Source organism: Cenococcum geophilum (genome assembly GCF_001692895.1).
Source record: "Cenococcum geophilum 1.58 unplaced genomic scaffold K441scaffold_47, whole genome shotgun sequence".
Taxonomy (NCBI): Eukaryota; Fungi; Ascomycota; class Dothideomycetes; order Gloniales; family Gloniaceae; genus Cenococcum; species Cenococcum geophilum.
In genome coordinates, this window is record NW_027137605.1 from 422,685 (window position 1) to 564,674 (window position 141,990).

A 141,990-nucleotide genomic window follows, 5' to 3' on the forward strand; every position below is an offset into this window, starting at 1 on the left:
TTCTTACTATAAAGTAATTCTTGCTCTAAATTCCTTTATAGTTTCTTTTACGTCGCGTCTTATAAGTAGATCCTTAAAGTCTCCTTACTTCTTAATCTTGGTATTAACTTTTTAATCTTTAGGCTAAACACTATGCTCCCCTAGTAAGTCTTTTGGGTTTATATATCTGTCTCCCAGTCTAATCGCTATTTGCGCTATAGATTCTCTAATCTATAAAGAAGCTCCTAGCCTCTTATCTATAGGTGTCCGGATTTATACCCCAAATTCTTAACTCCTTAGATTCTTTAATCCTAAGCTTACTTCTAACTTAAGCTTAGCCCCTACCTTAGTCCAACTAGGCTTAACTAGTATCCTTATCTTGTCTTAAGAGTCCTAGATCTCACTCATCTCGTCTTAAAAATCTTATACCGTTAGGAATTCTTATCCTAAGCTCATTCATATGTCTTTAAACTAAGCTACTACTCTACTCTATCGGTTTCTGTCCGTTATAGGTCCTTAAGCTTACCTCATCTTATCTTAAGAATCTTAGTCGTCTTTTATCTCATCTTAAGAATCTTAAGCCTTTGGCCTTTTGCCTTTATTAAGTGCCAAAGTGGTTCGCTATCCTACTTCTCTTATATTTTATAAAGCAATAGACATCGTGTCTAGTGGGGTTTCGATCCCTACTAATGTTCCTTATTCTATAATAGAATTATTCTCTACCTCTAGTATAATATCTCTAAGGTCTACTCGCTCCTAGTAAGCGGCCCTTATTACCTTATTATTACGGAATATTTCACCTAGGTTAAATTTATCGTCCTTAATATCCGATCTGCGAACTAGTTTATTAGTTCCTCTATATCCTATAGGTGCTGGCTCTTATAGCTAATAGCTTATGCCGTACTTAGCGTCCTTATAAATTTGGTATGCGTTATTATAACAAAATGCAAAACTTTTAATTAAATATTCTTTTGTTCCTTACAGCATATTATTATCCCTTTATATATATATATCGTCTGCTAGTCTTATACCCTTTACTATATAGTAACTCTGCCCACTTTTATAATCTCTAACGTAATAACCCTATTTTCCGTAATTTATATAAGCTCCTTCTTTAAACCATTTCTTTTGCTATAGAGTCCGCCTAAATATCTTCTGCTATTAAAATCCCTAATTTGGCCTCTACTCCTTAGACCTTTAATTACTTAATCCTTATCCTCTAGGTTTTTATAGTTTATTCCATCTCTTATAGGCTTCTTTAGTACTACTTAGGTCTATTAGCTCTACGCCATACCATAGTTTCTAACTTAGCTTTTGTTGTTGCGTACTTTACGCCTTATATAACTATAGAACTCTATCCTAGCCTCTCTTAACCTATTCCCTTTAGTAGATCTAATTATTAATCTTAATTACCTAATTTATTAGTTCCCTTAGGGTATCCACATCTTCCATTAGGATAATTACGTCCTAGACTTTAACCTTAAGTCCCTGTTTATACTATACTATAAGCGCCCTATTATTTCACTCTACTTATATTACTAGTGTCTAGAACTATATCGTATACTTAATTACTAAAGTTCGTTATATAAGGTTCTAGAGTTTTCTTTCCGCTATAGTTATTTCTTCTAGGTCTCCAAATATCTGCGTAAGTTACTCTACGAATCCTTCCCAACTTAAGAATATAAATCGCACGTCTTAGTTAGTAGTCGTTATTCCGTTTACCTATATCTCTATAAGGTAAGGTTTAAACCACTTAAGTACTTTTCCTAATAAGAATAGTCCTATATAGGCTATCCGATCCATAGGTGTAGGTAACTTTACTCCCTTCTATAAGACCTTAAAGTACATCTATATAAGAAATCCTTTAAGCTTTAACCTCTCTCCTATAAATCTCTTAATTAATAGTAGCTTAATCTTTACTACTTCTATCCCGTTAAGTCTTTCTTCTAACACTATATTATTAGCTATTAACTAGTTAACTATTTCCTATAGCTGTCCAACCGTCATAGGTTGCTATAAGTTAGTATCCGCTATACTAGTATCACCTCCTATCCCTAAAGTAGTTGCTGCCGTCGATAGCATCGTGGTGGCTGCTTTTAGTGGCATATTATTCGACTTCTTATATTAATACTATAATTAGGTAGTAATTATATAACGGAACCTTATAGCAAGAACTACGGTGGGCTTATTATTGGGCTAGGTATATAGGAAATACAAGTATAAAAGTTAACAACGTAATAATAACTAGCAGAGTGGTTACCTAACAGATTAACTCTAATTATATTCTAAAAATCACTATAAGGAAGGAACTATCTAGGTAGGGACTAAAGGTCCTTAAATACACAACCGTACTCCTATAAAATCCTTCTTATACATAATATACGTCTTATATATAAGGTACATAAGTTCCTCTCATTCCTCTTATTCAATACGTAGCACATCATATGACCTTAGTTACCATTCCTCGTCACATGGTTCTATCGGCTCCATTCTAGACCGTGCCTAAATTAACCAACTAGCTTCTTCCATCTCTTCTCCAAGTAGTCGTAACATTGTACTTAAAGCGTCCGTAACAAAGAGTATATATATTAGGTCCCGCCGCGCTTACGACAAGTTCGCAAGCACTCTTAGTCTTTTTGGCCGTATGGCGACGTGGAGGCGGGCCACGTTACAATTGTACTTGCGAACTTACTGGGGCCAGGTGTCGTGGGTTCAATCCCCATCGGTCACTTCGCTCTGGTACAGTCTAACACACATCCGTGCGATAAGGCGGGTCGGCTAAGTCCGATCGCTTACGTTACTAGGGACTAACTAATATAGTGATACTCTTGGCGTTTAATCCCTATGGCCCGGAATAGGCGCACAGAGGAATCCCTGCAAGCGCTCGGGGACGAGCGCGCAGAGGAGAGGGCAATTGTAAGAGTATATATATTAGGTCCCGCCGCGCTTGCGACAAGTTCGCAAGCACTCTCAGTCTTTTTGGCCGTATGGCGACGTGGAGGCGGGCCACGTTACATAAGGTAAGGGTATTAATAGAGAATTAAAATACTTTACCAATTATTAATTTAGCCTTAAGGATACTATAATTAAGCTAAAGAGGTGGATTTCGATATTATATAAGGAATTAATTAAATCCAAATATATGTCCGAAACGTCCCTCCCCCAAATTATTACCCTAGATCTCTTTTAGCACCACTTTATATAGATTAACGGTATAGTAATATACTACGCGCTTCAGCGAATCTTTAACTCTATATATGGCGTAAGAGCTTTAATAGATAAGGAAAAGCAGAAGTAGGCCAATTAGAAGTAAAAGTAGGACAACTATAACTGCAAGGACCCCTACTAATATGGCCTCCCCTACCGCTATATGCTTATTCAGTGCTTAATATAGAGGCTTCCTATATTGCTAGCTTTAATCCATCCTCGCTAGTATATCGCGATAAAGCTAATTACTGCTCTAGATTAGTAACCGCGATATATTAAGAATATAGCGTTTTAAGGCGACCCTCTACTAGAGCACCTAAAAGCTCTTACTAGGATCTAGCTATTAGTTCTTCGCCTCCTTAATATTATTAAGGACCTTCCTACTAAAGAAATAAGCGAGCTTACTGAGAAATTTAAAGACTTTAAGGTAGCTTAAATGGCTATTTTAAGTAGATAGGTAGAGCTTTAATTACTACCTAAGGGCGCTCCATTTAAGGTTCCTCTAAAGGCTTACTAGTAGCCACTACTTAAAAAGAAGTATAATAAGGTTAACTAGCGGGGCAAAATAAGCGCTAAAATTGCTGAACGCGCTGCCGATATCGCTATATAAGAGCTCTAAAAGGAAAGGTAGAAGGAGGCCTAGAAGTATATACCTACTTAACTAAGTAGTAGTATAGAGCTTAGCCACTTTCTGATCTAAAATAAAGAACCAGCCGACGAAGTAGATAAGGGTATTAAGGAGGATAAGGAGGATAAGCAGCAACTATTTAATAAGCCGTTAGTACTATATAACGAAGTTTTAGGGGGGTTAAAGGATAAGGTGGTTATTTTAGAAGCGGGGGAGGATAATAACTCGTGGCTTAATAACGCGGAGGTACTTTAAGGTACTATATTAGACGATTAGTACCAAAATATTAGTAAAAAGGAGCCTATTGCAACCTATTCGGTACCTTAAGAGCCGCTACCTTAAAAGCCGTTACCTCTCCTACTCTATTAATCTGGCAGAGCGGCGCGTACTAGAGCTTAAAGGACCTATACTTAATTAGCTCGTGGTAATTTTATATTAATCTTAAGTAATACTAATAAGGGTCCTAGTAATCCTAAGCTAAAAGAGGTTATTATTCTATTAAAATTAAAGCGATTGCGATAGGGGGCTTCTAAAGACGTATATAAGGCTTATAAAGCTAGCGCACTTGCTATTAGGTCCCCTAAGGCCAAGCGCACGCGTAGTAATAAAAAGGGAAAGGACCCTATTGAAATAGACGGTCGAATATTGGAGTATTATACCTATAGATAGTGCTTTGTTATTCAAAAGTTGTTTACACGCTAACGATAGTGGCCCGTGCGCGTCTTACTAAAAGCTGAGTCATAATGGGTCTGTGGGATGAGCCTGCCCCGAGACTGCCCGCGCCTGGATTGGTATACAGAAGAGCTAGGTAGCAGAGCAGCTTATATTTCTTAACGAGTCGGCAGCAAACGAAAGGACTGGTAATAGGAAGTACGGCTAGTCACCAGAAGGGACTACATGTGCTGTATCACGCGTACTTAAGAGGTCAGAAAGGTAGAGTATTCTACCAGCATTAGCAGTCAACGGATATCTCAGCTACCTTATCTTTCAAGGTTCTATTACCTCTACGATATTTAAAGCCTTTATAGAGGAGCAGGTACTACCCCATTGTACACCATATCCAGGGCCACGATCAGTCCTTATTCTTAACAACGCGTCAATCCACAAATTAACACGGCTTCGAGAGCTTTGTAAGCAACACGGCGTCCTACTAAAATTCCTACCACCGTACTCGCCAGATTATAATCCAATTAAGGCTACGTTTAATAATATTAAGGCTTAGATTAGAAGAAACCAGCGGCTAGCTAAGGACTTTAAGAGCTTTAAGAGCTTCTTACATTTTACTGTTAGTTAAGTATATGGTATATACGCAGGAGCTCACTTCCGAGAAGCAGGATATATTATAGATTAATAGACAGACACTATCTTAATCACTTGAACTTTAAGATTAGAGCCCTAATTCTATATAGCGTTCCAATCTTAAAGCTATAGGTCTCCCACTGATCTGACGTTATACCTTTACCTAGCTTATATAACTTCAGCGAGTTAATATTCCATTCTTCCTCTACCAACTTATCCTTAATTAACTCCAAAATAGCCCTCTGCCTCTCGCTATTGAACTCTAGCTAGTTAGCCAGCTACTTAAAGAACTAGCTAAGTAGCTTAACTGGATCTGTTTCCGACTGAACGGGGCTTAAGTTTTAGGGTGCTTCGACATTTGAATATAGCGGAGGATATTGTTAAGAAAGGTAAGGATTTTAACCCATAGATTTAAGCTCCTTTACAAGCATAACTGACGCAAGCTTCTCAAGATGCAACATAGTAGAATCTTCCTTCTCTACCACTGGCTCCTTCCGGCTCTTCTAACTCCTCTCCTTATAGTTAACCAAGTTAACAACAAGATGTTGTAATAGCTGCTTAATAGTAAAGTCACCAGAGAGAAGCTCCTTATTCCACCGCTGGAAGTTTTCTATACTAATAGGATAATGGTTAATTGCAGTATCGGGTAAGTCGGGCGACTTTTTATCCTACCAGCACGTCTTGCCTTTATTACGGTAATATATATTTATACAAGGCCACCTATCTACAATCGCCGGCATTCTATTACCAGAAGCATCCTTAGCTGTAAGTATATTAGGTAGATTGGTAAGTTAAGCTTATATAGCTGTCCTTCTGCCCACAGGCCTAATAACTACTTACTAACTTAGAGTTATGGTAGGAGCCTAAGTCTCTAGCTCCTTCTCCTCAACTAAATATAAGGTAAAGTTTAAGGATAGAAACCTTAACGGCCAGCGCTTATACCACTCCTCAATCATAGCAAGAGCTTAATTTAGATCCTTACTTAACCGAATATCTTAAGGGTAGTAGTTGGCTTGCCAGGCCTTCTCATAGGAGGCGATAGCTTGGAGCTAAGTAATCTTAAACTTCCGTGGTAATAGACGTTGTACAACCTCGTCCTGCCATAGATCTAGCTCAAAGTAGTATATGTTTTTGGTATCAAATACAGCTAACTTTATGCCAGAAAGAGACTCATTTTTACTACTCGTAACTGCCTTCCAAACACTTGTAAAGCGTGCAGGCGGCGGCGGCGGCGGCGGCGGCGGCGAGTCTACATCCTCATCTTCCACCTCTACAGGCTCCTTGGTATTCTCATCCTCGCCCTCATCAACCTCATCTGCAGATGTAGGCTCTGCGGGCGTTACCGGCGCCGACGGCGACGGCGACGGCGACGGCGACGGTGACGGTGACGGTGATGGTGACGATAATGGTGACGGTGACGATAATGGTGACGGTGACGGTGACGGTGACGGTACTAGTATTATCTTCTGCCTCTTCTTCGCTATCTTCGCCTTCCTCTTCGCCTTCTTCTTAGGCGGCTGTAGGATAGCAGAAGTAGGCATAGATTGAGCCCGCTTTTGTTCGGAAGGCTTTTAAGGACGACCCAACGATTGAGTAGGCTGCTGCTGTTGGGGCGCCATAAGATGCAACACCAAGATTTCTATATAATCGACTTAACTAGGTAACGCGCCAGCTTCAATATTTGGGCACTTACAATAGGTGGTTAACGTATTATAGGTGGTTAAAATCAAAAGAATTACCCCTCATACAAATTTTGGTGGGGGGGGATGCGGCTCTTTCGCGTCCTAAGCGAGTTCCCGATATTTCGGTGATGGCTGTAAATAAAGCATTTTCCCCAATATCTCCATTACGCGCTGTAAACCCGTTCTCCTATAAAATGCAACGTCATTACATTTCACGCGTCAGCTAGGCAGTAGAGCTCCTTCCTCTACTTCTTCCTCTACTTCTTCCTCATTAAATCCACAATCTACGCGGTACTTAACTCCTTTAACACCGCGTAGGGTTTATAGATTAACAGCTCCCTCCCCTCTTCTAATTAACGATAATACCGAATCGGGCAGTTAAGATAATTCTATATCGCGAGAGCCTCCTCCAGCTAATTAGAACTACGGCTGTATCTTTCCTATTAATTATGATAATCTCTACCTAATAATATACGGCAAGCTTACTGGCAAATACGGATACCAAGTTACTAATAAGTGGTTACCGATAAGCGGAATAGACTCTTAGCCAACATAATTAAAGTAGATTAATATTAGAAGTGGTGGTTAACTAAAGGCCTTTTATTAAGCAGTTTAATTTACTATATTAACTCTAATGGAGCTTTAACTACACCCTGGTTGACGAGCTTAAATATTAATCTTACTAGCTATAAGCCAACTACAGAGGCAGAAAAGCCAGCTTAGTAAGGTAGATTTAATAGAGCTTTATATTTAATCAAATCTAATATAGAAATAGAGCCTCCGGAGCCCTTACAACCAACCATTCTACCTACCTTTTAAGCCTCTATAGGTGCAGGACGAATTTAGCTATATTTAAACACTGTATTAGGTGAATTAAGGCTAGATTTTAATCGGGCAATGTTAATATTTGTATTTAGAGAGGTGCTGCCAAAAATCCGAAATGAAACACCATAAATTATATATAAATTTCCTAATTGGGACAGCTAGCTGACGGCTTGACAGTCAGCGTACGTTATCCAACAGTCAGCGGACAGCGGGCGATCCAATTGACGCAGTCAGTCGGCTATTTGTCAAGCTCGCAGCTAAGCTGACTGTTGGACACACTGTTGAGGACAGATATGTTAAAGCGTATGCCGCGATACAAACGAAGACTGTAGCGAGAATTGCAGTACGCATGATGTAGCTGGTGGCCTTAGGTGGGTTGCGAGGGCCGGCGGAGTAGGCGTCTCTACGGTATTCATCCCCTAGCTTACCTGAGCTACCACTTCGAGAAGTGTAGTTGTTGCTGTTAAATGATTCTCCTCCGCCACGACTACCAATCCAAATCCTTTCCAGCTTGCACCAAAAAAGTCACTATAAAAATCAATCCCAATAGCCCCTCAAACGCCTAGTCGACCACTTTAGGCATCACCTAGGGCTTGGAAAACATCAACGCCATCTGATTAGCACAACTGAATGTAACTGGGCTAGTATCCTTGGAGCACTCCAGCCCACCCTGCGGATCCTTATCGAGCACCAACTAGCACCCACGAGCACCACTCGCTCGTCAATTGATACAGCGGCGCGGTGCTGACACTTGGGTTTGTCAATAACGCAAAGTTCGTGACCATGGCCGCGGCTACGATCCACGCTACAGCTCTTGCCATCCACCGCTCTCTTATCTTAGCAGTCCACATCTGCGCCGCCATAGCAAAGAGTCCGATATAGGCATTCCCACCGGGCGGCCGCACGAGGGCTCTGCTGGACCAATTTATTCGGAGGTGTATGATGCCGTTGGAGGTTTGGAAGAACGTCCAGAGGAAACTGAAGGCTGTCCAGATTGTCTCGGCTGCGGGCACTAACGAATAAAGGACCCAGGCTACGTCTGAGTGGTCTTCTGCATCCTAACCTAATGTGGCGCCCTAGAATCCAATGAGGAGGTCGAGAATGCCGCCGATGAGTGAAGTCCACCAAGGAAAGGTGAAGGCGAGGCCGACGACTTGCACATCGAAATAGGACGCGTTTGATGGGGTTGGGGTTGGAAGAGGTGATGGCGATGGAATTTCCACATGGTGGGAAGAAGAAGAAGAAGGGGTGGAGGCTGTCAAGAGAGGAGAGAAAGGTAAAGAGAAAGGGAGCGGGGTAGTAAATGAAACTCAGAGGTATTTCGCGTCATACTAGCTAGTAGAATTTATAGTGTAAAACGCAAGGAAATCGATTCTAGAGAAGACCTTGACACCCAAAAAATTACTCCGATTAAAGACATGGTGTGCATAGAGTGAGCATATATACAACAACTCCCAGCGGCTGAAACTTACCAACCTGCCTGCCTACAGTCCACGGTACATGAAAGTTCGAAAGACCCGTGATATCCGAAAATGTAGATACGCAGCCTTTAAAGTCTGCCTTGTGGCATTCAGGAGAGACTAGGAGAAGCGCATGACGGGCTTCGTTTGGAGGCTCAACACACCCTTGGAGCATTCAAGGGCGAGCAGAATAAATGATTTCCTCTGAACGACATAGCGCCACTTCGGCGAATTTTGCTGAAAGAGGCCCGGGCATGCCTCCTTAAATGGCTTCCGGTCTACCGGAATTGATGGCATTGCGTGAGAGTTCAACTAAGACGAAATAAGGCATCAGGAATAGCTGAAGGAAAGAAGAGGGATTTGCAAAGAAGCCAGACGTGATGTTGTTAGCCACGGCTAACAAGGCTGATGTCGCAACTCCTGTAGAAGATTACTTGTATCAAATCCAACAAACAACCGAATAAAGCTCTGAGTAGTTCCATTTATATATGGATATAATTAGCGAGGGGAGTCTGGAAATATTGGTGGACTAATCTATTTTCGTCAAAGTTAGTCTCATACAAATAGTAACCTATCTATCTACGCTCACGCAAAATCCCAAGGCAACAAATCCCGAGCGAAACAGTATTACGAGAACAGCGAATATTTGCGTGGCACTGTGGATCTTGTAAAGAAATATATGTCCTTTGGTCTGTCTCTAGTTCTAGTTTGGGTATCGTGGTTCGTCTGAAATTCTGCCCTGCTCTATATTCCTCGTTAATACGTTACTTAGGAAATTATAAACATCTTGATGCCAAGACTCATAGGCCACTTTTCTCTCCGTTAGGCTGCTGTCCTGTGGCAGCGGCCTGCTCTTCTAGGATTCCGAGGAAGCCATTGGTGAAACGAACCATTTGCTCATACGCAATCTCGAATCCGTCCCTAGCACCATAATAAGGGTCCATCACCTCCTCGCCCTCTTTGCCGCCAAAGTCACCGAACAGCATCACACGGCCTAACTCTTGGTCCTGCGTATTATTCTGCTTTAGAGCCCTCTTCCGCAGTCGCACTAGGTGATCAAGATTATCTTCATCCATCGCCATGATATAATCAAACGTGGTAAAATCATTGATTTGGAACTTTCGCGCCTTGTGCTTGTAGGTCGTTATACCATTGTCCTCGAGAGTCGACATTGTGCGTGAGTCTGGAGCATCACCAACATGGTAGGCACCAGTCCCGCACGAGTCTATTCGGGCGATAAGAGGGTGATGTGGACCATTTTTAGGCTTTGTGAAATGCTGAAAGACGCCTTCAGCCATGGGGGAGCGGCCTGTGGAAGCAATTAGCGGGACTTGAGTAAGGTGAGGTAAGGGCTTTTACATATATTTCCCAGGCAGACAAAGAGAACCGAGACCGGTTCCATTGCGGCAGCAGGGTTGGAAGCTGCCTTTGCAGGAGAGGCCGCTGTTGATTCTCCGGTTGTCATGGCTGTAGATGTAGTTAGGGTGGTGGGGGAGCAGTAGAGGCCCGGTCAAAGCACTAAAGCCAAGAGGTCTTCTCACGGCGGGAAGGATGTCCAACCTGGACTCTCTACAATCCAGTTAACTGGAAACAATGATATTGCAAGATCAATCGAATTTTACGCAGCCACAATATGCGGCTCTTTCAGTGTGTCAGTACCAGAATCTAAAGATCTGCAAAGCCAAGGTGGGATGAAATCGCTAGGCTGAGTCTTAGATTTGACGTGGGTATCTTTTCAATACCGGAAGGTACTCTAGCCGCATCAGAACAAATACTCCTGTTTACGGTATCGAGCTGCAAGCCATCCGGATAGCCTGCAGTTAGCAATGCCCAGGCTAAGGAGCTGAAAGAAGAGGAGGGCATGCAGTAAGACCACGTTGTTACCTCAGCATCGCTGGAATTTAGATAGTAAGTCAACGAGTGCTTCGTAAGATGCATGACCGCATGATATCATTCTTGCTACGTAGTATGAACCGCATTTAGAAGCATTTTTTAGGGAGCGTTGGGGGCAAGTTGCGAGCCCCTCAGGCGGCTCTAGGCAAAGTGATGCGCGGCGTTCGAGGCTTGGACCGCGCCATTGGAGGGGATAGAAAGCAGCGAACGGGGGAACGTCAGGTTTCCGGTGTCTTGGCTGTGGCTGCGCGCGAACATTTTCGAAGCTCTTAAGGATTCTGGGGGCTGAAGCTGAACTAAATTTCTATCACTACATATTCTTCAACTCTCCTTCGAAGACCTTGAAGGCCTTTTGATGACTTCGCGGTACTGCGAACCGTCGTTGCTATCGTAAACAATCGAAAAGCGGCCCCTGCCAACGGCCGCCTCCATCAAAACATACCTGAAACCGTTACCCGAGCAGATCATCGAATACTAGTTACTAGAGTGCGAGACTTTCGGCAGCCGCTATTTCCTACCTGCGTGATCTCATTTCGCGATTTCGCTTCGACCAGTGAGGGCCCAGTACGGAGTAGATAAAGGACACAATGTCCCGGTATAACAAACTTGGTAAGTGAATGACTTTTGCTATCTCAAGGGTATGACACCTATGAATGCGTGTCTCGAACACTACGCCCCTTGTGCTTCGCAAACCTCCAGCATTCCACTCTCGCGCCCACCTTAATTTGACATCACTGATGGAACTCTGTCCAACATCTTTGCTTTGGCTTTCCTGCAGCCAAAAATCTGGTTGCATCTGTGAATAACCGTGCTGAGAGACATCATATACAGGATCTACAGGCGGAGAAGACGACCACCATTACGATATGGACCCTCGACGTCCTGGAAACTCGCCTTCGCCAGGCCATCCAGTTGAAGGTTATCTAGACGATAGATCTTATCAGCCAGGCGCACCTCTGGAAATTCCTATGGGACCAGCTGGAACTTCAGTAGACAGACTGCAGACACAACCAACGGTGAGTAGGCCCGGCAAACCTCCACAATGTCCTAATTTAAATGGAGCAGAGACTGATCATCTTTCCCATCACAGTACTCAGTCGAGAATATTAACACCTCCTACGGCCACAACGACGCCTACGAAGCGGACCACCGCTACTCCCCAGGCCCATATAACCCACATCCCCAAGGCGGGGAATATGCGATTTCGCCGCAGGAACACCACGATGCGTATTTCACACAGCCATATAACCCATCGCCGCACGAAGAGAGAACACACTATGGGGCGCAGGATCAACACTATTGGCAAGACGATTCGGATGATAGGCCTATGTTACAGCCGGACAATGCTTATGGCCTTGATCCACATCCACTTGCTAGTCCTCATGATTTGGAGCCACCTGTTGGTGCGTATGAGGATGAACCACGTCCAACCCCGAATCCTGTATCAATCAAGAGGTGGAAGACAGTGAAAGAGGTCCAATTGTTCAAGGGTAACCTCGTCCTTGATTGTCCTATTCCGCCGAGGTTGCTCAATCAAGTCCCTCATGCGCAGCCTCCAGAGCGCGACGAGTTCACACATATGAGGTATTCAGCGGCGACCTGCGATCCCGCACATTTTGCCGAAGAGCGCTTTACTCTACGCCAAAAATTGTTCGCGAAACCTAGGCACACCGAGCTTTTCATTGTGGTTACAATGTACAACGAAGAAGATGAGCTTTTTGCGAGAACGATGATAGGTGTCATTAAAAATATCGAGTTTATGAACTCGAGGACCAACAGCAAGACGTGGGGCAAAGATGCTTGGAAAAAGATTGTGGTTTGCGTGGTAAGTGACGGTCGCGCAAAGATCAACCCAAGAACAAGAGCTGTGCTTGCTGCTATGGGAGTCTATCAGGATGGAATTGCAAAGCAGCAAGTCAACGGCAAGGATGTAACTGCGCATATTTATGAGGTACGTCAGCACGATTCTTTGTTCAAGCGCTTTGCTAATGAACTATTAGTATACTACTCAGATGCAGCTGGAGATCAAAAAAGGAGTCGTTAATGTCAAGAAAGGAAACACCCCGGTACAAATGCTGTTCTGCTTGAAGGAAAAAAATCAGAAGAAAATCAACTCCCATCGTTGGTTTTTCCAAGCGTTTGGCTCAGTCCTGGATCCAAACATTTGCGTACTTATTGATGCTGGTACAAAACCCGGCAAAGACTCGATTTATCACCTATGGAAGGCATTCGATCTGGAGCCAAAGTGCGCTGGCGCTTGTGGAGAAATCAAGGCTATGCTGGAACACGGCAAGAAACTTCTCAACCCACTTGTTGCAACCCAGAACTTCGAGTACAAGATGAGCAATATCCTTGATAAGCCTCTCGAATCCGCGTTTGGCTTCATTTCTGTGCTTCCTGGTGCCTTTTCAGCTTACAGGTACCTGGCACTGCAAAACGACAAAACCGGAAATGGACCTTTGGACAAGTACTTTGCAGGCGAGAAGATGCACGGTGCGAACGCTGGTATCTTCACTGCGAATATGTACCTTGCTGAGGATCGTATCCTTTGCTTTGAACTGGTCTCAAAGAGAAATTGCCACTGGATTCTGCAATATGTCAAGTCAGCCACTGGCGAGACTGACGTACCGACTGAAATGGCCGACTTCATCCTGCAGCGTCGGAGATGGCTGAACGGTAGTTTCTTCGCCGCTGTGTACGCACTTGCACATTCACTCGACATCTTCAGGAGTGACCATTCGTTCCTGAGAAAGATGATGTTCCTAATTGAGTTCTTCTATCAGACTATCAACATGCTTTTTGCATGGTTTGCTATCGTAAGTGCAAATTTCCAGATATTAACTGCTTCGTCCTAACAATAACTTTAGGGTAATTTCTTCTTGGTCTTCCACATCTTAACAAACTCTCTGAGCGACGCCACCTTACTTGGCACCGCTGGTAAGGTGCTGTTCGTGGTATTTGAATGGGCTTATCTCGGAACCCTAGTGACTTGCTTCGTTCTTTCTCTTGGTAATCGCCCGCAAGGTTCGAACAAGTTCTACATGAGTATGGTGTACTTCTGGGCCATTATCATGGCGTAGGTCCTATCACGCTTCTTTTAGGTACTCCAAGACTAACAATGATGCAGATATCTCATATTCGCCTCAATCTTTATCACAGTCAAATCAATCGAGGCTGAAGTCCACTCTAAAGACGGACTCAAATTCAACGATATCTTTAACAATCCAATCTTCTTCACCCTCATTGTCTCTATGTGCTCAACCTACATCCTCTACATTGTCGTCTCGATTCTCTTCCTGGATCCCTGGCACATGGTGACTTCTGTAAGTCTTTCTTATATGCTATATACTTAGCTTTGTCCCTAACATGTTCATGCAGTTCATCCAATACCTCCTCATGACTCCCACCTACATCAACATTCTCAATGTCTACGCCTTCTGTAATACACACGATATTACTTGGGGTACCAAGGGTGACGATAAGCCGGACAAACTACCTTCTGTGACCACCAAAGCGGATGGCAAAGCAGACATTTCGGCACCCACGGACGACGCAGATCTCAACACTCAATATGAAACTGAACTTCGTGTCTTTTCCACAAAGTACATTGAGCCCAAGAAGGTACCCAGCGCTCAGGACAAGCAGGAGGACTACTATAAGGGCTTCAGGTCTGCTGTCGTCTTAGCGTGGATGTTCTGTAATCTAGCGCTGTGCGCGGTAGTGTTACAGACAGGTGGGTTGCAGGTTACGGCGAAGAGTGGGAGTGAGGACGCAGATGAAAGGAGAAAGGCAACGATTTACCTGGCTGTTGTGCTATGGAGTGTGGCAGGCCTTAGTGCGTTCAGGTTTACTGGGGCTATGTGGTTTTTGATTGTTCGGATGGTGAGTTTGACGATTCCCCCAGCTTTTCTGTGATCTTTACTGCAGTTCATGGAATTATTTTGCTAACTTTTGTGCAGTTCCGAGGTGTCTAGCTTCACTACAATCCAACTGTACCCTGCGGGTCATTCGCACCTCTTCTGGCTGGAGCGAGGTTGGTGTATCATGAGTTCTATACCCTTTATAGTTCTGGATACTCAGCAGTATGTCCCTGCAGACGACTATGTATGAATAGGGTGAAAATGGCGTTCTATTTGGAAAGCGTTTGTTCTTGTCTGGTGTTTTTCCAGCTTGCATGTGGTACCACCAGCTTATCTGTCTTATTGTAAGTTTACCGCCAGGCCTGAGGTAGCTTAATACCGAATACTAGACTGGCGTGAAATGTCCACGGGGCGTACCATGTTGATGTGATCGCATGGAGGCTGGCGGATGCGGTGAGATTCCTATTGATACTTTCCTGTACTGTGACCGCTCTCGTTATTCCAAAGGATTTAAAAGTTCTCCCAATCCGGAAAGGATTACCCAAGAACCATGCCATTCCAATTCCACTGTTTCTCTAACTATGCACCTCTCTCGTCAAGCTCAGAGGAACCAGTATCCATTAGATTTATAATATGCTATGCACTTTACAAAGATTTCTATTACTCTGCCTTGCTAAAAATTTGAGATTACTATCATTCTTAGTCCTCGTGCACCCCAAGAGTTCCTACAAACCGACGACACCTGTTGGACACTGTTATTAGACGAAACACCGCCAACGCTTACACAATCTCTTACCTCACAGCTCTACCAGTTCTTCCTGAGGTTATTATTCGATGTTTTAAGTTTAACTAAAGCTAAGTTCAACTCATCTTGTTCTAAAACAATCCCATGTAGGTGTTCCCGCGCGAGGGGATGGTCGTCTTACTTTCCTGCTCTATGAAGCAGTTGGAACGTCTGACAGTCGCACAATTTAAGGTGGTGAAGGGATGAGTGAGGTATCTAGGGAGAAGACATTCTGGGTTATTGCCTGTTCAAGTAATGTAGACTCGGGGCCAACTTTTCATCCGTGTTGTGCACGGGAGCTAATTGTGCTCCTACGATAAGTTCCCTATCTCGTTATCCTGAACAGCTTCACCTCAGTTCCTCACTATCAGAGCAGACGGGAAGCCTATGACGTGGTGTCGTCCGATCGTCTCCGACAACAATTTCCCATGTTGTTTAATACGGCCACTTTTTTCAGACTTATTCTCTCCCAACAACAACACCCTCTCTTTTGTTTTGTTCCACAAACACGACGTACAATCCTATATTTCAGTCCCTCGCTCACTTAGACTGTCACAGTCCTATCTAAGCTCAGGATTTATTTTCCGTGAGTTTTACCCAATTAGTCGGCAAACAAAACATTAGGTCTAGTGCCGTCAGATCACTGACCTTCGAACGATCGAGACCAACACCCCTATTCTTTACCTCTCACTCCTTTAAAATGAAGACACGTTTTATCTAAACTGACATTCTTTTCGTCTCTAGGTAACTCAAGGTGCTTATCTCCAACGTGAGCGACATAATCGCGTCAAGCTTGCAGCTTCAACGCGCGGCACTTCTCTCCTCGCACCGCGACACCAAGCTGAGCCGAACACTTCATAACTCTTCTAGCATAAGCCCACTTAGTCCAAGTTATCATAATGGGCTGGAATAACGATGTAGCAGGTATGTCTTCTGTCCTGGCATGGCTACAGTACTCCTTATAGCCTATCTTATGGCGGATCACCTCTTGCCGATGGGAAAGATGCTGAGACGGTTCCCTCTGATCTAGGAGACGGTTCCTGGAAACAAGATGCTGGCACAGCTGGCGATAATTGGGGCCAGGCTAGTAATGGCTTCAAAGCCGACGCTTCCAGTGGCTTCGGAAACGGCTATGATGACGATGTTGGCGGCTTCGGTGAAGCTAGTGGAGCAGGTGATGACAATGGGAACGAGGCTTGTCGCAAGTGAGTGGAATAGATTCTACCGTCCTCCTTAAGTTTTACTAATACCCCCATAGCTGTGGCCAGACCGGCCATTTCGCTCGGGAGTGCCAAGAGCCCCGTAAGATGACTGGGGAATGCTTCAATTGTGGTGAAGTTGGGTACGCTCAGCCATCCATTGCATGCATCAATTGAACTAACAACCTACCAGACACAACAAGTCCGACTGCCCTAACCCTAAAGTTGACCGTCCGTTCACTGGCACTTGTCGAGTCTGCAATGAGGAAGGACACCGGGCATCTGAATGCCCAACTAAACCTCCGTCTAAATGCAGAAACTGCCAGCGGGAAGGTGAATTGCTTTTTGGAAATTGGGTTCGGATAATCACTAACTTGTTTTAGGGCATGTTACCTCAGAGTGTACCGAACGTCGCGCTCTGAATTATCACGGGCTCCCGAGCTGGACTGCCGAAGAGGCATGGACACATCTCATTGATGCTGATAAAGCAAAGGATCTCGACGGATTTCGCGTGGTACGTGCTTCATTCAAAGATATAGACGTTTGATGTTATCTCTAATGTACCGGATTTTGATAGGCCCTAAAAGCCTACGCTCGTGCTATCATCGACACCTTCAGCTTCGTTGATGTTGAGAAGGCTCTTCGAGATGACAAAATGAATGTATATCTTGTCGCTCGGGTAAGTTTGCCATATTTCTGGAATAAGCTCCTCTGACAGATATAGAAACTTGACATCAATGACACTATGACTATCGTTGACTTACAAGGCAACCTCAATCGCGAGTACGTTGTCGGATTCTATTTCTCGCTCAAGCCACGCCGACCCAAATTCGCGACAGGCTTTCCAGAATCTGAAGAGGAGAATTTGGTTCGTCTAGCCAACGCTGGCTTCGTTGAAGAGAGGGGTATTCCTAAGTGCTCTCGTTGCGACGGTAAGTAGTCTTTTATGTCCTACTACCGGCGACATGGCTGACTAGATTCTTAGAACTTGGTCATATTGCTAAGTCGTGCAAGATGGAGCCCGAGGAACGCGAGCGCGTTGAAGTTAAATGCTACATTTGTAACGAGAATGGCCATCGTGCTAGAGATTGCAAACAAGAACGCGTCGACCGTTTCGCTTGCCGCAACTGCAAGAAGCCTGGCCATCAATCTAACGAATGCCCTGAACCGCGATCAGCTGAGGGTGTTGAGTGTAAGCGCTGTAATGAAAGTGCGCGGTCCTTCCCATTCATATCTTATGTCGCGCAGGCACTAATTCATTTTGTAGTGGGCCATTTCGCGAAGGATTGCCCAAATCAGCCGGAGCGTCCGCGCGGTTGTCGCAACTGCGGTGAAGAAGGTCACTTGGCCAAGGAGTGCGAGAGGCCTCGTAACCCGGACACTGTTACTTGCCGCAATTGCGAGCAAATGGGTCACTTTTCTCGCGACTGTCCTCAGCCCAAGGATTGGTCCAAGGTGAAGTGTTCAAATTGCGGAGAAAGCAAGTGCTTCATCACCTTCCTTTTTGCGGTTCAACTAACTTGATAATAGTGGGTCACACTATCCGGCGCTGCAAGCAACCAATTTGCGGTGATGATGACATGAATGGAAACGGTAGTGCAATGGTTGATGCTGCTCCAACTGACGCTCTTGGGGGTTGGGGTAACGAATCTGCTCCGGCTGGCGGCAGCTCCTGGGGAACTCCTGCAGCTGGCGTCTCCTCGTGGTAGATCGCTTCGGCCGGCGTCGTGATCAGACCATCGACTAGCCCTTCAAGGCCGGGCAACTAGCCTTAGTGAGGTCTACTGATGGATGTTGCATCACAAAATCCCCATTTATTACCTTACTCTTGCATGAATTCTTTACTCCTCCCTATGGGGCCCTAACCGGGATGGCTCGCACGTCATCTGACGAAGTAGTCTTATTGGTGTCCTGTTCAGAAACAACGAAATGCTTGTTGCACATAGTAAATGGAAAAGGAAATTGCGACAAAGGCTTCTACGAACTGGAATCTCGATCAATGGTGTTTCTGCTGGCAATGATGGATGCTCAATGGGTATGGTTTTTTCTCTTTTTCCTTGGAAGGAAGGGAAAAGCTTGCGTTGTGTATCTAGCTTCAATACGAGAATGCTATACATGTTCAAGCCCACGAGGCTTTTACGTGGTTGAGTGACTATCGGATAAAGAGATGGCGGGAAGAAAGAAAGACAGAAGGAATGGATGGGGAACAGCAGTCAGATGTTCTCTACTGAGAAAGCTACCTTGGCTCTGCGAAGATGGGATAGTACAGGTAGGCGGCTTTTTTCCATCGCCTGTGTAGAGTTTACATCTGTCATGGGATAGTAGAGAGGCATGTGAAGCAACTTCTTAGGCAAAGTAGTCCTGAAGGAAGATCGTAATTGGGGGTCGATTTTGTCTCTCAAGTTCACTTCGTAAGTCTGGTAAAGGAGCCGGTACCGTATAGTGGCTGGTCTGGAATAGGAATGCCGAATGTTCCTCAGCTCTCTAAATATACCTAGCATCTAGATATGTATGTGTTACTCTTACGGGAGCTAATCTGGTCGCGCCATTTCGTTCGAAGACATCAATATTGCCATTAATGTGGTTCTGTCAAAGCAGTAAGTCAATTTGAGTAAATAGGGACGGTAAAGCTTCACTTTCGAACCAAATAGCTTTTGACCTGGTCTAAGAGCGTAATCCTATGTAACTTTCAAGGAAGCCTCGGAATCCTAGCAATAGGATCTCAAATCCTGCCACTCTTGGCATGGTTGGATTTGGTCGCGACAAGGATAGAGCGCGACTGTATTTCGACATACGGTTCATTAGTCCTTAAGCGCAGCTTGAGGCCGTGATGCAAGCCGCAAAACCATCTCCAGAGGATCCGACTCCGAAGGGAGTATTCGGAATCGGATCATCCGTCCATCTGGGCGTTGAGCAGAGAAGCAGAGAAGGTCCGAGGTGATGTATCCGAGGCAATACAACATTTTATCACACATAATTTAGAGCCTCCATTCTTCCAGCCAGACTTAGAGATAGATTGTGTAGAAAGCGCAGTTTGAAGGAACTTAGGGATATAGTGTTAGGATGACTACCCTATCTGTCGAACGGCGCAGTCAAGCAGTGATCTTGTTGGAGCGGGGTCTATTTGGAGCTCCTGGTTGGATTGAGGCTTGATATGGATTTGGATGGAGCTTCTGATTGGTGGATTGGAGTGGATCTGAGGTTGATTTGGCTCTTGGAGCTCCAGATCTATACCTAATTCGAAGTGAGGCTGAGGAGGAATNGAGCGNTAAGGGGTCAGTGCACGACACAAATCCAATCGGCAGCTCTACGGATCTATCGCTGACTCGTCTGGTAAGCAGTGTACTAGCCATAGAATCTAGGACGCCCGCTCACTCTCCTGCTGCCGTNGCTTNTGCTGTTGCTTATCTACATCTANATTTACCATNGTGGTGTTNTATTTGGCTCCCTCCAGAATAGAATAATATTCTATCNGTTTAACCAGCTCNACGCTCTAACGAAGTTACTCTCGCCCTAAAATTANTTAATCTAAAGATTGACGATANAAAGCTGCAGGGTTGAAACTATATTTATTGTAACGCCTTAATAAAGAAGCNAAAGNATACAAAGAGATGTACGTACCAATNTGGCTTAGGATGAGAATNTANAGCTAAAAGAAAGCAGCGGCAGCAGCAGCAGAGGAGGATACTCTGGCGGAGCCAAGTGACCTAATTGAGCTAGATTTGGATAATAAGAAAGATAGCGACGACAATGCATGTGCTGCCTTTAAGGATATTAAGGATATTAAGGCGATCGAGGTAGAAGATAAGGGAGATTCTGTATTAGACTGAGCGATCTGGGCTCTATTTAGTAAGCTTAATTGAATCTTCCTCTCTTACCTAAACACCCACCCGTTGCCAAGACTTACTATTTATAGTATATATTTGATTTGGAGCTGCATTGGAGTCCTGGAGCTCCACCAGCTTTTTGGCGTATGGAGTGGATTTGGGGGTCAAATCCACTCCACTCCAATCCAACAAGATCACTGCAGTCAAGAAGGAGAACTCTCTCGAATCAATGTAGGCTGTTGAGCCTTAATATATATACGGTCAAGTCAAATAGCCAAGACACTCCTAATCTATACCCACATAGGAAACAGGACGACGATCGCAATTAGCGCGTCGTTCGACACTATTCCTTGCACTGTCGATGTGCTCACGATCGTGGCCCGTGCACGATGATCAAGAATGTCGACTATTAAGATAGCCTCGCGAGCTTCCTTATTGAGCAAAATCATGTGATTTGATTGGCTCGCACGGGCCACAGCTTTGAGTACATCCGACAACGGTGCAAGGGATATTGAGTACCATCATCACGTATCACTTTGGCCGCCCTGGAGAAAATGATAATCCTTTCCCTCCAAGACGTCGATCATCGGCACCAACGCTCTACCGGTCAAAATGCGGCATTTTCGGCTTCTGAACCTGGCTGGGAACAACGAGAACTAAGTTCAGAGATTGAATATCAAAATGACTCGGCCAGGCTTGCCAGTATGATAAGTGCGCTAAAAATCCCGGCTTCTTGGTGGTTTACGGGGCTCCGGCGCGATGTCTAGAAGTTTGAGACTGTTCTCTCTCTCTCGGCTTTTCGGAACGGGTCACACTTAGTATTGAAATAATGGATCGCTGGCCTATAACTCGAAACCCTGAGGAGGTTAGCTAATGGCTCGGGCGGCCGGGTTTCCCCTCGTTCTTGGGGCGCGGTAGCGTCACTGCCGTTAGGCATGTTGCACGGAAGGCGTCGTGCATCAAAATATCAAGCTTCTTTCACCGCCATAACGGTATGCTTACAATCCTTGACAAGGTTGCAGATTCTTCTTGCTGGTCTCTGATATAAAACTCAAAAATCCCCTTGAAAAGTGGATGGATCTTATTGCACCCCGCTGCTCGTTCTTCGCGCCCACAGCGTTAGAGGTTTTATATTTGGTACTTTAGGGTTCATATCGTCATGTTTAGCACACGGTATTTTGGCCTGAGAGGCACGCCTTTGAATGTTGGTGTTGGTATTCTTGCTGGTCTGGACTTCTTGTAAGCACATTGATTGCTTCAAGACATTACTTATTTAAACGTTTATAGACTCTTTGGATACGATCAAGGCGTTATCGGTGGATTACTTACGCTCCCGTCCTTTCTACGAACATTTCCTGAATTGGACGTTAATGCTGCACCGGCGAGCAGAAGAAGCCATGTCTCGACTATTCAAGGTACGCATGATCATTCTGTATCGGGGAGGCTCCAACTGACGAGTTCCAAGGCATTTCTGTGGCTTCGTATAATGCTGGTGTGTATTCCAGCTTCCCCGTGTCCTTAGTTTCTATTTCTGAGAGTACAAGGGTGCTTTTTTGGAGCAATCGCATGCATATGGATAGGCGATATCCTTGGACGCCGTAAAACGATCTTCTTAGGGTCTTTGATTATGGTTATTGGAGCTGCGCTTCAGTGCTCGGCTTTTAGTCTTGGGCATTTCATTGCTGGTAGAGTCATTACGGGTAAGTCGGCGTCCTAGTTTTGTGCGTAAGCCGTTCGTTGACGGGCATATAGGCTTTGGAAACGGCCTCAACACCTCCACGGTTCCTACGTGGCAGTCGGAGATATCTAAATCTCATCGGCGGGGGATGTTAGTTATGATAGAAGGGGCCTTAATCACTGGAGGCATCTGCCTGAGTTACTGGATAGATTTTGGTTTTTCTTTCTTAGAACCAAGTACTATTTCCTGGAGATTCCCTATCGGATTCCAAATTTTCTTTGCGCTGCCCATTTTGGCCTTTGTACTTGAATTGCCGGAGTCTCCTCGATGGCTAATTTTAAAGGGAAAAGACGACGAAGCGCTTCATGTGCTTGCTGCTTTGAGTGATCTCCCCAGGCATGTTTCCTTTTTGAAGCGTAATTCTATAAAGCTGATCAAGGAAATGTAGTGATGATCCATATATCCATTTAGAATTTGCTGCTATCAAGGATACGGTGTTGGAAATGGCCTCAAGTGGTTTTAGGGATTTATTTTCTCGAGGTATGTTTTACAGCGTCCACGAGTGCTCCAGAGAGACTCTTGAGCGCCCATGGAGTCGTTCGAGCCACTTGCAGTACTACTAGTGAAAGCACCTTGAAAACCTCCTAGGCAACTTGGATATGCCAAATCTACGACCATATTACGTACAGTTGAAGCGCCATACTAATGCGCCTCTAGGCAAGAGCCGACATTTCCACCGAACTGTTCTGGCATACGTCAACCAAGTCTTCCAGCAGATATCTGGTATCAATTTGATCACTTACTACGCTGCTCAAATTTACGAACAATATATCGGCCTCACCCCTTTCACTAGCCGCATTCTCGCGGCCGCCAACGGCACAGAATACTTCCTCGCGTCCTGGATCGCCGTCTTTTCTATTGAGAAATTCGGCCGGCGCTCCCTGATGCTCTTTGGTGCTGTTGGCATGTCCCTATCTATGGCGGTGCTCGCTGCAACAACCAGCCAGAATGGCGCTGGAGCAGGCATCGTCGCTGCGGCTTTCTTGTTCATCTTCAACACCTTTTTTGCTATTGGATGGCTTGGCATGACTTGGCTCTACCCTGCTGAAATTGTGCCGCTGAGAATTCGGGCGCCAGCAAATGCGCTAAGCACGAGTGCGAACTGGGCGTTCAATTTTATGGTAGTTATGATTACGCCGGTCGCCTTCGAAAATATTGGATACCAGACATATATAATCTTCGCTGTAATGTAAGTACTGCTTCCTTGCTTCCCCCGGTCATTTCCTCCATCCTTTACTTCCCTCCAGAAACAAATCGCTGGGATCCGAGGGATTCAGCTAACACACCTCACAACCAGCAACGCCTTCATTGTCCCTGCCGTCTACTTCTTTTACCCCGAGACTGCCTACCGCTCGCTCGAAGAAATGGATACTATATTCTATAAGACAACTTCTATCTTCAATTTAGTCAAGACGGCGAAGAACGAACCGAGACGCTACGGCGAGAACGGCGAGTTACTCATTAACTACGACGAGACGGAGGAGCACCGTGAGGCGGAGCGTCGCAGGAGCAGTATCACGTCCGGTGTTGGGGGCAGAGTCAGGAAAGGCGGCGCGAAAGGGGTTGAGAATGTGGAGAGGAGTAGGCAGGATGAAGGGTATAGGGCCGAGTAGTGAGGAGAAGGAGTGAGGAGAGCAAGGGCTGTAGCGATTTTGTAAGTGTCCTGACATTGGGTTGCCGTTTGGACCATAGCATATGTATCGCTCGGGGATATTTGAATATTAGAGTTTGGGATTGATGGACAGAGAACCGCATTGGGGAATCTATGAGTCGGATTTTTTATTGGGACCGCTTCGTGTTGTTGATATTATGTATATGTAGTGTACATTCCAACGGCTACTAAAACCCCCTCGCAATAAAAGTATTACTTCTTTTTACATTTTTAATTCCCGATCCGTTCTCCTTTTACCATTTCAAAGCCATCTTCTTCTAGTTAATTACTTATACAGAGAAGAGATTTCTACGATACCCTTTTCCATCTCGTGCTCATTCTCCCCGTTTAAGCATGGCCAAAAAATCACGGCATGGCAGCAGCTCTGCCGAAGCGACAAGGCTCATCTCCAACAACGACACCAGGTGATCAATAGATTCAGCATCGCCCCCACAAAGACGGAGTATACTTGCTGACTGTAAACAGGCGCGCCAGGAAGCACCACTACGAGTACTGGCACAGATGGAAGATGTGGCAGCCTGAATAGATACACGTGCATCGGGCCCGGGTTTGGAGAGTGTTGCAGGTACGAAAGCTTATTGTATCCACAGCATTGTTTACATTCGTCTCTTCCAATCCAAGCATATCCCCCCCGGCTTACCCACCTACCAACCTACAGCAAATACGGCTTTTGCGGCTCCGACCCCTCTCACTGCGACGCTTCACTTTGCCTCGTAGGCTATGGGTTGTGTTCCGCGCTGAGTTGTGGACCTAGCTCCTCACTTACTACGAGCGGAACGCTCTCGGCATCCACGTATGCTTGAGCTCCAGCGTCCAGACTTCTGTGCCCAGCTTCCAGCTTTCTCGGATGCGCTGAGCCGTAATACTGTGTTCGAGGTTTGTGGACGGGAGGCTGCGAGTTGTGAGTATCTGGTCGATGCGGAGACGACTGTAGAGGGTGAGGTGGATCAGGATGCATTGGACTTGTACCAAGGGTTGAATAATGTGTGTACGATGATCAGGCAGGTGTGCGTGGCATTCACAGAGTTGCTAATGTAAGTGATTGGATGGAGGGCTCAGTGGAGAATTGAGAGTACCGTCAAGGTGTGGAAGGTAGAGTGGCAAGCTAGAGACGAGATTGAGCAAAGGCCAATTTATTTCGCATGCGATTGGTTCTCAAGTTCTTGGAGACGCTGGACAAGCTTCTCTCGAAGGAAGTCGGTTAAGCCAAGTCTGATATCCAGTTAGTAATGGTCCATTTCAATCTCTCTAAAGCCAATCGCAAGTTGGTTTTGATACTCACACCCCCTCCCGTGTAACGATTCTGTAGGTCCCACTAGCCTGATAATTTCCGCCCTCTCCTACAAAGTTGCCGTTGCCATCAACCTCAACGCTTCCGAAAATATCCTCAGGCCATGCTATCCTCCCCCAATCAGGAGGATTCCGTGTATCACTAACATGGACCCAACCTCCTCTGTTTGCCCTACCCATGCCGCCCTGCTGACTTGCTCCGCCAGCACCTTCCCCACTGCTTCCACCTAGATTGAAGCCTCCGGGTGAGGCGAAGGCTGAGGCTTGAGACTTGAGTTCTAGATCATGGGTGGCATAAACGTGTAGGACTGATTGGAGAATGGCGAGAAATTGAGGGTTTTCGGTAAAAGTAGATGCATGGGTGGCATAAACGTGTAGGACTGATTGGAGAATGGCGAGAAATTGAGGGTTTTCGGTAAAAGTAGATGCATGGGTGGCATAAACGTGTAGGACTGATTGGAGAATGGCGAGAAATTGAGGGTTTTCGGTAAAAGTAGATGGTGTGGGAGGAAGAGAGGTTGTCGTCCCGATTGCAAGTGATGCGGTGGGGGGTTCAGTGGGAAGGAGAGAGAGAAGTGATGTATTTGGTTTGGAGGGAGACGGAAACACGTGCTAAAGCTGTGTTAATGAGGTTGGAGAAAAAGATAGTGAGGGGCCTTACGATGTGAGGATTATTCGGCAATGTCGAGAAACATCGTCCTTGGAGAAAGGAGGTTGGCGGCGCTCTAGCTATAGCTCGCAATGAGCAAGCTGATCGAGGGATTAAAAGGGAGAACATATCTAGGCTATAGGACAGAGTTTGAGGGGTTTAGTGTAGGTAAGGAACTTCAATTGATAGCTACACAAGAAGTTGTAGCTTCATCTAACAATGACGATTTTCCGGAGCTGTAATTTCGGCAGTACAGTAATGATTTTAAAAGTAGCAAGGATGAAAAGAACGGCGCTTATCCTAAAACCTTAAATGAATACAACCTATGACGTCGCATGTTTCGGCTCTCAACTGCAAAGATGCAGGTGATGCTTGTCCAAGCGAGCTGATGACAACAAAAATTCGCCAAGGCGAATATCAATCACGTCTTCAGGCCCTTGACCTGCATGCAGTATCTTCGCACCAGCACTTAGTGCCCCACCAATTGTAAAATTGTACTCAACGAATCAGCCCCGGCCATGGCAACTAGGGGACTATGGCAATCGGTCGCCGACGTCGCCCGTCGTCCTCTTGAAATAGCCGTGAATAGCCTCGATCTTGGTTGACTCAAGGTTGTTCTTTCGTCTTGTAGGCTTCCGTCTCTTTTGCCAAGTCTTTGCGTAGGCGATTTAGTTCGAAAGCATGACTGGAACTACAACTAGGCGATACCCAATGGATAAAGAGGTATCCGTACCTGCCGGGAATGTCGCAAAGCAAGGGAACTTTCATGAGGACAGAGAAATCGGGCCAGATGCTGTCGATACTGCAAGGATTGAGAAGGTGTATAAGTATGTTCAGCTAAACTATCTCACAACAGATACATCTGATTGATAACGGGAAGGAAACTCGACCGGCGGATCATTCCAGGTAATTCACTTTAGCTAACAAATATATTGAAATGCTGAATTATCATACCAGCTTTCTGGGTTCTCTACTTCTTATGTTCTGCAATCCGCTCTAACGTCGGACTTGCTCAAACAATGAACCTCAAGCAGCACCATGATCTTGCTTCAGAGCTTCATCTCACAGACAAGCAAGTCTCAACAGGCCTCGCTCTGTTTTACGTTTGCTATGTGATCTTTGATCTACCTTCCAACCTTGTCATGTCAAAGCTTAGTCCGCACGTATGGATGAGTAGGATTGTGGTTGGAGTCGGAATCATCGGGACGTGTCTAACGGCGATGAAGGCGGCATGGAGCTTTTAGTGAGTTAGCTTTAGACCCCGGTGTTTCCAAACTTCGTACTGTCTTACACCTTGTTGTAGCCTTCTTCGGCTTCTACTCGGCATTGTGATTGCTGGGATGTGGCCAGGTATGTCCTATTACCTCACTCTCTTCTATCCTCCTTCTCGAACTGGGAAACGGATTGGACGGTATTTTACCGCTGCGCAAGTTTCCGCCGCCGTCGTGGGGCTAGTATCCGCTGGTTTCCAAGAAATGGACGGATTAGGGGGTCTTGTAGGTTTTCAGTGGATGTTCTTGCTCTATGGCTTGGCCGGAATCATTGTCGGGGTTTCGCTGTTCTGGTGGCTTCCAGATCGCCCGCTTCCACCGGGGCAAGCTCCAAGCCGAGAGGGATGGCGTAAATACATTCCACAGAGTAAATGGGCTTTGGCTGGAGAAGATGCAAGAATTCACTACGAATATCTGATGCGCGTCTATCACCGCAGAGCATGGAACTTCAAGGATCTCTGGCGAGTTGTGGTTGACTGGCGACTATGGCCGCTGACCATCATGTACTTTGGAGTGGTTGGGGTTGGTATTGGAACGCAAAGTTATGGCACCGTTATCATCCGCGGCATAAACCCAGAGCTCACTGGGATACAACTCAGTCTTCTTTCCGCACCTATCTGGATTGTAAGTTGGATTGAATACAACCTTTCTTTTCATTCAAGCTGATCCGACTATGCAGATGGACCTTATCGCCGTTCTTATAATAACCCCTCTCTCTGATCGCTTCCATCATCACCGCGCTCTATTTTTCAGCATCCCTGTTTGCTTCCAAATTGCAGGCTTGCTAATTACCACCTTTGCCGGACACGGATTGAATTCGTGGTCTCGGTATGGCGGTCTCCTCATCGTTGGATTCGGGTTAGGACCAACCGTCCCAATTACCATGGCCTGGACGAACGAAATTTTCCAACCTCGCCACGGTGAAGTGGGCGTTGCAGCAGCAAGTGCTTTGGTATCTGGGCTTGGCAACTTGGGTAGCATTCTGACAACTTATGCGTTGTATACTGGTTGGCCAGCTGACGCAAAGGGTCCCCACAAATATCGCAAGAGCAACCTCGTCATGATTGGAATGCTGTGCGGGAGTATCTTGGCTGCCGCTCTAATGGTAGTCCTCCTGAAGCTCTTCGGAAATCCAAACACAAAGGAGATTAGCGGTGCTAGTTCTACGAACGAAGGAGAGGGGGTTATAGTTGATGGAGCGGCGAGACGAGAAATTCAGCAGGGAGGTCTGGGGCAGTTGTGGTTTAGACGGTAAAGAGATGCCTCTTCAAAACCATATTTGAATACTTGATTATGAGCGTATTAGCGGCCTATATTGGTTCTGATATAAGTGTTTTCAGGGTATCAGGAGAGAACCTCAGACACTAGACCCTGGGAGCTGAAGTTGACTGGAGTACAAAATAGAGTCGGAAATTTGAAAAAGGATATTCTAGACTCACAACTTAGCCTTATCATGGGTCTATTACCCCAATGCAGTCCCTTTTTCTCCGTGCCTCAATCCTTCGACCGAAGAAAGGCCGTAGCTCTCGTCAACCCCACACGGCAATAAGGACCCCTCCAGCCGCTTCAGCACCCGTCATCTTGACTGAGCTTCTATCACGGCGTTCAGACTCCATCTATCTTATCCGCATTTTGCTGTCTGTCGTTTCCTCGATCAATTCTGTTCGAAGATGAAAGCTACTCCCTAATTGCACCCTGCGACGCTGTGTTGTGCCTCCGACAGCGGAACTCTTCATCGCCTGCAGGAACGCCGCATCCCATTCGACCTGTATCACACTCAACAAGCCAACGCGCACCAACACGTGGCGCACATCACCGGACAATCCCACCGCTGTGCCTTTCAGACATTTCGAAGGCGCCTAAGCTGCGAGGGGTCCTTATTTTAACGAGCCGCGATTCCGGAGCCTCATTCGATCCGGCTAGCAGTGTATCAACGAGACTCTTCTCGAAAACACGTTGGGGGCTATTTCAGCCGGGCTCGGAGGACGTGGGCAGGTACCCATCATCGCAAAAGTTTTCAAGTAAGTAAACGGTTGATTCACCAACATGAGTCAGCCTCCCATCTATTATGCGTTGATGGTAGGGTTTCTTTCACTCTAGCATCATCTCCTCATCCATATGTTCATGCTCAGCATCAACAACTAGCCATGATGACTAACATGTATTCATAGCCATAGTTCACAATAGGTCGAGCATATTGTCCGGTTCAATTGTCTGCAAAATAATAGTCTACCTCTGCATCATTCATTCTGAACCTCCTTCCTGATATTATCCCCCGCCAGGAACTCAGGGCACTCCGAACCTCTACACTTGTTATGGCTTCCGCTATAGATGATGAAGATCTTTCCATATCCATCTCCTCTAACCCTCGTCGCTCCTCTACAAGGCCGCCGGAATCTAGGGATGGCCGAGATCCACCACACGCGCAGGAAAGACGTCCAGAGCCTGCTTCCACCATGCAGAGGACGAGCCAACGGCTTGGCCAGTATACAATAGTAAAAACGCTTGGAGAGGGTTCTTTTGGAAAGGTCAAGCTGGCTGTGCACCAAATCAGTGGCCAGAAAGTTGCTCTTAAAATAATCTCGAGAAGGAAGCTTGTCACAAGGGATATGGCTGGAAGAATAGAACGAGAGATTCAATACCTCCAGTTGCTTCGGCACCCACACATTATCAAATTGTAAGATCTTTCAACCCCCTGTATTTACTTTATATTGACCACTCACAGGTATACCGTTATTACGACTAATACTGAGATAATTATGGTTCTTGAATATGCTGGTGGAGAGCTTTTCGATTATATTGTCCAGCACGGCAAGATGCCCGAAGATAAAGCCCGAAAATTCTTTCAGCAAATTGTATGTGCAGTAGAATACTGCCATCGACACAAGATTGTGCACAGAGATTTGAAGCCTGAGAATTTGCTTCTCGATGATCAACTCAACGTCAAAATTGCAGATTTCGGTTTGAGCAATATCATGACCGATGGTAACTTCTTAAAAACGAGTTGTGGTAGTCCAAATTATGCAGCTCCCGAAGTCATCTCTGGAAAGCTCTACGCTGGACCCGAGGTGGATGTCTGGAGCTGCGGTGTCATTCTTTATGTTCTGCTCGTTGGAAGGTTACCCTTTGATGACGAATACATTCCGACCCTATTCAAGAAAATCGCCTCGGGAAACTACAGCATTCCGAATTACTTGTCACAAGGCGCAGTTTCACTCATAAAAAAAATGCTGGTAGTTAATCCGGTTCACCGAATTACCGTGTGGGAAATAAGGCAAGACCCTTGGTTTAACAAGGATTTGGCGTCGTACTTGCAGCTTCCGCCGGAGGAATTCTTCGACAGTGGAGTCGACTCGAACAAAGCAATAGACCCCAGAAATCTCGGGCCTTCAAAGCCTGCCGCGGTAGTGCAAAAGCTTCATGAGACGGTCGTAGGAAAGCTAGGCAAGACAATGGGTTACGCGAAGAATGATGTCCAAGAAGCGTTGGCAAAGGATGAGCCAAGCGCTATAAAGGACGCCTACTTAATTGTCCGTGAAAATCAGATCATGAAGGAGAACCGTAAGTGATTTACCTGGTGCCAATATGTTCTGCACTCTCACCTCCTGTCACACAAACGCTCCCAATCTTCAATCAGGCATTTCTGACACCCGAGTTAAAACCCTTCAACTAACTTTAGAATACAGCACTCCTATCTCAGGAAACCACTCTGCAACCATTCTTCGCGCAATCCCCGCCTACTTATGACCATAATATGCCATCATCACCTATCGCAGCCATGACTGATCGCCCGCAGGTAATCCAGCCAGCAGATTCGGAGCGAACGCACCATGGATCTACCTCTAGCGGTCAGATAAACGATATTCGAAGTCCGGTTAGCACAATTGCTGTTCTTCCCAGCAGTCTTCCAGAATTCCATCAAGCCTACATGAAAGGTCATCCTAAACCACCCATGCCTACAACCACAGAGCACCCACACGAAACCAGCTCACACAGCGAGCAATCTAACGAACAAAAAGCTGCAACAGCTCGCCGTCTTAAACCTCATTCTCGTTCTCCAGGTGTTGAAAAAGGCATACACAAACCGGAAGCTATGACGCCCCTTCCTTCAAAGAAACCTCGGCCGACTAAATGGCAATTTGGTATCAGATCCCGTAATCAGCCTGCGGAGGCAATGCTAGCAATTTATAAAGCCTTGAGGGCCATGGGTGCGGATTGGGAGGTTCCGAGGACAAGGAAGCCGGGCGGTGGCAGCAGATCACGCAGTCGTAGCCGTTCCCGTAACTCACGCGCCCGGGCGAGATCGAGGTCGAGATCGGAAAGTCGGTCGCGTTCTTCGTCTGCCTCATCGCAATCATCCAACTATCGTGAACGACCATCCTCACAAACTTCCTCCGGCCGTTCAGCGTCCCCTGCAGGCCGGGAGCCGCTATCGGTCAGAAACTCGACCAACACACCAAGCCCATCCAGAGGTAGGCAGAGGAGTCATTACAACCAACACAATGATTGGGGTTATTCCATCCCTGAAGATCCGTGGGTCATCAACGCGCGCTTCAAGAAAGAAGGCATGTTTCCGCCTGGAGTGCTGCATCCCTCTTCGACTCATTCCTCACACGTGGATCTACAGGAATCTGCAAATCTGCGGCGCAGGAGCTCGACGAATACAAGCCAAACCAGCCTGAACGCAGATGCTGCTGCCAGCGCATCGTTCGCAGGCCCAGGGAGCGGACAGCACGGTGAGGCCACAGACGCAGGCGGCGGAATGAGCAAGTATCCGGAGGCGGACGAGGCTGTCTGGGTGTACGTGAGCATCCAGCTGTACAGCATCGAGCGCGATTTCTTCCTCGTGGATTTCAAGTGCGCAGGCTACGAGCGACTCGTGCACAACCTGATCCGCGAAATCAAGACGGTGTCGGCGATTGAGTCGGCGAACGTCAGCATTCACGGTGGGCTGGAGGACGACGATTTCGGGGAGGATGTAGGCTACGAGTGGCGGAGGCTAGGCGATGGCGAATCGTTCGACGGCGCCAGCGATGTGGGTTCTGGAAAGGGAGCTCTACGGGAGCGAGAGGTAGTCGTGGGCGCGGGACGGGCGCAGGGCGAGAAGAGGGCGACGAGCCCGTTTCCATTCTTGGACGTGGCAAGTCGGCTTATTATACAGCTCGCGGAGGGAGACTAGACCTTGCAACACAATTATCGGTGAGAGGATTGTGGGGTGAAATGACTTGGACTTTCACGGGGATTGGTTGGAGTGGACTGATTGTTTTTACCCCTTCGGTTTAAGGTTGGTGGGGGTTACAGCTACTCCGACCTTGTTGGCACGGCTGGCTGCGGTTCTTGAAGGGATGATGACATTATGAATGACTCGATGCTTGTCTGGGATTTTGATCAGGGGTAATGAAGTGGGGGTTTGGGAAGGATTAGAATGGGTTGGAAGTGGGAAGGTTTTTCTTTTGGAGATTATTTAACCTCTTTTTTGTTTGAGTAGTTAGAACTAGTGGTTAGGGTAGTGCTTTAGGCGTTTTAGACCTTGGAGAGAGGTGAGATGACAATGTCCAAAAAGGATGTGGAAGTGAGTGTAAATATGATGGGTTACTGCTGTAGACGAGTGATACGAGATGGATTGGCGACATACTTCGCAGGCGCGTCCGGTGGTTAGCGTGTTTTATTAACTTTCCCTTAAACAGCAAAATACCAAAACTTCCCCCACAAAAAGGCCGTGCAGACGTGGCTGCGCTAACCACCGGAGGTGACAGGACACTGTATGTGAAAGTAAGCTTTTCACGTGAGAAGCTGGATGGCACACCAATTTGCCCACGCCCCGAGACCAAAACGAATGAAAAAATGTCACGTCGTCATTCTCACTAAACGGCGTTCGTCGGACCAGAAATTTTCTCACTAGCAGGCAACTTTACTTCAACATCCACAATACTGCTCCTTCGACTATTGTGATAAGAGCTACAATCCAGTTCGCAGTGCTCATGCCAATCTCTGCGCAGTGCGTAGACAGCCAACCACGAACTCAATCCCGAGAGATGTCAGTGCCAAGACCAGATGCTAGCTGTTTAAGCTGATGGTCAATGAGATAAGCTTGTGGGAAGGTTATGATGTTGGTGAGATGCGGGTGTGAAGGTATGATGAGGTGTTCGAAAAGGAGGGTTTACAGCCCGTGAGGAGACGGAGACAGGATCCAGTTAGGGCGTTATCGCGCTCGAAGTTAAAGATGAGGACTTTGATGGGTGGGTTTAGGTTTTGAGATTCGGGTGAATTAGCTGGGTAATGAGAAGGTGAGCCAGCGATGTTAAAGACAGGAGATTCAAGCGAATGGAAAGAGTTAAATAATTATCCCCGCACTACTCTTGATGTACACAGGGCCACTATGGCGAACCTTGGTTGTTTTCTTCACTTCGAGCTTTATTTTTCGTTCAGTCTCTTTTGCATTCAATTATGTGCGGTATCTTTGATTGAGTTACTGCCCTATTCAGTTGATCAGCAGCTCGACTCTTCAGTTATCTGAGAAATCAATCGTAGCATGTAAAGTGTTCTTTTGCGTAACCAAGGAAGCCCTCAACTCTTGGTATGTGTAGAGAGTCTTCGAGCGCAGAACTTAGAAGGTATGAGGACTGCCTCGAGTAAGCCTAATGTGGCTTGGATCTTGGCCTGCATCATCCGCGCCCTCCGAGGGTCCTGTGGCTTGCGTATCTCGACAACTCGACAACTCTCCAAATCTAACTGAGTAACTCTCAACTACGCAGTTGCGCATTCGTACGCAACTGCGTAGCAACTTCTAATGGCCCTCCCCGCATCCGTATAAATTATTTAGAGTCATTTCCTCATCACATTTCCTTTTTGACTTACTCTTCCGTTGTTGCTTGTTTCTGTCGACCGGAATTTGAGGTTATATATTGGTCTTTTTGGTGCTAGTTAGCGGTCAACAGTTTCTTAACCAAATCTTTCAGTAAGCTTTAAGTTTTGCAGCCTTCTTTTAGGCACGCTTCCTCCTGAGCAAAGCCGTGGGACCCGTAGACTTTATATTCCGTCTGCCTGGTCTAGGCTGCAACGTCTAGCCTCGACGCTGCCAGATGTCAACTAATATCCGCCCTTTCGGCAGTGGAGTAAGCATTGATAGGCACATCTCCGCTGATCGGTCCCGTGCTGACTGTTTTTTCAGCCCAGTAGTGAGAGAGACGCTGTCGGTTCATTTAATGGCACTCTGCTCTATGCCGCTGATCCATCTCTCGAAACCTTATATGTGCAAGGCAAACACAGCTCAGAAGCTCCCAGACGAAACAAAAGCTGCGTCAGAAACGATCAACTTCTAGAAAACCCTCCTGAGTAGGTCACACTTCTTTGAGCAGCTACTCTACCATTCACTAATATACTCTGTCCTCTATAGTCATTACTACGAAGGAGACTCCTCTCACTCCTATAACCTTAGGTCGACAACCCATGAACTAGACGGCATCACCCGTCTATCTAAGGCGTACGAGGAATCATATATACCGTTGGTCTTCCAGGGAGCCTCTCATCCGAACCCAGAGCAAGACGTCAAGGCAGCTCGGCAGTCCGCCCCTCTTCTACACCCACAAGTAAGAGATGCAAACAATGCATGTCATAACGAATCCCAACGCCTGATTCAGCGGTACATTGAAGCTTCTCATAACAAATGCCTCAAATCACACCACAAAAACTCAGGGGAAGGCTTGTATCATTGTACATCCGGATGCCGTTACACAACCGATCGCAAAGATGATTGGAGAAGGCATGAAGAGATCAATCACCCCCAAAATTTCTGGATCTGCAGCTGTTGTCCCGGCCCTCTTAAGAGCGCTTTTCTTACCCATCGCCGTGACAAGTTAAAAGATCATGTGAAAAAGGTTCATAAAGGTGCGAACCTAAGCATTATCGCCCAGGACTCAAAAATCGAATTCGATGCCGGATTTTATCCTAGATGCGGATTCTGTGGGCATATTTTCGAGACTTGGGCTCGAAGAAATTCCCATATCATTAGCCATTTCGAGTCAGGATTTTCCGAGGGTGAATGGGCCATGTCACATTGGAGAAATCTATGGTCAGAGGATGACGTTGATGGATCTGATGGCTCCGATAATGACACCGAATGTGAGTGGCCACATCCGGGCAAGGACGATGTCGTTCTATCCAAAACTCCAGAGAGAGACGCACCTAGTTTGTCCCCGCAAGCACCAACACCCTCCGATAGGCCAGATTACCGCGGTTCTCTGAGATCTCCAACCACCGATACCAGACTACTTGATCTCGAGAGCCCCCAGCTATCCTTTGTCGTCCTCTGCAATCGTCTTAGGGACCAGTTTGGTTTCAACGAAAGCCCTCATACGGTCAACCACTTTTTTGAAATATGGGAGAGTGTATTTAACGGACTCGCACATTCAAATGATCCGACCACCAACGACTTTGCGAAACATCTTACTCGTCTATACAAAACCTTTTCTCAGGAACGGCAGCCTCTTGAAATAGAGCCATCAGAACGTTCCAGATGCCTCCCTGATATGGAACTGGAGGGTCCCACATCAGCATTGTCACCAAACTCTGAAAACAAGAGCGAATATGACCATGTCGCTAATACTATATTTCGCTACAGCCTTCATCGAAGTTTGATAGATTTCCAACAATTTCCATTTAACAGCCTAGCGGTTAGCAGACCTATGGTTTCCAAATCTGGTATTAGCAACTCGGAATCATTTAACACCCTACAGTCTACAGTCGATTTGAATTTGGCAGGCTTTGGCTCGCATTTAGGTTGTGGGGATCCCATTCGGCACCACACGCAAATGACAGAGTCTGAGCAGTCCGGTTCTCCCGGCCTTTCGCAATTATTCAATCCACAAATAGCAGCGTCCAAAGCCGCTGGAAAACGTCGCCTAGGCGGTGAAGACGAAAACGGAAATCCCAAAAAACCTAGGAAGTCAAAGGCCCCGAGCGATATGCCAAGAGGCCCAGGCCTTGCTTGTCCTATCCAGAAAAACGAAACGGAACGTGAATTACAACGTACGTGTCACGGCGTCGCTACCGAAAACCCATCGACTGTCAGACGACACCTTCAGGATACGCATCACATCTTCGTCAAGCTGTGCCATCAGTGCAATACACATATATTGGAAAAACGAGAATGGGAAACTCAGCATGACAAGCAGCCACTCTGTGTACCGCAACCTCAAGTGAGGAGAGATCACCGAAGAACACAGTGGGAGGCTCTATATATGAAGCTATACCCTGATGCGTACCGCATCCCTAGTCCATGTAAGTATAAAAACGTATATATAGCAAATTTGAATTTAAAAGCTGACTGGAAGTGCACAGGGAATGGTGACGATACTTACACACCAGCACCACATCGGGAACCCAATGCCGAGGCACAGGTTGGTGTTCCTTCGACTTTGGCAGAAGATCCAATCCAACTACCTGCTTTGGATGACCTCCAGCCCTTATCACAATGCCAAGCCTCCAAAGCTCACGAAGCGCGTCAATTGACTAAAAACGCCAACAAGGATTATCTAGAGCCAACCTTCCAAATACAAGTGCCGCCTGTCATAAACGAGGGCGACATTGTCGCTCAGTGGTATGCACAGCAAGAAACAGATGCCAACCACATGGTCTTTAAATTTAAGGAAACGTTCATGGAGCTCACCAAATCTAAGCCGGCACAGATACAAATGGATCTAACTCGGCTTGTGGAAACCTATTTTCACGAGTGTTTCAGGGACTTACGACCGTCCAATCTGACAGAAGACATTCTGCCGACGACCGTTGTGTTCTCCCAACAGCGAATGAACCATGAATTTATCGAGGAGTTTATGGACGTCACCAATGGACTCCTACCTCACTGGAAAAGGCAGCTCGCTCAGCTTCTTTACGCTTATGTCCGGGGGCTATCCGACTGTCATGGGGATGTATATATCCAGCCAACCGCCCATCAAACAGTAGCACAAGATCATGATTCAGCTTACGGATCCAGAACATCTGATCTTTCTCGGGTTCTCGACCTGGTTGGGGTGAATAATAACACTGCCGACCATGAATCGCAGCATAATAATGCGGCGTTTGATGAGTTATTCTCGGCATATTCAGAGGCTGGCGGGTTTGCGGAAATCTAAATTCGAATACCCTCACTGCCTTACGCCGCGTTGCGGATTTTTCCTAAGACGCTTTGTCCATCTGGATTTCTAGGTATGCAAGAGAAAATCTTTTTATATGTCATGGCATTATGCCGACTTGTTTCCACTACCTATTCTTTACCTATTACCAACTAAGTGGCAATATCGACCGGGTGGCAATGGAATGACAATTATAAATCGTCGTTAGCATCGTCGTCAGCCTTTTGCCACTTACCTAGTGTATATAGTGAGGCTCTAGAGCCTCTTGCAATGAAATAGAGTCTTCCTCATCTTCTTCTGATCTACATCGGATTGACACATTAGGTTTAGATTTTAAAGTATTGGAAAGGCCAATTACTCAAGGGGGATGAAGGACAACTCACCTCGTTAATACCAAGCAATACGTATTGCATATGTGTTTCTCAGGGTCTTCAAAAGGTCTTCGCCAAGGTCGTGTCAGTAGCATTGCCAACCATTCACATTAATGATTAAACCTCTGAAATTATAAGTGCTAGTGCTGTCTGAGCCTTAGTCAAACTATTCTTGCTACATGCTCTTGTTAATACAGTTCAATTTCGTAGAGCTAGGCTTAGACCTTTTGGATATCAAAGCAAAAAGAAGAAACCCAAGAGGCTAACTATAGAGGATAAGCTTTGTTACGGCTCCACCTCTTTGTTGGAATGTCGGGATGAATGCAAAAGATCCGGGGACAGGCAATATTAGGGACTATGAATAAGGGTTGCAGAATCAGAGCGGTCATGGGGAGAATACTGCAGGGGTTTAAAATCTACTCTAGAGGTTCCCCAAATATTAACCAGAACGCTTACTATATGGCAAAGACTAAACGAGTCACACTTATTTTATCTAATCTAACGCCTAGAAGTCTCACTAGCGGTAGAGTAAACGAAGATGTAGCTTGGGTGTATAGGGAAAAAAAATTCAGATTCTATACTCTAGTTATATTTAAACAGATTGTGTCTATTTAATTCCTAAATGGGGCTTTACGGAACTTAGTAGAGCTTTGAGCAGGGCTTTGGACGGGCCTTCGTGCAGAGCCTCAATATGTAGAGTTCATATTTAGGCTTGTTCTTGAAGGCCTTGTACGTGATTTCGCGCAGGGTTTCCGTGTCAAACCACAGGTGTAAGGCCCCCTTGAATTACCCCCAGCTACGTGTCGCTACATGAAGTCAACCTAGGCCATCTTTTCTTTCCTAACCTACCTTAAAAGCTCGATCACCCCTCGGCGGATAAACTTAAACGGTTAGTAGTACTAATGCGAGCCATGGTGAAGTGGCTCTAGCGAATCCTAGTAACCTTAGCGTTTGAGTAATTAAGAAGGCAATTGTAGAGGTATCCGGAGTAGAGAAAGGGCAACACTACGGGATAAAGAACAACGTAACCAGAGGACAAAGAGAAACGTCACTACAAGAGGGGGAGCAACACCGCCGCAGGAGGAGGAGCAACATCACCACGGGAGAAAGGTGAGCATCGTCAGCACCACGTAGAGTGAAAAAAATGTAGCATAGCCCACATTCCTTTCGTGGCAGTTCATGCAGATGGCCTGAGGTCGACTTCGTGTAGTGACCTTAGCAAAATTTCCATTGCGAGCCTTGTATCCTTGCCCGCTTCTGCAAATTCGGAGTGGAGCTTCTTTTCAAATCCTGCAGCGGATGCATAGAGGAAGTCATTTTCGCCAAGTGGGACTTGGTGGTATCTCAGGTACGCCAGCGGGATGCTTAATACCGCGGAAGGACTAGGAATTCTGTTTGAAATTATCTAACAGTCTCCCATTATGCATCTGCCACGCAACACACTCAAATCAAAACTGGAGCACACATAAAAAGAGCTCTACAAAGAACGGCAAGAAGGCCGCTGGGAGGTATCCAGTAAAGAGTGAGCAATAAAATCTTATGAATTGTATGGCTTGGCGCCAAGCTGCTAGTGAGCCCACGTTCTGATATTGACCTCACCCTCCTGCAACAGGGTTCTCTTCTTCAACTTGCAGATGTGCAAACGCCGGGTAGGGTCGCTAGCCACCTAATATTGGCGATCGAAGGCAGCTTGCAATACCAGGTTCCACTGAGCCAAATGCCCTCGAAAGCAGGAGACCGGACGTAAGTGAGTTCACGCCGTGTTTGCATATTGCGCACTGTGCTTCGCGCGTGTGAACTCCACAGGCGTTTTCACGAGGTTTGTCCTCGTCAATTCGCCTGCTGATCCCATTCTTGCAGACCGGTTTCCTTTTTTATAACTTACTTTTACCCTTTTTACCTTGTTTCCCTCGAGACCTTCTATCATACCATGGCTTGGGCAGGATCCGCCAAAGAGGATGAAGGTGGACCGCGCTTACAATAGTGCGAGGCCAGGATGACCGGACAAGATCTAGGGCGGGCAGTCGCAGGGACGGGGGATGAACGTTGGCCGGGTACGATCGGTTCGATGAGATGCAGGCTTCATGTGACGGAAGAGTGAAGGTTGCCGCTAACGTTCAGCCTACGAAGCCTAAGCAGGCCATTGCCAACCGCCTCCTGTAGGTATACAGGAAGTCTCTCGCAGCATGGGCGCGGCCAAGGGAAAGACTGCAGGAGAGCTTCACGTTGTCTAGAGAAAGGCACGTGTTGCTCTTACAATCTTGGCCACGCCTATTGCATGGCAAGAACTAAACGAGTCGCGCTTTGATTCATCTAATTCAACCAAAAATGAGGTCTCTTCAGCCAACCAGCCAGCGATAAAGCCTAGGAGAATGTCATTTTGCGCTCCTGGTTGCTGGGAAGAAGTGGCTCAGGCCCCTCCTGCACGCCTCGACCCACAAGACCATTTGGGGCCTGCAAGCGACAGACATAGATTCTTGGCAGCCTTAGACTAGTCACCCCCTGGCGGGATAGGTAATAATTTAACACACCTCGTGTCACTCACTATTGGTCAAAAGCTTGTCTTCGCTAGCCTTTCGGTGGTAATTTCTCACCAACTTCCCAAAGCACGACGGAGAGTTTTGATTGTGGAGCATTGTATTTACTACAGAGCACTAAGAATAGGGTATCTAGCCATCCATCCTCCCAGAAAAACAAAAACCAGCCGAAGCCAAATCCAGATACTGTGCTAAGCCGATCCTTCCTGCTCGAAAAAAATGGAAAACGTTAAAAATCCAGCCATCGAAATGTGTATTCAACCGGGCTCATCCCCGCGACCCGTACACAGACCTGCATAAAACGGTGACATCTCCCACCTTTCTTCCGGCCTCTCTCCTCATTTCTAGAAAGGTGGCTCGTGCTTATAGCGGGGCGATGGTCTGTGATGACAGGCGCCACCGGCCGAGCTTTAACTCGGGAACGCGCGGAAGCCAGCCACACTCTTTATTTGGGTTTGTCAAAGAGGAAGGTGAGCGATGAAGCTGGCGTCCCGTCTCCGCACGGTTGCATCAATGGCCGACATGTAGACGTGTTGTATGAAGATGGCTGGTTTTGGGTTTGAAACCCCCACGTTCGGCCGTAGGTTGGCATTGATGTCTGGATGGGGCATGTGAAAATATCGGATGGGATGTGTCGGAACGCATTGATGCCCGGTGGTGTTGATGCCACTCGAGAACCGAAGTTGCGAAGGCGGTATGGTGGGTGTACTAACGAAATTCGAGAATATTCTCATCTCAGGGCATCCTTACTAGCGGCCTGTTCCACGGTATTGGTTTCTTCATCGGGGATTGCGATGACTTGGGTGGTAGAGGAAGCGGTATCGTCTTCGGTGGAATAACTCCCTGCTTATAGGTATCAGAGCCTATTGTTCTTATTGAAGCGCTATCATCGAAGAGTGTCGCTTTGGTCGATGAAGAGTCTCGTATGGCGGGTGATATTGAAGATGATTGCCACAAGGTGGGCGCCTGGGAGAAGGCAGTCGCTTGTGAAGCTCGGCATGAAGCCATGCTTGAGGATTCGCCAAAGCTCGAGGTGGTCGCCTGTGAAGTACGGTACGGCATAGTTGAGGAGTCGTCAGAGTTCGAGGTGGTGGCTTGTGAAGTGCGGTACGAAGCGATTCTTGAAGATTCCCGCGAGCTTGAGGTGGTCCAAGGACGAACTGAATCCATGAATGATGCTGTATCTGGCCAATATGTTAAGGAAGGCGAGACTCCTAAGCGAATTGATTCAGAAGAGGATGCCATGTCCGATGCAAAAGTCACCGAAGGCGCAACTCCAATACGAATTGATGACATTGTGGATACAGAGTTAGATCCTGATGATTTAGATTTACTGTCATGTTCATGAGCCCCGCAGTGTGGATCGGACAACTCGGTATAATTGGTGAGGATCTCGGAGAGCCGATTTTGTACCTCCTGAGCAGTGGGACGGAGATCAGGGTTCTGGCTAATCATGGCTTGGATCAAGCTCATTATGTGAGGGATTGCGCGGAAGGCATTATTATCCATCTCGAAAGCCGCGTCGTCGAGAATCTTCATCCAACTGCGAACTTTATTGAGGTTTCCATGAAAAGAAGAGTCTGTCCGGGAACTGTTCATGCCACGCCCGCTTTCTACCTTTTGCTTGGAGGAACGGTGTTTTGTGAAGTCGTTTGCCCTCTTCTTCATCATAAAGGTGAGAATGTCGAGATAGACGCAGCCGAGGGAAAACACATCCGATTTTTCTGTCGCTGGATATACAGTCAGAGGTTCTGTGCGTGACCTGGCTTTATTGAACCCAAAATCGAATCCAGAAAGAGAATTACTGGGACTTCTACGTGTAGGTTTCTTGACCTTATTCTTGGGCCGGGAAGAGTTGCTCGAGGTGGACCGTTCCGAAGATCCTTTACTTGAGACGGAAGTCTTGCGGGCCCGATCATCAGGCGTCTTGACGGTGGGGTCGAGGGAGAATGGAAGGGAAGACCTGTAAATTTCTGGAGCGCCGTAATTATATATCTCGGTTGGTTCGGGTTTCTTGTCTCTTTGGAGAGACTTCAAACTTCCGATGTCGCTGAATGCGATGTCGTTTGATTCATCAATGAGAATGTTGGAAGGGCGGATTGAAGAATGAAATAAACCGTTTTGGTGAATTGTAGTAACTGCATCAGCAAGACAATGAAGCCAGCCGAGAAGAAGATAATGCCGATCTTGCTTTGCAAGCTTCTGGTACTGTGGAGGTTTCCGATGGTCAATAAAGCTCCTGAGAGTATGCTGAGCGACGAAATTCGTTAGGGTATATCCACTTCCTTTGGAGGTATACGATGCCCAGATCGGCGCGACGTGTTCATGTTCGACAGATTTCGAGCTTTCAACATCTATCAAGAATTCTGCCTCAAGCTCTTCAGAGTCTTCGCTTCCAAAAGAGAACTTTCTTCGGACGAGAACATCCTTGGGCTTCTGTGGTAGGTGAACTCTTGACCAGTGCTGAAGTGAGACAGTTGGAGGAAAGCCGTGGACATACTCAATCGGCAGAACTTCATTCGGTGCGTAGTCGATGTGTGCGCCCTGGTAAAGCTCGCGGAGCAGGAATGTGAACTGCATGTTGTAAAATTTCCGATTCCACATGTCGTTCCGCTGGCAGGAAAGTGAAAGTCGTTCGATATCTTCTAACTGGAGAGGTAGGTCGTCATCATCCCAAGAGCTGTCAACAACCCCGAATATCTGGTCCGGCTCTCCAACTTCCACAAGTATTAGGAACAATCTCTTCGCCTTTTCCAATATCCATTCCATGTATGTATCATCCGTCAAGCCATCCCCAAATCCAAGAGGTCGATCGAGAAATTCTCTCACACTCGGTCGAATTCTGGAAATCACAAAGTCTCTGGTAACTGTTTTATTGATTTTTTCCTCCGTCCACCAGATTTGCTGAAGCGCAGCATGAGGGGTTACTAGCGAATGTCCAGCATAACCGTAGATCATGGTATTGAGAGCGACGGTTTGGTCGTTGACTACGTTATTCAAAGTCCGGGAACCCATCGCGTCGGGAACAAGTTTGGATTGTTAATCTTGACTGGCGAATGTAACATGGATTTATACCTGGTGATAGCACGATTTCATCACTCTTGAAGACTTGGGAGGGTGGAGAAAATTGTTGTTCATGTCTAGGTGTATGGGAAATGGTGACGGTGATGAGACGGTAAAGATAGAAACTGTCAATATCGATAGTGTGAAAGTACAGGTAAGACTAGTTTAAATGTCAGCCCGGCTACATGTTTCTCTCCATACGCCACGCTCCTCCCACGGCAAGCCAGAGACCGAGATCCTGCAAGGTCATTATCCAGGGACATAGCGCAGACGGAAATCGGAGACCTTCGTGGGGCACGACCTTTATGAAACTATAACCAATCACGCAGTAGCAGTGTGATTAGCACCAAGAGACGTTGCGATGGTGGCTGTTGGCTGGAAAGATGTAAAATCGAACTTACCAAAAATGGTCGTCTGGGCCCGAAAAACTCCTCACCCATGTCAAGTTGCGGCAAGGTTGTCCATGATAAGCCACCGTCGAATACCGGTTCCAGAAACCATGGCGAGTTGGAAAATCTCGGGGACAGAGTGTACCATAAGCCAATAAAAATCGCGTACTCGTAACGACAATAATTACCCTAGACATGCAGTCAGAGCTCCGAGTGGGTCTGTACAACTAACACTGGCGGCTAAAGAGTGAAATAAAAGGGTCAATGATTTGTCCAATTCCAAGACGTTTGTAACAGGCACCCAAATCCATCTTTCGATGATTAAAAGGCTTGGTAAGCTATTCTCTCCGGTTGTTGGTCGCTTCTAGTTTCTACGCCTTCGCTCCGGCAAATGACGACCAGAGAGGAAGCTGACCACGATGCGTAAAAAGCCGTGACAAGGATAAGGCGGTGATGCAAAGTAACGATCATACGGGATCCGCCGTCGAATGCATGAAATCCTCCCCAGATTCCCAAGGCAAGGGATGAATTGCTTTCCCGCCAATAAAATTCTGGTATACCGAGCCTTCTATAGTCCGACAGATTAAGGATCCATTGTGGAAGTCCCAAGAAAACCTCTATCGCACGACGAAGATTGCGACACGGGTTGTGGGGGATAATCTGCCTTGTCGGTCATAGTCCGCGTCTCTCCCAAAGACGTTGCAGTGGATGGCGACCCAACAGTTCTACCTGCCATCAACAGCGGAGGCGGTGCGCCATGGCTGGGATGTTCCACGAGAAGGTATGGATGAAAGGAACGACACACAGCATGGCGACGACACCAGGGCAGTTAGAGGGCCGAGAAGTGCAAGTCAAGGCGCGGAGTTACAGCTTGTCAAAGTTTGAGACTCCTCCCACGTGTGATCGCCACGCTCGAGGTGCCTCTTGGCAGGGCCTATCCGCCACAAGTCGCACCGAAAGCTTTTTTTTCCAAATTTTTTTTTTCACTTTTGCCTTTATGCTTAAGGTAAGCCCCCCCATTGGATCTTCCAGAAGCCTTCCAGAAAAGCACAACTCGCCTGACGTTACTTCTTTTAACTTTCTAGTCGCTGTCCAAGCACTCTCACTAGCCAGTCATGCAGTCATGAGATCTATTGCATCTTGATGAGGTGGGCATGATCACAGCTTTGAAGCACCGGCCAGTCGGGAAGACCATCAGAACTCCTCTTTGTCAGGTATGTGGAACAGTCCCGCACGGCCGTCGCAATTGTTGGGTGGTGGAGGAGGGGGAGGGGGAGGGGGAGGGGGAGGAGGGTGAGTCTTACGACGCCATATGGGCAGACCTGCTTGCCCTGGCATTTTAGGAACGTAGGTTTGTTTCGTAGAAGTTTCTTTTTATTCAATGACTCGCTATGCATCAAATTCATAAGGACCGTCCTATTCAAGCCAAGCTGTATTCTGCTATCTCGGTCTATCTCCTGCAATGGTTGAAGGGTTTCATGGAATTACAAGTAGTCGTATATCTCGGGCGACAGCGCAAAGAGCTACACCTTGAATAGTCCTTCCACTGCAATTCGAGGGAAACATGGCAACAAGCTGTCAGTAAAAGGAGGCTTGGCGACATGAGTAGAAGTGAAACAAGGTGGACGTTGGTGCCCCTGCCATGGTAACGAATAAGCCAGGGTATTACCTCATTGGGATTACAGAGGTCACACTTGTGTGTAACCTGATGGGAAGTTGGGGAATCTATCTTGTGTTCTAATAGACAGCATGGCACGCAGGATTTCCATCCTGAGCTTGAAGAACCTTTTTTTGGAATAATCAATTAGAATGACGCGCATGACTGATAATAGATGAAATTCCTCGCTTTCTCGTATTTGCCGGCCTGAAGATCAACGGTAACGTGATATTTTCTTCCGATCAGCAACAATATACTTGATTTAGTGTTCCTGGTTCTTGGCGGAAGAAACAATGCCTAATACTCTCGGGTGTGGGGGGCCCTGCACTGTACGGCACCTGCATTGAGAGGTTTTCGTCTATGGTCCGGAAGAGATCCCATGCTGTCCTGAGGGGGTTGTGGCCAAGCAGTTCTTGTAAGCTTCCATCTAGTCGTGCAATGTTGTCTTGTAGCATGTAGTCCTCCGAGATTGAATTAGCAAAGTGCGGCTGTAACAGTATCCAGATAATTGAACACGAGATACTTCCCCCGGTACCCTATATATAAAAAATAGATGGACCGGAGTCCAAATTCTTCGGAATAGGAACGGTATTACATCCGCAACATCCCCAATCCTCCACAGGTTGAAATGGATGCACTTGTGCCCAACCCCGGAATAGGCATCAAAACGTTCGCTCATACACGCCTAACGTATACACCCTTGAGCACATTGACACATTCACTGCAATGGAAATGCTGAGTTTAGCGAAGGCAGATGCGATCTAAATCAACCCCCAAGTGGGTCGATAGACATGCCTCCTGAGACCAAGGACGGAGGAATACCCGCTGTCTTGATGAGGGACCTATGCTCCTCCAGCGACTCTGTGATTGGCTTCATAAAAGGAGCGCTAGACGGCCCTTTTATTCTTTGTATGTTCACGCCTTCTGATTGGAGTGACAACCCGGATTTGCTGGGGGGAGGTTTTTTTGCCAAGCGGTCCGGAGAACAACCTAAGGTTTATTACGGTAGGAAAGGCAATGAGCCAAAAGGTGGAGAGCCAGAAGTGGTATGACCGTGCAGTGGACTATTTTGGCAAAGCAAAAAAGCTTGGGAGATGACAACTGTTGCTGAACTGTTTTTGGCTGCTGCTTCTTCGGGTTCCAATTTGATATCATGTTAAGTTTTTGTGGATAGCGTGGAATTCAAGGGGATCAGGATAACCTAGCAAGCAGGACGTCTGATTTACGGGAGAGAACCACGTCCTTCCAATAGAATTTAGTATACAGCTTGTGCTCTGCTCCATGCATTCAATGCGTGGGATGAGCTGGGCGCATTTTGGTCCAGGAATAGGAATCTTTGAATGACATCTCAATTGGCTTTATTGCTAGCTAAGTGGCTGAAGGACGCGCAATGCATGTCTCAAGAATGGAGGAGAGTTGGATGCGCAGGAAAGTCATGGCAGGTGTCTTGGTATTTTGGTGTGTGCTTCTGCAGATGTCACTCGCACGGACTAGACTTGTTCACCTTCCCCTCGACACCCGAGCTCTTGGTCATTTAGACTCCCAATAATTCCGACCAAGCGATTTTATACTAAAGAAAATGTGGATGTCTTTCGGTCTTTCGATGCTCGTATATTAAAGCCCCAAAGCTCAATATTCCTTGGCTGCCGGGAGGATCATCTATGTCAAAATTTGCCAGGAGTCCGCTCTTGACCAATCCTTGCATGTCTAGTTGTGGTTCTTGAGGGCCTCTACCCGCTTCCATGTACTTGAATCATGGTTGAAATCGGTTCTCTAAATCTCGAATTTAATCTTAGCATATTTACTGCGCCAGTCTTGACCATTTTTGAGTTCTTTTTGAGTGGATCTTATGCAAAGGTAATACGGAACATAATCCCACATAATCCTTAGGTCACCACAAGACTGGAGCCCGTTTTGCCAACTTCAAGCCGATGTTTGAAGTTTTTTCACAACTTTATGCGACTCTTGAATGATCCGGAGGTGCAGATCGTATACTCGAGGAACTCTCGCTCCTAGTCGTGGCTCTAGAAAAGGACCTGCAAAGCTCTGAAATAGATAAATTCCGTTCTTGTGAGATTAGCCTGGCCTTGACTGTGCCCGTGGCAGCCTTGAGCCTAGGGGTCATCATGCGCTCCATCACGCGAGCTAGGGTCTTGCGGGGAAGGTCGTTTAGCAAGTTGTTGGTTTGGGGCTCTGGGTTTGACAATCTGGGGCGAAGTGTCAGTGTTGGTATGAGGCTTTAGGCATCCTGTTTTGTATAATGAGGGAACTTAGTATTAGAGCGCCTCACCTTTCCCTCATACGCCTTCCAATACACTTCAAGATTATTCTTTTCCAGGCCTCCAGCACTTCTACACTCACAGGGTCCTTCTTGAAAGCTTTGAGCATGATGGCAGGCTTGATGCAATGAGATGGTTGAACTGTCTTTGAACTGGACGGTGTTGTGCTCATCTTCACCAGGGTGAGGTTTGTGAGCTCGGTTAAGGCAGTAAGGCAGTAATTGCCAATTAGACCTGCGCCATTAAAACACAACCAGAATTAATTAAAAAGAGTCGTGAATATAATAGTAGAGACCTTGCCTTAGCACCCTAGCATATAGATAATAATAATAAAAGTCTTTGTTGTGGATGTATTGATAGCAATTCAAATTTGATAAGTGTGGCTCGACCGAACTCACCTTGGTCCAGCCTCATTGTCCTGATCCCGCGCGCTGGATACGACATCTGGCATCACAGAATAGTGTTCAAAGGTACCTTCCCGATCATTCAACCAAGACCGAAGCACTATGAGAAGTTAACACTGGTGGAGCTTATTGGGGCAGAACGTGGCTAGCATTTTAGATCTCTCGGACTCCACTGCTGTGTGATGGGCCAAAAGACTGAATGAAAAAAAAATCATTGAGCTCTGAAAGGCCTTTGAGGCAATTCAAGAAAGCCTGTCCTACATTCCAAGGTATAAAAGAAGCCTTGGGGGAATTATTCTCCTGCTATGAAGCCAGCCTACTCTAGAGATGCCGTGGACGCATCTTCTGGCGAGAAACCTTTCTCAATTCGGGATTAGGGCTTAAATTACATTTACCACGAACGAATACTCCGGTATCGCACCCTTTATCATAACGTGAAGATCATATCAATGGGATGCACTGACCGTCCTCCCTGTTCCAACCCCACTAGCAAGCAATTCTAACCTACTTGCTTGAATCCGATGCTTCTTCATAACCTCTACCCATTCATCCTCTTCCTCGTCTTCCTCAGACCTGCTCTCATCCTCAGATTCCTCTAGTAACGCTAGCATCATGCCAAAATCCCCTCCAAGCCGACCGAGACTGCCGGCACAATAAAGAACTTGCGTAAGTAGGCTCTCGCGCGATGCTCGGTCTTGCACATTAGAGAGGTATTTCTTAAGTGTTTCGAAGAGAAGGTCGACAAGGTGCAGTGGGAAGGTTGACAAGGCGGATGGTAAGGGTTGAAGCGCATCATCTTGAGCTGGAGGCTTTTGTTCTGGTGGGGAGGATATTGAGTGTAGCGGCGGAGATGAAGTCTCAGCGCTTGGCTCTTCTTGCTGGGTCACAGACCCTGGGAGTGGCAAAGCGGAGGGGAATATGCTTTTGTACATTGAGATGATAGCAAAGCTTTGTTCGCGGAATATCTCGATGTAGCGTTTGAGATAACGCTCGGTTTGCTGGCCGCCAGACCACTTATCCCCTGCATCTTTGCTTTTGTTATCATTGCTTGTTCGTCTGAGAGTCTCTTGGTCTGCTAGTTCTCGGAGTGGGTCGAGGGCTTCGAGCATGGATAGAAGATTGATGAGTCTGCATACGAGAAATAGAGCTCCTAGAGCTCCCTCGCTGCTTCCCACGCTGGTGGTTTTCTGGAGATTCCACGCCTCGTCTAGTTCTGGTGCTACACGCCGTAGCCAGCCTATTGTTCGCATAGCTCCGGCGAGTTTGATTCCCTGAGATTGTAGACTTGCAATGAGAGTGGTTGTCATTCCTTTCATCTCATGCTCTGCCTGTACTGATATGGATGACACGAGTCCGAGCTTGGGATATAATGTATGGAGACGCTTGATATGTGCATGGAGGTCGAGAGCAGAAGCATAATTTACGTTGGTGGCAGACGATGCAGTTGTATTGCTGGCTTGGGAAGGAGCCGTGGAGGAGGAAATGGCGGAAGAAAGAATGGTTGGCAGGTCGAGCACATCAGATACTCGATCAACGTTCCGTGCTAGCAGCATTGCCTTTCTTCGGCGATCCAATATCGGATTTTCGATCGCCTTACTGTATTTCTTGGAGAAGCGTAGGGCTTCGCTCTCCAATTTGGGTAGACCATCTTGGAGTTTTCCAACTTCTTGACCAAGCTTCGGCAATGTATCTCGTAAATTTGCGAGGTGATCGGACGAGTTTATTATTGATTTGTGCGACCGTTTGGATAAGGCCTGAAGGGATCGTAGAATCGACTGTGAATTTTGTGAGAGTGATTGAGGCTCGGCGGATGTGAGGGAGGAGAGGGGAAGCGTTGTCAAACTGGCGAGGTAGTTTGACGTGGTGGAATCATTGCTAGAAGGAATTGGTCGCTCAGACGCATCTTGGGAGTCAAAATAGGGAATGAGGAGCTCGTATAGCGGGTCAGCCATATTGGCGAATAGTAAGGTCTACAATCTGACTTGTTGGTAGTATATATAATAAGATTCCTCCCCCACTGAAACTCCCCACAACCCTTATTAGATCAGAATCGTCGTCGACATGCGCAGTCGGATAAACTCCGGGTCCCCGTACATATTCAATATCAGCCACTCCCGCTACATTTCCAACATGATCTTGACGGCCTCTCCTCCTTTCACCAACCTACCAGAACTCTCTGGGGGTCTGCAAATATTCTCCTTTGGACCTGTATTTCTTACCACGGCTCTCCTTCTCTCGATTTTCTGCGTCTCGCTTGCCCCACGCCTTCAAATCCTACTCGATCGGGCCGACGACGGCAAGAAGGCTACTAGTATCTTCAGTTTGCGGCTTACACAATACCAGAACGACGGCGCGAAGGACGCTCGGATAGCCATGGCCGACCAGGCGGCCACATTCTGCGTCGAAGATACCTGTGGACTAAAAAGTGACAGATATATGATTGGAGTCATAGACCGGACATTCGGCGATGTGGACAGCCATGAACCCTTACCTCAGCGAGATTACGGAGACGATATACAAAAGCATGACGATATACCACGCGCACAATTTCTAAAATTTACGAAGAGCGGAATACCGCCCCGGGGAACTGTTCTGGTGTCATGGCAAACAGAATTCAAGACCGAGCTTGTGCCAGAATCGGAATTGGAGTTGCTTGATCGAGCGCTTTTTGTCGGAGATGCCGTCAAAAAGGATGCTCGTAGTCCTATGAGTGGAACCGTAATTGGTACCAAGGCCATATGTACCTTATTTCCCGCTGGAGCCTTCGACGGAAATCCTGAGCAGATCACTCGAGATGTCAATGTTCGGGGAGTTCCAGCGGATGAGCTGCGAAATGTCCATGAATACAACGAAGGGGCTTTGGTAGTCTACGATAACTGGGTTGGTCGAATAGAAGATGTCTACGATGAGATTAGTGTACGGTTGAGTAATGGTAGTGTGGTTGTGGTGGAGAACTGGGACGAGCTTGACCCTGATGATCCGCTTGTCGACCGCTTGAGTATTGGAGATACGGTAAAAACGAAAAAGGGCAACTTAAGGAGAGGCAGGTGGAAATATGGGGCCTTTAATCCAAACATCCGACCTCATGGGACTGTTGTGGATACACGCACTACCAATATCAATGTTCGCTGGCTTGGTCGTAGGATAGGCGCCGTTGCGGGATCTCCTCTCGCAGAGCCACCTATGGAACTTAATCTGGATGTCCTTGAAAGTGGAAACCTTTACGTCTATGATACGACCAGGGGCCCAGCGAAATCAGCGCTGGTAGCGTCGAAGAATGAAGAGAGGAGTTACCACATTGCAGATGTTACAGTTGGCGACAGGGTTAGATTTAAGGACCTCACCGCAGCTTGCGTAAAGTACGATGGGACAAGAACTCTTCCAAATGGTCTTCCTCAAGGGAAAGTTGAGCGCATCCCAAGGACGGAAACACAAGGTTACGATATGAATGTCTACCTTATTATGCAAACACAAACTACAGTTACAGTTCTTTGGCAAGATCTCAGTATTTCGGAAAATACTAGCACGTCACTCATACCTGACCCTAACGTTGACGACGATGACGGGGTTTGGCCTGGTGAGATTGTTTGCACCAAGGAGAAAGGAGAGGAGCAGCCGGAATCAGACTGGGCATTTCGGCCCGCAAAAGTTGGCGTTGTTCAATCGGTTCGAGCAACTGATCGTATTGCTTCGGTTCGATGGTTCACAAACGCGGAAGTTCGATTTCATGGAGAGGATCTTTTGCCTCCCTCGCAGACGGGCACAATAAGCACTCTGGAAGAGGAAGTGAGTTTGTATGATATTAGATCGACTGCAGGTCTGACTAGGCAACGTGGAGACTTTGTCATCCTTCATCCAGATGTGCACATAGAGTATGCGGGATCTTCTAGCGGGGGAGTCGCGACTAACGGTAGTCCCTATGGCCCTGATTGGTTCGGAGAGGTTATTGGCCTCGGGCTTGATGGAAAGCTCACGATTAGACTTGGAGTATCAAGGCCAGTCAGGGACGTCCGAGTAGCACCGGAGCACGTGACACTGGTGTACAACAGTGACATGGATTCCCGCCTCGACGAACTTAATGGAAGCGCAGATGATGAAGATTACGAAGACATGGATGAATATGAATATGAAGATGAGGATGATTCAGGATTCGATACTGAATCATTTAATGAATACTGGATTGAATACGAAGGTCATGGGGGAGAACGCATTGACCGAGATGGTGAGGACGCTTGGTCTACAGAAGATGAAGAGGATGACGATGGCGATATATCGATGCCCGACCTTGCAGCGGAAATTGAAATCGATATTGACACGTCCAAGACCACCCCTGATTCGCAGCCGGAAGACGAGTCACCAGCACCCATCAACGGATTTCAAACAGAGCTCGCACGTGCTATGGATTCAGAAAGCGTACCGCAACCCGAACAAACCCCGACAACTACTCTTCCCTCAGAGTCACTCGCTCCGAACACCCCTCCAGACACCTTTGCTTTCGCTGATAACCCTAACGTCCCAGCTCCATTCCTTGTACTTGACACACCACCCCCTTCAGACCACCACCACTTAAACCACGCTCTACCTAATAACCCCATACACACGCGCCGCATTGCTAAGGAACACAAAATCCTCCGGACCTCCTTACCTCCAGGCATATTCGTCCGAACGTGGGAATCAAGGCTTGACCTTCTCCGCGTCCTGATAATTGGTCCATCCGACACTCCATATGAATTTGCGCCATTCCTCATAGACTTTCATCTCGGCGCGTCATTCCCTTCTTCACCACCAGAAGCGTACTTCCACTCCTGGACAAGCGGGAACGGGCCTGTGAATCCAAATCTGTACGAAGATGGGAAGATATGTCTCAGTCTACTCGGGACTTGGCATGCGGATGAGAGGAACGAGAATTGGAGCCCGGCGCGAAGTACGGTGCTACAGGTGCTGGTCAGTTTGCTGGGGTTGGTATTAGTCAAGGAGCCTTACTATAGTGTGTTTTCCCTTAGCACCTCTCCTTACGCTTTTCTATCTTCCCTATTTCTTTCCCCGCCTAAATTTTACTCTAATCACCTCGCTGGCCCTCTTTACTGGGTAGACGGCTAACTACTTTCTCCCTTTACAGATGAAGCAGGCTATGATATCCGCCTTGGCTCACCCGAAACCTCTCTCCCTTCCGCCCTCTACACCGAGCGAGCGTACTTCCGCGCACGCGCTTTCATTGTGCATGCTCTGACAACGCCAACACATCCGTTTGTGGACGAATTAAGGTGGTTGTATCTAGACCAGTCGGCTGATGCACCGAAGTTACTCGGAAAGGCCCTTGATGAGGCCAAGGCAATTATCGAGAAGAGTGAGCGTAAAGACGAGGTAGCAGAGCGAGATGGGTTGAGAAGGATTAGTTTAGGGGCTGTGGTAATGTTGAGGCGGCAAGTGGAGAAGCTGGAGAAGCTAAGGGGTCTGGAGTTTGGCGATTCGTGAGAATCGGATGATTATGGATAGCTCATGGAAAATGAAACGGCGAAAATAGCGATAGTGGGGTCATGGGAGCAGCATTGGAATTGGTGTCTGGCTTAGTGATATAAAGATGGGATGGGGTGGCTTTGTGGATTTACATATACCATGCCAATGTTTGGCGAAAATGGAAGGCCGCAATGCCTGCGCATATTCAGTAGTTAGATGACAAGGTGTCTGGCTCAAGCTCACGAGCTCAGACTTTGTTGAATAGAATTATTTATAATCTGGGACTTTTAGTCGGCATTAATGTAATCATTGTATTAGTTTTATGGATCTGTTTCCAGTAGATAAAGTTCTCACTTAATCGTTGGTGGAATAGGCGGAAGATGCGAGATATCCCTCAGCATGTTGAAATTGGTCCTAGGCTTATCGATAAGAAGTAGCCGCTTAGATTGGCTGAATTTGATAACGTGTTTGATCACTCATCCGACACCCCAGTCCCTACTATCACCAAGACGTATCTTCGTACGATTGATCCACCACAACGCCATAATTCAATTAAAAATCTATCTAGCTGTTTCCTTAACCCTAGAACATTGACAAATTGTATGGCTTTGTATATAACAGTTACTACACGTTGGGATGTCTGGATGACTGGGGTGTCTGGATGAGTGGTGAAACACGTTACGCGTTGTTTTTTGGTTCTGGTGTTCGTGCACGGGCCTTATTATCTTAGGCCGAGAGAAATCCGGGGAATAAATGAAGAGAATTTCTACCGTGCGGTATTTGTAAGGAGGAATAGATGGATTACTCACAGCTACGCCCTGCGCCTGTGACGAGCGGATTCCTCGTGTTCCAGTGGCAGCTCGTCTTCATCACGCAATTGGGCCTTTTGTCAGCCAGTCAGCCCTGATTGGCCAATCTCGCAACAGTCCAGGGTGACAACCGTCGGGAATAGTGCCATGGCATCATAACCGCGACTCTTGACCATGAGGGGAACGTCAAGCCATACACCCTATGATGACTGAAGCCCGCCCATTTCTAATCCTCAGGTACATATATAAGACGCTCGAGTACGGCTAGAAGACCGCCATATACAATCTCATCTGCATATTCACTTTACTCCTCCATTGACCTCGCAGCACAGTAGGCCTTCGCGACCTCATCAGCACTCGAGATACATCCGTCCACTTCCACCATCACGTTCGCCAGATCAGCGCTCCGAGCTCTGGGCAGATCTTCTACTATCTCAAGACAATCTCACCATAGCACACTTCTCAAAGCCGCCATGACGACCGCCGCACCCCTTCAACCCACCCCCGCCCACCAGTCCGAACCTACCTTTTACTCCACCCCGCGCGCAACCAACGAAGGCATCACCATCCCGCGGGGTCCCGTAACATCTACCCTCTCCTTCTACGCGCCTCCCACCGATGGCTCCAAGCCCTTCAACTACGTCGAGACGCCCCCAGCCGGGCAACCCCAACGCAACTTTGGCGAAGCCTTCGAACCCGTAACGATCCAGGACCTGCGCGGGCACGAAGCGGACTTCAACCTTGACAACAACGCCTTCGCCACGCTGTCCAACATCCCCTCCGCCGAGCACGCCTTCACCGACGACGCCCGCATCCGCGACATCTACTACCCGGAAGTGGAGGAGCTGATCCTGGAGCACGTCCCCGGCGCGACCAGAGTCCTGCTCTTCGACCACACCATCCGCCGCTCCACTCCCGGCGCCTCGCGCGCGCCCGTCACCAGAGTCCACATCGATCAGACCCCGGCCTCCGCCGAGGCGCGCGTGCGGCACCACCTCCCCGACGAGGCGGAGCAGCTGCTGCGCGGCCGCTACCGCATCATCAATATCTGGCGCCCGCTGAACGGGCCGGTCGTCGCGCACCCGCTCGCTGTTGCGGACAGCGCTAGCGTGCGGGACGACGACTTGGTCGGTGTCGAGCACCGCTATCCGGATCGCGTGGGCGAGACGGCCGGCGTGCGGCACAATGCGGGACAGCGCTGGTGGTACTGGAGCGGGATGCGCAATGAGGAGAGGCTGTTGCTGAAGTGCTTTGATTCGGATGAGACTGTCGGGCGGTGGGGTCGTGTGCCGCATACGGCGTTTGTGGATCCGAGGACGCCTGAGGGGGCTGTGGGGAGGGAGAGTATTGAGGTTAGGGCGTTGGTGTTTGGGTAGTGTGAGATGGTTTGGGGGATGGGGTTGGTTGATAAGTGGTTTAGTTGTGGGGATAGGGTTATAGGGATATAGGGAGTATGGACTGGGCTGTGGTTTAGCTTGCATTTAGCCGCATTTAGCTTGTATAGAATGGTAATGATTATGGATGATATCCCAACGCCTGGACATCCCGCGCTAGGTCAATTGTGTTTCCAGACCGCTGTGTTTCGAGAATCACATTATCACATACTCGCAATCTAGAAGACGCAGCTTGCGGATACTTCAGCCAACACCACACGCAACCCTCGCACCAGCTATCAGCCCATCTCCCCTCAGACCCATGTTAGCCTCATCTCGCACTCTTCCCAGACTATCACACCCACACGCTTCTAAAGTCCCATGCAACAACATCCAAAGACAATTCTCACAATTCTCGTCACTATCTCCACGCTTCGTCTCCAGAGGTGGATTCCCCTTCACCTCTTCATGCCAAAAAGGGAAAATTATTCCACGGGGGTATTAACTACAAACCAGAAAACCCTAGAAAGAGGAAGAAGAAAAATCAGGCTTTACTGTCTAGATTATAACCCCCTACTAAGAATACTAAGGGGCGAGATACATCGTCGCAAAACGCGAGTTGGATTTTGAAACGTATCGTAGATTTTGGACCAAAACTAACCGACTACCCATGTCAACTCCCAACGAAAGAGGAGATACATCACGTGATACACCATTGTCACCGACCTTAGTAATTAGGCCAGGTCTTAAAGTGATACTGCCAGGAGGGGTTGATATGTTTGATTTCTCATTCACAAGACCCTCCTTGGCAAAGTGCGCCACCAACTGAATGCGGCTTCCTGAGAAGAGCTTCTGTCAACTACCACCAATAGCTCGACCATTCGACAACATAATCGAGCACTTCATCTATATGTGAACTTCATTATCTTGTTAACGTCGAGGTCTTTATCGACAAGATCTGAACACTTTCAAGGAATCAGGTACATTGCAATCGCACGAAGTTTCACGAACGGTTAGCCGCATGAGGCTTCGCCAGCTCATCTATTGAATCTCAGTACTCATACTTGGCGTCTTGAAAATTTTGCAATTAATCGTCTTTCCCATTTCTATCTTTCCTATGGCTGATCCAATTTCTATCATAGGACTAGTTGATCTAGCATTTGGCAAGTGCTTGCAGTTGTATGACTTTTTCAGCTCGGTTGCAGATGCGGGAGAAGAGATCAAGCACTTTGTATTGCAGCTTGAAGACTTCAAAAAGATTTTCCCTTTCACCAGAAGTTATGCTGAACAGCTTGCGAGTTCGCCGCCGTCTGCGGGGGGCGCTATAGCTCAGGAAGTGCTCTTGCCGATGTTACGAGCATGTGTAGTAGATTTCCAAGTAATCTACGATACTGTCGAAGGACATAACCCCAGGAACCTGTCTGCTATAAGGCGTTTGGGTAAAAACGTTTCTTGGGTATTGGATCAAGCCGTAGTGCTTTCATTAAACCAAACCCAAACGGTTTAAACCATCTTATTAGACGTTTGATTGATATTAAACTAAGTTTGTTTAGTTTAATAACTATTAATTAAACTAAACCCAATTAATCTGGTTTAACAATTAATTGCTTATATTACTCTAGCTATAAGCCTATAGCTACAAACCTTCGCGTAGGCCTAATTTTAATAGTATAAGCGCCTTAATTATGTTAGGCTTAAGGCTATTGCGCTTATCTATAGAGATATTAAGAGCGTCGCTAAACTTGCGCTTTAAGTCGCTACTTTCTGGCGGCGCTATAGTAAGATTAAGAGCTATTAAACTAAGTATAGGATACTTATTACGACGGTTAAACTACCAGTTAATTATATTAATATTAATCTTTATTCTATTGCTTTTTACCAGCCTCTTAATAACTAGGCTATTAAAATAGCAATTAATCTCTTTAGTAATAGGATCTCTTACCTCCTTACCCTAATTAGAATTACTGTTTTTAGGCTAATACTTAGTATAAGGCTTTTACTTGCGTAGCGAGCTGCGTATAGCTATTACCTTTAGTATAGAAGGCCTGCTCTTAAGTAAAGCATAAGCAAACTCTTTAAAGTCGTCCTTAATAGCTTCTTGCTATTTAGGCCTTAAAGCCTAATACGTCTTAAACTACTAAAACTTCCTACTAGGATGGAGAAGAACAGCTACTTAGTAAGCTGGTGTTATATTACTAAGGCTATAGTAGTAGTTAAGTTTCTCCTATATAAGCTCTACTATAGTAATAATATACTTATTTATATACTTATTAGCTACTAGCCTTACTTTTTACTTCTCTATAAAGGTTAAGAGGCTATTAAGCTTTATAAGCCACTGCTAGAGAGAGCTAGTATTACTATAAATACCACGATACTCTAGTTTAAAGGTTACTTTAGCTAGAGGCTCTAGTATCTTCTTAATATTATATAGAGCCTCCTAGTAATTAGGCAGGAGTTAATTACTAGAGATACTATAATTAGAGGTTAATTTCTATATTTTAGTATACTTATTAATAGTAGGGCGCAAGCGGAGACCTATTTAAAAAAGATTTTATTAGCGAGATCTTAATCTATCCCTAAAAAATAGGCTTAGTATTAAGGCTTATTATAAAACCTAATTAATTAATTAGGCTTAGCTTTAGAAGGTAAAATAGCGGCTATTAATTATATAGCACGTATTTAAGTTAATCTAAGTTACTAGCTAGTAACTTACTTACTAACTAGCCTTCTTATGTACTAAAATTAAGAGCTGTAGCTAAACCTTATATTAACCTTTAAGGGTAAAAATAAGGTCCTAGTATATTTTACTAGGCAGTTTACCTACTATATTTAATTATCTTATAGGTACTATTCCATCTTATAGCGTTCTCTTTAATAAGTAAGTATAGGTAAAGGCCTTAATTGTTATTTATGGCCTTTTAAGCATTACAGAAGGCCTCCCTATATTATAGTATTATTATAGCGTAGATTACTAAGTTATAAAGTATGCTAATAGGACCTTTCTAGCGCTAGGCTTCGTGTTACTTTTAAATAGCCTTCTCTTCTACTTATTTAGCATATATCTCCGCTATAAACTACTCTACTTCTTTATTACTACGTATATTCTAAGAGGCTGCTTCTTTTACAGAGTATAAGGAAGCCTTTATATATATATTACTATATAGGCTATTTTTTACTATAAGGTTAATTATATAGCAGCTATATTAAAGCCAGAAGAGCTTTTAATCCTTATTTAGATAGTTATAGAAGTGCTATATAAAAGTGTTATTGTTTAACGTATTATTTATAGTAGTATATATAATATAGGATATAATATTATAGGATTATATTGTAACGGAGCCTTATAGTAGAGACTACGGTAGACTTGTTAATGGGCTAGGTATATAGGTATTGCAAGTAAGTTAACAACGTAATAATAACTAGTAGAGTGGTTGCCTAACAGATTAACTCTAATTATATTCTAAGAATTACTATAAGGAAGAAACTATCTAGGTAGGGACTAAGGGTCCTTAAATACACAACCGTACTCCTAAGAAAGTCGTTACTCTATCTACTCTATTTACTCTATTTGCTCTATCGCAGATCTTATAGATTATATAGATCACATAAATTACATTACATAACTCTGCTTACTATTTCTCGTTATATAGTTCTACGGGTTCTATCCTAGACCGTGCTTATATTAACTAACTAGCTTCTTCTAACTTCTCTCTAAGTAGTTATAATATCGTACTTAAAGCGTCCGTAATACCATCTCCCTCCTCTCTATCTTTATCCTTAAAGATACCTAATATCTCTAAGTTGTTTACTAGAGGTATAATACCTATCTAATTAATTTAGTTAATATTATTACTTATAATGCCTAAAGCACCTTCTCCTTCTTTAACTCTTCGTTATATGCGTACAGTCTCTTCTATACTGTTACTTAGTAAAGTAATACTATCTCCATGTTCTTATTATGCAAAAGAGGGGTTAGTTTATATTGCGTTAGCGAGTCCCTTATCTTAACAGCCCTCTTTTTATTTAGAGTGCACTAAAGCAAACGTTTAATCGTCTTGCGATATTCGCTCTATTTCTAATACTAAGTATACGCGTCTTATAACTCTTAATAGTCTCTAAGTTCCCTAAGTAATTTGTTATAGGGTTTTATGTTTAATCTGCCGCTGCAAAGCTTAATAGTAAGCTATCCTCGGCGCTACTTACAGTTTAGCGTGCCTTAGAAGAGTCTATACATGTCCTTAAAGCTTAACGTCTAGCTTACGCTTATCTTTAGCGTTTAGAACGTATCTATAAAAAGGTTTGTTTAAAGGAGTAAAAATTTATTTAATAAGGTTTATAGAAACTTAGTAATAAAAAAACAGATTCTCTTCTAATAGAGAAGGAAATAACTCTAAGTAGTTTGGCAGTCGCTCTTCCTAGGTCCCCCTTAGGTAACTTGTTCTTTAGCAATTTCTCTTTATTAATATTGCCTAACCTTTTTTCTTTTAATACTTCTATACCTTTCCTATAGCGTTCTTTAGGTTCTCTAGTGGTTTCTAGGTAGTCTTATTATAGCCTATCCACTTTACTTTATACTATATTTTATTGTCTATATCCTTATGACTAATAATCTTTAAAACTTGCTATTTATCTTCTTCTCGTCCTTTATATGTATCTGCCTTATAGATTAGCGGTTTAACATTCCTATATACTAGCTCTAGCATTGCGATGTGCTATATAGGGTAGATCTTTATTCTAGCTAGTAGGTTTAACTTAAATATAACTGGTAAAATTTTTTATATAATTTTAAAAGGTCCTAGTCTAACGTAGTCTAACTTCTTACTTGGTTGTTAACTCTTAAAATTTTTGTATAGTAGCTATACTTTATCTCCCTCCTTAAGATCTGGTCCCTTAGATCTCTTAGCATTATAGTACTTTTTTATCCTTTGCTGTACTACCTTAGCTATTTCCATAAGGTCTGTATAAAGATTTATTAAACTCTTTATTCTTTGCTTAGCTGTGCTACTTATCTTCTTTGCTTAACGTAGCGATAATAAGGTCCTTGGCTTATATCCGTAATTTGCCTTAAATAGTAACGTACCTATTTCTTCTTATAGTGTTGCATTATATGCAAACTGTGTAACTGGTAATAGTAATACCTAATTATTCTGTGTATAATTAATATAATGCCTTAGATACTATTCTAGTGTCTAGTTTAATCTTTTCGTTTAACCGTCTATCTATAGATAATATGCGGTAGAAGTTACTGCTTAAACTCCTTACTCTGCTAAGAATACTTCCTAGAATACTGCTATAAATCTTAGATCTCTATCTAATATAATCTTACTTAGTGCTCTATGTTTTATAAATACTTCTTTAATATAGATTCTAGTAATATCTTCTGCTGATATTTCTTCTAAATATGCTATAAAGTATCCCTACTTTATAAGCTTGTCTATTATTACTAAGATCGCGTTATAATCTTGTCCGGTAATAGGGTCTCTTAACTTTAGTAACTTAACGATAAAGTCCTATAATATAACCTCCTATAGTCTCTCTAGTATTTTAATAGGTTATAGCTCTCCGTATAGCTTATACCTCATTAGCTTATTCCTTTAGTAATTTAAATATTCTTTTATAACTTACCTGGCTAGTCCCTAGATTCTATTAATAATATACTCTTTTTAAAGTCTTAACACTAAGCCTATAGCTCTATTATGTCCTTAAGTTGGTCCTCTATAAAATAACCTAATAAACTCCTTTATAATAGATCTTGGTATATACATTACTTCTTAATTTTCGTATTACTCTAAGTCTAAATCCTCTATTTATACGTCTAGGATCTTTTATATTTAATTACTCTCTAGTAATTTATAGATCTTTTCTTCTTATATTACTGTAATCTTTAGATAATTATACCTAATTAATTTATCTGTATCTTTCCGCAGCAAAGCCCCTAATAGCTTTTTATTATTTTATAGTTTAGCCTTTCTACTTAGAGCGTCTGCTCGTGCATTTTCTGTACCCTTAGTATGCTAAATCTCGAAATGGTATTCTGTAAGCATCTCCGCCTATTTAACCTATCTGTAATTAAGTTCCTTCGTTATTAGAAACCCTATTAGGTTCTTATAATCTATCTTAACTATAAATGGTTTCTCTATGCCTTGTAAGAATAATCTCTATTTCTTTAGTACTGCAACTATACCTAATAACTTCTTATTGTAGATATTATAGTTTAGTTTCGGTAGTGTTATCTTTTAACTATAATATACTACTAGGTGCCATCCATCTTAATGTTTCTATAGGAAGTACGCTCCTAGTGTATAGTCTAATGCATCCGTTTTAACTACTATCTCTAACTATGGTTAATAGATTTTAAGAACTGGTTCTTAGGTAAATAACTGTTTAATTTCCTTAAATAGTTCCCTTTATTCCTCTCCCTATACCTATAGTTCTTCCTTTTTCGTTAATCTTATAAGTGGCTTAATATTTCTTAACTATTAAGCTATAAACCTTCTGCAGTAATTGCAGAACCCTAGGAACGACCTTAACTGTATTACGTTCTCTGGTTCTTACCAATTCACTATAGCCTTAATCTTCTTTAGATCTATACTAAGTTGGCCTAGTTTAATAATAAATTTAATAAAATCGGTCTTCCTGGTAAAGAACTCGCATTTCTTAATTACTACTAGCATTTGTTCTTCTTATAGTCTCTTTAAGACCCATTTAACGTATTCTCTATATTCTTCCTTACTTATTAAGTAGATAATAATGTCGTTAAGGTATACTATAATAAATTCATCTAAATATTCTCTTAATATATTGTTAATACGCTTCTAGAACGTTGCTAGTGCGTTTATAAGCCTAAATTGTATAACTAATAGTTTATATAGTCCTTCCTTTAACCTAAAGGCTGCCTTTTATTTGTTACCTTTCTTAATTCTAATCTAATAGTACGCCTACCTTAGATCTATCTTTATAAAGATTTGCGCATTACTAATCCTATTTTAGATTTTGCTAATTAAGGGTAAAGGATACCTATCCTTTCTAATAATGCTGTTTAACTACCTATAGTTAATATATAGCCTAAGTTTTCCATTCTTCTTTGGTATAAATAGTACTGGATATTCTGCTAATAACTATAATGGTCTAATATATCCCTTTTAAAGATTTTCTTAGACAAACTCCTTAAGTGCTTATAACTCTTTTTCTGTTAACTTATAGGTTAGGTAGAACTTTAGACTTATTCCTAGTTCTAATTCTATCTTATAGTCCCATACTATATAATCTAATAGCTTTTTACTTTCTGGTGACTATAGCTTCTTACTATACTTGTGGTATCTTTTTAGTATATAGCTTAATCCTTAATTGGTTTCTTCGTATATCGCTTTAACTTAGTACTATACTAACTTAGTTTATTATTATATCTTATATCGTTATATATCTCTAATATTAACCTAACCTATAACCTAATCAATCTTTAGATTATATTCCTATAACTAAGGCATTCCTAATACTGCCTTATTATTCCCTAATAGTAATATATTAAAAGACATCTTAATTTATCTCCCTTTAATGGTTATCTAAATTGGTCCTATTTTAAGGTTAATAATACCTCCTCTATAGGCTATTGGATCTCCTAAAATTGTTACTAATAGATAAGGGTGCTCTTTTTACCTATATGGTAGCCCCATCCTTTTAACTGCTACTAGTAAGATATAGTTCCTTATTACTCCACTATCTACTAATGCTTCAAACTATTAATCTTACCATTTAATTTTTAGATTTAGGTGTTATCCTTAAATTCCTTTAAGGTCTAAGGCTCTACCACTGGCTCCCTCTAATCCTGTGGGCCTCTACTTTTTCTAACTATTAGCTATTTAATTCTATTGCACTTAGCTTATTCTTTAGCCAATACCTAGTTCGTTTTTTATCTTTAATATACTATAGACAGGTATCCTCTGGATATTCCTACTATTGTTATCTATTTAAGCATTCTTCCGTAAAAAATCTTCCTAGTTAAAGTATTAAGTCTCCTTCCTCTTAAACTTCTGCTGGATGCCAGCTGTATATATACTTAGCATTCCTATACTATTGTTTATCTGTTATCCAGTATATCCTTATAGGGTATTTCCAATTCCTTTCTTTCGGATTTTTGTGTATTTTGTATATATTATCTATATATACAATCCATAATAGTGTATAGTACGCTAGGTGCTTTAGGTTAACTCTTAGCTCGTTTTTATCCTTAAGTTTAAACCTTTATTATATTAATTTAAACGTTATAACTTCACTTATAGGTACTAAGACGCGTCTTTTACTTCTCTAGTCCTCTGATTATTCCTCTAGATCTTTTAATATTATAATTAATACTCCCTTAATATAGTTTATCGCTTTTTCCGTAATTAGGTGGTCTTAGATAACTTTTTCGTCTAACCATATATAGAAATCTTCCTACTCATCATTATATTGCTATCTATACCACTTTTAGTACAGCTATTAGAGTATATATAGTTTATTTATAAGGAAGTATCTTCTTATTATTATATTGTAACAGCCTTTTATATATCATTCTTTAAACCTAGTAGGAATCCCTAGATCCTCTTTATTTTCCAATTTAGTAAGCCACTTAGCTCTTAGTATGCCTATTCTTAGCCTATTAGTAATTCTTTATATAGGTACTCTGTCCTTTATACGTCCTATTATGCTAAATCTCTTATCTAGTTTCTTCTCTTGCTATAAGGTAATTCTTACTCTAAACTCCTCTATAGTTTCTTTCTTTTCGCGTCTTATAAGTAGATCCTTAAAGTTTTCTTACTTCTTAATCTTGGTATTAAACTTCCAATCTTTAGTCTGAACGTCTTATTTAACTAATAAGTCCTTTAAGTCTATATATCTGTCTCCTAGCCTAACCGCTATTTATATCGCAGATTCTCTAATCTATAAAGAAGCTCCTTACCTCTTATTTACGGGTGTCCTAATTTATACTCCGAATTCTTAATCCCTTAGATTCTTTAATCCTAAGCTTGCTTCTGACTTAAGCTTAACTCCAGCCTTAGTCTAACTAGGCTTTGTTAGTGTCCTTATCTTATCTTAAAAGTCCTAGATCTTACTTATCTTATCTTAAGAGTCTTATACCGTTAGGAATACTTATCCTAAGCTTATTTATATATTCTTAAACTAAGCTACTACTCTGCTCTATTAGTTATCGTTTATTATAGGTCTCTAAGCATGCCTTATCTCATCTTAAGAATCTTAGTCGTCTCTTATCTCGTCTTAAGAATCTTAAGCCTTTAGCCTTTTACCTTTATTAAGTAGTAAGCTAGCGCTAGCAGTTATTTACTCGCTTAATCATCTCTAAATATTACTCCTTCCGTCTTATAAAGTAATAGATGCCGTATCTAATGGTGTTATAATGCCCGTTACTAAACCTTACTCTATAGCGGTCTTAGTTTCTACCTCTATTGCGTTATTAAGGTTTAAATACCCCTAGTTAGTTCCTTTACTATCCTCATCGCTATTAATTAATAAGTACTCTAACTCTATTATTATTGTTGCTAATCTTTATCCGTATATTACTATAATATCTTAATCTAGCTTATAGAGTTAATCCTATTCTTTATCTAACTCTTTAGTTCCTTTAAGTCCTCTTAACTCTAGCTCTTATAGCTAATAGCTTATACTATACTTGGCGTCTTTATAAATTTAGTATACGTTATTATAATAAAACGCAAAACTTTTAATTAAACATTCTTTTATTCCTTACAGCGTACTATTATCCCTTTATATATATATGTTATATACTACTAGTCTAGTTCCCTTTACTATATAATAACCCTAACCACTTCTATAGTCTCTGGCGAAATAACCCTATTTTCCGCAATTTATATAAGCTCTATCTTTAAACCATTATTTTTGCTATAGAGTTTACTTAAACGTCTTCTATTACTAAGATCCTTGGTTTAGCCTATGCTCCTTAGTCCTATAATCGCTTAATCCTTAACCCCTAGGTTTCCATAGTTTCTTACTCTATCTCTTATAGGTCTCTTTAGTACTACTTAGGTCCATTAGCTTTGCGCTATACTATAGTTTCTAATTTAGCTTTAGTTGTTGCGTGTTCTATATCTTATATAACTATAGAACTCTATTCTAGCCCCTCTTAGCCTATTCCCTTTAGAAGATCCTATTATTAATTTTAATCGCTTAATCTATTAATTCCCTTAGGGTATCCATATCTTTTATTAGAATAATTACGTCCTAGACTTTAGCCTTAAGTCCCTATTTATACTATACTATAAGCGCCTTATTATTCCACTTAAGTTATATAGCTAGCGTCTAAAATTATATTATATACTTAATTGCTAAAGTTCGTTATATTAGGTCCTAAAGCTTTCTTTCCGCTATAGTTATCGCTTCTAGGTTCCTAAATATTTGTGTAAATTGCTTTGTAAATCCATTCTAGCTTAAAAACATAAACTGTACTTCTTAGTTTATTATTATTATTCCATTTACTTATATCTTTATAAGGTAAGGCTTAAACTATTTAAGTGCTCTTCCTAATAAGAATAATCCTGCATATACTACTTAATCCATAGTTATTGCCAGCTTTACTCCTTCTTGCGTAACCTTAAAGTATATTTACATAAAAAATCCTTTAAGCTTTAATCTTTCTCCTAAAAATCTTTTAATTAATAGTAACTTAACCTTTACTGCTCCTATTCTATTAATCCTATTTTTAAGTGCCGCATTATCTCCCGTTAACTGGTTAACTATTATTTATAACTATCCTATTATTACAGGTTGTTATAAGTTAGTGTTTACTATACTAGTGTCGTTACCTAATCCTGACGTAGTTGCCGCCGTTAATAGCATTATAGTAGCTGCTTTTGGTGGCATATTATTTAACTTATTAAAACCGTAACCGTGGTAGTAATTATATAATAGAGCCTTGTAGTAGAGACTACGGTAGACTTGTTAATAGGCTAGGTATATAAGTATTACAAGTAAGTTAACAACGTAATAATAACTAGTAGAGTAGTTGCCTAATAGATTAACTCTAATTATATTCTAAGAATTACTACAAGGAAGGAACTATCTAGGTAGGGACTAAGGGTCCTTAAATACACAACCGTACTCCTAAGAAAGTTGTTACTCTATCTGCTCTATCTACTCTATTCACTCTATTGCAGATCTCGCAGATTATACAGATCACACAGATCACATCACGTGACTCTGCTTACCATTCCTCGTCACATGGTTCCACGGGTTCCATCCTAGACCGTACTTGTATTAACTAACTAGCTTCTTTTAACTCCTCTCCAAGTAGTCGTAATATCGTACTTAAAGCGTCCGTAATATATATAGTGGCAATTATTATAGAAGTAATGTTCTTACTAGTATAAGGTCCTAGAAGTATATAAAAGGTAATTAAAAGGTTTTATAGCTTCCCATTCTAATTAATAAAATGCGCCTTAATACTAAGGAATATAACATAGTTGGGCGATGTCTAGATATTAAGTATAAGGCTTATATTAGAGGTTATAGTATAAAGAGCGTATTTAATGCGCTTACTTATAATCTTTATATCTTTAATTACCTATTTAGAAACTATTGCTAATAATATAGGGTGTAGGCTTATAGCTATAGGGTTAAGTAGGCTAATAAGGCGAATAAGGCGCTCTAATAAGGCTCTAGTAAAAGAGATATTATTTAAGACTATAAAGGTAATAAGGTATTTACGGTATTAGTAGAATTTAACTTAATAAGTAGGTAAACCTTTAGTTATAATAATGTCCTCCTCTTTATAGGGTTCTTCTCCCTACCTATTAAAGCTATAGGTATTAACTATATAGCTAATTACGTGCGATATAGAGGCTGCTAATCTAACTATAGAAGGGATTACTCTATGGCCTTTCCTATTAGCAGGTTTCGTATAAGAGATTATAGGCTTATATTTATAGTAAAGCCAGTACTATTACTGCTTTATATCTTATACTAGAGTACTATACTACTAGACCTAGGCTCTACGCCTATAAGAGGTCTTGCTATTAAGCTATAGAGCAAGCTAATAGCTAACTGTATTTTTAGGCCTAAAGATAAAGCTATCTACGCTATATATTGGCTGCCTTAGATATAAACTGCCCTCTATAGAAAATAGCAAAGGCGTAGATTAATTAGAAATATTACCAATTAATATATCTAAAGGCATTAAGTAGGAAACCTAATTAACTAAGGTAAACACGGTAAAGAAAGGGGCTATAGAGGCAGAATAGAAGAGTCTTTAGTAGGGAGGCTGTACGAGGCTTAAAGGATTTTAACGCCTCTAATACCTATAGCTATTAGCTCTCTACTATCCTAATAGAGCTTTATTTCTACTAAGAGATTAGTTTCTAAAGCAACTAGCTTATAGTAAGGGCAGAAAGGCTGTTCTAGCAATTTATTAAACCAATAGACAATTAATTTGGTCCAATTAGTTTATTTAATTAGTTTAATCTATATTAAACAAACCTTAATTAGACCAAATTAATTAAACCAAACAACCGTCGATAAGGGTCCGGTTTGATGAAAGCACTGGATTGAGCGCAGATTCAAGAACTTTTAAGGAGGCTGGATGCTACAAAGTTGAACTTGTCTCTTGCCCTTCAAATTTCTGGCAGGTCAGTAATCCTTAATTCTATTTGTACTGCCCACCATCGAGAGGCATGTTATTGATTTAGATGGTAGGCAAAATGTAAGCTTTGCAGTGTGTGGGAATTGAACGAGCAACTTTATTGTAAATCTATGGAAATCAAGTGGTATAAATACATGAGGAAGGTGTAAGAAATAAGATGAAAGGGGGTACCAATGCGTAGCTAAAACAGGGTGATACGCAGTCGAGACGGGGTGGTACGCTGGTGAGACAGCGTACTGTTTTGGCAGGGTACTGATACCGGTAGTCGGTTACACAAAATAATGTCTCTATCGAACAGCAAGTTGGTTAAATCATGGACACCCAAGACAAGCTCTATGCTGAGTTGCGGCGAGCTCTCCAATTATTTACCCCATTTCTCCAGAGATCCATTGAGCAACAATTTGGGAGATATCAGAACTCAAGCATGGAAAGCGAAGTTCGCTTGGAAGATCTATCAGAATCTATGTTAAGCGACTTCCCCTCCATGTTCAATATGCCAAACGCAGCACCAAGAACTCCCCTGGAGGAAAAGGAAACGGTTGCTGATCCTGACGATACGGAGGCTTAAAACATGCCCGAAGTTCCTAATACACCAGCAACCAACGATCCGGGCGGTGATACAAATCCCAGGTTGCTAAGGTCCATGTAAGTAAAAGTTTAAATAAAGGAGTCGTAGATCCACAATAGCTGACATGTATCATTTGGTATAAATCACCATCAATGAAAGCGATCCTGAGGTTGCAGAAGCTTTAAAGCGCTTCAAGGAATTATCAACCGATAAGCCGGGATTGTCTCTCGGAAATACCAGCTCGGCATTCTCTTCGACTATTACTGATGTGCTTAAGGAAGTAGAGCAAGCGAAATGGAAATTCAGCAAAGGTTCGAACATAGTTTCAAAAGGTTCAAAATTAACTGATCAAATACGCTCCGGAATGGATGTGTGGACGAACATTCTCCCTCCCGAGTTAACCGCTGCCTTTTGGGGAAGCTACAGAATTCTACTCCAAGTAAGATAGCTTCAATGACCATTTACCTCAGTAACTAATTGCTTCTAAATGCATCAAAAACATCTATGAACACCCTTAACTCCATGGTCGAGGGCTTTGCGGAGACGAGCGATGCAATCAGGATATGTCAACGCGAATACGACTTGTATCCCGCACCAGAAATACGCAATGCAATGACGAAGCTATACGTTGCGGTGCTTGAACTCGCGAGAGAAGCACAAACCGTGATGTTGAGAAGTTCTTCACGATGGGTATTGGATTCGTTGTCAGCCCAAGACTCTGCCATCACAAAGCTTCTTACGAAGATCCAAAAGCAAACCCAAGCGATCATGCAAGAGGTGGAATACCAACAGCGATTGGAAATGCGGGACATGAGTTCAAGGGCCCGAAATATTGAAAGAGATCAGCAGAAGATTTTGGCTGGCATCAAAAATCAGAAAAAGATTCTGGAGTCTTTACAGGAACAACAGAAGATTATGTCCATGATCAAGACCCAACAGGAAATCCTCCAAGGAGTACAGCAACTACTCTTTAGAATTGGAGGATAAGGCCCATTGATATGCAATCACCACGGTCTTGGAAACATTTTACTTTCAACGGAAACCACCAACGCGTTTTGCGGATTGGGATGAATCCCTTTCATACTGATACTCTCTTATTCTTTGTATGGAGATTTCACACCCTGGCCCCGACGGCGACGAGCAAGAGCTCTTTAACGGAAATTGTCGCATGATATGTAAACGTCCTAAAATCGCGTATATATAATAGTCTCTAATCTTCGTATTCAAGACAATATAACAAATGAAACCACTATACATTACTAAAAAGCATAAAAATGCAGATGAAGGCACGAGCAATTAATTAGTCTGTGCATAGCTGAGGCGGGGCGATGCGCTTGGACCTCGTTTTGGTATTAATACACAACACAGCTTCGGCTTCCCTTTATTTACTTGTACATAATACTTCTCTTTGGGGAATCCCAGAGCTCGGCTACACTTGCCTGATCAGCGAAAGGGTTTGGCCAAGCCTGCTGCCTTCGGCTCAGCCCCTCCTTCTGGGATCCTTCACGCCATAGATAAGCCAGTCGCAAAGCTCTATGTACCCGGGGAATATCTACCAACTACTCGTAATAGCACGCCAAGAGCTGTGTGCGGTACAATGGCGTTCGGCGCCCCAAGCTCGATGCAGCCCCGCTAGCCAGGCGAGCTGCGAAACCCACCTCAGTGCTTGTGCCTCAGCCATCCTCCGTCGCCATTTATTAGTATCTTCTCACCCTGTACTCTGGATAAAAATCTTCCAGCCTAAATGGCAGAAGCTCTCGCCGTAGTTGGCATCGCTGCCAACATAGTCCAACTCGTCGACTTCGGCTCTAAGATCTTACATCGGCTTAACGAGTTTCAATCCAATGTAGGAGATGTTCCAGAATCCTTTCGTCACATCAAGGCCGAGCTACCTGTGCTGCTTGACGCCCTTCAACGGACAAAAGAGGCGATCGAAGCTGGCTCTGTTGGAGATGAGACCAAGAACACCCTCTGCCCTACTATTAATGGCTGTCTGGAACAGATAAAGTCGCTTGATGAAGTGCTTCTGAAAGCATTACCAACATCAGGTGACTCGTGGATAAAGAGAAGTGGGAAGGCGATCCTGAGCCTGCGTTACGACTCAAAGGTAGAGAAGATAACGGCCATTGTCAAGAAGTATATTCAGACTCTCACATTCTACCATGCTGCTGGTATTGAGGCAAGGGGAAATCCTCTTTTATGTATCAAAGTCTTATGCTTACCGTCTTTCCCAGACTATCAAGCAAGCCGAACTGCTAAAAGGACTTCCTTCTGCAAAATATGCTGCTTTTAATTCATATAAGCAGAACGACCCTCGTCCGGAATGTCTCGAAGGTACTAGAGTTGAGATTCTCAGGCAGATTCAGGATTGGGGGGAGGATCGCAGTGGCAAGTACATCTTCTGGCTTAGTGGCATGGCCGGCACGGGTAAGTCCACCATCGCTCATACGGTTGCCCACCGCTTTAGTGAGAAAGGACTTCTTGGAGCAAGTTTCTTTTTTTCTAGAGGCCGCGAGGACCTGCGTAGCGCGGCTAAACTATTCACTACCCTTGCGGTTCAGCTGGCAGATGCGCTCCCTGGCCTCAAAGCCCACGTCTGCAATGCCATCACCAAGCGTGGCGACATTGGCGGACAAGCGCTGCGTGATCAGTGGAGACGTCTTATCCTTGAGCCCCTTAGGATGTTGGAGGAGAATCTACCTCCACTTTCGAGCCTCGTTCCATCATCGAGCCTGGTTGTGGTGATCGATGCCCTAGATGAGTGCGAGGGCGGCCGGGACATTCAGGAGATCCTCGGACTCCTCACCGAGGCGAAGGATCTATCAATGGTACGGATCCGAGTTTTCATAACCAGCCGACCAGAAATACCAATTAGCCTTGGTTTCAATAACATGTCCCAAATCGTTCATCATGACGAGATCCTCCATTCCATCCCTCGGTCGCTTATCAAGCGTGATATCTCTATTTTCTTAAGGCATGAGCTAGTCACAATTAGGGAAAAGCACGGGATTGGAGGAGATTGGCCGGATGAGGAAGACATCCAGAAACTCATTCGGAGAGCCGATCGTCTATTCATTTACGCTGCGACAGCATGTCGCTTTCTCTACAATAGTGCATTTCCGAAGAAACGCCTCTCTGAGATGCTTAAAGTCAAGTCCATTAGCCATTCATCCACCAAGGAGCTCGACGAGATGTATAAACTTGTTTTACGGCAATCAATCGCCCGTGGCAGCGATGAAGACACAGAATATCTGGCTATACTATTCAAGCAGATTGTTGGATCGATTATCATCCTGTCTGATATGCTTTCCGCCGCCGCTCTCGCCGAACTGCTTAAACTATCACCTAGTCAGAAGGAAGATATGCAAGAGATGCTAAAACATCTGGGCTCAGTCTTAAATGTCCCGGATGACGAAACCTCTCCTCTCCAACTGTTCCACCTTTCCTTTCGCGACTTTCTTCTGAACAAGACAAGGTGTCAAGATCCTCTCCTTGACAAGGGAGGGTGTACAGACCCTCAGCTCTGGGTCAACGAGGAAGCGACGCATAGTGATCTGTTCGCGCGCTGTCTCGATCTCATGAAAGGCCATCTAAGAAAGGATATGTGCGATCTGCAACAGCCAGGAGTCCTCGCTTCCGAGCTAGAGTACAATAAGGTAGAGAGCTGCCTTCCTCCAGCGGTCCAGTATGCGTGTCGCTACTGGGTCGCTCATCTTCAAGGAGCCAAGATCGGCCTGTATGACGATGATGTAGTACATAAATTCCTCCAGAAACACTTTCTTCATTGGCTTGAGGCCCTTAGCCTGATGCGGAAGACTTCTGAGGGCGTTCTAGCGATAACTTCTTTGGAGTCTATCATCACAGTAAGTGAAGCTAACGGAGGTTAGACGGACTCTAGCTAACACGTTAAGGCTAAAGAAAACCCTGGTTTCCACGCATTCATTTACGATGCAAAGCGGTTCACTCTACACAGCCGAACAATAATCGAAGAGGCGCCTCTCCAAATATATAGTTCAGCTCTCATCTTTGCACCAGAGATGAGCGTTATTCGGGGACAATTTAAGGACCAGATTCCGGATTGGATCCGCCGATTGCCAAAGGTGCAAAAAGAATGGAACTCTTTAGAGCAGACGCTCGAGGGCCATTCGGACTGGGTCAGAAGCGTGGTGTTCTCACCTGACGGTAGCAAGCTGGCATCAGGATCAAACGACGGGACAGTGCGGGTATGGAATATCGCCACGGGACAAGTCGAGCGAACGCTCGAGGGCCATTCAGGCGAGGTCTACAGCGTGGTGTTCTCGCCTGACGGTAGCAAGCTGGCGTCAGGATCAGACGACAAGACAGTGCGGGTATGGAATGCCGCCACGGGACAAGTCGAGCGGACGCTCGAGGGCCATTCAGGCCTGGGTCGGAAGCGTGGTGTTCTCACCTGACGGTAGCAAGCTGGCGTCAGGATCAGGCGACAAGACAGTGCGGGTATGAATGCCGCCACGGGACAAGTCGAGCGGACGCTTGAGGGCCATTCAGTCGCGGTCCAGAGCGTGGTGTTCTCACCTGACGGTAGCAAGCTGGCGTCAGGATCAGATGACAAGACAGTGCGAGTATGGAATGCCGCCACGGGACAAGTCGAGCGGACGCTCGAGGGCCATTCACGCTCGGTCTACAGCGTGGTGTTCTCACCTGACGGTAGCAAGCTAGCGTCAGGATCATACGACAAGACAGTACGGGTATGGAATATCGCCACGGGGCAAGTCGAGCGGACGCTCGAGGGCCATTCAGGCTCGGTCTACAGCGTGGTGTTCTCACCTGACGGTAGCAAGCTGGCATCAGGATCACACGACGGGACAGTGCGGGTATGGAATATCGCCACGGGACAAGTTGAGCGGACGCTCGAGGGCCATTTAGACGGGGTCTTAAGTGGGGTGTTTTCACCCGATAGCAGTAAGTCTTATTTGATCTACTCGGTAGATAGTTCAAAGCGTTGGGTGACTCAAAATGGGTCAAGGATCTTATATCTTCCTTTAGATTATAGACCAGGTTATATTACTACTAAGGGTAGTACGCTAGTAATTGGAGATAATACTGGTCGGGTTATAAGTATAATGTTTTACTCAGATGCTAAAGTAGAAACTATTTAGATATATATCTTTCTAAAGAAAGGGTCCGGAGGGGCTTGGCTATTATTAAAGATTAGTAGTTCTAGCACCTTCTAGGCAACCCCGCGGCTCGCTCAGGTGAAAGCAATTAGACCAACCTATTGTCTTGTTCACCTAGCTATTAGCCTATCGTAAAGCCTTACCTACGCTAGATCGGTATCCGCTCCGCTTTTTGCCGTAAAATGTACCACCGCAAACATACCGCGCCGAGAGTTCCGTGTGGGAATTTACGAAATATCCACTCTCACAGGCTTATCCTCCTTGTTATACGCAACTAAGCGTTGTACTTCTATCTTCTGATGTCCACCACCGCTGAGATTAGAATTACCGTCGCTCGAGCGTTGGCCACTGTCGTCAGAGAGCTCGCTATCCTCGGGGTGGACAGCTTTATCATTGGCAGCTTTACCGAGTGGAGTTTGTCTTTGAATCAAGGTAAGCACCGCTTGCTTGCGTAGCTGTTCGGCTGGTTAAGAGACCAGATGCATCGCAAAGGAAGATCTAGATTAACAGCCATAAGTCTAGAGCCGACTGCTTTATGCTTTAGTATCCTTCCAGTATGCTCTAATAAACTACTTATTTATACCCTTATCGCCTCCAACCTTCGTAACTAAATGCTCGGTGGGGATATAGACAACTTCCAATCGTGTATAAAGTAGGGCATGTATCTCCTTGTAGCCGATAGGAAGCTAAGAATTCAAGTAATTGCCGGAATGCATCTGATGCTTTGCGTTGGAACTTTATTTTGGACCTGTAACGGTGATATCAGTTAAATAACGCGCTGTGCGGATGTAGCGCAACTCCTGTAGAGCGACACCTCTTACAGACTGCTGAGGTGCGGCAGTAATACGGACCCAACTAAAGGCATCTGTGTAATGACGGTGAAACGTATAATAAGGTTAGGTGAATACGTACGCTTAGTATTTTAAGGGTAACTTCCAAGGAGAGAGTTGCTAACCGAAGTGGCGCTTAGTAGATCCGTGCTTAGTTAGACGTTGGGCAAGGGCTTTTAACCCTGTTTTCTGCTGCACTTTTCCTATCTCTAGGGGTAGTTGATTTTCCGCATTGCGCTAATGCTAATTAGAGGCAGTTAAGGCTTGGCATTTGGGAAATTGCAGCAGTAACTAGCGTCTAAAGCCTCTAGAGTTAGCAGCATATTTCCCTAAGGTGTTCGTTTTACAGGCTAAAATACTCGTCTCTTCCTATTTAATTTTGCCCATCGCATTAATTAAAGGTCACGTGGATAGTGTGTTTCTGCGACTGTCGAAGCCACTCCACTAATTCCTAGCCCAAGTCATAGATAAAGTGGAATTGGGTCTAGGAGTATGGCGCGCAGCACGATACTAGAATGCTTAGGATATTATAAGAAATATTACTTTAGTGGTATAATAATATATTAGGTAACAGGTCTACGACTGGGGTCTATGACCTGCTGCGACTTGCATCGGCCTTATATATTATTCTACGCAGCGTACCTAGTGGATGTGCTAGATACCCGCTTACCTTTTAGTATATTAGATTGGCCGAGTAACGTAGAGCTTGCACTTTATATAATATAGCTCTATATAATAATATAATTAGAAAAGTATAAAGTAGGGTATAATAATAAAAAATTATTTAAAGTAATATTATATACCTAACACTTAACTGGGTGAGTTAGGCGGGGTAAGAACTCTGGTCGTAGAAGCTCCAGCAACCGGGTTTCGTTACGACTGTAACGCAAATGCCGTGGATTATCCGTTTCCCATTTTTTGGGTTCCCCCGCCGGAAAAAAAGTTTCTGTGGGCCCAAGAAAACCAGCAAATGCCCAAGAAAAAAGAGAGCTAGGAGTAGTGTATGATTTAGGAGCCGCGAGCCGACAGCCGCAAGCCCAAGGCCTAGAGTTCCGGTGTGCAGTCGAGGGCTTTGGGGGGAAACGGCCCTAAACGTGCCCGAAAAGCCCAGTCCGAGAGCCTCAGGCCGGAATTCCTAGCCCAAGCCCGGCCCGGCCATGTGCTGTCCTGCCCAAAGTCTGAGTGCTGGCCCAAGGGTACCTAGCTAAACCGCGCGTGTTGGGCTAGAGACGTCTATTGCCACTCGTTAATCGTATGAATCGTATCTCGCCATAACGTCATTGCCGATCCCGGCGTTCCGGCCCTGGCCCGGCCCTGGCCCAGCCCTACCCCTTACCCCTTCCTTTGCGTCCTGCCTTACGCCCTTCCTCCATTCCAATGTAGCCAGCCAGCCAGCCATCCATCCAGCCAGCCAAACATCCCTCCATCCACTCATCCACCCATCCATCCACTTATCGCCCTCCCCTCCCTCAATGACTCTTCCTAACAATAAACACCCCCACCTCCACCCCCCTCTGCGGCCCCGGTCCCGTATACCTATTCCGGGCAACGCCGTCCAAAATCTCCTGAATCAAATTCGTCGGCATAACCTCGGCCTCAGCGGGCAAGCGGTGGGCCTGGCGAAACAGCTTCGTGACGGCGGCGCGCACCCTGGGCTTCTCCTGCTTGATCCACCAGTCGGTGGCCCAGACCTCCCTCTGCAGCGTGACCTCCTCCCGAGCGGCGTAGACGAGGCTGAAGCTGGCGGGGCGGCTGTGGAAGCGCTCCAGGGCGGGGGCGGAGTGGCTGAGGCTGTGGCAGAACTTGTCGAGGCGCGAGTGCAGCAGGCGGAACTCGGGGAGGTGCTCGACGGCGGCCATGTGGCCGAGCGAGGTGCCCAGGTCGGCGGACAGCTCGTGGATGACGGCCATGGCGCGCAGCAGCGGGTCGAGGATGGGGCCGAGGTAGTCGGCCATGAAGGTGCGGGCGCCGGTGCGGGTCGGGTAGATGAAGAGGAGGGCGCCGTTGTTCGGGGAGAGCTCGACGAGCCGGTCGATCAGCAGGCTGCGGCCGGTGGTGGAGAAGAGCTCGGCGAACTCGTTGCGGTTGGTCGGCGGGATGTAGCGCTCGACGATGGAGACGTCGACGGTGAGGGGCGCGACGACGGGGCGCGGGGCGGAGGGGAGCAGTCTCGAGTCGCCCTGGTAGTCGGACACGGGCACGGCGCTGTCGAAGACTTTTGTGGTGAAGTAGTCGTCGCCGCCGATGGCGGGGCCGGGCGTGCTGGGGGGCGAGGTCGGCAGGTCGGCCAGGTTGAAGCGGCCGGGGACGGCGTGGAAGACGTTCACCCACGATGTCGGCTTGTTGGGGGTCTGGCGGTGGATGGCGTCGATGATGATGGGGAAGACGTGCCCCGCGCGCGACGGAGACGGCAGCGCGTGCGAGAGCACTTTGACCGATTCCTCGCCTGTCGAGACGAGGTTCGCTACTGTGAGGTTTTGTTTATCAGTCACTTGCTTGCCCGACAAGTGGATTTTTCTAGGGCTGTAGGATTGCCGTCTCTCTTTTTTTTTTGGTTTGTTAGTTTAGGAATGGGCCGCTTACTTATCGCTACCTTTGCTTCCTCAATCCATGACTTCTCAGTAATGGTATGTCCCAAGCCTGGCGCATCCTGAGAAGGGGTGTTGGACTCCGCAGCGCTCGCGGTTGAGTCGGCGAGCGCTGCAGATAAGGTTCCAGGATCGGACTTTGCGGGAGAGTCCATCGCGGCAATAGTCACATTCGCGAATGTGCCCCAGTTAATTGTCCCAGGCTCCGGCGGCGGCGTGAAGTTCGGTATGCAGTGGTGGAATCGGTTTTGTTCAACTTTTGGCTCTTCGGAAGATGATGTTGGTGGATCTCCCACACCGCCAAGACGGTGAGGACAGCTTAGTGCAGGGCTGAGATCATGAAGCGGATCCTCTGGTTTTGAGAGAGGCCCTGCTCCCAGAGATGAGAACGGGTTGTCAGCGTTGGAGACTATGCGGTCGGGGTGTGGAGTCCCAATGCCTAGCAGGTCAAACGAGGGCAGGCGTAAATTATGGCCAGCCCTGGGAATAGGAGGCGTGGGGAGTGGAGCATCTGTGGTGAGCAGGCCGTCCCCAGCAAAGCCGCTGATGGGAAAGACAGGCTGGGTCTCCTGCGATGGGGTTGGGGTTTCTGGACTCAACCTTCCTGGAAGTGGGATGTAGCCTGGGACGGCGGCCTCAAAAAGAGGATCGCACAGAGTGGAGAGTGCAGGGCCCTCAGCAACCACATCTTCGGGGCCGGCGCCGATATGTTCCTCGCCAGCGGGAGAAGGAAATCCCAAATGAAGGCGGTGATCGGTAGGGCTCGCATGACTTAGCGAAGGATCGGAATCGCACATATCAGATGGGATTTTGCCCGTCGTCTGCTTCATCTGAATCGAAATCTGAGGATTCCTACTAAACCCTGACGGGGACCCGCACGGCAGCAAGGGCCTGTAGACGACCAGTGTGGCGGACGATGCAGGATCGGGGCGCAAACGAAAGTCAAACTTCCCCCCAAGCTTCCGCTGTCACGTTTGCGCTGGTCTGAGAAAGGAAGAGCGGGTGGGACGCAACGGGGGGAGGGAGGAAGGGAGAGAGGGGGGCCAAGCTTTGTGATGGCCCGGATGGAGAGTGAGGAAAACAAAATGAGCAAAATGAGGGCCTATAACGGATAACAAGACGAATCAAGAGGTGAGTTTGGCATGTGCACGCAACTGGAGACGGGTGAGCAACAGGTGAGGCAGAAGGGATGATAGAATTGGGCATCTAGTAGCGGGAAGCTCGACGCAGCAAATACAAGAGTGGGCGCGGTGGATGCGGTGGGCTTGCAGGCAGAGCACACATCATGGACCACGCACATACGCACGTACGCACGCACACACATACGCGGAGGCAGTGACAGACAGAGAGAGAGAGAGTGCGCGCCCATCGGCGAACCATTTGAAAGCCTCGGTGGTTTGCTTTGCGGTGCAGCCGTGCAGTTGGGGTGGTGCCATGGTCTAGAACGCCTCAGACTGGCCCCCTTGGGAGCTGTGGCTCAGCGAAAAACATTGGCAGTCTAGGCGAAAGGCCCATTTGGTCGGGGGGTCCTTTAGCGTCTCAGCGAATCGAAAGGCCAGACATCCGGGGCCCATGGTGAATTGGAAGCCAATACAGCGCCCCGTTTAGTGTAACCGACAAGGCCCGCGAGCGTCCGACCGGTGCTTGCTTGCTGCTTGCTTGCTGCTTGCTTGCCTCCTTCGACAAACCGAGTCGCGTTGATCAAAGGATTGCGCTGATGAATCCGTGGCCAGGGTCTTTTTTGCCGAGCCTGATGCGAGGCGACGCGAGGCAGCGCAAGGGTGGGGTGAAGGAACGAATGAACCATTTCGCTCGTGGATCGCTGCCGGATCGCTGCCGGATCGCTGCTGGATCACCGCTTCTGCAGGCTGCTGTCGCTCCTGTCGGTTTTGAGCGGGTGACAAACAAGCTTTTGCCCTGCGAGGCCTAGCCCGACAGCCTCACGGTTGAGCGACGAGAAACGCGAGAGCTCGCGGCGGGCGGCGCGGCAGGACCGTGGAGTGGCCTGATTCTGCGAACTGAGAGAAATGTGAAACGGCTCCAGCAGATGCAACCCTCCGAATGTGGCAGTCTGGCGAGAGGCCAAGGGCATCTGGTGACGGCTCTTCCAGAAATAATGCCTGCGCCAGAGTCCCATTAATACCATATTCGAAGCCACCAGTCTTGCCTGGGAAGTCTACCCCGTATCTTCCACCTCCTCATCGTGCACTCTGTGACCCAAGAGAAAACTCACTGCTTACCCGACTGCGCCATCAGCAGGAAACCCTCCGCCGAAATGACCGGTCGACCCATCATCTCCCCCTCCGGATTGCGATGGTCCATTCATCCCAGCCTAGCGGCCAATGGGTGCGCAGGGCCCAGCGGACGCGTGCCTCACTATGCGAGCTCCCCTTGGAAACTCGGTATCAGCACCAGGTCTCGACTCGAGGGAATTTACGAAATTACTGGGGCTGACTTCGGCTGAAGAAACCACTACCGCGTAGCCCGTGAGAGAACGTACGAGTTGTTAAACCCAGATTGGCCATGATTACGGCAATGCGGCTTTTTCTCACTCCCCTTTCCTTCGCCCTGTTCCACCGACGATACCACAGTCACACAGATACGCGGCATCGAATGGCTGACGAGAGAGCTGTCACGGCGATTAAAACAATTGCGCCTTTGGTATGTAGGTTGAAATGATCGGATGGCCCAGCAAGCTTGCTGCAGTAAGAGGAAGGGAGTTGGAAGATCAATTTTCAGGAGCGACCTCAGCTCTATCGTCTAAGGGGGAAAAACCCGGCACTCGTTGCCCAGTTTTCACGCCAGCTGCTGTTTGCAGAGACGGTCCGAGCTCCGCCTGCGCCTAGTTTATGGGTTGTGCCACTCGGAAATATGATGTCGTATTGTGGCTTGTGCACTGAGTGGCCTTGCGGTGCCCACCCTATTGGAGCGTCTGCACGCCTGAGAGCTTTGTGGATTTCTCCTACGGCTTTGTTGAAAAGAGGTGGATACTTCGCTGCGTTACACCCCTCTAAATTACAGCAGCCGTCAGGATTTCACAAGGCTGGCCTTACATCATCTCCTTGGAGAGAGTGCAGGCATCGCGAAAGCAAAGTCTAAATGGGACAGAAATGTCTACTCGGTCCGAGCCGAATCGGCCGTGACGGAAAGGACGACTGAGCCTCGTCTGAACTCGGTAGTGCGTCATGGCTCGGAATAAACTCCACGTTTATATCGTGAGGCTGAGAAAGCAGATTGTCTAATGAAACATGAATCGACTGACACTTCAAGGGTTCAGAGAAAACAAGAGCAAAGTCTTGCGAGAGTTCTTTTCACCTTCACCCGAGTCATCGTTGGAATGTTACTGGCGCTGCCAGCCTAGCGCTTGGCACCTCCGCTCTATGGCAGCGCTTATGATTCCTGGGGACATAACAAAAACGCGCCAGGGATGGAGAAACGAGTGCGCCGCGCAGCAGCAGCCGTCAAAGCTTTTATGGGGGTAAACCCCCACACCCCCGGCCTCGCTGCGCTCGAAAAAGACCCTGACAATAATAAATATTTAATCGAGCGAAGCGAGGACGGGGGTTTGGGGGTTTACCCCCATATGAAAAGACGACAGCTGGTGGCTTGCCTGAAACTACACAAGCATCTCTATTCGACATCTTTATAATCGTCAGATTTGCCTTTCCACTGTTCTGACTCTTTCACTTTCGGAACTAACCACTATGTTTGACTGTCTGGTAAGACAGCTCCTAGAAGTTTCTTACATATCAGATCGGCTGTGTCAAACCGTAACACATATCTTATTGCTAGATGAGCCAGCATGTTTCTAATAGCTTCGGATTTCTTCAGGCTCTAAGCACCTCGTTGACTATTTTTTTCTTCCTTACATTATGTCCCGTATATAGACCCAGTAGTCAGCCCGCAGTAGGGAGCCCTAGGGTTACACCTTTTCCTATTTGCACACGGATTTCACCTTATTTAACTTCTTTCCCTACTTTTTTGGATTTTTAGGTACAGAACGTACGTATATTAATCTTTTATATTCTACACTTCACCCCAAACGGCTTCATCATACTGTGAACGGGCCCAAGCCCCCTTCAAGGATGCCCTGTCTCCTGGAAAGATGCTTTCCTGAAATTCCTACGCTCTGTTTCTCTAGACTGTGGGTTCCAAGCCGAACAGGTTCGGGCTTTCAACAATACAAATTGTCGACCGGAATTTGAGGCTATATATTGTCCTAGTTGGCGCTGCCAATGGGACCGGTCTTTTTGGTGCCAGCTAGCGGTCAACACAAATTCCTCTTGCCGACGTGTGCACTGTCTGGTTGGTGATCTCGGGCGCGAGATTCCACTCAGACCGTATAACGCACCATCCGCATCATGGCCTTGGGCAGCGATAATTGCTAACATATTATTAATCTCAGTGTGTTTATGCACTTCGTCACCCTGAATGATGCACAAGAAGTCGGCCTAGAGGTATCTTTCGTCTAGTATTTCTAGAAAGCGCATAGCATCTTGTATTGTCCTTGGAATTGGAATTGAGATTTCCCTTAGAGATAGAGAGAAATGTTCCTGGAGATGATGGATACTATAGTGATGTGCACGACCAGCTTCCACCCCCCCCTTTGGCGAGGGCTCCAAATTTTTAAATTCGGTACGCGCATCCAATCTCGCCTGGTTGCCACCAACTGTACATACAGCGTCTCTTCAATTCCGGTGGTTAGCGCTTACTATTAAGCCACCAACTAACCCGAATTCAGTGATTCCGTCTTGGCAGCTAAATATCAAAAAGAGACTGCCGAACAACCTCACCTGATAGTCAATTTGAAGCTTTTCGACGCCTTTGCCAGCCGCATCGTGATCAGGTGTATTGGTGAACTCCACGCGGTAAGGAACCTGACTCAGGAAGTCTCTACTAATCAACAACACGTCTTCTAGTTTCCTACCCCTCTTCTAAGCCACCGACGCGTTATTTGTGATAATCCTTAACTTCCTTAAGCCTCTATCACGACCTTCCTTAAGCCTCTATTATAACCTTTGCCTTATTCTTCTGTTCTAGCATCCAGATAACCTTTTTAGTAGTAATAAAGTTTAAAAATAGCTTGCTTTTGTCCCAGGTGACTTATAGAAGTTAGAAATAGGCCCTCAGATGTATTAATCACGCTGTTAAGACGGATATTAATGGCGGTCACAGGTGAGGTTTCTGAGTTTGGATAAATATTAGGTCTTGGCGCGATTATAAGGGACTTTAGATGGCTCTGCAGATTTAAGTATAAAGACGTTTATCTGCGCCTGTTGTAAGTTAATACCATCCTTAGTACTTTTTATACTAAATTTGTACATTCCTATAACAAGTTCTAACTAAAATCTTTCAGATTCTATCCTTGAAGGTATCCACTACGCCATCTCCTAGGTACGATCCTTTCCGTACGGAAGGAACTCCAGAACCTACTTTACCTAATCCTCCTAGAGCTCTACTACGCCTTCCTAGCTTTAGAAGCTTCTTTGGCTTCTTTAGTAACATAACTGTGCTAAATACTCCCTCTGCTTACTCTACTGCATCTAGTCCTACTCTAACGCCTATCACCCTAAACCGTCGCATTTGTTAAGCAATTGCTCGTCTTAATTAACGGGAAAGACGTAAGGAATAGAAACGGGAGGAGCGAGCTGCAGAACGTATTTAACGTCGCCAACGGCTTAAGGAAAGCAACGCTCGAGCGCTTGTTTCTTACTCCCTAAGATACACAATTAAAGGCCTCTATCGCTACCTTCGGGAACCTGTCTCTCGCATTACTGTATTAGTTAAGTAACTATATTCTACTGTTTACCACATTATTAATAAAGCGTATACCCTAACGCGTGGAGGCTACCGCAACGCCCTTACATACGGCTCGCCAATTTAACGTCGTCTAGTTGATTTCCTAGAGTTAAATACTTAGGCGCGTCGTCTTACCTACTTGAAGCTTTTCTTCTACGCGGGAGTACCTTATTCTAATTCTATAGTTGCTTAATATCTTAAAAAGGAAGGCTTCCAATAATACGTCGCCTAAGCCAAACCCTAGCTTACTGCAGCTCACTACCGCGTCTAATTAGCGTTTGCATTAGCTTACCATTACTTCTAAGTTAAGGATTAGTAGAGAGTTATATAGATAGATAAGGCAGCTATATACCGCGGTGGCCACTAGTAACTCTATATCATTAGAAGACCTAATAAACGATTTAATCCTACCTACCTTTGTCCTAAATTTAGCAATATACCTTATATAATAGTATAGGCTGCATTCCGCGGTATAGAAAAGGGCCCTCTACTATTCTAGAATAAGGAAGAATGGGGTAATATTACCGCTTAAGGCTTCCTAGATTATATCTATCTAAAGCTTAAAGAGTTCTACGACTTCTATAATATTAAGTACGCTATATATTTCCCTAATTATAAATTTAGAACTACTCTAATAATTATATAAATAGATAACGCTCTCTACTATAAAGCTTATATTACCATTACTTAATTCTAGGAAGACAATATTAAGTTACTTAAGTGACTAGCAAACAGCCTAGATCTTAACCTAATTAAGGGCGCTTAGAATTGGATAAAGGCTTAAATAGCTTAGCAGAAGCCTTACCTAACCTTAAAAGAAGCGATATAGGCAGCAATTTAATCTGTATGGGAGAACCTGGAGGCTTGCTACTTTGAGAACCTAGTTACTTCTATACCTGCACGCCTGTAGGCAGTAATTAAAGCAGAAGGGGGACTTACTAAGTGGTAGAAGACAGGAGAAAGCTTAGAGGAAGATTAGGGGCTTAGAGGAGACATTTAGATACTCGTTTAATTGCTAAGCGTTGATTTTAACACTTATTTGGCTACTGTGACTTCAGAAATATTCGTATATAGGTAATCTACCATACAATCATTAATTTTAAAAAGCTTCACATATTTTTGATATTAAGGTATTATAAAGCTCGCTGCCAAGATGGGGAACCTCATACTAATCCGTATGAGGGTCTCCGCCCGAGAGGCGTCACTAGTAAGGCGCTAACCACCGGATGCGCCTGGGTGCTGTAGTAATTGTAGCGAAGCCGTATGCTTGGCTGCAAGAACTTTGCTTCTGCAGTGTGGTAACCTTCGTTAATATCGTAAGGTTCCCACCCATACAATATTGCTAAATTTCATCGGCAATTGCAGAGACAGCGTTGTATTTGCGTTTCAGCAGAGGCATAAGAAAAAGAGGGAGCGTATGTTGAGGAAACGTACGTTGGGGGAGCGTCGTCAAGCAAGTTCAATTCTCCCGGCCAACTAGAATAATTCTCCATAGCAACCAAAACAGCCCTTGCGCGTAGCCACAGCCGTTCGCTACAATTGCTATGTACAGTTGGTGGCAACCAAGCGAGATTAGATACGCGTACCGAACTTAAAATTTTGGAGCCCTCGCTAAATGGGGGGGTGGAAGCTGGCCGTGCACATCAATAGTAACTACCCTTTGCGAAAGTATTGCGAAAATTAAAATTAAGCGACTCCCGCTCCGCAGACGCTCGTTTTATAAAAAAACTTTTATAACTACTAAAAATAAGTCTTATTTTATAAAATTAGTAAATAGAACTATAAAATAGATACCACTTTATAATTTTAAATATCTAACAACTCAGTAAATAATATAGTTATCGACAAAAACAGCCGAGAGTTGAGAAACATAAGAAATCTGCTGCGGGTTTTGCGAATTGTCGATCGGTAGTCCGTGCACCGATTGTAAGAAAAGAATGATGACTCTGTCTATTGAATGGTGGCTCTAGAGCCTCTATATATACATAGGAAAGGTGTAGGAAATGAGAACGAGAAGGGGGTAGGGGGGTGGCAATGGAAACAAGGGGTAGGTGACCGAGTCAATGACCGAGTCAATGATTGAGTCAATGACTGAGTCAATGGGAGGTTGCTGAGTCGGTGATAAGATAACCTGATTCAGGTCGACACGAATATTGTTCTGTAACTCCATAGAGGACTCCGCACGCACCTAACGCGCCTACTTTGCGGTTTCTCGCGAGCTGTCGTGGCGGAGGAATAACAATTAAGCTCTGTAGGCTTGGAGCTCCGCGAGGGAGCTCTATAGAATAAAGCCTAGGGGGAGCCTTGCACGGAGCTCTGCCTACGCAGTGTATTGGCCATGCAGTAAATGGAGCACGCAGTACTAGGGGAACCCAAGGAGTTCTTTCCCTTGAAGCCTAACTCCAAGTTTTACGCGGAGCCTTAAGGCTCTATTAATACACAGCACTGATATACTAGAGAGGTTCTGGAAACACGAGGCTCTACACGAAGGTTTATGCAAACGCATATATGAATACTTGCACGAAGCTTTACAATAGGGGTTAGCGGAGTCTTTCCTTAGAACTCTATATAATAACTCTAGAGTTCCTTTTGATTGCTGTTACTTATAGACTTTCCAGTACTAGCGGCGATCTCTGCGTCTATCTTGTCCCTCGGCTCCCGACACTCATAAGGCTCAATACAAAGGAATTGTTGCGCAGCCATCCCTCTTTTAGCAAATTCTGCTGCTCCTCTTGCTGCAGTGAATATACGGACAGGATCCGGGCAGTAACTCTTGGCAGTAACTTTACTGCCCGAATCTTTTGATCAGCGGCGGCCCAGCAGGCGGTAAGGGTAGCCAAGGCACTACTCGGGCACCTATTTTACTAGTAAAATGCAATGTTTACCAATACTCCCCCACCCCTGCATGCCCCGCAAGCTGCTGCACGATGAAACGAAGGTGCACGTACTTTTATGTGCTTTACGCGTTTTCCCCTACGCGTCTCTCTGTACACGTCTCTCTACGCGTCTCTCTCTACGCGTCTCTCTCTACGCGTCTCTCTCTACGCGTCTCTCTCTACGCGTCTCTCTCTACGCGTCTCTCTCTACGCGTCTCTCTCTACGCGTCCTCTCTCTACGCGTCTCTCTCTACGCGTCTCTCTCTAACGCGTCTCTCTCTACGCGTCTCTCTCTACGCGTCTCTCTCTACGCGTCTCTCTCTACGCGTCTCTCTCTACGCGTCTCTCTCTACGTGTCCTCTCTCTACGCGTCTCTCTACGCGTCTCTCCTCTACGCGTCTCTCTACACGCGTCTCTCTACACGCGTCTCTCTCTACGCGCTCTCTCTACATGTCTCTATGCGTCTCCTTTTTATATAAGAGGCACGGCGACACGGCAGCAGAGGCACGAGCAGGGGCGAGCAGAGCGTGAGTAGAGCTACGAGTAGAGGTGTGAGTAGAGCCACGAGCAGAGCCATGAGCAGAGCCATGAGCAGAGCCATGAGCAGAGCCATGGAGCAGAGCCATGAGTAGAGCCACGAGCGGAGCCACGAGCGGAGCTATGAGTAGAGCCACGAGTAGAGCTACGAGCAGAGGTAGGTATAGAGGTGCGAGGCGTAGAGTGGGAAGGGGGTATCTAAGAAAGGGAATGTTAAAGCTAAGGGGATGTTCGGTGCAATATGGAGGCCTCATATCCAGTTCATTCGGAGTGATTTTGTCTGCACAGCCTTAAAATTTTGATGTTCCTCTCACCGCTCGTAAAACGCCAGAATAGCACGCTTAAATTTTGGCAACTTTACCGTATACAGCTTCTGAATGGAGCTCTTGGCGTTATTTTAATATGGAGCTCGAAGCTCCTGTTACAGATTCCAGTTTCAATATGGAGACCTTCATATTTGCACACGTCCGTGCAACCCGTAGAGCCACAGACGCGTGTTAAATTGGGAAGGAACGCGTTCTTTCTGCCGGACTTTCAGTTCATATTCAATTTGACGGTTTTGCAACCGAACATTCCCCTAAGCCTTAATTTACCCCTGTAGATCAACTGCGCACTGTTCATCTAGACCACCCCCCCCCCACCGACCCACTTTCTATCTAGACTGCCCCTTTACTTCTCTCTTGCTTCTCTCTTTGCTCCTCCCTCTGCTCCTCCCTCTGCTCGTGGCTCTACTCGTGGCTCTGCTCGTGGCTCTACCCGTGTCTCTACCCGTGTCTCTAACCGTATCTCTACCCGTGTCTCCTTGCGTCTCCTTGTGCGTTTCTTGCACGTCTTATGGGGGGCTAGGTAGAGAGGTGTAAAGACAGACGCAGATATAAAGACGTAAAGACGCGGAGATATGAAGGCGTAGAGGCGTAGAGGCGCGGAGGCGTAGAGGCGTAGGGAGAGGTGTAAAGGCGCAGAGGTACCTCTAGGGGTAAACCCTGCTAAATTAAGCTACGACTCTAAAAAATAAGCTCTAAGCCACTAATTTTGCACCGGCAGAATGGAACTTGGCAGAAGATTCGGGCAGTAAAGTTACTGCCAAGAGTTACTGCCTGGATCCTGTCCGGTGAATATAGGGTCAACAATCTGCTCAGCAATATAAGAGAATGTCGACAGCGCATCTCTTAGAGCTTGATGAAAATTCGGCTCGCCAGCAGCTTCTCCCAATATAATAAGCCGAGTAAAGTTCTGTTCTTGGGTCCGCACAAAGTCGGCTATGCGGGCAGTCACCTCTTGCCAGTAAGAACTGTTGTATTCGGCAGTGCTGTTACTGGCTCCAAGCATATCGTCAGTAAAGTAGTTAAACTTAGAGACGGCACTTATAACCCAGTTGGGGATGCCACCGGGATACTGCAGTGAACCTGTCAGAGCGACACTGTTGTATTCCAAGACCAATACTGTCTCTAAAGGTATCTTTTCTACCTCAAAGTAACAGTGTCTAGAATCAGCATAATGCTCACATAGGCCAATACCGTATGCTACCGCAGCCATGCGTGCGCTTACACTCAGGCATTTTATAGAGAGGTTTGCTCTCTTAAAAGCGATTAGGATAGAATCGATTTATTCGTCTGTTAGGAAGACGGGGACGGAGAGGCCAATATATTCTATTTTTGAGAGGGTGCCAGCTAGGGCAGCTGCGTCTAGCAGCTGCTGAATGGCTTCGTAAACCACCTCTGTATCTATATCCATCATTTTATGGCCAGGCGGCAGGGGTATAGTAGGGGTCGAGTGAATAAGCGGAAGAATGAAAAGAACAAAACTGCGCAAAACGCGCGACAAGCGAAGAAACGCCCCTTCCCCTAGGTGAGGCTGGACCTCATTATGCCTTGCAACACTCAATAAATATAAAGTAACAGTATTTTTAAGGTAGACTAACTAATTATAAAGAACTGAAGGACTTATTAAAGCGCCCCCATGAGAATAGGCGCGAAATCTAGAAAATAGCTGTTGGTAGTCGTTATTAGGCATAATTCTAGTGATGTCGTTAATTGTTCCGTTCGAGTACCTTACGGCACATGACACCGAATTCGACGAGAGATCGATGCCAAAGGCGGGTGCTCTTAACAAATGTTCAGGAATGCATGGAACGCAAAACGTAGTTGCTCGTATAACCGTCAAAACGCATGAGAGCAGAAAGATAAATATTGTTGTTGCCATTACTGCATGTGTTACTTCTGATGAAGAGAAATCTAGGTGGGTGCGACTAGAGTGTTAGAAGCTCGGCAGCGGATAGGGTTGGGTAATGTGGTTCTTTTCACGTGATTTCCCAATTATATTAGTGTATTCTTAGTATAAGAAAATTTATGGATAAGCCGAGCCCCTAGATAGATTAATTAACTAACGCTTAGTAATATATCTAGTAGCTAAAAAGGTTCCTTAGGGCCCTTAGGCCTTAAGTATAGGGTCTTTAAACCCTACTAGAAGTAATTAGCTTAAGAAGCCTTACTAAATATAGTAAAAATAAGGAAAATAAGAAAAGAGTTAAAACGCTAACGATCTACTAACGCGTCTTATAGTACTAGCAGTAAAAGAATAAAAAGTAGTAGTAAATTAAAAGTATAGAATATAAAGAGATAACGTGATTTATAAGCGAGTGGTTAGTATAAGCGAGTAGTTGACCCATTTTATACGCGACGCGTCTCTTTATTTAACTACTAAAATAGCCACACTATAATCTAAAGATTCCTCTTATACGGAGGGGAGAGTTTAACTAGCTATTTAAGCTTTTAAAAAAAAGGCCAATTTTAAAGCCTTTAAGCCGCTGCGCTCGTATATAATGCCCCTATTACGACCATTTAACGCCGCGCTCGCGGTATTTAATTATAACGCGATTCTTAGCCATTAAACCGCAAACTTTCTTCTACTAAGGAAGAAGCTCTAATATAATGGATTTTATCTATGGATTAACGTGGTATACCGCCTATAACGGCATCCGTATAACGGTTAGCGGACCTTCTTTTTACTTAACGGTTAGAACCTACTACCCTATAAACTATTAGCTAAAATTGGGTATAAAACTTTGTTAACCGCTATAACGAAATTAAGTCTAAATATAACCGTAAGTATAACTATTAATAGGCTAAATGTAAAGATCCAGGTATAATCTAAGAGTGGTTTTAGTGTGTGTAAAGCATAATTAAGCAATATAAAATTGCAGCGAAAGATATTTATAACTTTAACGAGACTGGCTTCTAAATGGGCGTAATAGCTACTATAAATGTTATTATAGGGTCTAAAAGGCAAGGCCGTCTAGTAACAACATAGCTAGGGAATTAAGAATAGGTTATAGTTATTAAAGCAGTTAATATACATGGATTTACATTACCTCCGCTAATTATCCTTAAGGCAGTTATATATTAAGCGGCTTAGTATAAAAACGGGTTATTACCACTAGATTAGATAATTAGAGTTAGTGAGAATAGCTAAATAACTAATAAACTTAGATTAACCTAGTTAACGGACGTTTTTAATAAATATACTAAAGCCTATACAGTTGGCAGATATAGGCTGCTTATCCTTAACGGTTATAATAGCCACACTACGCCTAAATTCGATCTTTACTGCTCTAATTACTCTATTATCGTTCTTTGTATACCCGCTTATTTATCCCATTTACTATAGCCACTTAATATTAGCTGCTTTTTAGTCTTAAAGTAGTTATATAGGTAATATATTAAATAGCTTATACGGCTTAGTATATAACATATTAATAAATAGGAGTTTTTATAGCTATACTAATAAGCTTATACAAAGGCACTATACAGTAGTAATATCTAAAGTGGATTTGCGGCTATAGGGCTCGTTCCATATAATCTAGATTGTATTTTATTACGCCTTTACATTTAACTTCGCATACTAACTCCTCCACTTTAGTTACAGAATAGAGCCGTATGGATATCTAAAACGCTATATAATATTACTAAGCTATAGCATTAAATGTAGTTAATTAAGAGCTATATTAAGCGGCATATATAGAGCCTACTAAGTCTAACTAAGCAAGCTCTAAGTTAGCTAGTTAAAGGCTATAAGATGGCTATATATAGCGTAGTGCTACTTATAACTCAAAATAGCCAATTATAAATGGAGAATTAGCGGTAGAAGAGGAAGAGAGCTTAAAAGCGGTCGTATATAGCTAAAGGAGGGGGTTTAACGGTATAGATGGGCTATCTTGTGTATAATAAAGTGAGGCAGTATAGGTAGAGGTAGGGTAGTTGTTAGCTCTGTAGCTATCGCGGCGAGTACTACTAAGGTATAGCTTGTATAATTTATTAGAATATAACGCTTATATATACCTAAGGCGTTAAAGCAGCATTTAATAAATATAGAAATTAAATATATTTATTGTTGGTTAAGATATTAGCTTATAAACCTATCGCGTACAAAATAGGTTAACTACTTGCTTATATTAACCACTCACTTATAGATTACATTAAAGCCTATAATAATTATAACTTAATAATTAAAATAATTACTAGCTTTCTTACTAACTAATAGTCTTTACTATAGATAGCCTATCTAATTATAGTAGCCCCTAACCCTAATATTACGAATGCTTTAAGTACGATATTACGACTACTTGGAGAAGAGTCGGAAGAAGCTAGTTAGTTAATATAAGCACGGTCCAGAATGAAACCCGTGAAACTATGTGACGAGGAATAGTAGCTAAGGTCATATAATATACTACGTATTAAATGAGAGGAACGAGAGGAACTTACGTACCTTACGTATAACACGTACATTATGTATAAGAAGGATTTTATAGGAGTATAGTTGTGTATTTAAGGACCCTTAGTCCCTACCTAGATAGTTCCTTTCTTATAGTAATTCTTAGAATATAATTAGAGTTAATCTATTAGGCAACCACTCTACTAGTTATTATTACGTTATTAACTTACTGTAATACCTATATACCTAGCCTATTAATGAGTCCACCGTAGTTCCTACTATAAGGCTCCGTTATATAATTACTACTATAGTTACGGTTTTAATAAGTTAAATAATATGCTACTAAAAGTAGCCACCACGACGCCGTTAACGGCAGCAACTACTTTAAGGTTAAGTGGAGATATAAGTATATAAGATACTGACTTATAACTAGTCACGGTTAAACAGTTATAGGAAATTGTTAATAGGTTAAATAAAAACAACTAAATATTTAAAGAAAGACTTAATAGGATCGGAGTAGTAAAGGTTAAGTTACCTTTAATTAAACAATTCTTAGGGGAGAGATTAAAGCTTAAAGGATTCCTAACGTAAATATATTTTAAAGTTATATAAGAAGGGGCCAAGTTAGCCATAATAATGGATTAAATAGCCTATGTAGGACTATTCCTAACGGGATAGGTACTTAAATAGTTTAAACCCTACTTAACGGAAATATAGACTAATGGAATAACTACTACTAATTAAGAGGTATAATTTATATTTTCTAGCTAGGTAGGATTCGCGGAATAATTAATATAGATATTTAGGGACCCGGAAGCAATAACTATAGTAAAAAAAAAGCTTTAGGACCTAATATAGCGAACTTTAGCAATTAAGTACACGATATAGTTTTAAATACTTACTATATAGGTTAAATAGAACAATAAGGCGCTTATGGCATAGTATAAATAGGGACTTAAGGCTAAAGTCTAGGACGTAATTATTCTAATAGAAAATGCGGATACCCTAAGGGAATTAATAGATTAAGCAATTAAAATTAATAATAGGATCTTCCAAAGGGAACAGGCTAAGAGAGGCTAGGATAAAGTTCTATAGTTATATAAAACGTAAAGCACGTAATAACTAAAGCTAAATTAGAAACTATGGTATAGCGCAGAGCTAATAGACCTAAGTGGTACTAGAGAAACCTATAAGAGATAGGGAAAGCAACTATAGAAACCTAAAAGTTAAGGATTAAGTAATTATAGGACTAAGGAGCATAGGCTAAACTAAGGATCTTAATAGTGAAAGACGTTTAAGCGGACTCTATAGTAAAAGCAATAGTTTAAAAATAGAGCTTATATAAATTACGGAAAATAGGGTTATTTTGCTAGAGACTATAGAAGTAGTTAAAGTTATTATATAGTAAAGGGAACTAGACTAGTAGTATGTAATATAGACGTATAAAGGGATAATAGTATACTATAAGGAATAAAGAAATGTTTAATTAGAAGTTTTGCGTTTTATTATAATAATATATACTAAATTTATAAAGACGCTAAGTATAGTACAAGCTATTAGCTATAAGAGCTAGAGTTAAAAGGACTTAAAGGAACTAAAGAGTTAGATAAAGAATAAGATCGACTCTATAAGCTAGATTAAGATATTACAGCAATATACGGATAATAATTAGTAATAATAATAATAGAGTTAGAGTACTTATTAATTAACAGTAATAAGGATAGTAAAGGAACTAACTAGGGGTATCTAAACCTTAATAACGCAATAGAAGTAGAGACTAAGACCGCTATAGAGTAAGGTTTAGTAACGGGTATTATAACACCGTTAGATATAGCATCTATCGCTTTATAAGACGGAAGGAGTAATATCTAGAGACAATTAAGCAAGTAGACGACTGCTAGTGCTAGCTTACTACTTAATAAAGGCAAAAGGCTATAGGCTTAAGACTCTTAAAATAAGATAAAAGATGACTAAGATTTTTAAGATAAGATAAGGTATGTTTAAGGACCTATAACGGACGAAAACCAATAGGATAGAGTAACGGCTTAGTTTAGTAATATATGAATAAGCTTAGGACGAAGTTTCCTAAAGGTATAAGACTCTTAAGATGAGATAAGTGAGATTTAAGACTCTTAAGATAAGATAAGAATACTAAGTAAGCCTAGTTGGACTACGGCAGGAGCTAAGCTTAAGTTAGTAAGCTCGGGATTAAAGGACCTAAGGGATTAAGAATTCGGAGTATAAATTAGGACACCTATAAGTAAGAGGCAAGAGGCTTCTTTATAGATTAGAGAATTTATAGCGTAAATAGTAATTAGACTAGGAGACAGATATATAGACCTAGAAGACTTACTAGGGGAACGTAGTATTCGGCCTAAAGATTAAGAGTTTAATACTAAGATTAAGAAGTAAGAAGACTTTAAGGATCTACTTATAAGACGTAAAAAGAAAGAAACTATAGAGGAATTTAGAGCAAGAATTACCTTATGGTAAGAACAGAAACTAAATAAGAGATCTAGTATGTTAGGACGTATAAGGGACAGAGTACCCGTATAAAGAATTACTAATAGGCTAAGAATAGGCATACTAAGAGCTAAGTAGCTTACTAAACTGGAAAATAAAGAGGATCTAGGGATTTTAATAAGGTTCGAAGAATAATATATAAAAGGCTGTTATAACGTAGTAATAAGAAGATACTTCCTTATGGATAGACCGTATATACTCTAATAGTTGTACTAAAAGTGGTATAGGTAACGATACAATAATAAGTGGGAAGATTTCTATATATAGTTAGACGAAAAAGTTATCTAAGATTACCTAATTATGGAAAAAGCAATAAATTATATTAAGGGAGCCTTAATTATAACATTAAAGGATCTAGAGGAATAATTAGAGGACTAGAGAAGCGAGAGACGTATCTTAGTACCTGTAAATAAAGTTATAATATTTAGATTAGTGTAATAGAGGTTTAAACTTAAAGATAAAGATAAGTTAAGAGTTAACCTAAAGCACCTAGTATACTATACGCTATTATAGATTGTATACGTAGATAATATATACAAAATGTATAAAAATCTAAAGGAAAAGAATTAGAAATACCCTATAAGGATATACTGGATAATAGATAAATAATAGTATAGGAATGCTAAGTATATATATAGCTGGCATCTAGCAGAAGTCTAAAAGGAAGGAGATTTAATACTTTAACTAGGAAGATTCCTTATAGAAGAATACTTAGATAGATAATAATAGTAGGAATGTCTAGAGAATACCTATCTATAGTATATTAAAGATAAAAAACGAACTAGGTATTGGCTAAAGAGTAAGCTAAGCGCGATAGAATTAAGCAGCTAATAGTTAGGAAAAGTAGAGGCCTATAGGACTAAAGGGAGCTAGTAGTAGAGCCTTAGACCCTTAAAGGAATTTAAGGACGATACCTAAACCTAAAAGTTAATTGGCAAAATTAACGGTTTAAAGCGTTAGTAGATAGTAAAGTAATATAAAACCATATCTTACTAATAGTAGTTAAAAGGATGGGGTTACTATATAGGTAAAAAGAGCACCCTTATTTATTAGTAACAATTTTAGGAGATCTAATAGCCTATAGAGGAGGCATTATTAATCTTAAAATAGGACTAGTTTAGATAACCATTAAAGGGAGATAAATTAAGATGTCTTTTGATATATTACTATTAGGGAATAATAAGGTAGTATTAGAAATGCCTTAATTATAGGAATATAATCTAAAGATTAATTAGGTTATAGGTTAAGTTAATATTAGGGATATATAATAACGTAAGATAAAATAACAAACTAAGTTAGTATAGTACTAAGTTGGAGCGATATATAAGGAGACTAATTAAGGATTAAGTTACGTACTAAAGAGACACTATAAGTATGGCAAGAAGCTATAGTTACTAGAAAGTAAAAAGCTATTAGATTATATTGTGGTGGTGTAGATTGGACGTCGCCTACTGTCTTGGCATTTTTCCTATATTTATAGAGCCTTCGGCTTCCTTCCTTCTTCCCTCTATCATATATACATATACATATCACGACCTTACCAGTTACCGGAAATACACTCTTTTCTTTCTTTTTTACTGAATGACTGACCGACTGACTGACCGACCGACAGACTGAAAGACTGACAGCACCGTGACTTTCCTATCTTAGAGAGGTCGTACCCTCCCACAATATAGCATAGGACTATAAGATAGAATTAAAACTAGGAATAAGTTTAAGGTTCTACCCAACTTATAAGTTAATAAAGAAAGAGTTATAGGCACTTAAGGAGTTTGTCTAGGAAAATCTTTAAAAAGGATATATTAGACTATTATAGTTATTAGTAGGATATCTAGTACTATTCGTACCAAAGAAGAATAGAAAACTTAGGCTATACATTAACTATAAATAGTTAAATAGCATTACTTAAAAGGATAGGTATCCTTTACCCTTAATTAGCGAAATTTAAGACAGGATTAGTAACGCGCAAATCTTTATAAAGATAGATCTGAGATAGGTATACCATTAAATTAGGATTAAGGAAGGCGACGAATAAAAGGTAGCCTTTAGGTTAAAGGAAGGACTATATAAACCACTAGTTATGCAATTTGGGCTTATAAACGCACTAGCGATATTTTAAAAGCGTATTAATAATGTATTAAGAGAGCACTTGGATGAATTTATTATAGCATACTTTAACAATATTATTATCTACTTAATAAGTAAGGAAGAATATGGAGAACACATTAAATAGGTCTTAAAAAGACTATAAGAAAAACAAATGCTAGTAGTAATTAAGAAATGCGAGTTCTTTACTAGGAAGACGGATTTCGTTAGATTTATTATTAAACTAGGCTAACTTAATATAGATCTAAAGAAGATCAAGGCCATAGTAAATTAGCAAGAACTAGAAAATATAATATAGTTAAGGTTATTTTTAGGGTTCTGTAATTACTATAGAAGGTTTATAGCTTAATAGTTAAAGGATATTAAGCCACTTATAAGATTAATAAAGAAAGAAAAACTATAGATATAGGGAGATAAATAAAAGAAACTGTTTAAGAAAATTAAGCAGTTGTTTACCTAGGAGCCAGTTTTTAAAATCTATTAGCTATAGTTAGAGATAGTAGTTAAAATAGATGTATTAGACTATATACTAGAAGCGTGCTTTCTATAGAAATATTAAGATGGATAGCACCTAGTAGTATATTATAGTTAAAAGATAATACTACCGGAACTAAACTATAACATCTATAATAAGGAGTTGTTAGGTATAGTTACAGTATTAAGGGAATAGAGATTATTCTTATAAGGTATAGAGAAACTATTTGTAGTTAAGATGGATTATAAAAACCTAACGGGGTTCCTAATAATAAAAGAACTTAATTAAAGATAGGTTAGATAGGTGGAGATACTTACAGAATACCATTTTAAGATTTAGTATACTAAGGGTACAGAGAATGCACGAGTAGACGCTTTAAGTAGAAAGGCTAAACTATAAAGCGACGAAAAGCCATTAGGGGCTTTACTGCGAAAAGATATAGATAGATTAATTAGGTATAATTATCCAAAAATTATAGTAATATAAGAAGAATAGATCTATAAATCACTAGAGAGTAATTAGATATAAAAGATCCTAGATATATAAATAGAGGATCTAGACTTAAAGTAGTATAAAAATTAAGAAGTAATATATATACCAAGATCTATTACAAAGGAATTTATTAAGTCATTTTATAAAGGACCAACTTAAGGATATAATGGAGCTATAGGTTTAGTATTAAGACTTTAAAAGGAGTATATTATTAATGGAATTTAGGGACTAGCTAGGTAAGTTATAAAAGAATATCTAGATTGCTAAAGAAATAAACTAATAAGGTATAGGCTATATAGAGAGCTATAACCTATTAAAATACTAGAGAGACTATAGGAGGTTATATTATAGGACTTTATTATTAAGTTACTAAAGTTAAAAGATCCTATTACCGGGTAAGATTATAACGTAATTTTAGTAATAGTAGACAAGCTTACGAAGTAGGGATACTTTATAGCATATTTAGAAGAAATATTAGCAGAAGATATCGCTAGAATCTATATTAAAGAAGTATTTATAAGATATAGAGCACTAAATAAGATTATATCGGATAGAGATTTAAGATTTGTAGCAGTATTTTAGGAAGTGTTTTTAGCAGAGTAAGGGGTTTAAGCAGTAACTTCCACTATATATTATCTATAAACAGACAGTTAAATAGAAAGATTAAATTAGACACTAGAATAGTATCTAAGGCATTATATTAATTATATATAGAATAATTAGGTATTACTATTACCAGTTATATAGTTTATATATAATACAATACCATAAGAAGAAATAGGCATATTACTATTTAAGGCGAATTACGGATATAAGCTAAGAACCTTATTATCACCACGTTAAGTAAAGAAGATAAGTAGTATAGCTAAGTAAAGAATAAAGAGTTTAATAAATCTTTATACAGACCTTACGGAAATAGCTAAGGTGGTATAGCAAAGGATAAAAAAGTACTACGATGTTAAGAGATCTGAGGGACTAGATCTATATAATTACAGCACCTATTATACTAACCGCGTGCTTACGCGTTCGGTACACCAGGTACGCGTTTACACGTTTAGTGCATCAACCACTTACTTACGCGTCTGGTGCACTTATAAAGCACTAACTAATTAGGGAGGAGGTGCATCAGTATATAGACCACGTAGTCTGCTTTATACAATTAACAGTTACCATCCAAACAAGCATACAATACTACATGTATTTCATGCCCGTGGATACGACTCACTCATACTATTAAGTTAGTACGAACACTAATTAGTAAGCGCGCATAGATTAGTAATCACTCAATACCTCCCCCCAAGCGATATATACGACAGCGACCACCCGTTTAGACTCCTAGTACGACCTACTAGAAGGTTAAAAGTTAGGGATTACGGACTATCACCAACTCTATATACTTATTTAAGTCTTAGTACAGTTTACTAGAAGTTATAAACGCGAATACAGACCTTTACGGAACCCCCTATCCTCAACCCTCTTTAAACCTTAAACCCCTATTCCTACTACACCCTCCCTTAATACCCCCGACCTCTTTTCAGACCCCTTACGGAGACCCTTACCCTTCTACAAACTATTACGGACCCGTTAATCGCCTTTACGGACCACTACAAGACCTCTCAAACTATTACGGACCCGCTAATTAATTTTACGGACCGTTATAAGACCTCCTCCACCTACTATAAGCTACTACAACCCGCCACAGCTTATATAGATATACAACGCTATACAATATGGCAGATACAAGCAAGTAAATTAGCGAAGGTCAAAAAAAGTAGAGCTAAGGAGTTAACCTCACGTCTATAGACGACGTTAACGACTATATTAATTTCAAAATCCTTAAATACGGACACTATAAGCTTCTAAATAACGACCTATAGGAGTAATATAAGGAAGACTTTATGGACTTTACGGAAGCTATTCTTAAGGCTTATAACCCTACTACCATCCATAACCTACGAACCCTTTTACGTCACTAAGGTATATAGGTTAAAAAGGATAAACGAGTTACTGTTATATGGTCCTTATACAACATAATACAGGAGGAGGACCAAATAGAATAGACTAAAGAGAAAATCCTAGACCAGGTTAAAGCTACTAATAATCTCTCTGCTTCTCCTAAACTTAATGGCATTACTAGCCTTATACCTAACCTACTTAACCAAATTCGTCCTATAAACCTAAGCGATTTTAGAATTAATCTTACGGGCTAAAGTATACCCAGTACCCAAGTTACGGACCATAATACCCCCGTAAACTAAAATACGGACCAAAACCCTTCCGTCACCAAAGCCACAAATCTATAACCTACCTAAGTTATAGATCCGCAAGCCACATATCCGTAAACTATATATCCGCAAGCTATATATCCGTAAGCTATAGATCTATAAGTTATAGATCCATAACGTACCTAAGCAAAGACCTACAGTAAGGAACTAGCTAACCTAGCTAAGCTCTATACCGACGAATCTAAGTACAGCAGTAAAAATAACAATTTTAACTTTAAACTAACCATCTTTACGGACCTTTACCAAAAGGCTAATATTCCTAAACAAGAGTTTAGCCAAGCCTACTCTACTATGCTGCGCGGCCTAGCACTCGACTATTACTACACCAACCTCAAAAGTAACCCCCTTAGTATTCCCTTTAATAAGCTATATAAGGCTACCCGCAACTACTTTAAAGGACCGGAATATAAGCGTAATATTCTTACCCAATAGAATACGACCAAGCTATAGACTGTAATTAATAAGAATACTAAAAAATCGACTATAGAGTGCCTGCAAATTCTTATCAAAGACCTCCGGCACCTATAGCACGGCCTTAACGCCAAGCTTCAAACAGACGACTTCCTGCATAACAAACTTATTACGGCCTGCCAGGAAGTAGAGCCCTATAAGTACGCCTATTATAAGCCTACAAACACCTTAGCTGGCCTTATTAACGATTTACGGTCCTCTATTATAATATATAAAGTCTTAAACCTACTAGGCAGCACTTAAGCCTTTACTACGGATATTTAATATCCGTAAACAGACTTAAACGTCTACTTTACGGACCGCCGTTACTACTAGTAGCACTTATACTGACCAAGTCCCCATAACCCCCGCAGCAACCCCCGTATAAAAATATACCCCCATAGATAAACCAGCCAGAAGTGCTTCGTATGCGGTAAGAAAGGATATTAGTCTATAAGGCATACCCGGGAAGAACGTAACAAGTTAAGGAAGAGACTTAATAGCCATATTAACCAATTTATTTTAGAATACAAAGGAGAGAAAGCAGAAGAGCCCCCTAATAAGTTAATAGAAGCCCTTATAATTGACTTTAACTTAGACACTTAGAAATAAGAGACCTTAAAGACATTCCTAACCACTTTTAGACCTTTTACGGACAGCTAAGCCTTTAATATTACAACCATATTAGCTAACCGTTCCTTTATATACTTAGTTACGCCCAAAAACCATTCCACAAGCACCCCCGTTATAGACGTTATAGATTATAAGCAGGACCTATTTGCATATATCACTATAGAACGCTATACCCCTAAGGAATTCTACGGTGTTATAATCGACACAAATGCCTCTAAGAAGTCTACTATAGACTATAGACAACACCTCGCATATAGGACCACCGCAAATAACAATACGGATATTAATATTACGCAAACTAGGGCCATAAACGTCTAATTCGGCATTAGCTTAACTGCATTAATTAGATCAGTTGCAGTTAAGACCCTAATTAGCCTAGTTAACTTCCATATAGTAAAAGCAGACACCCCTTTCTTACTCTACCTTACGGACATAGATAGGTTATAGGTATACTACAATAATATTACAGACACCCTAATTAGCCCCACAACTGCTCCAGAAAGCAAGCATATTACCCTACTAATTATATAATAATTTGGACACCCGTTCCTTATATAGGGAGAGACTTTATAAACCTACATTTAGAAATCTTTTAACTATAACCCGTGCTACCTTACTAGTACAGAAATCTACCGTCTATACCGCCGTTTTAGCCACCTATTAGCCGAAAAGCTATATAGAGTCCTTAAACGCTCTAGACACAACAATATTAATAGGAAGGCAGTTAATTACCTAACTAAATACTGCTCCTTTTGCCAGAAATACAAACGTTCCCTAGGCCGATTTAAGTTTACCCTTTATAAGGACCTTAACTTCAACTACTTAGTATACGTAGACATTATATACATTAATGGCAGCCTAGTATTATATATAATTAACAAGGCAACCCACTACTAAGCCACCCGTTAATTATAAAATATATCCATAAAGCACACTTAGGATATTTTACGGACCTACTAGATTAACACATATATTAGACCCCCTAAGTATATCACCCATAACGCCAGTAGGAACTTTATTAGTAAGGAATTCTAGCAGTATACTACGGCCATAGCTATATTAACAAAAGCTATCCTAGTTAAGGCATATTAGTCTATTAGGCTTATTAAGCAAGCTTACCTAGCCTTACGGAGAGCTTATTAGATTATTACAGACAAATATAAGGATATTTAAAAGGAACTAGCTTTACAAATGGCCGTAAAAGCCGTTAATAACACCGCTAGCCCTAACGGACTAGTACCTACCCTCTTAGTTTATGGAGCCTACCTAAGGATAAGCAGCCTAGGCCCTCCTGCCCCATCTATTACGGAACGGGTAGCTATAATACGGAAGGCAATGGCCAAAATAGTTAAATTACAGGCCAAATAAACTGTTAATAACGCCCTACACTACCGTAACGGACCTAATACGACCTTAGTATATAACCTCCCGCTTAACTCTAAAGTCCTTATATAGCGTAAAAGCGGCAGCTAGAATAGACCCTATCGCCTACTAGCCATAGAAAATGAGACATACTGCGTACAGCTTCCTAGCGGGCTAATTAGCTTTAGAAGTATGTCCGTAAAACCCTACTTTCGGCCCAAAAATACCTATAATATTAAGCTAGACAAACTAGAAGTAACTGCTAAACTAGATAAACTAGAAATAACTGCCAAATTAGATAAACTAGAGGCACCCTTGCCTACCCTAGAGGTCCCCTAAAAACCCACTAAACCTACTAAACCTACTATAAAGCATAGCCAAGGACGCCCCCGTAAGAATCCCGTAATAAAGAACTACCTAACCTCCGTAGGTACATCCGCAAAGCAATCTCCGCCTGCGGATATATTAGTTCTAGTATAGGAAACCCCTTTTATGGACTTACGGCGTAAAGAAATCAACGGACTACTTAAAAAGGGTATCTTTGCGATTATAACGGAGAGAGACGTTCCGTAAGGCGTCCGTATATTTAACTTACACTTTATTAATAAAATTAAGCACCCTAGTACTAATAAAGCCTTTAAGAAATTAAGGCTTATTATATAAGCTTATAACGACTAGGGAAAGGACCTAGTCCTTATACAATCGCCTATAATTTAACGGGTCAATTAACGGATTATACTTATACTTACGCCTAGACTATAGTAAACCAAATCCATAGCCCTTTACTTACGGGATATCTTACAAGCCTACATATAGTCTAATACCTACCTAAGTAAGAATATCTTTATATGACCACCCTATAAGCTTAACCTATAACTAGGAATAATTTTACAGGTCGTAAAACCTCTTTACGGAGTACTAAAAGCCAGAAACCATTAGTTTAAGACATACTACCAACACCACGTTAGTAAACTTAAAATAGAACAGTTAACCTACAACCCCTACCTCCTATACAGCCCATTAAACGGCCTTAGTATTATTAGACTCTAAACAGATAATACCCTCTTCTTAGCAGACTGGATATTTATAGACGCTAAAGAGACTAAACTATAAAAAGCTAAGTTCCTAACAAAGCTATAAAAGCAGTTAACTAAGCAGACTCTAATTAAGTTTAATAGAGGCTTAATTATATAAAAGGGCAACTTAATCTAGCTAACCTAGGAACGCTAAGCTTAAAACCTAAAGCTTATTATAGTAAAGCCTATGGACCTCACTAGTTCCCATAAAGAGACCCATAAGACCGTAAATATAAAGGACTAATACGCTGTACAGCGTGTAAGAGGCGCCTATATTGCCACAGTCTGTCAACCTAAATCTGCCTACGATCTGTCCTTTACGGCCCAGGTAGTAGACCTATAAGAAGAAAATATTAAGCAGCTTAATAAGCGTATTTAGTGGTAAATTAACAATGCAGTAAGGGGACTTACTTTTATACCACTAGACCTAAATTCCCTTAGCCTACTGGTATTTATAGATGCATTTTTTACTAATAATAAAAACCTATTATCACAAATCGGCTTTATAATTATACTTTTGGACCATAATTAGGACGCAAATATACTGTATTGGTCTTTAATTAAGTGCAAATAAGTAACCCATAGTATACTAGCTTCTAAACTATATACACTAGCTTATAGATTTAATATAGCAGCCGTAATTAAATTAACGGTCTAGAAGATTCTATAACTGGAGTAGTTACCCCTGGTTTTATACACCGATTTAAAGTCCCTTTATGACTGCCTAGTTAAACTAGGTACGATATAAGAGAAGAGGCTCATAGTCGACCTAATATACTTACGTCAGGCCTATAAACAACGTAAGATTACGGAGGTTAAATAGATCAGCAGCGGAGATAACCTAGTAGACGCCATAACTAAGGCAAAGCCGTGTTAAGCTCTTAAAACCCTAATTAATATAAATAAGCTCAACCTAAAGGTTATAGAATAGGTAGAGCGAGACTAACGGAGTATTTACGGTTCAGCTACGGCCCGTCAGAAGGCCGTATGGTGCATTCACGGCCAGTTAAAAGGCCATACAGTTCATTTTACGGACCGTAAGCAGGACTTACGGCCAGCTTAGAGCACCATTTGGAAGGCAGCCTAGACGGCACCTTGGGGGAGATTTCCTATATATTTTCCTTTGTATTTTATGGTTTTATTAAAGCAATTACGGAGGCTATATATAGGTGGTTTTATTTTTTAAGTACCGCCAGTATATAATTACAGCACCTATTATACTAACCGCGTGCTTACGCATTCGGTACACCAGGTACGCGTTTACGCGTTTAGTACACCAACCACTCGCTTACGCGTCTAGTACACTTATAAAGCACTAACTAATTAGGGGGGAGGTGCATCAGTATATAGACCACATAGTCTGCTTTATATAATTAACAGTCACCATCTAAACAAGCATATAATACTATATGTATTTCGTGCCCGTGGATACGACTTACTTATACTATTAAGTTAGTACGAACAAGATCTTAAGGAGGGAGATAAAGTATAGCTACTATACAAAAATTTTAAGAGTTAACAACTAAGTAAGAAGTTAAACTACGTTAAACTAGGACCTTTTAAAATTATATAGAAAATTTTATTAGTTATATTTAAATTGAACCTACTAGCTAGGATAAAGATCTACCCTATATAGCATATTATAATGCTAGAGCCAGTATATAGAAATATTAAGCCACTGGTCTATAAAGCAGATATATATAGAGAACAAGAGGAAGATAAATAGTAAGTTTTAAAGATCGTTAGTTATAAGAACGTAGATAATAAAATATAGTACGAAGTAAAGTAGATAGGCTATGACGAGATTACCTAGGAGCTATTAAAGAACCTAAAGAACGCTATAGGAAAGGTATAGGAGTATTAGAAGAGAAAAGGTTAGGTAATATTAATAAAGAAGAATTGCTAAAGAATAAGTTACCTAAGGGGGACCCAGGAAGAGTAACTGCTAAACTACTTAAAGTTGTTTCCTTCTCTATTGGGAGAAAATCCGTTCTTTTATTACTAAGTTCCTATAGACCTTATTCTATAAGTTTCTACTCCTTAAAATAAACCTTCTTGCGAACTTTTTTAAGACGAAGTAGATAGGTAGACACCGTAATACAAGTATTTAGGGCCTTTTATTCCGTATTTTAAGAACGCTTAAGCTCTATAAGGGCCTACGCTAAGTTACTATTAAGCTTTATAGCAGTAGATTAAATATAAAACCCTATAATAAATTACTTAGGGAACTTAGAGACTATTAAAAGTTATAAAACGCGTATACTTAGCGTTAGAAGTAAAGCAAACATTACAAGATAATTAGATGTTTGCTTTAGTGCACTCTAAATAAAAAAAGGGTTACTAAGATAAAGGACTCGCTAATATAATATAAACTAACCCCTCTTTTAAACAACAAGAATACGGAGATAGCATTATTTTACTAAGTAATAATATTATAGCAATAGTACGGGCATAACGTTGCGCGTATAAAAAAGAAGAGGCTTTAGGCATTATAAGTAATAATATTAACTAAATTAATTAGATGGATATTATACCTCTAGTAAATAACTTAGAAATACTAGGTATCTTTAAGGATAAAGATAAAGATAAGGGAGATAGTGTTACGAACGCTTTAAATATAATATTATAACTACTTAGAGAAGAGTTAGAAGAAGCTAGTTAGTTAATATAAGCATAGTTTAGGATAGAACCCGTAGAACTATATAACAAGAAATAGTAGCCAAGGTTATATAATGTGCTATATATTAAACGAGAGGAATAAGAGGAACTTATATACCTTATATATAACACGTATATTATATATAAGAAGGATTTTATAGGAGTACGGTTGTGTATTTAAGGACCCTTAGTCCCTACCTAGATAGTTCCTTTCTTATAGTAATTCTTAGAATATAATTAGAGTTAATCTGTTAGGCAACCACTCCACCAGTTATTATTACGTTGTTAACTTACTGTAATACCTATATACCTAGCCCATTAACGAGTCCACCGTAGTTCCTACTATAAGGCTCCGTTATACCTAAGGTATAACCCCTATATATTCTAAAGACTTAAAAGTAACTACCCTAAATTTCTTATTAGGCCCTTTAATCTTCTAACTTAAAGCGATCGGCTATAATATAAGAAGTAATATAAACCTTATATAAATATATATACGCCCTTAATATAACTCTCTAAAGCCTTTAAACCTAAGTATAATTACCTTTAATACCTATACCTTATTACGGACGCTTTAAGTATAATGTTATAACTACTTAGAGAAGAGTCGGAGGAAGCTAGTTAGTTAATTTAGGTATAGTCTAGGATGGAACCGGTAGAGCTATATAACGAGGAATGGTAACTAAGGTTATATAACGTTGTACGCAGTATACGCAGTATATAAAGGGAACGTATATATAATATATATAACACGTACCTTACGTATAAAGGGGATTTCTTAAGAGTACGGTTGTGTATTTAAAGGACTATAGTCCCTACCTAGATAGTTCTCTCCTTTGTAGTAAATCTTAGAATACAATTAAAGTTAATCTATTAGGTAACCACTCTACTAGTTATTATTATGTTATTAACTTCTTATTTACCTATACACCTAGCCTATTAATAAGTCTACTGTAGTTTCTGCTATAAGACTTTGTTATATATTTACTACTAAGGTTATAGTATTAATAAAGTTAAATAATATGCTACTAAAAGCATTAGCTATAACGCCGTTAACGGCAGCAACTATATTAAGATTAGGTAACAATACTAGTATAGTAAAAGATACTGACTTTTAGCTAGTTACTGTTAGATAGCTATAGGAAATAGTTAACCGATTAATAGACAATAATAAGATATTTAAAGAAAGGATTAGTAGGATTGGAGTAGCTAAGGTTAAGTTACCCTTAATTAAGCAATTTTTAGGAGAAAAGTTAAAGCTTAAGGGATTCCTTATATAAATATACTTTAAGGTTATATAGGAAGGAGTTAAACTAGGAACTCCTATAGATTAAGTCGCCTATATAGGATTATTTTTAATAGGGAGAGCACTTAAGTGGTTTAAACTTTACCTTATGGAAATATAAGAATATAGTATAATAACTACTAACTAGGAGGTCCGGTATATATTCTTAAGTTAGAATAGGTTTATAAAACAATTAACGCAAGTATTTAGAGACCTAGAGGTAACCACTATGGTAGAAAGAAAGCTTTAAAACCTAGTATAAAGAACTTTAGTAATTAAGTACACGATATGGGTTTAAACATTAGTAATATAGGTTAAATAGAATAATAAAGCGCTTATAGCATAGTATAAGTAAGGACTTAAGGTAAAAGTCTAAAACGTAATTATCCTAATAGAAGATACGGATACTCTTAGGAATTTAATTAATTAAGTAATTAAGATTAATAATAGGATCTACTAAAGAGAGCAGACTAAGAAGGGTTAGAATAGAGTTTTATAGTTATATAAGGCGCAAAGCACGTAATAATAAAGTTAAAGTTAGAAACTATAGTATAGCGTAAAGCTAATAGACCTAAGCAGTACTAGAGAATCTAAGAAATGGAATAAGAAATTATAGAAACCTAGAGGATAAGAATTAAGTAATTAAAGGTCTAAGGAGTAAAGGCTAAACTAGGGATTTTAGTAGCAGAAGACGTTCAGGCGGACTCTATAGTAAGAAAAATGGTTTAAAAAAGGAGCTTATATAAATTGCGGAAAATAGGGTTATTATATTAAAGACTATAGAAGTAGCTAGGGCTACTATATAGTAAAAGAAACGAGACTAGTAAATAATATATATATATAGAGGGATAATAATATGCTATAAGGAACAAAAGAATATTTAATTAAAAGTTTTGCATTTTATTATAATAATGTATGCTAAATTTATAAGGACGCTAAGTATAGTATAAGCTATTAGCTATAAGAACTAAAACCTATAGAATATAGGGGAACTAATAAACTAGTTCGCAGATCGGATATTAAGGACGATAAATTCAATATAGGCGAAATATTTAGTAATAATAAGGCAATAAAAGCAGCTTACTAGGAGCGTGTAGACCTCAGAGATATTATATAAAAGGTAGAGGATAATTCCACTATAAAATAGGGAATATTAGTAGGGATTAAGACCCTACTAGACACGATATCTATTGCTTTATAAGATATAAGAGAAGTAAAATAGCGAACTACTTTGGTACTTAATAAAGGCAAAATGCTAAAGGCTTAAGACTCTTAAGGTGAGATGCAAGACGACTAAGATTCTTAAGATAAGATAAGGTAAGCTTAAGGACCTATAATAGACGATAACCGATAGAGTAGAGTAANNGCTTAGTTTAGTNANATATAAATAAGCTTAGGANGAAGTTTCNTAAAGNTATAAGATTCTTAAGATAAGATAAGTAAGATTTAAGACTCTTAAGATAAGATAAGAATATTAGTAAAGCCTAGTTAGACTAAGGCTAAAGTAAAGCTTAAGATAGAAGTAAGCTTAGGATTAAGAATTTTATAGGACTAAGATTTTAGCACTAGAATAAGGACTATTAAAGAAATTGCGAATAAGACTTAGTAGTAAGATTGAAATGTTAATACTAGGATTAAAAAGTAAGAAGACTTTAAGGACCTAAGTATAAAATGTAAACTAAAAGAAACTATAGAAGAGTTTAGATAAAGAATTATTATATAGTAAGAATAGAAACTAGATAAGAGATTTAGTATACTAGGATATATAAGGGATAAAGCACTAGTATAAAGGATTACTAATAGGCCTAGGGTAGGTATACTAAGAGCTAAATAGCTTACTAAACTGGAAAATAAAGAGGATTTAGAAATCCTTACTAGATTTAAAGAATAATATATAAAGGGCTGTTATAACGTAGTAATAAGAAAATACTTTCTTATGGATAAACCGTATATACTCTAGCAGCTATATTAAAAGTGGTATAGGCAACAATATAATAATAAGTAGGAAGATTTTTATATATAGTTAGATAAACGAGTTATCTAGAACCACTTTATTATAGAGAAGACCATAACTTATATTAAAGGAGCCTTAATTATAATATTAAAAGATCTAGAGAAATAATTAGAGGACTAGAGGAGTAAAAGACGCATTTTAGTACCTATAAATAAAGTTATAACGTTTAGATTAACATAGTAAAGGTTTAAACTTAAAGATAAAGATAAGTTAAGAGTTAACCTAAAGTACCTAGTATACTATACGCTATTATGGATTATATATATAAATAATATATATAAAATATATAAAAATCCAAAGGAAAAGAATTGGAAATACCCTATAAGGATATATTAGGCGCTAAATAAGCGGCAGTATAGGAATACTAAGTATATACATAGCTGGCATCTAGTAGAAATTTAAGAATTAGGGGATTTAATACTTTAACTAAAAAGATTTCTTACGGAAAAATGCTTAAATAGATAATAGTAGTGGGAATGCCTAAAAAATATATATTTATAGTATATTAAAGATAAAAAGCGAACTAAGTATTAGCTAAAGAATGAGCTAAGTATAATAGGATTAAGCAGCTAATAATTAGGAAAAGTAGAGGCCTATAAAACTAAAGGGAGCTAGTAGTAAAGCCTTAGACCCTTAAAGGAATTTAAGGATAATACCTAAATTTATAAGTTAATTAGTAAGATTAGTAGTTTAAAGTATTAATAAATAGTAGAGTAACGCGGAACTATATCTTACTAATAATAGTAAAGAGAATAGAATTACCTTATAGACAGAAGGAGCAACCTTATTTATTAGTTATAATTTTAGGAGATCTAATAGCCTATAGAGGAGGTATTATTAACCTTAAAATAGGACCTATTTAGATAACCATTAAAGGAAGATAAATTAAAATGTCTTTTAATATCCTACTATTAGGACGGGATAAGGTAGTATTAGGCATGCCTTAGTTATAAGAGTATAATCTAAGGATTAATTAGATTATAGAGTAAGTTAATATTAGAGATACTTAATAATATAAAATGTAATAGTAAACTAAGTTAATATAGTACTAAGTTAGAGCGATATATAAAGAGACTAAGTAAGACTTAAGTTATATACTAAAGAGATACTATAAGTATAGTAAAAAACTATAGAGTTTAAAAAGTAAAAAGTTAGTAAATTATATAGCATAGGATTATAAAATAGAGTTAAAACTAGGAATAAGTTTAAGGTTCTTTCTAACCTATAAGCTTACTTAAGAGGAGGTAAGCGCACTTAAAAAGGTTGTTTAGGAAAACTTATAAAAGGGATATATTAAACCATTATAGTTATTAGCAGGTTATCCAGTATTATTTATACTAAAGAAAAATAGGAAACTTAGGTTATGTGTTACGGGACTTATACGTTCTTATATCCCTACGCGTTTTAACGTTCTTAACCTATGCTTATATTCGTCCCAAGACACTTACGCACGTTCCCCTACAACCCCTATTTATACCCGTACCTAGTATACAAAGATTCTTCTTCTTTATCTAAATATCTTTATATTAACCACGTATAGTTACGCGTACGTAGCCTTCTTGTAAGAGGCCAGCCTAACTAGAACGTATAATTATCTAATTAACAGTGTCGCTAGTAAGTAGAAGGTAAGTTAAAGGTACGTTAAAGGTAAGTAAAAGGTAGAATGAGTTTTTACGTATTAAAGGACAACTGCTTCTAACTACTTCTATTTAGAGACTAATTACTAGTTCTTCTCTAGAGGGGAACTAGCTTCCTATATATTTCTTTTAAGACGCTAGTAAAACCTTTCGCCCCTAACCTATCTAACTATATCTTCTAACATATAGATAGGATATAAATAAAACCTTTTATTGTCTTATTAGATATGTACCTCCTAGGGGGTTCCGTTACAATTACCTCCCCTTTTAAGGTTTTAGTCCTCTAAGACTTTACCTCTATTAAGCTTTTATAGAGTTCTGGCTAAAACCACTAGGGAAACCCTTAGTAGAAAGGTACTCTATAATGCGACTTATCGCCAGCTCTTTACTAGCGCGGAACTTTACTTTATCTTTTATTTCTCTACTCTTCTCCTACCCTAGCTCCTTATAGTACTTTTATAATAGAATTTTAATAATAGTAATAAAAATTTAGTGGGATTTACCTCTTTAATTTTAGGAATTTATTAATAATAATTTATTACTTAACGTCCGATTTGGATCCCTATTGGGCCCACGCAAACTACTCCTTATTTACATATAGGGAGAAAACTCAACTTAAGAAAGACTTAACTTGAGAAAACCCCGTGATCTATCTCCCTGCCTCTTAGGACTCGCCTATAAGGCGCCTATAAGGCGCCTACGAGTTACCTATAGTGCTCCTACTATCTTACTTTTTAACCTCCTTAGGAACCACTGCTGCTATAACTAGCCTACAGACGCGCTAGTATTGTATACTTTACTCTACTACTATAGAGTTATTAGGGGGCGCCCGTTGCTTACCCCCCCCGCCCTTTATTATTATTTCCTTTATAACCCAGAACTAGTTTAGTATATTTTAGCTAATAAGCCACTAGGTAACCGCCTTAAGGCCTTTTTATATTAAGAGTAGTGTTTTATAGTTCTCTATGCTAGCTACTAAGAGTATTACTTCTTAGTTAGTATATAAGGGGCATAACAGTATTACGTGTTTTAGTGTCTGTTTTAGCCAGCTACATTTATATCTTAGGCTACCTACTAGGACACCTACCTAGTAGAGCCAGTCTTTTAATCCTATTATTCCTATTTTTAAGAGCGTTACTATTATATTTTCTACCTTTGTTAGGCCTTCTTAAAGCCCTAGGGTGTTTACCCCCTATAACGTTAACTATGCTATAGCTTAGGTTTCTCTTACTTTAGTTAGCCTCTATACCTTTAACTCCTATATACCTCTTTAGCATTAGTTTAGCCAGTATTATATTACGGTAGATAGTTTCCTAGCGTTCTTTTATACTCTACTTTAGCTCCTTTCTCTCTCTTACTATTATCCTTACTGGCCTCTTATACGTCTCCCTTTTTCCTCTATATAGGCCTAGGCCCTAAAGCAGCACTATTCTTCTTCTNCTTTCTTTACCTATTTCTCTAATATATCTTCCCTACTTTAGGGTTATTGGTTTATTCTCTTATAAGGCGCCCTAGGGTCCCTCTATAGTTTATTTAGGCGTATCTTAATATACTTTATAATATTAGAGTTGCGTTCCTTTTATGCCCTTTATATTACAGCGGCTTTAATATATAGTTATAGGGGGGGAATATTAGCTTCCTTCTTAAGCAAAGCTATAGCCGTTCGCTTATATCCGCCTATTATACTCTAAAGGCAGGCTGTTTAGACCTTTTAGAGTAGTTTAAGGAGCGATTTAGGGGGGCCTTTCTTAGATTCTCTAATGGCCCAGATACTAAACCTATATGTTATGGTTAGCCGGATAACTGCTGTATATAATAGGCGTGACCTCTAGAAGCATAGACCCTATATAGAATTAACAATCCTAGATAATGCGATATACTATACTTAGCCCTTACGGGCCGCTTACGCCGTATATATGCTCCACCAGAGCTTACTGTCTACCTATACTCCTAATACTCTTAGGCCCTAAACTAGTTAACCCCTAAAGCCTTAGATATAAATTATATACTAAAGATCTATAGATTGGTTGCGTTTTCTTATAAAATGGATTAGCTGGTATTTCTCTAGTAAGAATTAAACTCTATATCGTCTTGCCTATTCTATATAGGTATTATATACTTTCTCTAGTGTTTTATAATTCTCTACGGCTATTAGCCCGTATATAATTAGGTTTATATTATTAATAAAGCCTATCCCCTAGGTCGCCCCTTCCTTAAAGGAGTTAAGTAGGTTACTTATAGGGGAGAGGAAGAGTATAGGTAAGAGGGGTGATCCTTATAGTATTCCTATTGCAACTATAATAGGGGGGCTTTAGTATCCGCTAAAGACTAGTAATATTTCTTTTTAACCTATAAACCCTTAAATAAATTATATAATCCATTTTAGGAAGCCTTTTACCCTAAGGATATATAGGAGACGCTTATGGGGTATATTATTATAGGCGCCACTAATATTTAGGCTAAGCATTAATACTATAAAGTCCCTTCGTATCGCCTATGCAGATTTAATAGTAGTAGTAAGTAGCGTAAGTGCTAATAGTATTAAGCGGTTCTTTCTTACCCCTATTTAGCTTTATAATAGTAGGGCGTGTTCCTTAGCTATATCTACTATATAGTTCGCTATTACCCTTTCTAAGATCTTGCTAAGGATATTCTCTAAGGCAATAGGGCGGTAGCTTCCTAGGAGTAAGTAGTCTGCTTTACCTTCTTTGCGTAGAATAAACGTTATTATAGCTCTTCTAAGTCTTAGGTAGTAGCCTATTATAAAGTATACTCTAGCTATATCCGCAAGCTAAGGTGCTATTAGTAGTTTGTAGGTCTTTAGGGCTTTATTTAGGATCCTATCTAGTCCTAGTACTATATTATTTAAAAGGCGGCTAATAGTTCTAGCCATTTCTTCGGTTGTTATGTCACTATTAACCCTTAGGCGAGTTACTAGTGCTTTACCCGTAATATCGCTAAAGTCTACTAAAGTTGGTTAAGGGAAAAATCTTTCTATAAGGATCTTTACCTTCTTATTATTGTTGCTTATAGCTAGTAATTCACCTAGTCTTTGCAGGGGCGGAAGGTATAGGTCTTCTACTAGACATCCCGCCTTTTTCTTTACCTATTTCGCTATCCTCCAAAGACCTTTATTATAGGGGAGGCTCGGGTTAATAGTATGCTTATTTATAAACTATCTCCAGCTATTCCTTACTTCTTTTTTTAGGGTATTTTTTAGCTGGTTTCTTGTGTCTTTATATTGTCTCTCGTCTTTAGGATTATAGCTACTTATATATTTTCTTCTTGCTCGTCATTAGCTAGTAATAAGAATTGCGCATTATACGGACCATGCGTGTCGCGCGTAGGGGCCTAGTTTTAAAACTAGGCAGTACTCTTTTAGCCCGTTTTTAATTGCTGCCTAGATCCTTTCTAGTCTTCGGTTAATTTCCTTAGGGGTAGCTAATAAGCCTCGCTTATTTAGTATTAGGTAGATTTCTTCTAGGTCTTAAAGTTGTTATTTAACTGTATTAAAGAAGCTATTTATCTTAAGCTTTCTTATTACGTATCTTTTGCTATTTAGTTGCGCCTTAATATCTAGATCTAGCTATATCTAGATAGGGATATGGTCTAAGGCAAGTGCCTATTCTTCTTTAGGTTTATACCTTTTAAGTCTTTAATATAGGCCTTCGTCTATAAATATAAGGTTAATTATACTTCTAGCGGTGCCTCGTTACTATATAATTACTCCTAGGGGGGTGGCTAGCTTAAGGCCCCCGGTATTTATAGCTCTTAGTAGGCACTCTACCTATTATTTAGCAGCAATATAGATACCCCCTTACCGCGGGTGGTGGAGGTTTATATNTCCTAATAGGATAGACTCTATACCTTTGGTTTTTAGTAAGCTTATTACTAATATAATATTCTTTATTTATAGGGCCCCTTTAACCCTAGGGTTATACACATTAATAATCTGTACCGGTCCCCTATATATCTAGATTGTTATTACTACAATATCTAGGTTAACTGCCTACTATAACTATAAGGATAGGCTAATAGCCTTACTAATTATAAAGTATACGCGTATAGCTGCTTTTAGTTTATATAGGAGCTAAAATCCTTAGGGGCAGTATATTAATTGTATATAGGTATTATAATACAGCTCTTATATAGTAAGGATATAGTATTTCTTTAGGTCTAGGCTATCTAGTAAGGGCCTTATAAGACAGTAGTTTGTATTACTATAGTTATACTATATAATAAATAGGTGGCGGACCCCTAGCGAGGGTCCTTCGCCTCTCCTTCGTTCCTTACTTCTTCTATTTTTACTTTCTCTAGGATATTCAGAACTTCTATCTCTTATGTCTATACCCTAGTTACTACTTATTTTATATAGAGCTTTCTATTCCCGTATCTTATATTCCTACTAGCGCTTCTATATCTAAATCTATTATTATCTCCGGTTCTTCCCCTATTCTTACTAGTTGGCTATATACCCTTTTAAGAGTTGGCTGCGAATGTTATATTTACCGCGTTAAGTCTAATTCTTAATTATCCTAGTCTTAAGCTTACTATAGCTGTCCATAAGGGTCTTCCTATAGGGCGTCCTCTCCCTTATATTCCCTATAACCCTTATATCCCTATACAGTCTAGTAATATCGCGCGGCGTCGCTTCTGGCCCATTAAGGCTTGGGATGGCTAGCCTAGCCCCCTAGTATTAAAGGTAGGAAACACTAGAAAGGCACCTACGCCCCCCTAGCTTATCGCCTATTATTTCTATTCGTATAACCTAGCGTATAGTTATTCCCGCAGCTATTAAGCCCTTACCTTCCGTCTCCTATATTTAATGTAGTCTTCTCTCTCCCACGCCTTATATATGCTTTGGTAGCAGTTTACACATTTTATTTAGTCTTAATTTAAGTAATATCTTATATTATAAGGGCCTGCACAGTGGCCGTAGTATACCTATGCTGCGTATATAGATTAGGTATGTCCCTATTATACGCAGCAATAGTATTATTCTAGGCGGAGTCTGTGGTTATAAAGCCTTATATCGTATATAAGGCCATTTATAATAATACCTTTTTAGATAAGGAGTTTTTACATTCCTAGTATATATATACTAATAATAAGGAAGCCATATGTTTAACCAGTGCCTCCCTAATAAGTCTCTAGCGACCCTTATATTCTTTTATTATTCTTATTATATACTTAGTTTATATTTTCCTATTATAGCTATTAGATTTAGGTAATCTTAAGTCCTAATATAAGGCGTTCCGTTTATTTTACTATCTTATATATAGTTAATATATTATCCACCTAGCGTCCCCTTTCTACCCTAAGGCTTAGGGGAACCGCTAAGACTTTAACTAGGTAATCTTTGCGGAGCACTTTTATGCCAATACATTCTCCTAGCCTGTCCCCTACCTTTACGGCTCATTCCTTTACCTATTAGTCCCTTAAGGTAACTCTAATATCTCCGCTCCTAAGGTGTTAGACTATAATAGCGTTATAAACCTCTTTACTAATCTCTATAAGAACTTCTATTTCTAATTATCCCCTAAGCCCCTCTACTTTTTCTATATTTAATTATATTATAATTATATACCTAGATATTATCTTTAGGGGGGTAGGTTCCCTATATTATAGAAGCGCAGCTATAGCGGCCTAGGTGCGGTTTACCGGTAAGAAAGGGTTTTATTTATTTTTAATTTTGCTTAACCGTTAGAGGATTTAATTAAGGGTTTACTGGAGGGGCGCCTAGGGTTCGCTAGACTAGCGGAGCCATTCTATTAGCTATATTAGTTCGTTATAGCTAATAGTTACTTCCCTATAACTGCGGATACTAGACGCGTCCAATAGGCTTTATATTTTATTAGATACCTTCTTAATAGAGGTCTTTCCGCTTTATGGTGTGGTATTCGCCCGTTCTTATTATGGAGGGCTATTACTAGGCGTGGTTCTAGTGGACGCGCGCGAGTGCGAACCACCGTCGTTTAACGTGTGCCTCCCCTACGATGCGTATATCTCAGGGGGATTCTCTAGGTGTTTTTTCAGGGTTCTTTTGGTTAGTTTTGGTCTTTTTTAGGCCGGGTGCAGCAAGAGCTCTAGTCGGGTTTTATTCCTATCTTAGGAATTTATTATAAATAGATCTAGAGGTTATCTAGTGCAATATATTAACTAACTACTATCCCCATTTACCTAAATAGGCCTTAATAATAACGTCTTTTATTTTAATTTCTTTCTATTTATAAGTTATTATCTCTCCCTTATCCTTCTATTAACAACACTATTTGTCTCGTTCTTAAATAGGCTGTTTTTATTATATCTTGCCTTTTAGCTTCTATATCTCTAGCCGTACTTCTATTACTACCTTATTATCTTTTTTTAACGCGTTTATAAGTAATAGAATCCCTACCTTATCTTTTATAATAATACTAACTTCTTAGAGTATTCTCTTATAATGGCTTGTAGTCCTTCTGCGCGTCCCTAAACTAGCAGCAGTATTATTCCTCTCCTAATAACGCCCTAGATAGCATTTGTTGCTCCTATAGTAGTTTCCCTAAAATACTATCGTTGCTACATTTATACTCTTACGTAGGATCCTTCCTACGTCTATAAGATGCCTTGCTCCAGTAAAAACAAATCTAAGTACTCTTATTATTGCAGCAGGAGAAAGACCTACGTCCTAGTATTTCCTATTCCGTCCTATTCTAGATTTCACTAATTATACTAAATCCCCGCTGTCTATATATATAAGACTTATAGGCTCTAATATACTATCTAAAATTTCCGTTAATATCCTGATAGTAATAGGCGGGGATGGAAGGTGTCTTCCCTCGCCTGCAAACTCTTTAATTTAATAAGGGTTTCCACTACTATAGAGATATAATAATCTTGGATATATAGTGTCTAGGAGTATATATGCGAACAGCTTACCCTTATTAATAATAATATTCGTACTCTTACGCGGGCTACTTTAGCTAGGTAAGTTTCTCTAGTAACTTACTTAGAAACTATACTAACTTCTTTAGCTAATGTCTCTCTAATTTCTACTTAAACGCTAATTTAGAACCTAGGAATACTAAGGATAGCAATAAAGGTTAAGATAAACGTTTTCCTCGCTAGTCTTCCGCCTATACTAGTCCTTCTAGTACCTATTATAAGAATATTAATAGAAGTGCTAATACTTCTAAGGATAGAGGAGCTAATAATACCGTTAATAATAATAATAAGATAGAAGAAGAGGCTCCTGTTACTGCTACTAGTATTTAAGTTATTACCTAGCTCTTTCCTTCTTTTTATAGAATAGCTTTATATAGTACTTCTTAAGTGCCTCTAGGATGCCCTATTATTAGGAATTAACTTTATACTTTAGGGATACCTTTATTCTAAGCTTCGGTAACAAGATATATAAACGCAGTATACTACTATAATCCCCATATATAATAAACGGGTAGTATTCCTATAGGTGCTTTACAATTCCTTAAAAATTTTAATTCTTTATAAGCTGTCCTTTTGCTCCTCTTTATACTATTAACTTTACTATATATCTCTAGTGCCAGGCTAAATACTCTCTTTTTATCCCTAAGGGATCTTTCTAAATCCCTAAGGCCACTTCTTATAGTTCTACTACTCCTTCTTAAACAGCGTCTCCTTTAAATAGTATCCCTAGTAGTTCTCCTATAGATCCCTATAGGCTTCCTCTTACAGGATTTTAGAATCCCTATTATAATAGCGAAACGTTTCCGTTCTTAATACCTATACTTAATCCTATAGTTTTAATTTATAGGGTTTTCCCTATTGCTTTACCTATGATATATCCAGAACCATTTCTAAATCTTTACCTTTAGTTTTTAGGAAGGTTTTAATTACAGTATTATATCCTAGCTAAAAGTACTTCTTAGGTTCCTAACTATTATGCGCCTAAAAGTATCCTTCCTAATAAACTAAAAATTCGCACTTTTTCTAGCGCTATCTTTAGTCTAAAATGTCTTCTATATTCCATTCCAGTTCCTTATTAATTTTGCTAGGTAAAGGCAGTTCCGTACTATCTCTTCTCCAGTATAGCTTTAGTAAGGAAACATAAAATATAGAATATATTAGATAAGATTTCGGTAATTCTAATTTATAGGCTTAGTTTCCTTTAGTTTTCTTAACTATCTTAAAGGGTCTAAGCTACCGGTAATCCAGCTTCTTCTTAATACATTTTATTTAGATATTTTTTATAAATAGTAAGACTTCGTCTTCTATCTTAAATTCTTTCGGTATATATATATTTTTATAGTACCTTTTTTATATGGCCTAGGCGTCTAGTAAGTGCTTTTTAAGTTCCTTTCTACGAATTCTTATTTACTTAATTCTTTTAGACGCTATTAGTGCCTCTCTTTTGGGAATAATGTCCTTAACGTTTTAGGGGTTATTTACTTTTACCCCAAACAATGCTTTATAAGGGGTTATTTTTGTACTACTATAGATACTTATATTATATACATGCTGCGTTAAAGCTAACTATAATATCTAATTATCCTATTAATAATTAATATAGTAGCGGAGGTAGTATTCCAATAACGTATTTAGACGCTTTGTTAGCCCGTATATTTACGGGTAAAAGGCAGTACTTATTTTTTACCGTATTTTTAATAAGAGATAGAATAAAGACTAAAATGCACTGTTAAATACGGTACCTCTATTAGATACGATTTCCCTTAGCGTGCTAAATAAGAGCTACTATTCTAAAAATAGGTCTACCAGTTCTGCTATTATAATCGTTATTATAATAGTAAAGTATCCTAAAAACTTTGTATACCTCTCTAGTTCTTATTTTAGTAGGGGGTAAGCTTATAATAAAATCCATTATTAATTTTAATATAGGTCCCTATAGAATAGGAAGTACTAATAACTCGCCGTATAGGTAATACCTAGATATCTATATCCTTTAGTATATATTACACCTTAATATATAGTCTTTAACCTCTTTAAATATTCCGTCCTAAAAGTATTTCCTTTGAACAGCCTTAAGGGTTCTGTTAGTACTATAGTAACCCCTAAGAGGGTTGTTGTAGAAGACCTTTAGAATTTTATCTTAAATCGCTTAGTCCTTTAGGATATATACAGCACCCTTAAAGTGTAACAGACCCTTTTAGTCTTGCTACTATAGCTTCTTAGTAACTCTAGCTAAGTTAGTCTCTACTATATCTTTCTACCTCTCCCTAGAGGCGAAGGCGTCCCTTTATTAAGCTTAAAGAAGAAGATCTAAAAAGGTTTTATATAGATTACTTACTTCTATTTCGCCTACCACTATTATAAACTTAAGGCGTAGCACGAGACGTTTTAAACTATTAGTGCCAGTAGATTCTCCTACCGTTATACAGTGTGCTACGCTGCGGATAGGCATCTCGCCTATCCCCCTTAAATCTAAAAACTCGCAGTTAATGCGCCGTTAAGTTAAAGGTGCCGTAATACCTTTAGCACATCCCATAGAATTCTTATTAATTTTAGAGTACGCCAACTTTGTGACGTCTGCTTAGTCTATAACCTAGTCTATAACTATATCCTACAGCTCTATAATCGTGTTACTTTATAGCTATATCGCTAGGACCTCTATTCTACTATAAAATTCTATAGTTTTAGGGGAAGAGTCTTCTTTCTTTCTAAGCAAATTTTGCAATATAGGGATTATTTCCCCTATACTGTCTTAGATTCTCCCTATCTTATAATCTAGACATCTTAATAACCTATTAGCAGGATTTATCTTTCCTAGGCGGTACGTAATTTTAAAGTTATACTATAATAGTGCCTCTGCCTATCTTACTTATTAACCGCTTAACACCTTTATAGTTATAAAGTATTTTAGGTTATTATGGTCTATAAGGACTTTAATAGGATAATTACTTCCTATACAATAATATCGCCAGTACTTTATTGCTGCGATTATTATAAGCAGCTCCTAGTTATATGTTATATAACGCTACTCTATAGGGGTTATTTTCCTTAACTAAAACGCTATAGGATACCATTCTCCGTCTTTTAATTAAGATATAATTACCCCTAGGGTAAAGCTAGATATATTTATTTTAAGGTATATACGTAGCTCCTAGTAAAAGTATATTAGGATAGGCGCTAATATAAATAAATCCTTTAACTAGTCTATTGTTTACTTAGTAGCTTCCCTAAATATAAAGGGTCCTAACTTCTTGCCATTCTTAGATCCTTTTAGTAGATTAGTAATTAGGAGTATTACTCGTAAATAGTAAATAATAAACCTTTAGTAGAAGTTCGCCGTACCTAAGAAAACCTATACTTCTCTAAATATTATAGGGTATGGCCATTCCCTAATAGCGTCTACCCGGCTTTCCTCTATTAATACTCTGTTAACGCTAACGATAAAGCCTAAAAAATTAATACTAGTAATATAAAAAGAGCATATTTTTAGGTTTATATAGAGCTTATATTCCCGCAGTCTTTCTAGTACTATTTATATATAGTATATATATGCTTTATAGTTATTAGAGTAGACTATAATATTATTAAAGTAGACTATATATATTGTATCTAATAGGCCCGATAATGCCTTATTAATATAGGCCTAAAATATCGCTAGTGCGTTAGTAAGCCTAAATGGCATTACTAGGTACTTAAAGTGGCCGTACTATATTTAAAATACCGTTTTCCACTTATTACCGGCTTTAATCTGGATTTAATAGTATATATCTTTTAGATCTAGTTATATAAATATCTTTACGCCTAATAGCCTATTAATAAGCTCCCCTATTAAGGGTAGCGGGTAGTAATTTTTTATAGTAATCCTATTAAGCGCCTAATAGTTAATATAGAGGCGAAGGGTCCTATCCTTCTTTAGTATAAATATAATTGGTACCCCTACTAGACTTATAGAGGGCCAAATCTATCCTTTCTAAAGATTATCCACTATATACTAACGTAATACGGCCAGCTTATTTTCTAATAAGTTGTATAGTGGTCTAAAAGGAGGTTACTTATCCCCTATATCTATCTTATACTTAACTAATATAGGGTTAGGTAAGGTTTATGCAGCCTCTTTATTAGAAACCTCTTCTAAGTCTATATATTCCTGCGGAATCTCTAGTTCCTTAACTATATATAGCTAGATATCCAAAAATAAATACCCTATATCTTTATTCTTGGGGTTAAGAGTAGCATATATAGCATATACCCACCCTTCTTCTTATATATAGCTTAGTGTAACCGACTACCGGTACTATGCCAAAACACCTGCGTATCACCTGCGTATCGACTGCGTATCGCCTGCGTATCACTTACGTATCACACTGTTTTAGTTACGTAGTAGTCTCCCCTTTCATCTTATTACCAACACCTTCCTCATGTATTTATATCACTTGATTTCCATAAAATTACAATCAAGTCGTTCTTGCAATTCTTTACACTGCAAAGCTTACACTTAGGAAAGTCTCTTAATCCTTAACTATAATGCGTAATTAAGACTTTTAGTGTTAATATAAGGCTAAAGGCCAATTAATGTCTAGATTAACTTAGCGAAGCTATAGGTATCCCAGAATAAGGTTATACCCCTTAATTTCTACGGCGTAGAAGCGTATTTCCTACGTATTCTATAGACTATTGCGGTCCTAGCTAGCAACGGGAAATATTTATTCCCTATAGTACGGAATCTAATAGCCTTTAATACTTTAAACGGTGCGCACCTATAAGCCGCTAAGGTCCAAATCTAATTCTTTTACTAGTAATTAAGAAATAAACCCTATACTCGCGCCGCTATCTATAAGGCAGTCTCGCGTTACCTATTTATTATTAACTTAAATAGAGACAAAAATAACCACATAGTAGTTTACTTCCTCCTTCTCTTACTAGCCTAGTATAAGGGAGTAAAGATTTACTAGGCTGTCTCTTTTCCTAATTAGGCTAACTCTTACTTCTTTTACTGGCAGAAGCGGCATATATAGCCCTTCTTGCCGCAGTTATAACAGGTACATATCTCCCAGTTCCCCTTCTACAGATTAGGTCTTTGCCTATTATTATTTTAGGGTTAACTAGCATTGCTCTAGGGCTATAAGGCCTGCTTACGTTATCCTTTTATAGAGCGGTTAGGTTGGAATTTACCCCTATTATTAAAGCTAGGTCTAGTCCTACACTCTTTATTATTAGCGTCTCGTTCCTTTTACTTACCTAAATGGTCTCTTTTAGCATTTTTAATCTAAGTAGCTTCAGAGGTAAGCTTTTCTTAAAAGGTAGGAATTTTGCCCTTCTCCTAAATAGCCTATTAAATCTTAGGTTGTATCTTGGCAAATAGCTAGTGAAGTTATATAGTATTATCCTATAGGTTTAAGTAGGGTATATTATCTTCTAGCTCTTCTAAGTAGTTTATAAACTAGACTACACTTTAGCCTTCTCGCTGTTTAGCGTCGTGGTATTACTAGTTATAATCTATCCCTTAATTAGTAGGGTCTTGGACCTAATTAACCAACCAGGTCTTAAGTTCGCTAAATTTAAGGGGTATAGTAAGTTTCTTCTTATAGCGTGTCTATAAACTCTTAATAGTGCCACGTAGGAAGGTAGAAGCAATTAGTATTTAATTATACTTATTAGAGTAACGTTTTAGATTTAACTAAAACTTAATTTCGCATTAAGAGATAAAACGATTATAGTTCTAAAGACTATCACTATAGTACTTATCAGGTTCCTTTATACGGAATTTAGGTTTTTCTAACGTTACAGCATAGTATAGCGTTACCCCTTTAAGTCCGCTTCGTGTCTAGGGTATCTATACTTCCCCCAATTGTCCTTATAATTATTCTTAGTAGTTTTAATATACTTATCTTAATCGTATCTCCAACTCCTTTATTTTTTATAGGGTCTTATATAGTAACCGCTCTAATAACTCCCTAGTAGTAATCGTTTCTAAGGGTCTTACAAGGTTAGACGGACCAGCCGTAGCTTCTTTATAGGAAGAGGGAATGCGCTCCTCTGGGGAGACTCTTTAAGCCTCTTACAGTAAGGGCGTTACTTTATAGGGTATAGGAGTATAGTCCGTTATTATTAATTAATAGCCGTATATTCCTAACGGATTATAAGTAATTAGAATTATAAGAGGCCAGTCTAACCGGAATATATAATTATCTAATTAACAGTATCGCTGGTAAATAGAAGGTAAGTTAAAGGTATATTAAAGGTAAGTAGAAGGTAGAATAAGTTTTTACGTATTAAAGGACAAATGCTTTTAACCACCTCTATTTAGAGACTAATCGCTAGTTCTTCTCTAGAGGGGAACTAGCTTCCTATATATTTCTTCTAAGACGCTAGTAAAACCTTTCGCCTTTAACCTGTCTAACTGTGTCTTCTAGAATATAGATGGGACATAGATAAAACCTCCTATTGTCTTATCGGATATGTACCTCCCAGGGGGTTCCGTTACACTTCTTTAATTATTACCCTATTTAGTACATTGTATTCCAGCTCGTGCCTACTTCCGTAACATTATGCATTAACTATAAATAGTTAAATAGCATTACTTAAAAGGATAGATATCCTTTACCCTTAATTAGTAAAATTTAAAATTAGATAGGTAATGCGTAAATCTTTATAAAGATAGACCTAAGATAGGCGTACCATTAAATTAGAATTAAGGAAGGCAATAAATAAAAGGCAGCCTTTAGGTTAAGAGAAGGACTATATAAGCTATTAGTTATATAATTCGGATTAATAAATATACTAGTAACGTTTTAGAAACGAATTAATAGTATATTAAAAGAACACCTTAATAAGTTTGTTATAGTATACTTTAATAATAATATTATCTACTTAATAACTAAGGAAAAATATAAGGAATACGTTAAATGGGTTTTAAAAAGACTATAAGAAGAATAGATGCTAGTAATAATTAAGAAATGCGAGTTCTTTATAAGGAAGACCGATTCCGTTAAATTTATTATTAAACTAGGTTATATTAGTATAGACCTAAAGAAAATTAAAGCTATAGTAAGTTGGTAAGAACTAGAGAATATAATATAGTTAAGGTTATTCTTAGGGTTTTGCAACTACTATAGGAGGTTTATAGTATAGTAGTTAAAGAATATTAAACTATTTACTAGGCTTATAAAGAAAGAGGAACTATAGGTATAGGGAGACGAATAGAAGAAGTTGTTTAAGGAACTTAAGGAGTTATTTACCTAGAAACCAATCTTTAAGATTTACTAATTAGGACTAGATACGGTTATAGAAACAGATATATTAAACTATATATTAGGAGTATACTTGCTATAGAAGCATAAGAATGTATAGTATCCAGTATTATATTATAGTAGAAAGATAACACTACTAGAGTTAAACTATAACGTTTATAATAAGGAGTTATTAAATATAGTTGCAGCACTTAAGGAATAGAGAGTATTCTTATAAGGCGTAAAGAAACTATTTATAATTAAGATAGATTATAAGAACCTAACAGGGTTTCTAATAATAAAAGAACTTAATTATAGATAGATTAGATAGGCAGAGATACTTATAGAATACTATTTTAAGATTTAATATACTAAAGGAACTAAAAATATAAGAGTAGATATACTTAGTAGAAAGGCTAAACTATAAAATAATAAGAAGCTATTAGGAGCAATGCTATACAGAGATAAGGATAGATGGATTAGATATAATTATCCTAAACTAGTAGCAACTTAAGAGGATAATAAACTAGAAAGAGTCTATAAGATATTAAAAAGCTTTTAGGTATAAAGAATTCTAAAAGTATAGCTAGAAGATCTATAGATAGATATATATAAAAAATTAAAAAGCAAAGTATATCCTAAAAAGCATAGTAAAGCATTTTATAGAAGATTTTTATAAGGGAATAACTTAAGGACATAATGGAGTAATAGGCTTAGTGTTAAGGCTATAAAAAGAATATATTATTAACGGAATCTAGAATATTATAAGGAAAGTAATAAAAGAGTATTTAGATTGCTAAAGGAATAAACTAATAAGGCATAAGCTATATAGAGAGTTATAACCTATTAAAATACTAGAGAGACTATAGGAGGTTATATTATAGGACTTTATTATTAAGTTATTAAAGTTAAGAGATCCTATTACCGGATAAGAGTATAACGTAATCTTAGTAATAGTAGATAAGTTAACTAAATAGGGCTACTTTATAGCATGTATAGAAGAAATCTTAGCGAAAGATATCGCTAAAATCTATATTAAAGAAGTATTTATAAAATATGGAGCACTAAATAAAATTATATTAGATAGAGATCTAAGATTTATAGTAGTATTTTAGGAAGTATTCTTAGCAAAGTAAGGAGTTTAAGCAGCAACTTCTACTGCATATTACCCGCAGACAGATAGTTAAACGGAAAGATTAAATTAAACGCTAAAATAGTATTTAAGATATTATATTAATTACGTATAAAATAATTAGGTATTACTATTACTAGTTATATAGTTTATATATAATATAACACTATAGGAAGGAATAGGTATATTACTATTTAAGGCAAATTATGGATATAAGCTAAAAAATTGTTATTACTGCAATAAGTAAAGAAAATAAGTAGCATAGCTAAAGAAAGAATAAAGATACTAATAAATCTTTATATAGACCTTATGGAATTAATAAAAAAGGTATAAAAAAGAATAAAAAGGTATTATAATATTAAGAGATCTAAGGGACTAGATCTTAAGAAGGGAGATAAAGTATAGCTACTATATAAAATTTTAAGAGTTAATAACTAAGTAAGAAGTTAGACTACGTTGGGCTAGGACCTTTTAAAATTATATAAAGAATTTTTCTAGTTATATTTAAGTTAAACCTACTAGCTAAGATAAAGATCTACTCTATATAGTATATTATAATGCTAGAGCTAGTATATAGGAATATTAAGCCACTAGTTTATAAAGCAGACATATATAAAGAATAGGAAGAAAATAAATAGTAAGTTTTAAAGATTATTAGTTATAACGTGTTTCACAAGCGAGCGACGTACCTAAGCGAGCGACGCGCGCCCCACCAGCGCGTCGACTGCGTAGTAACAATATATAATATCTTAACAACGTAATATCCAAAAGACTTCTTCCGAAGTAGATATATAGCTTACTATCTTTAATATTAAATCCTAGTAGATTTTAAGTATTTAATACGCTGTAAAAGTATATAATGTCCTTAAAGCCTTAGTTCGCCACTGTCGCGCTAGACGATATATAAGACGCAACTACGAACCAAACTTAAAGCGCCTTATAAAACTAAAAGAGGAGGTTATTATTTAGAGTATCCTTAATTACTTTTTACGTAGGCTACCGCCCTTAAAGGCTATAGTACGAGATATAGCTAATAAACTGCTAAGAGAATAAGGTAGTAAGCCTGTTAGCAAGAACTAGGTTAATAACTTTATTAAGCGTATACCTAAGCTAAAAACGCGCTGGAGCCGTCCGTATAATTAACAGCGAGCTTTTTATAAGGACCCGGCGCTTATCTAGCGCTAGTTTAAGCTTATTTAGACTATAAAAGAAAAGTATAGTATCGCCAATAAGGATATATGGAATTTTAATAAGTCTGGCTTCCTTATAGGCAAGATTACGCCTTAGCTTATAGTAATAGGCTTAGAGAAACCTAGGAAAGTAAAGAAACTTTAACCTAGCGATTGTAAGTAGGTTACCTTAGTATAAGCCGTTGGGGCGACGGGGAAGCGTATACTACCCTTTATTATCTTTACTAGTAAGGTTCTAATCTTAACCTAGTTCGACCTAGGTATACTACGCAATTGGGTAATATTAGTTAGTCTAAATAGCTAGATAAGTAACAATCTAGCGCTTACTTAGCTTAAATACTTTAATAAGCATACGAAGCCTATAGGGGTATATAAAATGCTTGTTATTAATAGCTATAAGAGCCATTGCTCTGTGGATTTCTAGGACTACTATAAGGAAAAAAAGATAATTGCTCTCTATATACCTGCCCACTTATTACACCTATTGCAGCCTCTTAACGTCGCCTACTTCTTGCCGTTAAAGCGCGTATATAGCGATAGTATATCGGCCTTAGCACGCAACCACGTCCACTATATTAGCAAGAAAACCTTCCTACTAGCCTTTAAAGCTGCCTACGAGCAGATATTTACTGAGGATAATACTCGCGTAGGGTTTTAAGGCGCTAGGCTTATTCTATTTAACCTAGAGGCGGTGCTATTAAAGCTTAACGTGAGGTTACGGACTCCAACTCTACTATGGCGAGACGGCGTCGTATAGGAGGCGAAGATACCGCGCAACGCTAAATAACTAAAGGCTTAAACTACACTCATTTAATAAAGGATAAGAAACCGCCCTAGGTTTTCTAAAAGTTTGTTAAATAAATAAGTATAATAGCTGAGTAAAGGCGCCTAGCAAATAGCTTATAATATGGTATTAATATAAGAGGAAATAGGCCGCCTATAAGACGCTGTTAAGGCGTTAACAAAGCGTAAAATACGTAAAAGGCGGTATATATAGACAGAGGAGACGCTAACGGTTAGGGAGGTATCTAACTTTATTGCTAAAAGGGAAGGTAGTAGTCGTAACGACAGCAATACGGCTGCGAAGAGGGTGCGCGTTAGTAGACGCTGCGGGCGCTGCGGCGAGGTTAGACACAACACCTACACTTATATAGCAGATATAGAGCAATCAGATAATAGCAATAGCTCTAAAGAATAGTATAATACTACACCGAGTATAAGAAATTGTTGCGGTATTGTAATATAGCGCTGCGTAGTCGACGCGCTGGTAGGGCGCGCGTCGCTCGCTTAGGTGCGTCGCTTGCTTGTAAAACACGTTAATATAAGAGTAAGAAGGAATATAATTAGAATAAATAGAGATAAAGCTTTAAGAGATATTAGAATAATAGAATATAAGGTTAGCCTAAGAACTTATAGCCCTTAGGTAAGCTTTACCTTAATAAAAATAAAAATATAAAGGTATAAAGAGACTTTAGAGTAGATTTAAAGGAATAATATATTAGGTAATAGTAGGAAATTAGGAAGTAGTATAGAAAATTCAATTTTACTAAAAGTATTTTTAGGACCTAGGGCTAGCTTTCTATTAGGGCGCTAAGGCCTATAGGGTATTACGGACCTTATATTAGCAGTAGTACGACTACTAAGAAGAGATATAAATGGGTTGGTTAAGATAGTACAGGAGGCGCTAGAACTAATTAAGCTATAGGATAAAGGGTAGCCGAGTTACGTAGTAAGTTATATTATAAGTTTAGAACGTAGGAATATGGGAACGTAGGAACGCGATATACTAACGTACTAATATACTAATGTATTGAACCCTTTACTATAGGAAGAAGTTATATATTTAAGGACGTATAGTCTCTATAGGTAGTTTCTCTTCTTTATAGTAAATCTTAAAATATAATTAGAGTTAATCTATTAGGTAACTACTCTACTAGTTATATTTACGTTATTAACTATTCTATACCTATATACCTAGCCCATTAATAAGTCTACCGTAATATTCCGTATAAGGCTTTATTATATATTTACTACTAAAGTTATAGTAAAAGAAGTTAAATAATATACCACTAAAAGTAGTAGCTACGACGGCGTCTATAGCGGCGACTACCTTAAGGATAGGTAATAACACTAGTATAGCAGATACTAACTCGCGACTAGTTACTGTCAGACAGCTATAGGAAATAGTTAATTAATTAACAGATAATAATAAAATACTTAAAGAAAGAATTAACGGAATCGGAGCAGCTAAGGTTAAGTTACCCTTAATTAAGCGATTCTTAGGGGAAAAGTTAAAACTTAAAGGATTCCTTATATAAATGCACTTTATAGTTATATAAGAAGGGGTAAAGCTAGGAACGCTTATAGATTAAGTCACTTATATAGGATTATTCTTAATAGGAAGAGTACTTAAGTAGTTTAAACCTTACCTTACGGAGGTATAGGAGTATAGTATAACGACTACTAACTAGGAGGTATAGTATATGTTCTTAAGCTAGAACGGGTTTATAGAACGCCTAATATAAATATTTAAAAACCTAAAGGCAACTACTATAGTAAAAAAAAGCTTTAAAACCTAGTATAAAGGACTTTAGTAATTAAATATATAATATAGTTTTAAATAATAGTAATATAGGTTAAATAGAATAATAAGGCGCTTATAGTACAGTATAAGTAAGGACTTAAGGTAAAAGTCTAGGATATAATTATCTTAATAAAAGATATAAATACTCTTAGAGATCTAATTAACTAAGTTATTAAGATTAATAATAGGATCTACTAAAGAGAGTAGACTAAGAAAGGTTAGGATAGAGTTTTATAGTTATATAAGGCGTAGAGCATATAATAACAAAACTAAAGTTAAAAACTATAGTATAGCGTAGAGCTAATAAACTTAAGCGATATTAAAGAAAATAAGAAATAAAATAAACAACTATAGAAACCTAGGTGTATAATTACAGCACCTGTTGTACCAAACGCGTGTTTACGCGTTTGGTACACCAGGTACGCGTTTACGCGTTCGGTACACTAGGTACGCGTTTACGCGTTCAGTGCACCAACCACTCGCTTACGCGTCTAGTGCACTTATAAAGCACTAACTAATTAGGGGGGAGGTGCATCAGTATATAAACCACGTAGTCTGCTTTATATAATTAATAGTCACCATCTAAATAAGTATACGATACTATATATATTTCGTGCCCGTGGATACAACTTACTTATACTATTAAGTTAGTACGAATACTAATTAGTAAGCGCGCACAGATTATCAATTACTTAATACCTCCCCCTAAGCGATATATACGATAGTAACTACCTATTTAGACTCCTAGTACGACCTGCTAGAAGGTCAGAAGTCGGGGATTACGGACTTATCTTTAACTCTATATACTTATTTAAGTCTTAGTATAGTTTACTAGAAGTTATAGATATAAATATAGACCTATACAGAACCCCTATCCTTAACCCCCTTAAACCTTAAACCTCTTTGGACCTTTTGCGGAAACCCTTTACCCTTCTATAAACCATTATAGACCTATTAATTAATTTTACGGACCGTTATAAGACCTCCCCCACCCGTTATAAGCTGCTACTACCCGCTACGCACTACACTATACTATAGTATAGCAGACATCAGTAAGCAAGTTAGTAAAGGTTAAAAGAAGTAGAGATAAGGAGTTAACGTTATGTCTATAAATAACGTTAACGACTATATTAGTTTTAAAATCCTTAAATATAAACACTTTAAGCTTATAAATAACGACCTATAGAAGTAATACTAGGAAGACTTTACGGACTTTATGGAAGCTATTCTTAAGGCCTATAACCCTATTACTATTTATAAACTATAAACCCTTTTATATAACTAAGGTATATGGGTTAAAAGGAATAAACGAGTTACTATTGCATAGTCCTTATATAATATAATACACAAAAAGGACTAAATAAAATAGACTAAAGAGGAAATCCTAGACCAGTTCTAAGAAACTAAAGAACTCTTTACTTCTTCTAAACTTAATATAATTGCTAGCCTTATACCTAACCTACTTAACTAAATTTGTTCTATAAACTTAAGCGGCTTTAGACTTAACCTTATTAGCTAAAATATACCCTACTCTTAAGTTATGGATTATAACACCCCTATAAACCAAAATACGGACCAAATTACCCCCGCTATTTAAGTTATAAATCCGTAAGCTATATATCCGCAAGCTATAGATCCGTAAGTTATAGATCTGCAACCTACCTAAATAAAGACCTACGGTAAGGAGCTAGCTAACCTAGCTAAGCTCTATACCAACAAATCTAAGTATAGCGGTAAAAATAATAATTTTAACTTTAAACTAACTATCTTTATAGACCTCTACTAGAAGGCTAATATTTCTAAATAAGAGTTTAGCTAAGCCTACTCTACCATACTACGCGGCCTAGCACTTAACTACTACTATACTAACCTCAAGAGTAACCCCCTTGGTGTCCCCTTTAATAAGCTATACGAAGCTATTTATAACTACTTTAAAGGACCGGAATATAGGTGTAATATCCTTACCTAATAGAATGCGACTAAGCTACGGACCGTAATTAACAAGAATACCAAAAAATCGACTATAGAGTGTCTGTAAATCCTTATTAAAGACCTCTAGTACCTATAGCACGGCCTTAACACCAAGCTTTAAATAGACGACTTCCTATACAATAAACTTATTACGGCTTACCAGGAGGTAGAGCCCTATAAGTACGCCTATTATAAGCCTATAGACACCTTAGCTAGCCTTATTAATAACCTACGCTCCTCTATTATAATATATAAAGTCTTAAACCCACTAGGCAGCACTTAAGCCTTTACCACGGATATTTAATATTTATAGACAGACTTAGACGTCCACTTTACGGACCGCCGTTACTGCTAGCAGCACCTATACCGACTAAGTCCCACCTATAACCCCCGCAGCAACTCCCGTATAAAAGTATACCCCCGCAGACAAATAAGCTAAAAATGCTTCGTATATGGCAAGGAAGGATATTAGTCTATAAGGCATACCTAGGAAGAACGTAATAGGTCTAAGAAGAGATTTAATAAACGGATTAGCTAGTTTATCTTAGAATATAAAGGAGAGGAAGAAGAGGAGCCCCCTAATAAGTTAATAGAAGCTTTTATAATTGACTTTAACCTAGATAACTAGAAATAGGAGACCCTAGAGACGTTCCTAACTACTTTTAGACCTTTTACGGACAGTTAAGCCTTTAATATTATAACCGTATTAGCCAACCGTTCCTTTATACACTTAGTTACGCCTAAAAACTATTCTATAAGTACCCCCGTTATAGATGTTATAAATTATAAATAGGACCTATTTACATATATTACCATAAAACGCTATACCCCTAAGGAATTCTACGGTGTTATAATTAATATAGGCGCCTTTAAGAAGTCTACTATAGGCTACGGATAATACCTTATATATAGGACTACCGCAAATAATAATACGGATATTGATATTACGTAAACTAGGGCCGTATATAACGGAGCCTTGTAGTAGGAACTACGGTAGACTTGTTAATAGGCTAGGTATATAGGTATTGCAAGTAAGTCAATAACGTAATAATAACTAGTGGAGTAGTTGCCTAATAGATTAACTTTAATTGTATTCTAAGAATTACTATAAGGAAGGAACTATCTAGGTAGGGATTAAGGGTCCTTAAATATACAACCGTACTTCTATAAAATCCTTCTTATACGTAATATATATATTATATATAAGGTACGTAAGTTTTTCTTATTCCTCTTATTTAATATAATAATAATTCATTGCTTAACGTCCGATTCGGATCCCTATTGGGCCCACGCGGACTACTCCTTATTTATATATGGGGAGAAAACTCTATTTAAGAAAAATGAGAAAACCCCGTGATCCATCTCCCCGCCTTTTGGGACTCGCCTACTTAGCGCCTGCGAGTCGCCTGTAGTGCTCTACTACCTTACTGTTTAACCTCCTTAGGAACCACTGCTGCCGTAACAAGCCTACGGACGCGCTAGTATTATAAACTTTTACTCTACTACTATAGAGTTACTAGGGGGCACCTACTGCTCGCCCCCTTACCTTCTATTACCATTTTCCTTATAACCCGGAACTAATTTAGCATATTTTAACTAATAAGCCACTAGGTGACCGCCTTAAGGCCTTTTTATATTAAGAGCAGTGTATTATAGTTCTTTGTGCCAGCTACTAAGAGTATTATTTCTTAATTGGTACATAGGGGGCATAGCAGTATTACGTATTTTGGTGTCTATCTTAGCCAGCCACATTTATATCTTAGGCTACCTACTAGGACACCCACCCAGTAAAGCCAATCTTTTAGTCCTATTATTCCTGTTCTTAAGAGTGTTACTATTATATTTTCTGCCTTTATTAGGCCTTCTCGGAGCCCTTAGGTATTTACCCCCTATAGCATTAACTATGCTATAGCTTAGGCTTATCTTGCCTAAGTCAGCCTCTATACCTTTAACTCCTATTTACCTCTCTAGCGTTAGTCTAGCTAGTATTATATTACAGTAGATGGTTTCCTGGCGTTCTTACGTATTCTACTTTAGCTCCTTTCTCTATCTTACTATTATCTTTGCTAACCTCTTACGCGTCTCCCTTCCTCCTCTATATAGGCCTAGGCCCTAAAGCGGCACCATTCTTCTTCTACTTTTTTTACCTGTTTCTCTAATATCTCTTCCCTACTTTGGGGTTATTGGTTTATTCTCCTACGGGGCACCCTAAGGTCCCTCCATAGTTTACTTAGGCATATCTTAATGTACTTTATAATATTAGAGTTACGTTTATTTTACGTCCTTTGCATTATAGCGGCTTTAATATATAACTGTAGGGGGGGAATATTAGATTCCTTCTTAAGCAGTACTGTGGCCGTTCGCTTATACCCGCCTATAATACTCCAGAGGTAGGCTGTTTGGACCTTTTAAAGTAGTTTAAGGAGTAATTTAGGGGGGCCCTTCTTAGTTTCTCTAATGGCCTAAATACTGGATCTATATATCATGGTTGGCCGGATGACTGCTATATATAGTAGGCGTAACCTCTAGAAGTATAGACCCTATATAAAATTAACAATCCTAAATAAAGCGATAAACTATACTTGGCCTTTATGGGCCGCTTATGCTATATATACGCTCTACCGGAGCTTACTGTCTACCTATACTCCTAATACCCTTAGGCCCTAAACTGGTTAACCCCTAAAGCCTTAAATGCGAATTATATGCTAAAGATCTATAGATTGGTTGCGTTTTCTTATAAAATGGATTAGCTGGTATTTCTCTGGTAAGAATTAGACTCTATAACGTTTTACCCATTCTATACAAGTGTTATAGGCTTTCTTTAGTGTTCTGCAATTCTCTGCGGCTGTTAGCCCATATATAATTAGGTTTATATCGTCAACAAAGCCTATCCCCTAAGTCGCCCCTTCCTTAAAGGAGTTAAGCAGGTTGCTTATAAAGAAAAGAAAAAGTATAGGCGAGAGGGGTAATCCTTATGGTATTCCTGTTATAACTATAATAGGGGGGCTCTAGTATCCGCTAAAGACTAGTAATATTTCTTTCTGGCCTGTAAACCCTTAGATAAATTATATAATCCATTCTAAAAAGCCCTTTGCCCTAAGGATATATAGGTAGGTAGTTATATATTAGCTAGTAATATAGTAGAGTTTAATATACCTACTTATTTAGGCCTCTACCCCAGTTTTCTAGTGCTTTAGTCCTAAACTATAAGCAGTTAGCTGCTACCACTAATTGTGGGGAATTTTACCAGTTCTTTTAGATATCTTATAACGGTATTACCCGAGTACCAGTTTACCCCCCAGTAGTCTGTATAAGAGTTTCCTCCTAGAGTTGGTATGCTTTTGCACGGCTTAGGAGCCTTCCATAGCCTCTAGTTTCACGCCTTCTTTATTATTTCCGCCGGCGTGGGCATAAGCTGCCGTTTCTAGGGGTCGCAACTCCTATCTTCGCGCCTACTAATATAATCCTACGGAGGTGTCATAGCTGCATCCTATAATATAGTTGGGTATACCTTCTACGGACGAGGCTAAGCTACTGCCTCTCCCGCCTAAGTAACTCCTATTTACTCCTTAAGTATATCTTACTAACAAGCCGCCCTAGAGGCGAACGGTTCCGTCTATTAATATACTAACATACGCATCCGTTCTCTTAAGCTATATAGTAGTCTCTCCGGCTAGGGTATAATCCTACCTGCCTACTAGGTATACTAAAGGTTAGAGCCTAGTTAAGGGATAAGGTCCTTAAAGCCAGCAGTGGCTACTACGTACTACGCCTTATAGGAAGCTAGTAGTAATATAGGGGCGCAACACCCTATATACTACTAGTTCCCATTTTACGTTACCTATAAGAGTCTCCTTATAATAGGCCAACCGTGTCTTGCAAGAGGGGGGCTGTAAAAACTAGGTCCCGCACCAGGCGACCTACTCTCCCCCCTCCTACTAACTAAGCTTATATCCCCCCTTTTTATAAGCTGGCCTATATCTCTAACTATTAAGTTCTTATCCAACTGGCCTGTATTTCCCCTATAGCCTCCCCCATATATATGCATTAGGTTACATATACTACACCTATTAAGACCCTCCTATAAGTCGCCTTATATATATACGCATTAGGTTACGTATACCACGCCTATTAAGACCCTCCTATAAGTCGCCTATAAGTCAACCATAAGTTGACCGTAAGTTAACTGTAAGTTAAACGCCATAGGGCCGTCGAAGCTGGCCTATGTTTCCGCTGCCTAGAGCTTTGCCCGTGTTTCCACCTCGTTAAGCCGTCTGGTCGCCGTTTGGTCGCCATTACGTTGCCATTACGTTGCCGGCGCATCGCCGTCATCTAGGTCGCGCGCACCACGCCTATTAAGACCCTCTTTTAAGTCACCTAGGTGTACTAAATACCAGATAGGCCCTTATAGAGGGGCCTTAATAAGTTCTCTAGGCAGGGCCTTAACAAGTTCTTTACGGTAGCCTTAGGGCCTTAATAAGTTTTATATAAAGTATCTGTAACGCGTTAACCTTAACAAGTTCTTATAAAAAGAGGTTCCCTACGCCCTTGCCGTATCCTCTCGGTTTTAGAGCTAGTATAAGCCTAAGGGTGTCCTATTATACGCCTAGGGCGCGTCTATATCAACTAGCTAAATAAGGCCAGTTTTGGGCCTGGCTGCGAGCTAGGTAGTCGTACGTTAGGCGGTTTTCGTATCCCAGTTTCCCTTAATGGCCCCCCTAGATGGTATGGCAGGAGCCCTAAGCGGGGGCAGTAGGACTCCTGGTGTTGTTGAGGGCGATATACGCGTCGCAGGCTTAACACCACAGAGTCGCAACACCAGCGCGCTGCGCGCGCTGCGACGGCTCTCCTCTATCGCCTCTGCACTTAGCCATCATAAGGAATGATTTCCCGATGATGTTTCCACCCGCGGCGACATAGACGCGTGCAGTAGGGCTTCGCGGGCTCTTATTTAATATATAGCACGTTATATAACCTCGGCTACTATTCCTTATTATATAGTTCTACGGGTTTTATCCTAGACCGTACTTATATTAACTAACTAGCTTCTTCTAACTCCTCTCTAAGTAGTTATAATATTATACTTAAAGCGTCCGTAACACTATCCCCCTCCTCTCTATCTTCGTCCTTAAAGATACCTAGTATCTCTAAGTTGTTTACTAGAGGTATAATATCCGTCTAATTAATTTAGTTAATATTGTTACTTATAATACCTAAAGCTTCTTCTTCTTTATATGCGCAACGTCATGCTCGCACTATTGCTGTAATACTATCGCTTAGTAAAATAATACTATCTCTATATTCTCGCTGCTTAAGAGAGGGGTTAGTATATATTATGCTAGTAAGTCCTTTGTCCTAATAACCCTCTTCTTACTTAGAGTACACTAAAGCAAACATTTGATTATCTTATGACGTTCGCTCTACTTCTAACGCTAAGTATACGCGTTTTATAACTCTTAATAGTCTCTAAATTCCCTAAGTAATTTATTATAGGGTCTTATATTTAATCCGCTGCTATAAAGCTTAATAGTAACCTAGTGTAAGCCTTAATTAAGCTTAAGTATTCTTATAATGCGGAATAGAAGGCCCTAAATACTTATATTACGGCATCTACTCGTCTACTTTGTCTTAAGAAAGTACGTAAGAAGGTTCGTTTAAAGGAGTGAAAACTTATTTAATAAGGTCTATAGGAACTTAGTAATAAAAGAACGGATTCTCTTCCAATAGAAAAGGAAACAACTCTAAGTAGTTTAGTAGTCGCTCTTTCTAGGTCCCCCTTAGATGACTTATTCTTTAGCGATTCTTTATTAATATTACCTAACCTTTTTTCTTTTAATACTCCTATACCTTTCCTATAGCGTTCTTTAGGTTCTTTAGTAGCTCCTAGGTGGTCTTATTATAGCCTATTCACTTTACTTTATACTATATTTTATTGTTTACGTCCTTATAACTAACGATCTTTAAAATTTACTATTTGTCTTCCTCTTATCCTCTATACGTGTCTACTTTATAAATTAGTGGCTTAATATTCCTGTATATTAGCTCTAGTATTGCAATATACTATATAGGGTAGATTTTTATCCTAGCTAGTAGGTTTAACTTAAATATAACTAATAAAATTTTCTATATAATTTTAAAAGGTCCTAGTCTAACGTAGTCTAACTTCTTACTTAGTCGTTAACTCTTAAAATTTTTGTATAGTAGCTATACTTTATCTCCCTCCTTAAGATCTAGTCCCTTAGATCTCTTANNATTNTAGTACTTTTTNATNCTTTNCTGTANNACCTTAGCTNTTTCNNTAAGGTNTNNATAAAGATTTATTAAACTCTTTATTCTTTACTTAGCTATACTACTTATCTTCTTTACTTAATGTAGCGATAATAAGGTCCTTAGCTTATATCTATAATTCGCCTTAAATAGTAACGTGCCTATTTCTTCTTATGGTGTTGCATTATATGCAAATTATATAACTAGTAATAGCGATGCCCAATTATTCTATGCGTAATTAATATAATATCTTAAATACTACTCTAGTATCTAATTTAATCTTTTCGTTTAACCGTCTGTCTATAAATAATATACGGTAGAAGTTACTGCTTAAACTCCTTACTCTACTAAGAATACTTCCTAAAATACTATTATAAATCTTAGATCTCTGTCTAATATAATCTTACTTAGTGCTCTATATCTTATAAACACTTCTTTAACATAGATTTTAGTAATATCTTCCGCTAATATTTCTTCTAAATATGCTATAAAGTATCCCCACTTTATAAGCTTATCTATTATTACTATAATCGCGTTATAATCTTATCTAGTAATAAGGTCTTTTAACTTTAGTAACTTAATAATAAAGTCCTATAATATAACCTCCTATAGTCTCTCTAGTATTTTGATAGGTTATAGCTCTCTATATAGCTTATGCCTTATTAGTTTATTCCTTTAGCAATCTAAATATTCTTTTATAACTTGCCTAGCTAGTCCCTAAATTCCATTAATAATATACTCCTCTTAAAGTCTTAACACTAAGCCTATAGCTCCATTATATCCTTAAGTTAGTCCTTTATAAAATAACTTAATAAACTCTTTTATAATAGATTTTGGTATGTATATTACTTCTTAATTTTTATACTACTCTAAGTCTAGATCCTCTATTTATACGTCTAGGATCTTTTATATCTAATTACTCTCTAGTAATTTATAGGTTTTCTCTTCTTATATTACTACAATTTTTGGATAATTATATTTAATTAATCTGTCTATATCTTTTCGCAACAAAGCCCCTAATGGCTTTTTATTATTTTATAGTTTAGCCTTTCTACTTAAAGCGTCTGCTTATATATTCTCTATACCCTTAGTATACTAAATTTTAAAATAGTATTCTATAAGCATCTCTGCCCATCTAACCTATCTATAATTAAGTTCTTTTGTTATTAGGAACCCCTTTAGGTTCTTATAATCTATCTTAACTATAAATAGTTTTTCTATACCTTATAAGAATAACCTCTATTCTTTTAGTGCTGTAACTATACCTAACAACTTCTTATTATAGATGTTATAGTTTAGTTCCGGTAGTGTTATCTTTTAACTATAGTATACTACTAAGTGCCATCCATCTTTATATTTTTATAGAAAGCACGCTTTTAGTATATAGTCTAATGCATTCATTTTAACTACTATCTCTAACTTTAGTTAATAGATTTTAAGAACTAGCTCCTAGGTAAACAGCTATTTAATTTTCTTAAACAGTTCCCTTTATTCCTCTCTCTATACCCATAGTTCTTCCTTCTTTATTAATCTTATAAGTGGCTTAATATCCTTTAACTATTAAGCTATAAACCTTCTACAGTAGTTACAGAACCCTAGAAATAACCTTAACTATATTACATTTTTTAGTTCTTACCAATTTACTATAGCCTTAATCTTCTTTAGATCTATACTAAGTTAGCCTAGTTTAATAATAAATTTAATAAAATCCGTTTTCCTAGTAAAGAACTTGTATTTTTTAATTACTACTAGCATCTGCTCTTCCTATAGTCTCTTTAAGATTTATTTAACGTATTCTCTATATTCTTCCTTACTTATTAAGTAGATAATAATAATATTAAAGTATACTATAATAAATTTATCCAAGTATTCTTTTAATATATTATTAATACGCTTCTGAAACGTTACTAGCACGTTTATAAGCCTAAATTATATAACTAGTGGCTTATATAGTTCTTCCTTTAACCTAAAGGCTACCTTTTATTTATTGCCTTCTTTAATCCTAATCTAATAGTACGCCTACCTTAGATCTATCTTTGTAAAGATTTACACGTTACTAACCCTATCTTAAATTTCGCTAATTAAGGGTAAAGGATACCTATCCTTCCTAGTAATGCTATTTAACTATCTATAGTTAATATATAACCTAAGTTTTCTATTCTTCTTTAGTACGAATAGTACTAGATATCCCGCTAATAACTATAATAGTCTAATATATCCTTTTTAAAGATTTTCCTAGATAAACTCCTTAAGTGCCTATAACTCTTTTTCTATTAATTTATAGGTTAGGTAGAACCTTAAACTCGTTTCTAGTTCTAACTCTATCTTATAGTCCTATACTATATACTTTAATAACTTTTCACTTTCTAGTAACCATAACTTTTTACTATATTTATAGTATTTCTTTAGTATATAACTTAATCCTTAATTAGTTTCCTTATATATCACTCTAACTTAGTACTATACTAACTTAGTTTATTATTATATTTTATATTATTATATATCTCTAATATTAACCTAACCTATAACCTAATTAATCTTTAGATTATATTCCTATAACTAAGGCATTCCTAATACTGCCTTATTATTCCCTAATAGTAATATATTAAAAGATATTTTAACTTATCTCCCTTTAATAGTTATCTAAATTAGTCCTGTTTTAAGATTAATAATACCTCCTTTATAGGGTATTAAATCTCCTAAAATCATTACTAATAGATAAAGGTGCTCTTTTTGCCTATGCGGTAGCCCTATCCTTTTAACTACTACTAATAAGATATGGTTTTATATTGCTTTACTATCTACTAATACTTTAAACTATTAATTTTGCCAATTAATTCTTAGATTTAGGTATTATCCTTAAATTCCTTTAAGGGTCTAAGGCTCTACTACTAGCTCCCTCTAGTCCTATAGGCCTCTACTTTTCCTAACTATTAGCTGCTTAATCCTATTATACTTAGCTTATTCTTTAGCTAATACCTAGTTCGCTTTTTATCTTTAATATACTATAAATAGGTATTCTCTAGACATTCCCACTATTATTATCCCTTTAAGCATTCTTCCGTAAGGAATCTTCCTAGTTAAAGTATTAAACTTCCTTTCTCTTAAACTTCTGCTAAATGCCAGCTATATATATACTTAGCATTTCTATACTATTATTTATCTATTATCTAGTATATCCTTATAGGGTATTTCCGGTTCTTTTCCTTTGGATTCTTATGCATTTTATATATATTATCTACATATACAACCCATAATAGCGTATAATGTACTAGGTGCTTTAGATTAACTCTTAACTTATCTTTATCCTTAAGTTTAAACCTCTATTATACTAATTTAAACATTATAACTTTATTTATAGGTACTAAAACGCGCCTTTTACTTCTCTAGTCCTCTAATCATTCCTCTAGATCCTTTAATGTTATAATTAAGGCTCCCTTAATATAATTTATCGCTTTTTCTATAATTAGGTGGTCTTAGATAACTTTTTCGTCTAACTATATATAGAAATCTTCCTACTTATTATTGCGTCGTTGCCTATACTACTTTTAGTACAGCTACTAGAGTATATACGGTCTGTTCGTAAAGAAGTATCTTCTTATTACTATATTATAACAGCCTTTTATATATTGTTTTTTAAACCTAATAGGAATCCCTAGATCCTCTTCATTTTCTAGTTTAGTAAGCCACTTGGCTCTTAATATGCCTATCTTAGGTCTATTAGTAATTCTTTATATAGGTACTCTATCCCTTATACAACGTAATATACTAAACCTTTTATCTAGTTTCTACTCTTACTATAAGGTAATTCTTACTCTAAATTCCTCTATAGTTTCTTTCTTTTTACGTCTTATAAGTAGATCCTTAAAGTCTTCTTACTTCTTAATCTTTAGTCTAAACATCTCGTTTAACTAGTAAGTCCTCTAAGTCTATATATTTATCTCCTAATTTAACTACTATTTATATTATAGATTCTCTAATCTATAGTAAAGCCGCTTACTTCTTACTTATAGGTGTCCTTATTCGTACTCTAAACTCTTAACCCCTTAGATTTTTTAATCCTAAGCTTACCTCTTTTTTAAGCTACGCTCCAGCCTTAGTCTAACTAGGCTTTACTAGTATTCTCATCTCGTCTTAAAAGTCTTAAATCTTACTTATCTTATCTTAAGAATCTTATACCGTTAGGAACACTTATCCCAAGCTTATTTATATATTCTTAAACTAAGCTACTACCCTACTCTATTAGTTT

The 141,990-nt window shown here is 40.9% G+C and overlaps 19 protein-coding genes across 19 annotated transcripts; 11 read left to right on the top strand and 8 right to left on the bottom strand.

Moving 5' to 3' along the window:
- Positions 1–6,212: 6,212 nt before the first annotated feature.
- Positions 6,213–6,869, bottom strand: K441DRAFT_666084 (uncharacterized protein; the record flags this gene model as incomplete). The annotated part of the gene is made up of 4 exons (XM_067649605.1): positions 6,213–6,461; positions 6,483–6,514; positions 6,545–6,752; positions 6,807–6,869. Coding segments are annotated over 2 exons (165 nt in total), but the record flags the coding sequence as incomplete, so codon positions are not given.
- Positions 6,870–9,880: 3,011 nt separating this feature from the next.
- On the bottom strand, positions 9,881–10,482 carry K441DRAFT_579112 (tyrosine protein phosphatase 1; the record flags this gene model as incomplete). Its single annotated transcript, XM_067644318.1, has 2 exons — positions 9,881–10,389; positions 10,440–10,482. The coding sequence occupies 2 exons, from the start codon at positions 10,480–10,482 to the stop codon at positions 9,881–9,883; spliced, it is 552 nt and encodes a 183-aa protein (XP_067499924.1).
- A 746-nt stretch (positions 10,483–11,228) lies between these two features.
- On the top strand, positions 11,229–15,357 carry K441DRAFT_617785 (chitin synthase I). Its single transcript, XM_067645815.1, has 8 exons — positions 11,229–11,582; positions 11,805–11,989; positions 12,064–12,924; positions 12,974–13,789; positions 13,841–14,049; positions 14,101–14,296; positions 14,352–14,855; positions 14,933–15,357. The coding sequence occupies exons 1-8, from the start codon at positions 11,561–11,563 to the stop codon at positions 14,945–14,947; spliced, it is 2,808 nt and encodes a 935-aa protein (XP_067499925.1). The 5' UTR covers positions 11,229–11,560; the 3' UTR covers positions 14,948–15,357.
- Positions 15,358–21,567: 6,210 nt separating this feature from the next.
- K441DRAFT_240641 (sugar transporter STL1) lies at positions 21,568–24,375 on the top strand. The gene is made up of 9 exons (XM_067640713.1): positions 21,568–21,635; positions 21,715–21,882; positions 21,931–22,058; positions 22,109–22,135; positions 22,188–22,343; positions 22,396–22,717; positions 22,770–22,861; positions 23,039–23,570; positions 23,679–24,375. The coding sequence occupies exons 2-9, from the start codon at positions 21,803–21,805 to the stop codon at positions 23,992–23,994; spliced, it is 1,653 nt and encodes a 550-aa protein (XP_067499926.1). The 5' UTR covers positions 21,568–21,635; positions 21,715–21,802; the 3' UTR covers positions 23,995–24,375.
- An 811-nt stretch (positions 24,376–25,186) lies between these two features.
- K441DRAFT_689442 (uncharacterized protein) lies at positions 25,187–26,121 on the bottom strand (the record flags this gene model as incomplete). Its single annotated transcript, XM_067652295.1, has 4 exons — positions 25,187–25,265; positions 25,336–25,613; positions 25,788–25,955; positions 26,005–26,121. The coding sequence occupies 4 exons, from the start codon at positions 26,119–26,121 to the stop codon at positions 25,187–25,189; spliced, it is 642 nt and encodes a 213-aa protein (XP_067499927.1).
- Positions 26,122–26,440: 319 nt separating this feature from the next.
- K441DRAFT_643148 (MFS general substrate transporter) lies at positions 26,441–28,700 on the top strand. Its single transcript, XM_067646713.1, has 5 exons — positions 26,441–26,819; positions 26,873–26,898; positions 26,950–27,235; positions 27,296–27,887; positions 27,943–28,700. The coding sequence occupies exons 1-5, from the start codon at positions 26,674–26,676 to the stop codon at positions 28,516–28,518; spliced, it is 1,626 nt and encodes a 541-aa protein (XP_067499928.1). The 5' UTR covers positions 26,441–26,673; the 3' UTR covers positions 28,519–28,700.
- Positions 28,701–29,209: 509 nt separating this feature from the next.
- On the top strand, positions 29,210–30,925 carry K441DRAFT_240782 (Pkinase-domain-containing protein). The gene is made up of 3 exons (XM_067640714.1): positions 29,210–29,342; positions 29,441–29,940; positions 29,989–30,925. Exons 2-3 carry the CDS (start codon positions 29,579–29,581, stop codon positions 30,830–30,832), a joined length of 1,206 nt encoding a protein of 401 aa, XP_067499929.1. The 5' UTR covers positions 29,210–29,342; positions 29,441–29,578; the 3' UTR covers positions 30,833–30,925.
- Positions 30,926–30,951: 26 nt separating this feature from the next.
- On the top strand, positions 30,952–32,841 carry K441DRAFT_666098 (uncharacterized protein). Its single transcript, XM_067649606.1, has one exon. The coding sequence runs from the start codon at positions 31,018–31,020 to the stop codon at positions 32,440–32,442; it is 1,425 nt and encodes a 474-aa protein (XP_067499930.1). The 5' UTR covers positions 30,952–31,017; the 3' UTR covers positions 32,443–32,841.
- A 1,134-nt stretch (positions 32,842–33,975) lies between these two features.
- On the top strand, positions 33,976–37,687 carry K441DRAFT_699103 (uncharacterized protein). Its single transcript, XM_067653125.1, has 4 exons — positions 33,976–34,378; positions 34,435–34,598; positions 34,660–36,542; positions 36,603–37,687. The coding sequence occupies exons 1-4, from the start codon at positions 34,346–34,348 to the stop codon at positions 37,394–37,396; spliced, it is 2,874 nt and encodes a 957-aa protein (XP_067499931.1). The 5' UTR covers positions 33,976–34,345; the 3' UTR covers positions 37,397–37,687.
- Positions 37,688–41,039: 3,352 nt separating this feature from the next.
- K441DRAFT_579312 (uncharacterized protein) lies at positions 41,040–43,319 on the bottom strand (the record flags this gene model as incomplete). Its single annotated transcript, XM_067644330.1, has 2 exons — positions 41,040–41,424; positions 41,599–43,319. The coding sequence occupies 2 exons, from the start codon at positions 43,317–43,319 to the stop codon at positions 41,040–41,042; spliced, it is 2,106 nt and encodes a 701-aa protein (XP_067499932.1).
- Positions 43,320–47,159: 3,840 nt separating this feature from the next.
- K441DRAFT_240851 (uncharacterized protein) lies at positions 47,160–48,421 on the bottom strand. Its single transcript, XM_067640715.1, has 3 exons — positions 48,091–48,421; positions 47,704–47,926; positions 47,160–47,620 (listed from the first exon to the last, which is right to left on the bottom strand). The coding sequence occupies exons 1-3, from the start codon at positions 48,134–48,136 to the stop codon at positions 47,368–47,370; spliced, it is 522 nt and encodes a 173-aa protein (XP_067499933.1). The 5' UTR covers positions 48,137–48,421; the 3' UTR covers positions 47,160–47,367.
- On the bottom strand, positions 48,170–50,141 carry K441DRAFT_666105 (Dor1-like family protein-like protein). Its single transcript, XM_067649607.1, has one exon. The coding sequence runs from the start codon at positions 50,046–50,048 to the stop codon at positions 48,543–48,545; it is 1,506 nt and encodes a 501-aa protein (XP_067499934.1). The 5' UTR covers positions 50,049–50,141; the 3' UTR covers positions 48,170–48,542.
- A 99-nt stretch (positions 50,142–50,240) lies between these two features.
- K441DRAFT_617802 (uncharacterized protein) lies at positions 50,241–53,571 on the top strand (the record flags this gene model as incomplete). Its single annotated transcript, XM_067645816.1, has 2 exons — positions 50,241–53,083; positions 53,216–53,571. The coding sequence occupies exons 1-2, from the start codon at positions 50,470–50,472 to the stop codon at positions 53,569–53,571; spliced, it is 2,970 nt and encodes a 989-aa protein (XP_067499935.1). The 5' UTR covers positions 50,241–50,469.
- An 836-nt stretch (positions 53,572–54,407) lies between these two features.
- Positions 54,408–55,872, top strand: K441DRAFT_666106 (uncharacterized protein). The gene has a single exon (XM_067649608.1). The coding sequence runs from the start codon at positions 54,836–54,838 to the stop codon at positions 55,736–55,738; it is 903 nt and encodes a 300-aa protein (XP_067499936.1). The 5' UTR covers positions 54,408–54,835; the 3' UTR covers positions 55,739–55,872.
- Positions 55,873–69,055: 13,183 nt separating this feature from the next.
- On the top strand, positions 69,056–70,201 carry K441DRAFT_666107 (uncharacterized protein). Its single transcript, XM_067649609.1, has 2 exons — positions 69,056–69,391; positions 69,442–70,201. The coding sequence occupies exons 1-2, from the start codon at positions 69,317–69,319 to the stop codon at positions 69,937–69,939; spliced, it is 573 nt and encodes a 190-aa protein (XP_067499937.1). The 5' UTR covers positions 69,056–69,316; the 3' UTR covers positions 69,940–70,201.
- Positions 70,202–70,696: 495 nt separating this feature from the next.
- Positions 70,697–71,134, top strand: K441DRAFT_457393 (uncharacterized protein; the record flags this gene model as incomplete). The annotated part of the gene is made up of 1 exon (XM_067641748.1): positions 70,697–71,134. A coding segment is annotated over one exon (438 nt), but the record flags the coding sequence as incomplete, so codon positions are not given.
- On the top strand, positions 70,697–73,396 carry K441DRAFT_732209 (uncharacterized protein). The gene is made up of 2 exons (XM_067654243.1): positions 70,697–72,815; positions 72,864–73,396. The coding sequence occupies exons 1-2, from the start codon at positions 71,115–71,117 to the stop codon at positions 73,383–73,385; spliced, it is 2,223 nt and encodes a 740-aa protein (XP_067499938.1). The 5' UTR covers positions 70,697–71,114; the 3' UTR covers positions 73,386–73,396.
- Positions 73,397–76,407: 3,011 nt separating this feature from the next.
- K441DRAFT_689449 (uncharacterized protein) lies at positions 76,408–78,323 on the bottom strand (the record flags this gene model as incomplete). The annotated part of the gene is made up of 2 exons (XM_067652296.1): positions 76,408–77,405; positions 77,522–78,323. The coding sequence occupies 2 exons, from the start codon at positions 78,321–78,323 to the stop codon at positions 76,408–76,410; spliced, it is 1,800 nt and encodes a 599-aa protein (XP_067499940.1).
- Positions 78,324–85,902: 7,579 nt separating this feature from the next.
- K441DRAFT_689450 (uncharacterized protein) lies at positions 85,903–88,940 on the bottom strand (the record flags this gene model as incomplete). Its single annotated transcript, XM_067652297.1, has 4 exons — positions 85,903–86,060; positions 87,833–88,316; positions 88,365–88,592; positions 88,674–88,940. 4 exons carry the CDS (start codon positions 88,938–88,940, stop codon positions 85,903–85,905), a joined length of 1,137 nt encoding a protein of 378 aa, XP_067499941.1.
- Between the last annotated feature and the right edge of the window lie 53,050 nt (positions 88,941–141,990).

Bases quoted from the DNA above. Each gene is read 5' to 3' on its own strand.
- K441DRAFT_240641 (XM_067640713.1), top strand. From the start codon at position 21,803: ATGTTTAGCACACGGTATTTTGGCCTGAGAGGCACGCCTTTGAATGTT. The intron at 22,862-23,038 runs GTATGTTTTACA...ATGCGCCTCTAG, and splicing joins TAGGGATTTATTTTCTCGAG to GCAAGAGCCGACATTTCCAC. The intron at 23,571-23,678 runs GTAAGTACTGCT...CCTCACAACCAG, and splicing joins TATATAATCTTCGCTGTAAT to CAACGCCTTCATTGTCCCTG.
- K441DRAFT_666105 (XM_067649607.1), bottom strand. From the start codon at position 50,048: ATGGCTGACCCGCTATACGAGCTCCTCATTCCCTATTTTGACTCCCAA.
- K441DRAFT_666107 (XM_067649609.1), top strand. From the start codon at position 69,317: ATGGATGTGTGGACGAACATTCTCCCTCCCGAGTTAACCGCTGCCTTT. The intron at 69,392-69,441 runs GTAAGATAGCTT...TTGCTTCTAAAT, and splicing joins GCTACAGAATTCTACTCCAA to GCATCAAAAACATCTATGAA.
- K441DRAFT_666098 (XM_067649606.1), top strand. From the start codon at position 31,018: ATGCCATCATCACCTATCGCAGCCATGACTGATCGCCCGCAGGTAATC.
- K441DRAFT_643148 (XM_067646713.1), top strand. From the start codon at position 26,674: ATGACTGGAACTACAACTAGGCGATACCCAATGGATAAAGAGGTATCC. The intron at 26,820-26,872 runs GTATGTTCAGCT...GATAACGGGAAG, and splicing joins AGGATTGAGAAGGTGTATAA to GAAACTCGACCGGCGGATCA. The intron at 27,888-27,942 runs GTAAGTTGGATT...CCGACTATGCAG, and splicing joins TTTCCGCACCTATCTGGATT to ATGGACCTTATCGCCGTTCT.
- K441DRAFT_240782 (XM_067640714.1), top strand. From the start codon at position 29,579: ATGGCTTCCGCTATAGATGATGAAGATCTTTCCATATCCATCTCCTCT. The intron at 29,941-29,988 runs GTAAGATCTTTC...GACCACTCACAG, and splicing joins CACCCACACATTATCAAATT to GTATACCGTTATTACGACTA.
- K441DRAFT_240851 (XM_067640715.1), bottom strand. From the start codon at position 48,136: ATGTCGTATCCAGCGCGCGGGATCAGGACAATGAGGCTGGACCAAG. The intron at 47,927-48,090 runs GTGAGTTCGGTC...TTAATGGCGCAG, and splicing joins GACAATGAGGCTGGACCAAG to GTCTAATTGGCAATTACTGC. The intron at 47,621-47,703 runs GTGAGGCGCTCT...ACTTCGCCCCAG, and splicing joins GGAAGGCGTATGAGGGAAAG to ATTGTCAAACCCAGAGCCCC.
- K441DRAFT_617785 (XM_067645815.1), top strand. From the start codon at position 11,561: ATGTCCCGGTATAACAAACTTG. The intron at 11,583-11,804 runs GTAAGTGAATGA...CATCATATACAG, and splicing joins GTCCCGGTATAACAAACTTG to GATCTACAGGCGGAGAAGAC. The intron at 14,297-14,351 runs GTAAGTCTTTCT...ATGTTCATGCAG, and splicing joins CCTGGCACATGGTGACTTCT to TTCATCCAATACCTCCTCAT.
- K441DRAFT_666106 (XM_067649608.1), top strand. From the start codon at position 54,836: ATGACGACCGCCGCACCCCTTCAACCCACCCCCGCCCACCAGTCCGAA.
- K441DRAFT_732209 (XM_067654243.1), top strand. From the start codon at position 71,115: ATGCTGCTGGTATTGAGGCAAGGGGAAATCCTCTTTTATGTATCAAAG. The intron at 72,816-72,863 runs GTAAGTGAAGCT...TAACACGTTAAG, and splicing joins CTTTGGAGTCTATCATCACA to GCTAAAGAAAACCCTGGTTT.
- K441DRAFT_699103 (XM_067653125.1), top strand. From the start codon at position 34,346: ATGTCAACTAATATCCGCCCTTTCGGCAGTGGA. The intron at 34,379-34,434 runs GTAAGCATTGAT...CTGTTTTTTCAG, and splicing joins TCCGCCCTTTCGGCAGTGGA to CCCAGTAGTGAGAGAGACGC. The intron at 34,599-34,659 runs GTAGGTCACACT...TGTCCTCTATAG, and splicing joins CTTCTAGAAAACCCTCCTGA to TCATTACTACGAAGGAGACT.